General features: G+C 47.6%; 4 protein-coding genes and 1 pseudogene across 5 annotated transcripts in view; all 5 read left to right on the top strand.

Moving 5' to 3' along the window:
- The first annotated feature begins 40,081 nt into the window (after window positions 1-40,081).
- LOC141224341 (uncharacterized) lies at window positions 40,082-81,604 on the top strand. 2 transcript variants are annotated; one of them, XM_073666928.1, is made up of 6 exons: window positions 76,510-76,623; window positions 76,753-76,932; window positions 77,016-77,139; window positions 77,219-77,331; window positions 77,515-77,605; window positions 79,558-81,604. In XM_073666928.1, exons 1-6 carry the CDS (start codon window positions 76,552-76,554, stop codon window positions 81,099-81,101), a joined length of 2,124 nt encoding a protein of 707 aa, XP_073523029.1. In that variant the 5' UTR covers window positions 76,510-76,551; the 3' UTR covers window positions 81,102-81,604. The 2 variants fall into 2 exon arrangements, with proteins under 2 accessions (XP_073523030.1, XP_073523029.1); XM_073666929.1 differs by lacking the exons at window positions 76,510-76,623; window positions 76,753-76,932; window positions 77,016-77,139; window positions 77,219-77,331; window positions 77,515-77,605 and adding exons at window positions 40,082-40,136; window positions 40,331-40,422; window positions 42,825-43,562 and having other exon boundaries at window positions 79,768-81,604.
- Window positions 41,803-42,306, top strand: LOC141224345 (fucolectin-6-like; annotated as a pseudogene).
- LOC141224339 (fucolectin-like) lies at window positions 77,623-79,549 on the top strand. Its single transcript, XM_073666926.1, has one exon. The coding sequence runs from the start codon at window positions 78,488-78,490 to the stop codon at window positions 79,025-79,027; it is 540 nt and encodes a 179-aa protein (XP_073523027.1). The 5' UTR covers window positions 77,623-78,487; the 3' UTR covers window positions 79,028-79,549.
- A 7,604-nt stretch (window positions 81,605-89,208) lies between the features above and the next one.
- On the top strand, window positions 89,209-110,774 carry LOC141224334 (uncharacterized). The gene is made up of 6 exons (XM_073666917.1): window positions 89,209-89,408; window positions 89,538-89,717; window positions 89,801-89,924; window positions 90,008-90,105; window positions 90,307-90,397; window positions 107,654-110,774. The coding sequence occupies exons 1-6, from the start codon at window positions 89,325-89,327 to the stop codon at window positions 108,763-108,765; spliced, it is 1,689 nt and encodes a 562-aa protein (XP_073523018.1). The 5' UTR covers window positions 89,209-89,324; the 3' UTR covers window positions 108,766-110,774.
- Window positions 110,775-127,004: 16,230 nt separating this feature from the next.
- The window catches only part of LOC141224344 (uncharacterized), an 859,055-nt gene continuing 846,729 nt past the window's right edge, over window positions 127,005-139,330 (top strand). Inside the window, exon 1 of the mRNA XM_073666933.1 lies at window positions 127,005-127,093. The gene's annotated coding sequence lies outside the window, so the exon portion shown is untranslated. The remainder of the gene's footprint in view (window positions 127,094-139,330) is intronic.

Genomic DNA, 139,330 nt, shown 5'->3' with positions numbered 1-139,330 from the left:
ACGAGGTGTACGGAGCAGAGCCGCGTGTGTACGAGGTGTACGGAGCAGAGCCGCGTGTGTACGAGGTGTACGGAGCAGAGCCGCGTGTGTACGAGGTGTACGGAGCAGAGCCGCGTGTGTACGAGGTGTACGGAGCAGAGCCGCGTGTGTACGAGGTGTACGGAGCAGAGCCGCGTGTGTACGAGGTGTACGGAGCAGAGCCGCGTGTGTACGAGGTGTACGGAGCAGAGCCGCGTGTGTACGGAGCAGAGCCGCGTGTGTACGAGGTGTACGGAGCAGAGCCGCGTGTGTACGAGGTGTACGGAGCGGAGCCGCGTGTGTACGAGGTGTACGGAGCGGAGCCGCGTGTGTACGAGGTGTACGGAGCGGAGCCGCGTGTGTACGAGGTGTACGGAGCGGAGCCGCGTGTGTACGAGGTGTACGGAGCGGAGCCGCGCGTGTACGAGGTGTACGGAGCGGAGCCGCGCGTGTACGAGGTGTACGGAGCGGAGCCGCGCGTGTACGAGGTGTACGGAGCGGAGCCGCGCGTGTACGAGGTGTACGGAGCGGAGCCGCGCGTGTACGAGGTGTACGGAGCGGAGCCGCGCGTGTACGAGGTGTACGGAGCGGAGCCGCGCGTGTACGAGGTGTACGGAGCGTAGCCGCGTGTGTACGAGGTGTACGGAGCGGAGCCGCGTGTGTACGAGGTGTACGGAGCGGAGCCATGTGTGTACGAGGTGTACGGAGCGGAGCCGCGTGTGTACGAGGTGTACGGAGCCGTGTATGTACGAGGCGTACGGAGCGAAGCCGGGCGTGTACGAGGCGTGCGTTGCTGAGCCGGGCGTGTACGAGGCGTACGGAGCGGAGCCGGGCGTGTACGAGGTGTGCGGAGCGGAGCCGCGTGTGTACGAGGCGTACTGAGCGGAGCCGCGCGTGTACGAGGCGTGCGGAGCGGAGCCGTGTGTGTACGAGGCGTGCGGAGCCGGGCGTGTACGAGGCTTGCGGAGCGGAGCCGCGCGTGTACGAGGCTTGCTGAGCCGGGTGTGTATGAGGTGTGCGGAGCGGATGCTGCCCCTCTCCAGGAGCGATCACAGCAGCTCGGCCTGAGACATTCTTGTACTACACTGACTGTCCTGACAGAACACAGCTCGTCAGGACACAGCCCCGACCTCCAGCGACAGCCGGACAGTCCCATTGGATCGGGGACAGTTGGGGGGTTACTGTATATAAGTTGTGTGTGATAATTGTAGAATTATTAATGTCTCAGCATAAAAGGATGTGCCTGAGTGTTTGTGCCGGGGTCCACATGCATGGAGGGGGTTGAGGCGGTGCTGGCTGTATTATGCAGACGGCATCTGCCTGTAACAGTAGTAACCAGAAACTACTAGAAACTCTGCACCAAAATGAAGCAAATCCTTATTCTGGGACCTTCGCCTTGTACCTAACACCCCCGGATCCGGTACAAGCCGGGCAGATATTCTCATTCATGTCATTTTCTGCTTAAGGTTCTGCGGTTTTCTGGCCAACTATAAAAAAGAAAAAGCGTAAAACAATATTTGTTTCTGCTGCATTGACATAAGTGCAATCTTTCAGTATATATAAATCTATTACACGTCGGGTCAATGCTGTAAAGGACAGTAAAGTGCCAGAAACTTGTAACTACTGATCTCTCCACAAGAAAAAGCCGACAACTCCATCAATGGGATCATTTTATAAAATTAGGTCTTTGCAAGATGAAAATGGTCTCACAAACCACATTTTTTTTTAAATGTTCATAAAAAAACCCAAACAAACAAAAATAATAACCTTACTTTGATTTTTTCCCCATTTTTCAATACTTTATGTGGTAAATTGAATATTGTCATTCCAAAGAGCAACTAGTCCCACAAGCCCTCCGTCTATGTTAATGAAAAAACAAAGTTATATTTTTTGGGAAAAAGGGGAAGAAAAAAACAAAAAATTGGTCTTGTCAGAATAATGTAATTGCTATATATATACAGTACAGACCAAAAGTTTGGACACACCTTCTCATTTAAAGATTTTTCTGTATTTTCATGACTATGAAAATTGTACATTCACACTGAAGGCATCAAAACTATGAATTAACACGTGGAATTATATACTTAACAAAAAAGTGTGAAACAACTGAAAATATGTCTTATAATCTAGGTTCTTCAAAGTAGCCACCTTTTGCTTTGATGACTGCTTTGCACACTCTTGGCATTCTCTTGATGAGCTTCAAGAGGTAGTCACCGGAAATGGTTTTCACTTCACAGGTGTGCCCTGTCAGGTTTGATAAGTGGCATTTCTTGCTTTCTAAATGGGGTTGGGACCATCAGTTGTGTTGTGCAGAAGTCAGGTGGATACACAGCTGACAGTCCTACTGAATAGACTGTTAGAATTTGTATTATGGCAAGAAAAAAGCAGCTAAGTAACGAAAAACGAGTGGCCATCATTACTTTAAGAAATGAAGGTCAGTCAGTGTGAAAAATTGGGAAAACTTTGAAAGTGTCCCCAAGTGCAGATGCAAAAACCATCAAGCACTACAAAGAAACTGGCTCACATGAGGACCGCCCCAGGAAAGGAAGACCAAGAGTCACCTCTGCTTCCGAGGATAACTTTATCCGAGTCACCATCCTCAGAAATCGCAGGTTAACAGCAGCTCAGATTAGAGACCAGGTCAATGCCACACAGAGTTCTAGCAGCAGACACATTTCTTCAAGAGGAGACTTTGTGCAGCAGGCCTTCATGGTAAAATAGCTGCTAGGAAACCACTGCTAAGGACAGGCAACAAGCAGAAGAGACTTGTTTGGGCTAAAGAACACAAGTAATGGTCATTAGACCAGTGGAAATCTGTGCTTTGGTCTGTTGAGTCCATATTTGAGATCTTTGGTTCCAACCACCGTGTCTTTGTGCGACGCAGAAAAGGTGAATGGATGGACTCTACATGCCTACATGCCTGGTTCCCACCGTGAAGCATGGAGGAGGAGGTGTGATGGTGTGGGGGTGCTTTGCTGGTGACACTGTTGGGGATTTATTCAAAATTGAAGGCATACTGAACCAGCATGGCTACCACAGCATCTTGCAGCGGCATGCTATTCCATCCGGTTTGCGTTTAGTTGGACCATCATTTATTTTTCAACAGGATAATGACCCCAAACACACCTCCAGGCTGTGTAAGGGCTATTTGACCAAGAGGGAGAGTGATGGGGTGCTATGCAAGATGACCTGGCCTCCACAGTCACCAGACCTGAACCCAATCGAGATGGTTTGGGTGAGCTGGACCGCAGAGTGAAGGCAAAAGGGCCAACAAGTGCTAAGCATCTCTGGGAACTCCTTCAAGATTGTTGGAAGACCATTTCCGGTGACTACCTCTTGAAGCTCATCAAGAGAATGCAAGAGTGTGCAAAGCAGTCATCAAAGCAGAAGGTGGCTACTTTGAAGTACCTAGAATATAAGACATATTTTCAGTTGTTTCACACTTTTTTGTTAAGTATATAATTCCACATGTGTTAATTCATAGTTTTGATGCCTTCAGTGTGAATGTACAATTTTCAAAGTCATGAAAATACAGAAAAATCTTAAAATGAGAAGGTGTGTCCAAACTTTTGTGGCTGTACTGTATATAAATTTAAAATTGAATAATTTTACCCCAAAATTGTGATCTGTTATAATATTATCATTCTTCATGCAAGATTAATCATTAGTCTGTAGATAAATCCAAACATCTGGGAGATGTAGAACAATATATCTCTGATTCTCCTCTGCCAGGATAAGCGCGTCCTTTCTGTCCTTTCTGTGATGGAGAAAACGCTTGAAAGATTCAGAAAGTCCGATGAGTTTTTGGAGCTTATTGTAAAGGGCCTTAATGACGACCTGGGAAAGAAACCACCAGAAACAAAGGATCCAACCAGGTAAGTTCTAATTATCCCGTCTGATAAAATGATCAGCTTTATTTCCATGGGATTGTTCTGTAGAAGAGATGGGACCTGCAGCATTTTGATCCTGAACTTCACTATGTATAGATGTAGCAAAGCTTAATGTCACAATTCACACACCGCATTGATAAATTGTCTCAGAAGGTTAGCTCTCATAACAGAATTAAGATCACTTATTGTGGAACTAAACTTACAATTTGTTTTCAGAATTGTGAAAATTATGGCACTTTGCAAAGCACTTCATTAGTTTCTTTGGCGTCATATCCATAAAATGATGATATTAAAGTGGCCTCCAGACCCTGCTTTTCCCCAGTGCAGGAGCGTTGCTAGGGTCCTAAGAGATCAGGGACCCCAGCCCCAAAGTACATGTTTCCCCTATAACCTCCCTGCCACTTAAAAGAGGATTTATACATATATAATTACAGTATACCACTGTTACTAATCTAAAATACACTATACAAAGACCAATATTCCCAAAATTACTACTATACAAGGCCAAAATGATCCTGCTACACAATGTCCTCTACCATCACCACCACACAGTGAGTCCATATATGAGAGAAAACCCCGCAGGGTAAAAGACCATCAAAGGAGTCCAGGGAGTATAAAATCTATCATATTTATTCAGCAATAGAAAAATAGGATGATGGGGGAAGGGACACAACACATATGTGATTGTTAGACGTGTAAGCGAAAAAAAGCAAGGCACGCAAGGAAGGGGCCATTCCAGGTATAATGGCTGTCTATAGTATCATCATGGGTGTACTAAAATATCCCAAAATAGACACCGCATATATTCCACTGGGGGCAACAGTCATCATATGCAGGTGCATCTCACTAAATTAGAATATCATCAAAAAGTTAATTTATTTGAGTTCTTCAATACAAAAAGTGAAACTCCTATATTATATAGAGTCATTACAGACAGAGAGATCTATTTCAAGTGTTTATTTCTGTTAATGTTGATGATTATGGCTTACAGCCAATGAAAACACTAAAGTCATTATCTCAGTAAATTAGAATAATTAACAAAAAACTCCTGCAACGGCTTCTTAAGTGTTTAAAAATGTCCCATAGTCTGTTTCAGTAGGCTCCACAATCATGGGGAAGACTGCTGACTTGACAAATGCCAAGAAGGCAGTCACTGACACCATCCATTAGATCCCAGAGTTCCAATTTTCCTTTGGAAATCAAGGTCCCAGAGTCTGGAGGAAGAGTGAAGAGGTCACAATCCAAGCTGCTGGAGGTCTAGTGTGAAGTTTCCACAATCAGTGATGGTTTGGGGAGCCATGTCATCTGCTGGTGTAGGTCCACTGTGTTTTATCAAGAACAAAGTCAGCGCCGCCGTCTACGAGGAAATTTTACAGCACTTCATGCTTCCCTCTGCCGACAAGCTTTTTGGAGATGGAAATTTCATTCTCCAGCAGGACTTGGCACCTGTCCACACTGCCAAAAGTACCAATACCTGGTTTACACACAACAGTATCACTCTGCTTAATTGGTCAGCTAACTCACATGCCCTTAACCCCATAGAGAATCTATTATAGAGAAACTATGGGGTATTGTCAAGAGGAAGATGAGAGACACCAAACCCAACAATGCAGACGAGCTGAAGGCTGCTATCAAAGCAACCTGGGCTTCCATAACACCTCAGCAGGGCCACAGGCTGATCGCCTCCATGCCACGCCGCATTGATGCAGTAATTGATGCAAAAGGAGCCCTGACCAAGTATGAGGGCATTTACTGAACATACATTTCAGTAGACCAACATTTCGGATTTTAAAAACATTTTTCAAGCTGATGTTATAAAGTATTTTAATTTACTGAGATAATGACTTTTGTGATTTCATTGGCTGTAAGCTATAATCAGTGGCGTACCGCCAATGGTGGCAGGCCACACCACTGCTATGGGGCCCGTGAGCCTCGGGGGAGCGAGGAGGATAGGTGAGTATTGGGGGGGTAGGAGGTTGCGGCGGCGGAGGAGCGGGCACACGCAGTAGCGGCTGCTGTAGCTACCACGTGTGCCCGCTGCTAAAGGGACATGAATATTCCCTCTTCTCCACTTCCATGGGCGTGGAGAAGAGGGAATATTCATTCTCTTTAGTAGCGGGCACGGAGGAGCGCTGAGCCGTGGCTCCTGCTTACAGTGCCCGCTACTAAAGAGAATGCATATTCACTCTTGTCAACGCTCATAGTCCCAGCGTGGAGAGGAGTGAATATGCCGGCAGCAGCAGCTCACCTCGGCAACTAGGAGCACGCGCTGCTCAGATACCAACATGAGCTGCTGGCAGACAGAAGACAGCAGCTCTGGAGCAGAGGTGAGGAAGGAAGGTGAGTATAAGTGTTTATTTTTTGTGTGTGCAGTGATGGGGCCACACATACCAGGATTGGGGGGTGAGGAGGCTATACATACCAGGATTGCGGGATGAGGGGGCCATGCATACCAGGATTGGGGGATGAGGGGCCACACATACCAGGATTGTTGGATGAGAAGGCCACACATACCATTCCTGACCCCATTTCTGGCGATTGGATATTTCCCTGGATCTCATGTATCCTGCTGCATATTGCTGTATATAACATAGGCTTACGTCATGTGAACAATGGCCAAATAGCTGTTGGCTGAGAACTCGTCCTGTATGATAAAATCTGCGATGGAGGTTCCTAATACGGCTTCCAACGAAGATGTGAAATCATCCAAATGTGTATAAGAACTAGCAAGTGATAAAGGAGACAATGGCTGGTAGGTAATAAGTCATTACCTGTCTGCCAATATCTTCTTCTGGAAGACTTCAAGATATCATGTATTACATATTACATATTATTCTGAAAGAGCACCATGTAATACCACATGTGTCCTGGAGAGGCCACTACGTCCAGCAAAACACAGCTGATTGCTGAGGGTGTTCACTGCCAGACCCCTGACTATCAACTGATCGCCTGCAAGTCCTCATTTGGGGGCAGGAGTTGTTCACACTTGGCATATTTTGTGATTCATGAGGGGAGGACAGTAGCCGGATATAGACTTTTTCTATAAAGTCAGATTAAAGGGGTTTTCAGGAATGTTTTTATGTAATATATAGGAGGTTCCCAGTGGTAGAGAAAACACACAGAGCTTTACTTTCTCCTGCTGCTCCAGCTCTGGATCTTCAGCGCTTCCTGTGCTCTATTGTGACAGGCTGCAGGGGTGATGGCTCAACTTCAGCACACATCATTGCTGCAGCCAATCACTGAGCTTAGAAGCTCTGTCAGCGTGGCCACTGAGCCAAGTGATTGGCTGCAGAGCTGCAGTCATGATGTCACCCTTGAAGCCAGTGACTAAAGATCAGCGGCAGCGGTGAAGTGCTGGAACTGGAGCAGGAGGTAGTAAAGCTTCATCTGTTCTACTTAAGTGACGATTTATAGGATTTATATTTAAGTGATGAAAAATAATTCAGAAATTTGTAAAAAAAATAATAAAAATAATTTGCTTGTGTCGCCACTTTCCGAGATCCGAAAGCCGTGGCGTTTCCATGTTTCGGGAATGGGGCTGCGTGAGGGCTAGTTTTTTGCACCCCAAACTGATGGTTATATTGATATCATTTTGGGGTATATACAATGTTTTGATTGTCTGTTATGATATATTTTTTTCTTGTTGCAACGACTGAAAATCTGTAATTCTGGCATTTTATTTAATGTTCTAGTTACGCCGTATACTAAATGGATTAATTTATTTTATATTTTGATGGATCTGACTTTTACCAACGCAGCGATACCAAATATGTGTATTTTTTAAATGTTTTATATTTCTTAATTTTTAATGGGGGGAAAACTGGGATGATTTGAACTTTTATACTTTTTTCATTTTTTTTTACTTTTCACTGTATTTGTTAGTCTCTTTAGGGGGCTTGAACCTGCAATCATTTGATTGCTTGTGCTATATACAGCATTGCTATATATAGCAGAAATCACGATCTCCTATGAACACTAGCAACAGGCTGGCTGTCACAGGAATACAGTGATGACAGGCAGTGTGCAGTGATGGGGCCACACATACCAGGATTTTGGGTTGAGGGGGCCACACATACCAGGATTGGGGGATGAGAAGGCCACACATACCAGGATTGGGGGATGAAGAGGCCATACATATCAGGATTGAGGAATGAGGGGGCCACACATACCAGGATTGGGGGATGAGGGGGCCACGAATACCAGGATTGGGGGATGAGGGGGGGCACGCATACCAGGATTGGGGGATGATGGGTGCCATGCATACCAGGATTGAGGATGAGGGGGGCCCTATATACCAGGATTGGGGGATGAGGGGTGCCATACATACCAGGATTGGTGATGAGGGGTGCCATACATACCAGGATGGTGAAATTTTCCAGTAGCTGCTGCATTTCCCACCCTAGGCTTATACTCAACTCAATACGTTTTCCCAGTTTTTTTGTGGTAAAATTAGGGGCCTCGGCTTATACTCGGGTCGTCTTATTTAAAACATACGGTATTTTAAAATCAGTGAGTACGTGGTGCCCATAATACGGCAGGACTGTGTGGTGCATTATACTATATGGGGGCTGCATTTTTCCCTTTGGGGTGTGAAATATACTGTATGGAGGACTATGGGGAGTGCAATATATTCTATCGAGGACCATGGGAAGTTCATTATACTATATGGAGGATTATGGGGGGTGCATTATATTATATGGAGGATTTTGGAGGGTGTATTATACTATATGGAGGATTATGGGTGGCATATTATACTATATGGAAGTCTATGTGGGGCCATTATGATATTTTGGGGGCTATTTGGGGGGCTGTTATACTGTATGAAAGCAATTATACGGTGTGAAGGTTTGTATGGGGTCCATCATACTGTTTGGAGGGCTGTGTGGGGCCATTATACTGTTTGGAGGGCTGTGTGGGGCCATTATACTGTTTGGAGGGCTAGTGTGGGCCATTATACTGTATGTAGGCCCATTATACTGTATGGAGGGCTGTGTGGGGGTCACAGTTGGGTGAATCATACTGTGTTAGGGTCACCATACTTTGCCTTGGGAGTTGAAGTGGGGTACAATAAGGTCATTATACTGTTCATGTAGAGGCTAATGTGGAGGAATGCACCATGGGGGTATCATACTGTGTTTGGGGGGCACTTTTATTGGCATCATACTTCATGGGGGCAATGAAAGAGGGATCTAGGACTTCAGTAGGAGGAACATTAGAAAAACGAAGTAAAGGCTGGAAAGTTGTGAGATCGGCTCTTCTGTGACACAGACAAATATTTCTTTATTTTTTTGGTGGGGGGGTCCAATTAGAGCTTCTGCTATGGGGTCTCATGATTTCTATGTGCGCCCCTGGCCATAATCATCCACATTAACAGAAATAAACACTTGAAATAGATCACTTTGATTGTAATGACTTTATAGAATATATGAGTTTCATTTTCAGCATTGAAGAACTAAAATAAATAAACTTTTTGATGATATTCTAATTTAGTGAGATGCACCTGTATATATAAGGGGTGTGGGTGCCATCATACTATAAGGGGCTATAGGAGTCATCATGCTATATATGAGGGGCAGTGGGGCCATCATATTATATAAAATGGGGAGTGGGTGCCAGAATACAGTTTATAAGGGGCTGTGGGGCCATCATACAGTATAAAGGGAGCTGTAGGGGCCATAATATAATGTACAAGTGGGTGTGGGGGCCATCATACAGTATATATTGGGCAGTGGGGCCATCATACAGTACTGTATATATGGGGCTGTGAGGGCCATTATACAGGATATAGGGAGTTGTAGGGACCATCATGCCAGTTATAAGGAGTTGTAGAGACCATCATACAGTGCATAGAGAGCTGTGGGGACCATCAGACAATGCATAGGGAGCTGTGGAGACCATCATACAGTGCATAGGGAGATGTGGGGACCATTATGCAGTGCATAAGGAGCTGTGGGGACCATTTTGCAGTGCATAGCGAGCTGTAGGGACCATTATGCGGTGCATAGGGACATGTGGGGACCATCATACAGGGCATAGCGAGCTGTGGGGACCATTATGCAGGGCATAGGGAGTTGTGTGGACCATCATACAGAGCGTAGGGAGCTGTGGGGACTATCATACAGTATATAAGGAGTTGTGGGGACCATCATACAGTGTACAAGGAGCCGTGGGGACCATCATACAGTGTACAAGGAGCCGTGGGGACCATCATACAGTGCATAAGGAGCTGCAGTGACCATCATACAGTGCGTATACAGCTGTGGGGACCATCAGACAATGCATAGGGAGCTGTGGAGACCATTATACAGTGCCTAAGGAGCTGTGGGGACCATCATACAGTGCATAGGGAGATGTGGGGACCATCATACAGGGCATAGGGAGCTGTGGGGACCATTATGCAGTGCATAGGGAGCTGTGGGGACCATCATACCGAGCGTAGGGAGCTGCGGGGACCATCATACAGTACATAAGGAGCCGTGGGGACCATCATTCAGTGCATAAGGAGCTGCGGGGACCATCATACAGTGCGTAGAGAGCTATGAGGACCATCATACAATGCATAGGGAGCTGTGAAGACCATCATACAGTGCATAGGGCACTGTGAGGACCATCATGCAGAGCGTAGGGAGCTGTGGGGACCATCATACAGAGCATAGGGAGCTGTGGGGACCATCATACAGGGCATAGGGAGCTGTGGGGACCATCATACAGTGTCTAGGGAGCTGTGGGGACCCTCATACGGTATCTAAGGAGCTGTGGGGATCATCATACAGTGCGTAGGGAGCTGTTAGGACCATCATACAGTGTCTAGGGAGCTGTGGGGACCATCATGCAGTGTATAGGGATCTGTGGGGACCATCATACAGTGAATAGGGAGCTGTGGGGACCATCATACAGTGTGCAGTGAGCTGTGGGACTATCATACACTATACAGGGTGCTATGGGGGCACTCTGGACATTATTTCTTTTAAATGGGTGCATCATCAGAAATTTCTTCTTTCACCACCCCGAAATCATCGTCCATAGACTTGAAGAAGAACTTTGTAGTTGGGTGTAGTTTGATTGTGGCTTTAAGGGGGCATTATTACTTATAGGGGATACTCAACGGTATTTGTTGCTTGGAGGGAACACTTCAGATATTGAAACTTTCATAAGAGCATATCTGGCATTATTACTTGCTAGGTAGCACAGTGGGGTCTTTACTACTTTCTATGGGACGCTATTATTTTGATAGGTCCCCTCTATCTGGCACACAGTCTTTGTAGCATTAATTGGTGGAGGGTAATCATAGTAATGACATAATTTTGGAAGTATTGAGGTTCCTATTCCATGTCGGAGGAGCAGGCAGCATGGGGAGGTTGTGCAGGGTGGGAATAGATGGGGATGGTGCTGGAAATGTGAGAAGTCAGATGGTCTTTGTACAGTGTGTTTTTATGTAGAGGCAATGGTCATATCATAATACTATGTACTCACTGTGTAGTGTTGATGGTAGAGGGCATTGTGTAGCGGGATTATTATTGCCTTGTATAGAAGTAATTTTGGGAATATTGGTCTTTCAGTTGTGTATTTTAGGTTAGCAACAATGGTGTACTGTAATTATATATGTATAGGTCCTCTTTTAAGTGGCAGGGAGGTTGTATGGGGAAGCACCTACTTTGGGGCTTTAGCCCCTGATCTTTTAGGACCCTAGCAACGTCCCGGCATACAAGGGATATCGCGGGGCACAAAGTGTTCTGGAGGTTTCCTTTACAGTATGAAGCATTTTCCACACAGTATCCTTCCTGTGTATTATACTCCAGGACTGGTGAGGCGCACTGTCGCTCCCTATTTCGCCATAACTCGGCCTCAGCTCTGCAGTGCTGATCAGCAGGTCTGCTTACTTGTTCTTCGGTTTCGCGCACTATGTCTTCCACTACTGGCGCCCTTGAACCCTTGCACTCGTGACTCCCACTAGTACATCATATTCAGTGCTGCTTCGGGGTCCGTAACTCGGCGTCCAATCCAAGGACCCTTCTCTGTAAGGCCACTCTGTCTCATCTGTCCAATTAAGTCGGGTGCACTTCATGGCCGCCTCATATAGAATGAATGGAGCAGCATTTTAGCATGCGTACCACCGTTCCAATCTAAAGGGGATGAAGGTTCCTGTAGATTGGAGCTTGTTTTCATTGGACAACCCCTTTAATTTTTCACACACTGTTTCTGCATTTAAGTCTATTTTTTGGTAAATATTCGATGACCTGGTGTAATTTGTGATGTGTTGTTCTTCACCTGAGGTTGTATTGACCTCATTTTATAACTTCTAAGCATCAGACTTTTTTTTAATATATCCTGAACAGAACACAATAGAATTGTATGGAAAACATTATTGTGTTCTTCACAATTCAAGGCAACGTGTCCTTATGAGATCTTTTTCTTGAAGGTATATGGCCCTCAGGTTCTTTATCACCATGCAATCTGAAGAGCCAACTTAGACTAAGAGTGGCCACCACTGGGCATACACCATGGTGCAGCAAGGGCTAGCAATCTGTCCCTCCAATTGTGTGGGTACTTATTGCTTAGGGAATGTCAGTCCAATTCTTCTTTTTAAGAGGGTTCACTGTCTGTGCATCTCTGTGCCCGAAGAATATTAACCTGGTGTTACTGTATTACTGCTGTTCCAAGTGGCAAGCACATGGTTCTCTTAGAGACAGGACCCTTGTTTAAACCCAAGTAGACTTGAATTGGAAAGGCCACTGGTCTGGACCAGGACTCTGGTTGTGTCCGGTGATGGCGGCATGCACGGTTTCTATGTACGTGTCTGTGTGTAGTCAGAAAAGCATTTCAGTGGTAGCCTAATAACTGCAAGGACCGACGGAGGTGTTGGACAAAGGTAAACGAGTGACTGCAGAACGGTTGGTAAATGTGGCCACTTCATGGGAATATTGGCCACTGATGACTGAGGCCCCCCTCCTGGTTTGGTCCTGGAGCCCCCCGGCCACTTGTTGAATATCTTTCCTGTTTTTTACTGTTACACAAGACCCTATGTCTCCTGTATTCTGCGGCTGCGTCCCGTTCTTCAGTCTTCTTTCTGTAGCATGGTGTGTACGACGTCCTGGATACAATGTTACTGCTCCATCACAGACTGAACCCCAGAACAATTGTCATGGAATTTGGTACCAGAGTTCTCTCTGTGTATGGAGCCCCCATATTTTGTGATTACTCTTATCATTCTCACTGTGTAAGGTGAAATCCAGGAAAAAAAAACACACAAAACAATATATATATATAATTAATTTTTTTATTGAAATAGCAATAAGCAACATTGTAATGAAAATATTACTGGTCCTTTAAGAAATTAAACTATGGTCACAGTCACTCTCAGATTGGCCCCGGTGGAGACCACAAAACGAGCTGCGGTCATTGGGGACCACCTGAGAGTCATTGGGACCCAAAGATCCAGAAGAAGGCAAAGAAACCCCCCCAAAAGAATTCTGATTCAGGGGGGAAAAAAATTCCTTCCTGACCCCATTTCTGGCGATTGGATATTTCCCTGGATCTCGTGTATCCTGCTGCATATTGCTGTATATAACATAGGTTTACTTTATGTGAACAATGGCCAAATAGCTGTTGGCTGAGAACTCGTCCTGTATGATAAAATCTGCGATGGAGGTTCCTAATACGGCTTCCAACGAAGATGTGACATCATCCAAATGTGTATAAGAACTAGCGAGTGATAAAGGAGACAATGGCTGGTAGGTAATAAGTCATTACCTGTCTGCCAATATCTTCTTCTGGAAGACTTCAAGATATCATGTATTACATATTACATATTATTCTGAAAGAGCACCATGTAATACCACATGTGTCCTGGAGAGGCCACTACGTCCAGCAAAACACAGCTGATTGCTGAGGGTGTTCACTGCCAGACCCCCGACTATCAACTGATCGCCTGCAAGTCCTCATTTGGGGACAGGAGTTGTTCACACTTGGCATATTTTGTGATTCATGAGGGGAGGACAGTAGCCGGATAGAGACTTTTTCTATAAAGTCAGATTAAAGGGGTTTTCAGGAATGTTTTTATGTAATATATAGGAGGTTCCCAGTGGTAGAGAAAACACACAGAGATTTACCTCTGAAGCCCACAGGCTGCAAAAAGTGAACCCTGAAGCCGTAGGGCTGCAACAGAGTGAGGCCAGAAGCCGTACGGCTGCAACAGAGTGAGGCCAGAAGCCGTACGGCTGACAAAGTAAACCTCATTAATGGCCGCCATAAAAATCCACTTCTTCTTTTTCTTCCGGCATCATCCAGGATCAGATCCACAGATTACTGCTTTATACCGGAATCAGTAATTGTATTATTACATAGAATTATTGATGACGTTACATCTTCTCATCTTCTTCTCATTCAGGTCTCTACAATATCGGATCCTCTCAGTGAAGATCTTCTATAGAAGAGAATTTTCCTCGAAGGATAGGGAGCGAGACAAGATGGCGGAGAGGATATTCCACCTCACCCTAGAGATCCTCTTCCGGCTTACTGGAGAGGTGAGAGATTCTGATGACGTCACATTACATCATTCTTATCTATGGGAATAACAGATGGACAGAACTGGAGAGGTGAGGACTCTGGAAATGTCTGGAGGGAGATTTAATAATGTGTCTCTCCATAACCAGGATTACACAGTAGTGAAGAAGACCTCTAGTGAGTGCTGTCAGGACCCTGTGTCTGAGGGATGGAGAAGACCCCTGAGCCTAATCACAGGACCTCCACCACACCCCCTGATACATGAGGATATCAATGACCAGAAGATCCTAGAACTCACCTACAAGATGATTGAGCTGCTGACTGGAGAGGTGACACTGCTGGGAATGCTGGGACATTATACAGTAACGCTATGGAGGGATCGGGGGGATGACTGTATCATTGTATGTGTCAGGTTCCTATAAGATGTCAGGATGTCGCTGTCTATTTCTCCATGGAGGAGTGGGAGTATTTAGAAGGACACAAAGATCTGTACAAGGACATCATGATGGAGGTTCCCCAGCCCCTCACATCACCAGGTAATAGACAGGACTAAATACACACGGCCTATAATTATCTGTATGTAAAGAATGAATTCAGTCCCTGTATGTGTTTCCTCCAGATCTATCCAGTAAGAGGACAACACCAGAGAGATGTCCCCGTCCTCTTCTTCCACAGGACTGTAAACAAGAAGACCCCAATGTTCCTCAGGATCATCAGGTAGATGGAGAGAAGGTGTCATGAGATCTCCCCTATGATGTGTAGATGGCTGTGATGGTCTTGTGGTCAGTCTTGTTTTTCCCCTTCTCCCATGACAGCACCACCTGAGAGAGAGGGTATCCACTAATCAAGGACAGGAAACCTACTGAACAAAAGGGTGGTACCTCTCCTTTTCATCAATATGGTTTCCGGTCCTTGAAGGAACCTAGAGAGTAAAGTAACGGTACAATTGAACTTACCCAAGTCTGGTTGGTGTCTGCAAGGATCTGGGATGCTGACAGATCTGGAGACACGACCGCTGGCCAGGACGTTGGGGTGTGCAGTTGCATGACCACTTTGTTGAACGTGGTTGGCGTGCCCCGTGTTGAGTGCGCTGGAGTTATGTCAACCCAGATCTGCGCAAGCGCGAGGCGCACTAGTGGGATATCTAGCGCGCCCTGCTGAGGAAGTGTGCCAGAAAGCAATGCGGCAGTAAAATGCAGGGGCTGTTTATGCACAGGGCTCGCCGGTATGCTCCCTTCACACCGCTCGCTGGAAGGAAAAGTCTGACCCGGAAATAATGCGAGATTTCTGGGGGGAGGTCAGCAGCAGACGCTGGAGCTGTGGCGTCCCTCCGGTATATAGTGGACGGTTGACCACCAGATGGTGGAGGCCGGCAGCTTTCCTCTTGATGCCATGGATATGCTGGAGTTCTTTGCTAGGAGGGGACTAAGAAGTGTAGCGCCAAGCTAAAAGATAAAGACTGTGCGGCGATAACTTACCCAGCACATATATGAAGAGATTCTTCTATTCTGAAGACCACCTCTGAAGAAACCCCCAACTTTGCCATGGATTTTAAATCCATAATTAGGATAGAAGTTACAGACTCCATTAATTCACTGATTCAGCAGGAAAGTGGTAAAAGGGAGAAAAGACCCAAACAGCAGGCCGCTGATTCAGAAGAGTCTGTAATATCTGAGAATAGAGACGAATCGGACTCCTCTTCTTCCTCATCCTCTGATAGTGATACAGGGGGTAGGCAGTGTTTTCCTACGGAAGACACAGATATATTGGTAAAGAACTACTATGGGCATGTCAGATACTAAAACCCCAAGAACAGTCCAGGACATTATGTTTCGGGGGTTTGGAATAAAAGAAAAATTGCATATTTCCGGTTAGTGAGAGAATTTAAATATTCATTAATAGGGAATGAAGGAAGCCTGAGAAAAGGGATCCACTGCCCTCGTCATCCAAAAGCAGATGTCTGTTTGATGAGGAAGAAGCAGCCATGTGGGACAAAACCCCTAAAATAGACATGGCGGTGGCCAAGTCAACCAAAAGATCTACCCTGCCCTTTGAAGATCCTCTTGATAAAAAAGTGGATGTGTATCTGAAGCAGATATGGAAGTCTTCAGAAGGGGCAATAAAACCAGCAGTTTGGGCAAACTGCATGGCCAGATCCATGATGATTTGGTTACAGCAGTTAGAGGATAAGATTAAGAACAACGTCCCTAAGGATATAATTCAAGGTGCAGCTACTTTCCTCGCAGACACCTCGACAGACTCAGTGATGTTTGCAAACAGATCGGCAAACCTATAAAATGCTGCACTTAGAGAACTATGGCTCAAGAGCTGGCCGGGGGATGTTCAGTCCAAGGTCAAGCTATGCCCAATTCCATGCGAAGGAGAATTTCTCTTCGGACGGGCACTAGATGATATACTGGACTAGGCAGGAGATAAGAGAATTTCCCGGAGGTGCCAGTGCAGGAGCAGGGGAAGGGATTCTATTCCCCCTATTCCTAATAAAAAAAAACAGATGGCACCTTCAGGACCATAGTGAACCTGAAAGAAAGGGGTGAACAAATTTCTAGTCTACTGGCCCTTCAAAATGGAGACCATAAAATGCTATTTCCAGAGTGTTTTATATGAGATTGCTAGATGTGAAGGACGCCTATGAACACATCCCAATCTATATGGAAGATCAGACATTCTTGAGGGTGGCCTTGTATATAAACGAACAAGTCGGGCACTTCTAGTACAGAGCGCTAGCCTTTGGCCTATCTATGGCTCTGAGGGTATTTACAAAAATTATATAGAAGTTGCAGCGCATCTCCGGTAGCAGAATACCCTAATAATCCTCTACTTGGACGATATTCTAGTGGTAGGCAGGTCAATAGAGCACTGCAGTTGTCAACTGATAACAATCAGAACCATTCTGACCAGGCTGGGATGACTGCTAAACCTATAAAAATCAAAACTGGAACCACAGAGGGTTCAGTCATTCTTAGGACTTGAGCGCAAGAAAGCAGACTTGTCTACTGCCGGAAAAAAAGAAGGTCAAGGTCATGGTTAGTGTTGAGCGAATTTGTTCGGCATGTCAAATTCGGGTTCGTATTCGGGGTTCCGACTTGTTCGCGCCAAAAAACATCCCTGATTTTCCATGCTGTCACGCAGATGTTATCTCCGGTGGGGCGTGATCTCGGCCTCCCAGGTTTCCTTGGAGATGTCTAGGAGACCCCTTGGATGCCGGCCATATAGAAGCTCGAATGGAGAGAAGCCAGTGGAGGCTTGGGGAACTTCTCTGACGGAGAAAAGTAGAAACGGAAGCAAGTAGTCCCAGTCTCGACCATCCTTCTCAATGACCTTTTTGAGCATCGCTTTCAGGGTCTTATTGAAGCGCTCCACCAGGCCATCAGTTTGCGGATGGCAAACGCAGGTTCGCAGCTGAGTAATCTAAAGCACTTTGCACAGCTCCTTCATCACCTTGCTCATGAATGGGGTTCCTTGGTCCATCAGGATTTCCTTCAGCAGGCCGGTCCTGGCAAAGATGTTGACAAGTTCCCGAGCTAAGTTCCGTAAGGGTACCCCTTCGGGGTACCGGGTCGCATAGTCCATGACGACCAAGATGTATTGATGGCCCTGGGCCAATTTAATTAAGGGACCCACGAGGTACATGGCAATCTTCTCAAAGAGAACTTCTATCACAGGTAGTGGAACTAAGAGACTACGGACGTGCGAGGTGGGCTCGGTTATCTGGCAGGTGGGGCAGGACCTACAATAGTTTAAGATCTCCCGGTAGCATCCTGGCCAATAAAACCTCCTCACTATTCGCTCCTGAGTTTTTTTCAACCCCTAGGTGTCCCCCCCCAGAATATGTGAGTGGGCCATGTCTAATACCCTCCGACGGTATGGCCCAGGAACTAACAGCTGTTCCACTACCTATTCACCTTTCAGTTTGGTTACCTGGTACCCCCTGAATTGCAAAGTGTGGGTACCGCCCCCGACTCTTGGGCAACACCATTACAAACCGTAAGATTGTCCCACGCCCCTTTCAAGGTCAAGTCCCGAACTTGAGCTGCCCCAAAGTTCTCTCCGGGCACCTCTAACTCAGGGAGGTCGGCCTCCTCAGTCACAGTCTCGTCCTCCTCACCGACAAGGACACACAGTGGAAACCGATCCACTTCCAATGTCGACCGAGGTATTTCTAGGGTCCTGGCTTTTGTCTCCGTGATGGAGTCTGGATCCCTTCCCCCACAAATCCCAGAACAAGGGAAAATCACGCCCCAATATGATGGAATGTATCAGGTCCTTGACCAACCCGACCTCGTGGGATTGGGCGCCACAGTCTGTTTCGACTGTCACTCTGGCCACCGGGTAGTTCTTGGCATCCCCATGTATGGAGCGGATGCCCAAAGATCTGGCGGGGATCAGCTGGTGGGGAAGGGTGGCACTGATCGAGGTCACCAGAGTCCCGGAGTCCAATAGCCCCAGGTTCATCACTCCTTTAACGGACACGGCACACAGCTGCGGCCCCTCGCCGGGTTGACAGTCCACACTGCAGGCTGGGTAAGCATAGTATGAACATCGTCTGCCTAGACTGCAGTCCATTGGCTCAGCAGACGTATGACACTGGGTGGCTACGTGTCCCGGATTGCGACATCGCCAACAGGTCACATCCTTCACAACAGACCTTGCAGCCCCTTCAGTGGAAGTGGAATGCCCCCCAGTTGTGGCTCTTAACCCTTTCCGTGGTGAACCCACTCCCTTTTGGGCACTCCAGTAAGGGGAGCTGGCTATCTCGGGTATCCCCAGGGATTTTTCGACCACTTGGAATCTCTCTACCAGACCTATGAGGTCGTCTGCATTCCGAGGGTCGCCCTGGGCAACTCAGGTCTGCACCGGCCTGGGTAGGGAATGGATGAACCTGTCCATTACCACACGCTCAACCATCTGGGCAGGAGAGGAAGACTCTGGCTGCAGCCATTTCTGGACAAGATGTAACAAGTCAAACATTTGTGAGCGTGGAGGTCTGTCGCCAGCATACGCCCAGTGGTGGACCCTTTGTGCTCTGACAGACATAGTCACTCCTGAGCGTGCCAATATTTTGGTTTTTAATTTGGCATATTCCTTTGCGTCCTGTAATGTCAAATTGTAATAAGCCTTCTGCGGGTCCCCAGTCAAATATGGCGCCAGAACCTCCACTCACTGCTCCAGCGGCAATTTCTCCCGTTCCGCTACCCTCTCAAAAACAGTCAGGAACACCTCAATATCATGCCCCGGGGTCATCTTCTGTAACGCTTTCCTTACCGTCTTCCTGATGTATGCATCATCACTTGGACTTGACGGAAGCCGTCGCCTTGCCACGGATCACCTCTAAAAGTAACTCGATCTGCTGTTATTGGTGATGCTGATCCTGTTGCTGCTGTTTCTGGAGCTGAACTTGTTGTATCAGCAGCTTAGTGGTCTCTTGTTGCTGCTGTAGCTGCTCACGGTGCTGCTGTTGCATTTTCTGCTGCATGCTCTGCAAGTGCTGCTACTGCATGGTCTGCTGGCTCTGCACCAGGTGCTTAATTAGCTCTTCCATGGTGCCGGACGTCTCCTGCTGGCTGGCAGCCTTCACCCAAGACATCCACCGGTCTCTGTAGCAGGTACACGTGTTCCTGGAATCTTGCCCGCATTCTCCACCAGCTGTGGTAAGATAAGACGCCTCACTCGGTCGCTTCCGGAAGTAGACTCAGGAACCGTGTTTTCTCTGCAGGCTTTATTTAGTGGCATAAAGCTCCACAGCTCCAGCAAAACTAAACACAGCCTTACTGGCAAAACAACAAAACAAAAGATAAACGAAAGCACAGTCCATAGGAGTGTGGGATTAGCAACACAGGTTGTAGTCCCAGCATTCAGCTCCTCTCTGAGCTGTGGTCTTCCAGTCTGGAGTCTTTGCCACTACAAACTCACAACAGAGAAAAAAAACCAGGACTGAACATTTAAACATTGTTCAGCCACACCCTGAGGTGGAGGTATGGGGAATGAAATCCCTCCCATCTCTATTTCATTCCGATAAAACAACGCTTTTTAAGAGTTAACCCCCCAGCATATAAAATGCTGGCAGAAAGTTTATTGGTTCTAGTTCACATAGGCTAGCAACCAGTGTGACACATACCTCCCTTCATATACCATACCAGTGACTCTGGCACAACAATAGTTAGATCTTTGTCTCAACACTGCTCCAAGTCTCACGCTATGGGAGGAACTTGTCAATCACTGGGAAAGTCCTTGGCCAAATCTTCTTTTTTTTGGGGGGGGGGGAGTGTGAAGACACGAGGGTCTGTGGGTGGTCTCATTCACTGGCCCGGCTGTCTTTAGATAGACCGCATGGGCCAGGGCTCATCCCATTATCACAGTGAACTCCCACACTCCTTCCCCATGGGCATAATATTACTGAAACAGCATAGGGTAGGGTAAAACAGTGTGGCAATACTTTATTGAACCACCAAACAGACAATAATAAATAGGACAGTCCCAGCAAATACACAAGATGGTGCAAAAGACAGAGTCTCACCCTTCCGCTGGCTCGCCGGAATTAGAGCAGCTGTGACTTCAGGGCATCCAAGGCCTACTAACTAGAGATGAGCGTTGTTCTACTCGAACTGTTCGCCAATCTCAAATTCGAGCTGTTTTGGGCGGTGTTCGAGCCGTTCGGCGAACACGAACAATTTGAGAAAAATTCGGCTGTTCGAGGTTATGTTCGATAACTGTTCGTGCACCAAAATCATAACTGGATTTTTTCTCAGTAATGATGAAAATTAATGTTAATACGCAGTTTGAGTGTACAGCAGGGTGGGGGGAGGGGCAGGGGATGGATCTCTGCAGGAACAATGAAGATCTCCAATTTTTTCTCTTTCCCGCATTTACAGTGGGGAGGTGCAATCTGTCAGCCTATCAGCAGCGCACACACGGAGCGAAGTGCTTTTTTTCACACAAGCAAGGGCATGTGTCATTGGCAGTGTATGTCACATGTCCTTGCCCTATAAGACCAAGCCATTTTCCCCGTCGCCACCATTTTCTCACTGCTGCAGCTGCGTGTTAGACGGCACCGCTGTTGCTGTGTGCGCTATACCTTGTTAATTTCAAGCCAATTTTCGCACAAATCTACAGATAGCTTGGGAGTAGGGAATAGTTGTGATTGCAGTCCTTTTAAGGACTAGGTTACAGCATTTCCTACGACTTTTATCAGGCAGGTCTGTGCTCTTAAATAGATAGCTTGTGGGAGTAAAGACTAATTGTAATTGGAGTCCTTTTCAGGACTAGGTTACATCAGTTCCTATCAGTTTTTGCCAGGCAGGTCTGTGCCAGTGCTGTGCAAGTTTTTTTCACAGCATTTGGCTGAATCTAGCAAAGCTAATCCTTTTTGGCCTATTGCAGAGTGTGTTAGTCAGTGGAGTAGCCTATCTGTGTTGCAAGATATACCACCTGTGTATAGAATACCAATTTTTTTACTGCACCTAGTGAAGTAAAATCTTTTGGGCATAGCATCATTCTATTAGTCCATCTATACTGACCTCCATCAGGTTGCAAACTGAATATATTTTTTTCTGCATCTACCTCTGAAAAAATATTGGGCTTCTAGCAGTGTGTGGGACTTTCTCTATTAGTCCATCTATACTGACCTCCATCAGGTTGCAAATTAAAAATAATTTTTATCTGCATCTAGCTCTGAAAAAATATTTGGCCTTCTAGCAGTGTGTGGGACTTTCTCTATTAGTCCATCTATACTGACCTCCATCAGGTTGCAAATTAAAAATAATTTTTATCTGCATCTAGCTCTGAAAAAATATTTGGCCTTCTAGCAGTGTGTGGGACTTTCTCTATTAGTCCATCTATACTGACCTCCATCAGGTTGCAAATTAAAAATAATTTTTATCTGCATCTAGCTCTGAAAAAATATTTGGCCTTCTAGCAGTGTGTGGGACTTTCTCTATTAGTCCATCTATACTGACCTCCATCAGGTTGCAAATTAAAAATAATTTTTATCTGCATCTAGCTCTGAAAAAATATTTGGCCTTCTAGCAGTGTGTGGGACTTTTTCTATTAGTCCATCTATACTGACCTCCATCAGGTTGCAAATTGAATATAATTTTTTTCTGCATCTATCCCAGCCAATAGTTTTGGCCTAATACCACAGTTTGGCCACTCAGCTCTGCTCGGTTCCCATCCATTGTTTTTTTGTGCAAACAACTCCAGAGTTGTGAATTAGTTAACCACCAAAATGAGTGGAAAAAGGCCTGCTGCTGGTGGAAAGGGGAATAGGCGTGTTGGGAAGGGGAAAAAAGGTTGTGTCCGTGGGGTAGGTGTTAAAGCAACAGTAACATCTGCAGAAGAAAGACCATCTTCCAGCCAAACTAAAATGTCTACTTCTTTTAGCAGACAATGTGATAAGATCCCTTTCTTACGGCCACGCCAATCGCTACAAATTCCAGATGAGGCACAAAAACAGCAGGTGCTTCAACGGATATCAAGTGCTCCTTTAAGTAGGCTCTCCTCCACATCAACTTCAACATCACAAATACTCCAGTCCTCAAAGGTGTCACCCCAATCGCACTTGCTTCCTCACAGCTCCCAAATCTCCAGCTGCCCGTCTGAGTATGAGGTAGAACAGATGGTTGAGTCTGCAGAGCTGTTTACTCATACTATAGCCTGGGAATCAGAGGTCGACTCCAGCGCTTCTGTGAATCCAGACGAGGAAATGATCTGCACTGATGCCCAGAATCTTTATGAGTCGGATCCAGGACCAGACGCAGAAGGTTCTGACCATAATGTAGACCCTCATTCCCAAACTGTAACTCCTGTTGGTGGAAACAATGAGGAAGACGATGATAAGACTCAAATACCTGATTGGAGCGACAACTTTAGTTTTTTGTCAGGGCAGGAACAGGTTGGCTCTGAGGACGACGGGTTTGATAACGCACAGGGTGATGATGATGAGGTTGGAGATCCCACTTACTGTCAACCCACAGTCAGCCAAGAGATGAGGTCAGCAGAGGAGGTGGAGGAAGATGCTAGTGATGACGAGGTCAGGTTGCGCCTTCCTGGACAGAGACGTAGTACTGGAAGCACGTCAACAACTGCATCCTCAACCACAACTCTGCCTCTCACCACAAGTCGTGGTGGCTCTTCAGGTCGCATGGGTGCTAAGCCTTGCATAGCCTGGGCATTTTTTCAGATCGATAAAGATGACCCAACTCGTGTTATCTGTAACATTTGTCAGCAAAAGCTAAGTAGAGGCCAAAAAATACATAGTTTGAGTACTTCATGCATGAACCGGCACATGGACATGAAGCATAAGTTGCAGTGGGAAGCTCAGTGTGCTACAATGCGGCCTAGCCGGCCGGGCCAACCACCGTCTGCCATATCTTGTGCATCCGCGGCCTCTTCATCCTCTGTGACTGGGGGGACAGCAGTCACACCTGTTTTGGGGCGCAGACCTGCCACCTCTTTACCCGCAACAGCCAGCGTGATTGGCAGGTCATCATTTTCTTTGGAGGTGGTAACACCAGCTGGTGTTGAGCGCTGTCCGACATCGATAGCACCACCTTTGGATCAAGGCAACCTAACATGTCCGCCTGCATCTTCCTCACAGACCAGCAGTTTGCCGGGGACACCCTTATCAACCCCGTCTAAGCACAATAGCCAGCCCCCGGTCCCTCAGATGTGGACAAGTAAAAGACCATTTCCTCCTAGCCATGAGAAAGCTAAGAGGTTGAATTTCACCATCTGCAAGCTCTTGGCTACAGAAATGCTGCCTTTCCGCCTGGTGGACACAGAGGATTTTCGAGACCTTATGTCCGTCGCAGTGCCCCAGTACCAGATGCCCAGTCGGCACTACTTCTCAAAGAAAGGTGTGCCTGCGCTCCACCAGCATGTCGCACACAACATCACCTCTTCTTTGAGAAACTCTGTGTGTGACAGGGTGCATTTCACCACAGACACTTGGACGAGTAGGCATGGACAGGGGCGTTACATGTCGCTGACTGGGCACTGGGTAACTATGGTGACAGCAGGACAAGGGGCTGCTGTCCAAGTCTTGCCGTCCCCACGAGTTGTGCGTCAATCCTCTTTATGTCAAAGTTCCTCCACTGCTTCTGCCTCCTCAACCTCCTCTCGGTCTTCCACCTGCACCCAAAGCCTGTCTGGTCATGCCACAAGCTTTCTAACTGCGCAGAAGGGATCCTGCACACCTCCTTACTATGCTGGCAGTAGGGCTCAACGTCATCAGGCGGTTTTTACATTGAAATGTCTGGGAAATGTGAGTCACACAGCTGAGGAGTTGTGGTCAGCTCTGGAGAACCAATTTCATGAATGGTTGTCTCCACTGGACCTGAAACCAGGGAAGGCCGTGTGCGACAATGCTGCAAACCTGGGTGCGGCCCTTCGCCGGGGCAATGTCACACACGTGCCTTGTATGGCTCACGTGTTGAACCTGGTTGTCCAGCAATTTTTAGCCCACTATCCCAGACTAGATGGCCTTCTGCAGAGGGCACGGTCGCTGTGTGCTCACTTCCGCCGTTCGCATCCTGCAGCTCAGCGACTTACATCTCTACAGAAGTCGTTGGGCCTGCCACTTCACCGGCTAAAATGCGATGTGCCTACCCGGTGGAATTCAACTCTGCACATGTTGCAGCGACTGTGGCAGCACCGACAAGCCCTGGTGCAATACGTTCTGACGTATAGCCTGGGCCAACGAGATCCAGAGGTGGGGCAAATCACGCTGGAGGAGTGGTCTCAGATCAGGGACCTATGCACCCTTCTGCACAGTTTTGAAATGGCGACGAAGATGTTTAGTGCTGACGATGCCATTATCAGCATGACTATTCCGGTGATTTACATGCTGGAGCACATGTTAAACAGAATTCGGAGTCAGGTGGTGGCACAAGAGGAGGTGGAGGAAGTAGAGGAGGAGGAGTTGTATGCGGAAGGGCTAACATCTGCAAGGTCCAGACGGTCGGCAGCACCAAGGCGGCAGGCATGTGAGGGTGGGGGAGATGGTTTTACCAGGGCGCATGGTAGCAGCCAAACTAGTGAGGAAGGTGCAGGAGCCCAGGAAGAAGTGGAGGACGAACTGATGGAAGACTCATCAGATGAGGGAGACCTTGATCACATTTCTGTTGTGCGAGGTTGGGGGGAGAGGACAGAGGAAGGAAGCATGATTGTTACCTCGCCACCAACACAACAGGGACTTGGTGCTCCTGGATGCGCAACACACATGAGTGCCTTCTTGCTGCACTACCTGCAACATGACCCTCGAATTGTGAGAATTAGAAATAATCCTGACTACTGGGTTGCCACACTGTTAGATCCCCGGTACAAAAGTAAATTTGCAGAAATTATTCCTGCCATAGAAAGGGATGCACGCATGCAGGAGTATCAGCAGAGACTGCTGCAGAATCTTACATGTGCTTTTCCACAAAATACCAGTGGTGCACGTAGTGAATCTCACAGTTCCAACTTGCCAACCGTGGGACCGTCAAGTGTTCAGCACTCAAACCGTAACAGAACCACAGTATCTGCTGGTAACATCAATTTTGCGGAATCATTTCACCACTTTTTTAGCCCATCCTTTGCAAGGCCACAGGAGACAAGAAGTCTGACACATAGTCAACGCCTAGAGACGATGGTACAGGAGTATCTCCAAGTAAACATTGAAGCCATGACTGTCACTGGACCCTTGCTCTTTTTGGGCTTCCAATCTGGATAAATGGCCGGAGCTAGCCACTTACGCCTTGGAGATCTTGTCATGCTCTGCAGCCAGCGTTCTGTCTGAACGTGTGTTCAGCGCTGCTGGTGGTGTGCTGATAGATAAGCGCACGCGGCTCTCCACTGATAATGTAGACAGACTCACGTTCATAAAGATGAACAAATCATGGATCCGAAACGACTTTTCTACCCCTGTGTCATCCTGGGGAGAGTAAAAGCTTGATGATTGGTTAAAATCACCCTACCAACCGTTTTAAGCTTTCAAATTACTAATCATGTTTATCTGTATCTTGGCTGGAAAATAATTTGGGCTTTGTAGCAGTGTGCAGCACTGATTCTATTAGGCCATCTATAATAAGCTCCACCAGATTTAAAATTACTAATCATGTTTATCTGTATCTTGACTGGAAAATAATTTGGGCTTTGTAGCAGTGTGCAGCACTGATCCTATTAGGCCATCTATACTAAAGCTTCACCAGATTTAAAATTAATAATAATTTTTAGCTGCATCTAGCCCGGAAAATAATTTTGGGGCTCCGAGATGCGCAAGACACATAAGTGCCTTCTTGCTGCACTACCTGCAGCATGACCCTCATATTGTCAGAATTCGAAGTAATCATGACTACTGGGTTGCCACACTCTTAGATCCCCCAAACTTTTCGATCAACCTTTTCATTTTAATAAAGACCAAAAAAATGGTCATTTTTGAAATTATAAGCATTAGCAGGTTGTTAGAAGCTGAAATCAAACAGTTTTCAACTCAAAACTTTATTCTAGGTGATGTTACATTTTCACATAGGACCCCTTGTTCGAAAGGAGCTTCTGAACTCTCTCGTCCATTGAATTTGTCAGGTTTTGGATGGTTTCTGCTTCAATTGTTTTGCATGAGGACAGAATACCCTCCCAGAGCTGTTGCTTAGATGTGAACTGCCTCCCGCCATCATAGACACTCCTTTTAATGATGCTCCAAAGGTTCTGAATGGGGTAGAGGTCAGGGGAGCATGGGGGTCACACCATAAGTTTGTCCCCTTTTATGCCCATATCAGCCAGAGATGCAGATGTTTTATGTGCAGCATGAGATGGTGCATTATCATGCAAAAAAATGATCTTGCTGTGAAATACACGGTTCTTCTTCTTGAACCATGGCAGGAAGTGCTGTTTGAGAAAATCCACATACATTATGGAGTTCATCTTTAGCGCCTTCAGGGATCCTAAAGGGGCCGACAATCTCTCTCCCCATGATTCCAGCCCAAAACATTACTCCACCTCCTCCTTGTTGGCGCTGTAGCCGTGTTTGCGTGGGGTGTCCATCAACCAGCCATCCTCCACTCCATCCATCTGGACCATCGAGCGCTGCACGGCACTCATCCGTGAACAAAACAGTTTTGAAATCAGTCTTCATGTAATGTTTGGCCCACTGGAGCCGTTTCTGCTTGTGTGAAGTGGATAGAGAAGGTCGACAGGATGGCGTATGCACAGCTGCAAACCTCTGAAGGACCCTGCATCTTGTTGTTCGTGGGACGTTGGAGGCACCAGCAGCTTCAAAAACTTGTCTGCTGCTATGACAAGGCTTTTTTGCCGCTGCTCTTTCAACCTGACGTAATTGCCTGTAGGAAAGAGTCCTCAATTTGCCCTTATCAGCACGCACACGTGTGTACTGTGAATCAGCTACATACTTCTTGATTGCCAAGACACTTCATCCTGATCATCGCACAATGTTGATTGTAGTCATGCCTTGACCTAAACACTCCACAATTTGTTGCTTCTCAGCAGCCGACACATCCTTTTTCTTTCCCATTTTGGCAGAAAATGTAGGCTGCTTAATAATGTGAGACAGCCTTCTTAAGTAGTCTTGCCTTTCATTGGACACACCTGCCAAACTAATTAGCACAGGTGTCTGCAATTGCTTACAGTGATATAAAGAGCCCTGGCACACATCACCATCAATGAGTTTAACTGACAAACAAACAAATTCTTCCCTTATCACTCCTAAACACTTTTTGCATAATAATTTGGAACACAGTGTACATGTGCTTTTCCACAAAACACCAGTGGTTCACGTAGTGAATCTTACAGTTCTAACTTGCCAACCGTGGTCTGTATGGAGTTGTTCAATAAAGGGCCCAAAATTAAGATAACATAGATGGGAGAGGTCTCTATGAATAGGAATTCCTATGTATTTGATACCCTGTGAGGGCCAGGCAAAGGGAAAGTTGGACTGGATGGAATCCTATATGGATTTGGGGAGGGAGACATCGAGGGCCTCAGACTTCGCTGCATTGATTTTAAAATTTGACCATGTAACAAAGTGATCTATTTCAGCCATAACAGCATGGATGGATATATGTGATTGAGTGATATATACTAGGACATCATCAGCAAATAGAGAGCACTTGTACTCGGTGCCTCCCACCTCAATCCACCTAATATTGGGGTTATGGCGAATTGATGAGAGCAGGTGCTCCGTCACTAGGATGTATAAGAGAGGGGACAGAGAACATCCCTGCCTTGTCCCATTGGTGATTGTGAAAGGTGATGAAAATGTTCTGACGCGCCCCCTGGGCCTTGGGACACCCGGAGCCGGACCCTTTTTGGTGGATGCTGGTGGTTGTAGTCTCCGTGGCGGCGGCCCGGTTCCGTGGCTCAGGGCGGTCAAACCAGTGGCGGAACTATTTATGTGGTTTTGATGTTTAAATGTCCGACTACGCCACCCGTGGATTGCGGTCAGAATGAACCGCCGCTCCAGGGCAGACCGCTGAGGCTGGTGTTGTGGGTGCAGCAGAGCGTAGCATAACTCCCCACGGGAGGAGTATAGCCTCAGGGCAGTGTATGCGGAGGATGGGGGTGATGGTGCAGGGCAGCAGCAGTAACGACACGGAGTCAGTGATGCAGTCCAGGGCCTTTACTCACAGTTCTTATTATCCAGACCACGTCTGCAGGTAACGGCTGCCCACGTCGTACTGTGCTCACCAGGTGAGGGGCTCAGACAACTCCCAGATAACTTTGGAGCACTTCACAGGACCCCCTTTGTGTGTCCTTTGTCTGGCCTTTCTTACCAACCCTTCTGTCTGGCTGCCTCGGGCCTCCTCTTGGTAAACTTGGCGCCAGTTTCCCTGACCCTATGTGGTGCCTTCCTAGCGGGTGTAGCGAGGGGCTGCGCCACATAAAATGTCACAGCCTCCTGTTTCTAGCTGAGGGTCGTTTCCTGCCTCCACTAGTTTCGGGGACCGGTCTCCCCCTTTGGCCTGACCCCTCCACGCAGGTGGATTCGGGCGTGCGGTGGCGACTCGCCCGTCCGCACCCCTGGGATCCCTTCGTTCCTCGTTCCTGGAGCCTTCTCCGCTCCTCTTCCTTCCTTCTCCCTCTTCCAGGCCTGGGCCTCTGTTACTAGGCCCGCCTCCGGAGCAGAGCTCATGCAGAGCCCCTGCTCCCTGCCACTTCTGCTCAGACTTCTCTGCACTGAACTAAGATGGTGCCCACCTTTTATACTCCCTTCTCAATGCACCCAGGAACTGCTTCCTCCCTGCTCCTGCACTACAGGGTTCCCCTTCCTCAGTGTTCCCTCCCCCCACTCCAGCCAGGGACAGGGACTGTCGTGCCCATCTCAGGGGCATATTGGTCGCCCTGCCCCACGGCAATGTGGTGTAATGCATGCAGGTGTCGGGTCCTGATCCACACTACATCCTTACCTGAGAGTGAGATATCACACCTCTGGGTGAGGTGCAATACCTCTGTAGCAACCGAGCCCTCAGGGTGCTACAGTTCCATTTATCTTCAGCCTAGGTGACGTATTGTGATACAGGGCCGTGATTTTGGCTATAAAAGGGTCCCCTAGACCCCTACCCCAAGCTTTTTAAGAGAATCATATATGGCGTGCCAGGAGACTCTATGGAATGCTTTCTCAGCATCCAACGAGAGTATCTAATTACAAATTTTTAACTGCATCTAGCCCAGGAAATATTTTGTGCCTAGTAGCAGTGTCTGCTAGTCAGCGGATTATCCCGGCTGTTAAGCAAGCTACACCACCTGTAGTTTGGACACTTAATTTTTTCAAAGGAAATGCTTTGGGACCACGGGATACTCAGTGAAGAGCATCAGGAGGCACCCCAAGGCATAGGGGCTGGGACTGGCAGTAGGATGCCTTGCGGTGGACAGCCGAGCTCGATCCTTATAAAAGCTTTTTAACTGCAGCAGCTTTAGTGGACGCTACTGGAGCTGGAATTACGCGGCTGCTGGCATGAGACTTGCCCTCCAATAGATCCTTGTAAATGGATTTAAAGTGTATTCATTCAAATTAGAGAGACAATTTAAATTAAAAAGCTTAGAGCTGCCTCCACCACAGGGGGGCTCGCTCGACCCACCAGCGGACAGGCACCAGTATTGGGAGAGGGGGGCTGGCCGTCAGGGTTCACCGCGGCTCTGGCACAAACCCGGCGACGCGGAGGTGGCACGGGCAGGAGCGGACTGAACGTGTCGGCTTCTCACTTTTTGGATTTTAGAAGGGCATGACATGCCTATATCTGTGTCTCCCCCTCCTTTTACTCCTCCACCTCTTTTCTTTTCGCATGACTATATGTACTTGTCACTTTTCCATGTGTTAGTTGTGTCTTCTGAGCAGTTTGTCAGCTTTTGGACACCTTTGAAGGTGTTTTCTATGTATTTCTATGTGTTTTTGTTTGCCTGCCATTGGTTTTAACGGTGTTCGAAGGTGTTCGACGAACAGTTCGACGAACAGTTCGGCGAACACACGGGTGTTCGACGAACCGAACCGAACTCGAACACTACGGGGGTGGCTCAACACTACTACTAACCCAACCAGTAGCACCCAGCTTTTGCCGGGCACCCACAGAGAGGACGTAGCGGCAAGTTTAGGAAGCTAACCGAGTGCAGTGAGGTATGTGGCCAGGTGACCAGATTGTCAAAAAAAACATCACAGAAAAAGAAAAAAACAGCCTTACCAACACCAGGTCAGATCACCAAAGCACAAGCCGGTCGCGGCAGACTCCATGATAAAGTCGGGGGCCGCACAGGTGCAAAACAACGCCTCCATGAATTGTCAAATATGTGAGTGGCTGTGTAGCATCAACATTGCACACAAATGCAGCCTTTGGTGATCTGACCTGGTGTTGGTAAGGCTGTGACCTGATTGTCCCAACCTGGATTCTTCAAAACGTTTTTGAGGGTTAGGTGATGGTTAATTGAGCAGATCTGAATTCTTCCAGCTAGGGCTGTGGTCCCTTAAGCTGGCATCCTGTAGAGTCTCTGTCTGGGGAACAGAAGCAGTCCCCCCCCCCCTTCAATAGGTCACAACTATCCTTCAGGCCATCATCCACAGGTCCGGGGGAAGGTGAGATGTGGTCAACTCTCATTGTTTGAGTATTTAATCAATCTGCATAGTTTGTCCTTCCCTGCTTGCAAGTAAACAAGTTGCCTGGACTGATACAATGGTAGCAACATATTAGCAAAAATCAATTGTTCAATGACCTGCGTTCCTGTCATCCAAGGATAGCAAGACAATATGCTGAAACAAACGTCAACTCAAGAGTCAACGTTAAGGCTCATATAACAATGGCCTATGTTTCTTGACCCACTGAACAAACATGTCCGGCCTAATGAAGAACAAATGCTGTGTTGTCACATTGGGGAATATGAGAAAATCACTGATGTTTAAAAGTTGTACAAGAGCTCAGGAGCGAAAGTGCGATAGGGACTTATCCGGTATGAAATAAAATATTTTTAACAGGGTTATGCTAACCTGGTATGGCTGTATTCACAAAACAGTTATCAAGACGTGGGTAATCAGCTGCTGCAGATCCACAGGTTGTCAGACCAAACCAAAGTAGATGGAGGAAAAACATGGATGGTCCAAGCTGCTGGTAGATTGGTGAAAGGATCAGGATACACAGAACTGTATTAATTGCCGTTTTATTATCGACACCTTTCGAAGTTGACACTTCTTAAGGATATAACCACATGTAGACACATATAACAGTCAGACAGCTTTATAAGAGGGGCATTCAAATAATGGCGCCAAAGAGGCCCATGATGTGTCAAAGTTCACCTTTTACCGTTATGACAACTCTGAAAAACCAAAAGCTGATGAAAATCTGATCCAAAACACTGAGGAAAATAAGACTGGATTGTTAAGTATGAGAAAAATCACTGACGTCTGAATGAGGCCCTACACTGAAAAACCTGTGAGCTTTTACAAAGCCTACCTGAGATAAAATGGAGGATGCTCGGTTTTCATCGGGTACAATGGAAGATGTGCTCTATTTCAGTGTACCTCAGATAAAATGGAGGAGGCTCTCCCGGTGTACCTCAGGTAAAATGGAGGAGGCTCTCCCGATGTACCTCAGGTAAAATGGAGGAGGCTCTCCCGGTGTACCTCAGGTAAAATGGAGGAGGCTCTCCCGGTGTACCTCAGGTAAAATGGAGGAGGCCCTCCAGGTGTACCTCAGGTAAAATGGAGGAGGCTCTCCCGGTGTACCTCAGGTAAAATGGAGGAGGCTCTCCCGGTGTACCTCAAGTAAAATGGAGGAGGCTCTCCCGGTGTACCTCAAGTAAAATGGAGGAGGCTCTCCAGGTGTACCTCAGGTAAAATGGAGGAGGCTCTCCCGGTGTACCTCAGGTAAAATGGAGGAGACTCTCCCGATGTACCTCAGGTAAAATGGAGGAGGCTCTCCAGGCGTACCTCAGGTAAAATGGAGGAGGCTCTCCAGATGTACCTCAGGTAAAATGGAGGAGGCTCTCCCGGTGTACCTCAGATAAAATGGAGGAGGCTCTCCCGGTGTACCTCAGATAAAATGGAGGAGGCTCTCTTAGTGTACCTTAGATATAATGGAGGCTCTCTACTGATGTAAAACCAGCTCACCATAAAAGCCAGTAAAGTAAATAATATAATTAAGTGTAGGAGGCTCTCTTTCCTTCTTTGAGCACCTCAAATAAAATCTCTCTGTTTCCAATTGAAAGAAAGAAGGAGGCGACGTAACTTGGCTCTGCTCCGTACGCCTAGTACACGCGCGGCTCCGCTCCGTCCGCCTCGTACACGCGCGGCTCCGCTCCGTCCGCCTCGTACACGCGCGGCTCCGCTCCGTCCGCCTCGTACACGCGCGGCTCCGCTCCGTCCGCCTCGTACACGCGCGGCTCCGCTCCGTCCGCCTCGTACACACGCGGCTCCGCTCCGTATTCCTCGTAAACGCGCGACTCCGCACGCCTTATACACGCGCGGCTCCGCACACCTCGTACACGCGCGGCTCCGCACGCCTCGTACACGCGCGGCTCCGCACGCCTCGTACACACGCGGCTCTGCTCCGTACACCTCGTACACGCGCGGCTACACGTGCGGCTCGGCTCCGTACGCCTCATACACGCGCGGCTCGGCTCCGTACGCCTCGTACACGCGCGGCTCGGCTTCGTACGCCTCGTACACGCGCGGCTCGGCTCCGTACGCCTCGTACACGCGCTGCTCGGCTCCGTACGCCTCGTACACGCGCGGCTCGGCTCCGTACGCCTCGTACACGCGCGGCTCGGCTCCGTACGCCTCGTAAACGCTCGGCTCGGCTCCGTACACCTCATACACGCGCGGCTCCGCTCCGTACGCCTCGTACACGAGCGGCTCGGCTCCGTTCGCCTCGTACACGCGCGGCTCGGCTCCGTACGCCTCGTACATGCGCAGCTCGACTCTGTACGCCTCGTACACGCGCGGCTCGACTCCGTACGCCTCGTACACGCGCGGCTCCGCTCCGTACGCCTCGTACACGCGCGGCTCGGCTCCGTACACCTCGTACCCGCGCGGCTGCGCTCCGCACGCCTCGTACATGCGCGGCTGCGCTCCGTACGCCTCGTACACGCGCGGCTCTGCTCCGTACGCCTCGTACACACGCGGCTCTGCTACATCCACACTGTAAACCCCTCCTGACCCCACACATAAACTTTAGCTCATCCAGCACCATGACAACCAGCACAGCAGAGTCCTGCATCCACTGAGGCCCCAGATCATGTGACCCCTGACTCCTCCCCTCCTGTGACCTCATCACAGCTCCTATGCGCACAGAGCAGCTATATATGTGGTGGCGGCTCTGCAGTTGGAGGTATGTGGTGGCAGCTCTGCAGTCAGGGCTGCCACCAGGAATTTCGGAGCCCCATACTGTCAAAATTTTCAGGCCCCCTTGAGACTCTGCCCAGGCTCCACCTCCATCCCTCGAACCTTCTACAGTCCCACCGCCTACTCTTGGAAAAACTCCACTTCTGCACCCCGTCCTCAACAATCTCACAACAGTTCCCAGTGATCACCAGACCACATAACGTGGGGGAAAAAGTATTTAGTCAGCCACCAATTGTGCAAGTTCTCCCACTTACAAAGATGAGGTCGACCTGTAATTGACATCATAGGTCGACCTCGACTATGAGAGACAAAATGAGAAAACAAATCCTGAAAGTCACATTGTCTGATTTGTAAAGAAATTTTTTTGCAAATTTTGGTGGAAAATAAGTATTTGGTCAATTACAAAAGTTCATCTCAATACTTTGTTATTTATCCTTTGTTGGCAATGACAGAGGTGAAACGTTTTCTGTAAGTCTTGACAAGGTTGGCACACACTGTTGCTGGTATGTTGGGCCATTCCTCCATGCAGATCTCCTCTACAGCAGTGATATTTTGGGGTCTGTCGCTGGGCAACACGGACTCTCAACTCCCTCCAAAGGTTTTCTACAGGGTTTAGATCTGGAGACTGGCTAGGCCACTCCAGGACCTTGAAATTCTTCTTACGAAGCCACTCCTTTGTTGCCCTGGCGGTGGGATCATTGTCATGCTGAAAGACCCAGCCACGTTTCATCTTCATTGCCCTTGCTGATGGAAGGAGGTTTGCACTCAAAATCTCACGATACATGGCCCCATCCATTCTTTCATGTACACGGCTCAGTCGTCCTGGTCCCTTGGCAGAGAAACAGCCCCAAAGCATGATGTTGCTACCCCCATGCTTCACAGTAGGTATGGTGTTCTTTGGATGCAACTCAGCATTCTTTCTCCTCCAAGCACGACGAGTTGTGTTTCTAACCAAACAGTTCAACTTTGGTTTCATCTGACCATATAACATTCTCCCAATACTCTTCTGGATCATCCAAATGCTCTCTAGCAAACTTCAGACGGGCCAGAACATATAACGACTTAAGCAGGGGGAACCGTCTGGCACTGCAGGATCTGAGTTCCTGGCGGCGTAGTGTGTTACTGATGGTAGCCTGTGTAACGTTGGTCGTAGCTCTCTGCAGGTTATTCACTAGGCCTCCCCCTGTGTGGTTCTGGGATTTTTGCTCACCGTTCTTGAGATCATTTTGATCCCACGAGGTGAGATCTTGTGTGGAGCCCCAGATCGTGGGAGATTATCAGTGGTTCTTGTATGTCTTCCATTTTCTAATTATTGCTCCCACAGTTGATTTCTTTACACCAAGCTGCTTTGATCTTCACCATAGTGGAGTTTGGAGTGTGACTGTTTGAGGTTGCGGACTGGTGTCTTTTATACTGATAACAAGTTCAAACAGGTGCCAGTACTACAGGTAATGAGTGGAGGACAGAGGAGCCTCTTAAAGAAGAAGTTACAGGTCTGTGAGAGACAGAAATCTTGCTTGTTTGTAATTGACCGAATACTTATTTTCCACCAAAATTTGAAAAAAAAAATTCTTTCCAAATCAGAGAATGTGATTTTTAGGATTTGTTTTCTCAATTTGTCTCTCATAGTTGAGATCTAACTGTGATGTGAATTACAGGCCTCTCTCATATTTTTAAGTGGGAGAACTTGCACAATTGGTGGCTGACTAAATAGTCTTTTTTCCCCACTGTACATAGCCAGCAGCTTTTGTTTTGGCCAAAAATTTTTAAAACCACCACCACGATAAGGTAGACTCTTCTGGCCGGGCCCTACTCTATTCTAACCTATTATAATTTTCTTAAAGTACCCAATACTCTTTTTAGGTATATTTTTATTTATTTTTCTTTAAGGGAATGTGTCATACACATTTTTTAAAATGACCAATAATACCACATGCAAGGATCAAATACCACCACACCATGACCGGACCACATATTACCACCACATAGTGACCGAATAATACCACATACAAGGAATACCACTGCACCATGACCAGACCACATATTACCACCACATAGTGACCGAATAATACCACACAGAAGGGACAAAAAATGCCACACCATGACCAGACCACATATTACCACCACATTGTCACCGAATACTACAATACTGATCATTAATAAAAAAAACATAATACTAATATTACCATAAGTGCCATTATACACCGGAGCTCTGTACATGGTATACAGTGTATAATGTAAGTATACAGGTAATATAGTGATCATCAGTGACATTATACACTGGAGCTCTGTATATAGTGTCAGTGTACAGGTAATACAGTGATCACCAGTGACATTATACACAGGAGCTCTGTATATAGTGTCAGTTTACAGGTAATACAAGGATCACCAGTGACATTATACACAAGAGCCCTGTACATAGTATATAGTGTCATTGTACATGTAATACACTGACTCACCAGTGACGTCTCTAGTTGAAGTCCTTCATCTTCACTTTTCTCCTTCATCCAGCACAGATCACCATCACTTCTTCCAGCCAGGACTTGTCTTTGAATAAAATAACACAGTTATGTAGAGCATATTCCCCAACTTCTACATTGCACAGCTGAATACAGACGTGCACCCACCATTAATATATAATTAGTCATTATGCAACCCACCATTCCAAACATAATTGTAATCCATCCCTGCGCCCCAAATAACTGTAAATAGCCACTTTCCCCACCTAATAAATATGTCAATTAATTAGAGCCTGTACTCTTTCCCAGAATTTATTACCAGTCACACTCCTGCATCCGCAACGCCCCCCACTCTGTACCTCCTGCTCCCCAATTCATTATATTTACATGCACCCTCTGCCCCAATTCATTATTTCCTGCTCTCCCCACCCCCACCCTCTATTCATCATTTACTCTCCCTCATCCCCCATTCACCATTTGCTTTCCCCACCCCACTCCCAATTCATCATGTGCTTTCCCCACTCCCATTTTTCAATCCACCATTTGCTCTCCCCACCCCTAATTCACCGTTCGCTCTTCCCACCCACCACTCCCAATCCACCATGCGCTCATCCTCCCCCCACTCTCAATCCTCCATGTGCAGCTCACCCCTCCACTCCCAATTCCCCATGTGCAGCTCACCCCCCCCCCACTGCCAATTCCCCATGTGCAGTTCATTCTCCTCACCACTCCCAACATTCCCCCCACTTCCAACTCATCATTATGTGCAGCTCATCCACCCCCCACTGGCAATTCCCCATCACGTGCAGCTCATCCTCCCCTACTGCCAATTCCCCATCACGTGCAGCTCATCCTACCCACACTGCTAATTCCCCATGTGCAGCTCATCCTCCCCCACTGCCAATTCCCCATGTGCAGCTCATCCTCCCCCACTGATAATTCCCCATGTGCAGCTCATCCTCCCCCACTGCCAATTCCCCATGTGCAGCTCATCCTCCCCCACTGCTAATTCCCCATGTGCAGCTCATCCTCCCCCACTCCAAATTCCCCATCATGTGCAGCTCATCCTCTCCCCACTCCCAATTCCCCATCACGTGCAGCTCATCCTCCCCCACTGATAATTCCACATGTGCAGCTCATCCTTCCCCACTGCCAATTCCCCATGTGCAGCTCATCCTCCTCCCACTCCAAATTCCACATCATGTGCAGCTCATCCTCTCCCCCCTCCCAATTCCCCATCACGTGCAGCTCATCCTCCCCCCACTGCTAATTCCCCATGTGCAGCTCATCCTCCCCCACTGCCAATTCCCCATGTGCAGTTCATCCTCCTCCCACTCCAAATTCCCCATGATGTGCAGCTCATCCTCCCCCACTGCTAATTCCCCATGTGCAGCTCATCCTCCCCCACTGTCAATTCCCCATGTGCAGCTCATCCTCCTCCCACTCCAAATTCCCCACCATGTGCAGCTCATCCTCCCTCCACTCCCAATTCCCCATCATGTGCAGCTCATCCTCCCCCCACTCCATTTAATTTTTTTTTAAAAAATAAAATTGTCATACTTACCCCACATACGATCCCTGCAGCATCCTGGCGCTCCTGTTGCGACGAGGAGATGCACGCCGCCACCGGGTCCTCCTGACTCCTGAAGTATGAAGGAGCTGCTGCAGCGGCGCAGCTTCAGTAAGGAACTCGGTGCCAATATGTGCGCCGTCTAAGGCGGTGTGCGCCCCAGTGCTCGGCACTTTATTACAGCATGGAGTGCCGTGCATGGAGCGCCGTGAGCATACGCACAAGAGGGGGGCCCTGACTAGACCCGGCCCCTCTCTGTACTGCTGCTCACGGGGCCCCAAACAGCAGTAAGGGCAGTGATGCCCTGATGGCGGCCCTGTCTGCAGGTGGAGGTATGTGGAGATTCCCCATTATTGTCTCTCAGAATTTGCCATTATTCACACTATGCGTCTATTTTGTGTCTGTTTTTTTTGCATGGTGAAATAAATCATCCCTCTGATTGACCGCTGGCTGCTGGCAGGAAGGCAGCAGGGAGGCAGCTGACAATCAGTGTGATGTCGTCAGTCAAGTCCCATCAAGAAAGCAGAGCCAAAGAGAAGCCGCTGCTCCGTCTACGTGACTCATTAGAAGCCGCAGAGTCACTGGCAGGAGCAGTCCGTCACCGCTCTGTTCCCGCAGACATTGAGGAAGGGCAGGCAGGCAGTTAGGAACTATCTGCCTTTTACTTCTTCTGCCCATAGTTATAAAAATAATATAGTCCTGGATAAACTCTTTAACACACAGATATCATCCGTGGACAGGCTGTTCTTTTTCGTGGACCTATTCACTTGAATAAGCAAGTTTAGGGCAGGACAAGAAAATATCCCTAAATAATCTACTATGTCCGTGTTCACACCACGAGTGCAGCGTTCAGGCCAAACCTCCTCCGGTCCTCAAAGCGAAGCTCATTAATGGCCGCCATAAAAATCCACTTCTTCTTCCGGCATCATCCAGGATCAGATCCACAGATTACTGCTTTATACCGGAATCAGTGATTGTATTATTACATAGAATTATTGGTGACGTTACATCTTCTCATCTTCTTCTCATTCAGGTCTCTACAATATCGGATCCTCTCAGTGAAGATCTTCTATATAAGAGAAGTTTCCTGTCAAAGGTTGATAGGGAGCGAGACAAGATGGCGGAGAGGATATTCCACCTCACCCTAGAGATCCTCTTCCGGCTTACTGGAGAGGTGAGAGATTCTGATGACGTCACATTACATCATTCTTATCTATGGGAATAACAGATGGACAGAACTGGAGAGGTGAGGACTCTGGAAATGTCTGGAGGGAGATTTATTAATGTGTCTCTCCATAACCAGGATTACATAGTAGTGAAGAAGACCTCTAGTGAGCGCTGTCAGAACCCTGTGTCTGAGGGATGGGGAAGACCCCTGAGCCCAATCACAGGGCCTCCACCTCACCCCCTGATACATGAGGACATCAATGACCAAAAGATCCTAGAACTCGCCTACAAGATGATTGAGCTGCTGACTGGAGAGGTGACACTGCTGGGACATTATACAGTAATGCTATGAAGGGATCTGGGGGATGACGGTATCATTGTATGTGTCAGGTTCCTCTAAGGTGTCAGGATGTCGCTGTCTATTTCTCCATGGAGGAGTGGGAGTATTTAGAAGGACACAAAGATCTGTACAAGGACATCATGATGGAGGTTCCCCAGCCCCTCACATCACCAGGTAATAGACAGGACTGAATACACACGGCCTATAATTATCTGTATGTAAAGAATGAATTCAGTCCCTGTATGTGTTTCCTCCAGATATATCCAGTAAGAGGACAACACCAGAGAGATGTCCCCGTCCTCTTCTTCCACAGGACTGTAAACAAGAAGATCCCAATGTTCCTCAGGATCATCAGGTAGATGGAGAGAAGGTGTCATGAGATCTCCCCTATGATGTGTAGACGGCTGTGAAAGTCTTGTGTTCAGTCTTGTTTTATCCACCAGTATTATATGTTTTCTACTTGTGTAGAATGGTGGAGATGGCAGGATTAGAGCTGATCATAGATGGGACTTCTCCATCTGTCTGTGACTTTTACAATATTTGTTTCAGGGTGAAGATCTGACCCATATTAATACTACAGAGACATATGGGAAGGGGTGATGAGCGGTGTAAAGAGGAGACTCCTACATATGACCACCCAGGTGAGTAATGACCACTAAATACAGAGAAGTCACAGATCCTGTGGTCATTATATTATGAGTTTGATCGTACAAGTAATTGACGTGCATTTTACTTGCAGATAGATTTGATGCATAACAAAAAAAGCTTTTCTTTTTTACACCTTTTTTGATTAACGCGTTTTGGTAGCAAAGTTGCATTGGTTAAATGGGATTTTATTTGCTGCAGAAAGGCGCCATGTCTCCAATTGTAATGTAGTTGTGAGTTGCCAGATTACAGCTGAATGTCAAGAAGAGAGCCGGGTCACACACAGAAGTCAGGCAGGTGGACTCTAAGCTGGAGAAGCCAAGGTCAATATCTAGCAGCAGTACACGTCCCGGAAGGGCAGTCAAGTGAGAAGCCAAACCATTCTGCGGTCAACAAGAAGTATGTAGGCAGATCAGAAAAGGGTTTAGAAGTAGGGTCAGGTAATAATCTGGTCAAGGTCCAGTTTTGATTCTCCATTGAACATTTCACTAGAAAAGATCAGTGACAATACACACAAAGGAAATAAACGTGTCTATAACAAAACAGGTGTAATTGCAATAATGTTCTAGGAGAAATACTTCATTTTCTGGAACAATTTTAAGGGCGTCAACTATTTCAACCATGACTGTGTATAGAGAAATGTGAGACAATATAGAGATTAAAAATACAATTTATTAGATCGGAGTTGAAAACACATAAAAATACAAAAAGCCATTTAAGAGGGATAAATGTAATCACAAAAAACAATGGAATGAGGCATCTGAATGAGTCCTGGATAAGTCCTAAGCATACAGCCTTGAAGGGGTATTCCCATCTCCAAAATCCTATCCCAAAATATAGTAGGTGTGATAATAATAATAGAAAATACCTCCAATTAGAAATGTACTCCGAGTGTCCTGGGATCACCACGCTGACGTACCGACCCCCATCCCCTTACAGCAGAAGCACAAGGTGGCAGAGATAACATTCGTGACTGTTCCGCACACCGGATTGTTATTGTCGGGGAAGTTCCGAATTCGGACCTCGGCCCCCATCAGTCTCCAGGTTGGTGTGGGTGCACAAGTCACTATTGAAGTCGGTGTCTTTGTTCTCATCGATGGCATTCTTAGCCAATATGCTCCTGGTGGCATACGGATAGTCCGACACCTGGGAGGCCACTCTGGTCCTTGCTATGTTTGTGGCTGCAGGTGCAGGAGCAAATCCCAGAGCCAGAACCACAGATCCCAGTAGAATCAGAGAAGATACAAGATTCATCCAGATTGTGCAGGAGCAGCTCCTGTGAGTACAGACTGCAGGGAATAGTCACTGATTACCAGGGAACCAGCATTTATCAGATGTGGAGATTACACAGGACCTTCACTTACATCTCCTGCAGGATGAATCTTGTATCTTCTCTGATTCTACTGGGATCTGTGGTTCTGGCTCTGGGATGTGCTCCTGCACCTGGAGCCACAAATATAGCAAGGACCAGAGTGGCCTCCCAGGTGTCGGACTATCCGTATGCCACCAGGAGGATATTGGCTAATAATGCCATCGATGGGAACAAAGACACCGACTTCAATAGTGACTTCTGCACCCACACCAACCTGGAGAAGGATCCCTGGTGGAAGCTGGACCTGGGCCAGAGCTACAAGATATCCAGCGTCGCCATAACCAACAGGATTGACTGTGGTCTGGAGCGACTGATGGGGGCCGAGGTCCGAATCGGGAACTCCCCCGACAATAACATTCCAGTGTGCGGCACAGTCACGAATGTGGTCTCTGCCACCTTGTAGCGACCCTCCACCCCCTTACAGCAGAAGGACGTCAGCGTGGTGATCCCATGACACTCGGAGTACCTGTCGATGTATGAGGTCGAGGTTTATTCAGACTCCAATTAGAAATGTGGTATAGTTCTCCTGATTCTTTGTCACTTACCCCATGTGCAGAGCATTGCAGTAGCTTAGGTATCCATAGTTATGACCACTAGCAACTAACTTGCAATGCCCTGAACATGGGGTAAGCAACATAGCGAATCAGAAGAACTATACATTTCTAATTGGAGATATTTGCTAATCTTATTTTTATTACACCTACTACATATTGGGATAGTTTCTCGGAGATGGGAATACCCCATCTTACATGTTTTGGCGTGTATTTTTATCTGTAGATTGTAATGTAATAAACCTTATTTTTAATCCTCCCTTTATTGTCTCAAACGTTTCTGCCTGTATGTATTATGTTTGTCGATTGTATATTAGGGGTTGAGTACCATGGGATTTGTGAACAGGTGGCTCACCACTGTCATAGGTCATAGTTTCATTATACTTTGATTTGTAAAGAATTATGTATAGAGAAATGTTATAAAATATAAGGCATTGATATTAAAAAATAATAAAATCAGATTTATTCTTGGCAGATGACTGTGGTGTCAAACCAGATACCCATGAAAAGCGTGCCATTATTCCAGCTATACCTCCAGCCCTTCAGAGCAGAAATCAATCATCTGAGCCTTTTCAATCCGTCATCTACTTGGATTCATCACAGACTGTTAAGCAAAATGAAAGCCAGAGAAGGGATGTCGAACATCAAATAATTCCCACAGGGAAGAAACCATTTTCCTGTTCAGAATGTGAGAAATGTTTTAAAACTAAATATAAATTGCTTACACATCAGAGAAGTCACACAGGAGAAAAGCCGTTTTCATGTTCAGAATGTGGGAAATGTTTCAGCGATAAGTCATATTTGCTTAAACATTACAGAAGTCATACAGGAGAGAAGCCATATTCATGTTCAGAATGTGGGAAATGTTTTATCCAGAAACGAGATCTTCATAAACATCAACAATTTCACATAGGAGAGAAGCCATATTCATGTTCAGAATGTGGGAAATGTTTTATCCAGAAACCAGATCTTCATAAACATCAAAGAATTCACACTGGAGAAAAGCCATATTCATGTCAAGAATGTGGGAAATGTTTTGAAGATAAATCTAAATTGCTTATGCATCAAAAAAGTCACACAGGAGAAAAGCCATTTTCATGTTCAGAATGTGCGAAATGTTTCAGCAATAAGTCAGATTTGCTTAAACATTACAGAAGTCATACAGGAGAGAAGCCATATTCATGTTCAGAATGTGGGAAATGTTTCACCCAGGGTTCATGTTTAATACAGCATATACAGTTACACAAAATAAAAAGGGATTAATAGAAGGACTTACTAGACCGATCGCAGAGACGATTCAGTTTAGCTGGAGGGAAGCACTCAAACGAACCGTTATGGAACAGGACCCCCGCTTACACAAATATGTATAACCCAGCATGAGTATAGATCAATATTCGGCCTGATCTTTTATGCCGACGGGGGCGCTGCCCACACACTCCCCTGTGATGACCTCACGTGGGCTGGTCTCCACCCTTCTTGGTTTTATTCAATCTCTAATTTTCTGCGATAACTCCTCACTGGTTGATCGCAGAAGTTAGCAAGTGATGCCATCTTTTTTATTGCAAATTTACCTGTGATGGATCAACCCCGTACTCCAAGATTTTGCCACATGGGGGTTGTCGTAGCGCCTATGCAGCTAATGGGACATAATGTTACAAAGTGGGGCGAATATTGTGGATCACATATTGTTGGACATTTTGTGATGTGACCAAAGCACTCCTGGCCCCCACCTTCCTGTGCTCACTTAGCAGGGGCAAACAGACAATGTGCTGATTAATGGGTTGTTGCCTAACTGCTGTCTGGGAGCCTACTGTGGGTATTATCTGGTGAGAACAATGGGTGCTAAAAATAGCCTGTGTGATTCTCTATAAAACCTGCTTGTAAGAATAAAAGTTTTAGTCCATCTTGGAGACACACTGCGATAGTCATATTTTATATATCCCAGTGTAAGAAAAGCCTTTCCATGTCAGGGGCCGGCAGAAGAAGATTGGACATCTGCGGATGGGGTAACTAGCTCCCGTCACACTACCTTTACTTAGAGACCACACATTACATGACTGCTGTCTGTTATTTTCATTTTCAGAAAGGCTCTAACTTGCTTCTTTAAGAGTGGTCTTGGCCAGTTTTGGATTGCATCTACTTTACTGATCTGGGGTTTGATCTCGCCTCTACCTACTACATATCCTAGTTATTTGGCCTGTTTATTTCCCATGGCAAAATGTTTTCAGATTTATAGAAAACCCTGCCTTCCTGAGAGGATCAAACACCGACCGGACCTTTTGCAGGTGACATCTCCAATCTGGGCTGAAGATTACGATATATAAAGTATGATGCAGTGTAATTCTTACGGATTGCGAGGATCCAGCCCATGGCACTCTGGAAGGTGGCCAGGGCTCCCTGCAGACAAAACAGCATCCGGACATATTGGAAACATCCGTTGGGCATAGAGAAGGCAGTCTTCTCCTTGGCTTCTTATGACATAGGGATTTGCCAATATTTCTTAGTTAAATCCAAGGTGGTTATGTGGCGCCCCTGAGAGTTCAGTCGCCACAGAGGTACTGCACTTCATGGAACGAGGTGTGGTATCTCCTCTCCGAGGTAAGGATGGAGCACCACACAGGGCCCCACCACACATCCAACACTACACACTCCCATTCTGAAGGGGGTTTAGAGCACAATGTGGTACCCCAGTCCTGAATGGAGGAGTAAGGGCGGGACCAAAAGTAGGGGGAACCTTGTAGTGAGTAGGGTGGATGAAGCACTTTACGGTTATACTAATACATCCATATAAATATGGATGCCATCTTAAATACCGGGTCTTTTGTCGCAGTTCCGTGGAGGTGACAGTTAGTACAAGCTGCAGCTGCCTCAGGAGGCTGTGATTCCCGGTCTCAGGCCTTGAGATTGGGGGCTGGGGCAGAGTTGAGTTACAGCTGGCTGTGTCCTATGTCTTAGTCCACACCAGAAGGCCTAGGAGGGGAGCAGAGGAGAAGAGCTCCACAGGCGAAAGGATCTCAGGGGATGTGGACGGAGCAGAGTTGCCACCTGCTACCCTTATTCTGGCCCCGCCAGAGAGACTCCTGCCGCAAGAGGGGGTACCGGTCCCCGATTATCTGACTTTGTACTCCAAGTCTCTGTCAGAAAAGTCCGAAGGCTGAAGTGGATCCCAGGGGGAATATGGATGGAGCGGAGTCGCCACCTGTATCCCCTTAATCTGCGTCTATCCAGAGGGACCCCAGCCTTATGCCACGTTTACACCCCAGTCACCAATAAGGGACCTAGGCGGTCCGGGGGCTACAAGCCACCTTCAGCGGACATTGCGGTACCCGTACGGGACTTAGTAGGGGCACGAGGCGGTTCTAGTACAGCAAGTGAGAGGAACACACTGGTGGAGGGGTTTTGTCTGGTGCACCCGAGCTACCCGGAGTGAGCTGAACCCCATCCTGGTGGCCGCAGCGCGCCGTGAGGAACAAAGAGAAGCTTTGTGGCTGAAAACAAGTCTACCGTGAGTAAAACCTGGATGACTTCATACACCGCCTCTTCTCTCTCATTTCTGCGCGGCACCGCACCCACCATTCCTCTGCACTGCACTTCTTCTACTCTGCCCTGAGGCCTGGCTCCACCTGCGGGGAGCTATTCCATCCCAAGCTGCTAGAACACCGGCCTCAGAGGACTGGCGCAGCGCTGGTGGTCCTCAGCAGAAACCACAGGTGGCGTAGCCGACAAATAACCACTCATCCACTACCCCATATTTTTAATGTGTGCGCCCTGGCCACGGACTGAGCCAAGGCCACCACTGCATCCCCCTCTACCACCGGCCCGCAGTCCGAGTACACCTTTCCCAGGGAGGGCTAACGCTACCTGAGTAGTAGTGGGTCACAAAGTTATATACTTTGCCAGCCCACGTCTCGCGATCAGGTCATCGACACACGGCATCTGATATGCGTTGAACTTGGACTTCATTCAGCTTCCTATAATCGTTACAGAACCTCCATTCGCCATCAGGTTTTGGAACCAGGACAATAGGGCTACACCACCCTCTCTGATTCCTCAAATACTCAGAGATTCCTTGGAGAATAGCTCTCGCCAGGCCTCAGGAATTAGATAGGGCTTCAAGTTCACCCGCACATGGGATTAAATCAGAACCTCACGTTCTATGACCTTTGTACAAAATAGCAAATCTAAGAACAGGTCCCTGTTCTGCTGCAACAACTCCCACACTGCTATTTTTGAGCTTTCAACGGCATCTTTGCTATTATGACTCTTTCAACATCTGCTTCAGGCTTGTCCAGAAAACACGGAGCTTCAACTGGCTCCCTATCTTGCCACATATGTACACTTTGTACAGTTTTAGTCTTCTTGGTTATTATTATTAATTAATATAGCGCCATTAATTCCATGGCGCTTTACATGTGAAAAAGGGGTATACATAGCAGAAAACAAGCACAATAGTTTAAACAAAAACAAGTCACCGACTGGCACAGGAGGCGAGAGGACACTGCCAGTGAGGGCTCACAGTGTAGAAGGGGGGGTGAGGATACCGTAGGTGAGGGTACAGCTGGTCATGCAGTGATGGTTACTGCAGGTTGTAGGCTTGTCGGAAGAGGTCGGTCTTCAGGTTCCTTTTGAAGGTTTCCACGGTAGGCGCGAGTCTGTCGTGTTGGAGTAGAGAGTTCCAGAGTAGGGGGGATGCATGGGAGAAATCTTGTATGCAATTGTGGGAAGAGGAGAAAGGAGCAGAGTAGAGAAGGTGGTCCTGTGAGGATCGAAGGTTGCATGCAAGTAGGTACCGGGAGACTAGATCATAGATATATAGAGGAGACAGGCTATGGATGGTTTTGTATGCCAAGGTTAGGGTCTTGAACTTGAGTCTCTGGGCAATGGGGAGCCAGTGCAGGGATTGGCAGCGGGAAGAGACAGGAGAATAGCGGGGGGACAGGTGCATTAGTTGGGCAGCAGGGTTTAGGATAGATTGCAGGGGTGCGAGAGTGTTAGAAGAGAGACCACAGAGCAGGAGGTTGCAGTAGTCGAGGAGAGAGATGATGAGGGCACGCACTAGTGTTTTTGCAGATTCATGGTTGAGGAATGTGCGGATCCGGGAAATATTTTTGAATTGGAGTCGGCATGAAGTGGAAAGGCCTTGGATATGAGGTTTGAAGGAGAGATTAGAGTCAAGTGCTACCCAGAGGCAGCGAGACTGGGGAGAGTGGGGAGAGTGGGTGGCCATTGACTTTGATAGATAGGTCAGGAGGGGGGTTGAGTGAGATGGTGGAAATATGATGAATTTGGTTTTATCCATATTAAGTTTTAGGAATCTAGCAGAGAAGAAAGATGAAATAGCAGACAGACATTGTGGTATTCTGGTTAGTAAGGAGTTGATATTGAGTACAGAGAGGTAGATCTGTGATGGACTTTGTAGTTCCCTTCACCAAGCTTCTCTACCACCTCATAGGGGTCTTACCATTTGGCCAAAAACTCTCCACTGTGGGAATTAGTACAAGGACTCTGTCCCCGGGGCTGAACTGCCTCACCCTGGCTGACCAGTTGTAGACCCTAGATTGAGCCCCTTGTGCCTGGAGGAAATGTCCTTTTATGACGGGCATCACCTTCGCAATCAACTCCTACATTTTAGTGACATCCTCAATGATGCTCCGATTGGGGCGTAACCTCGGCTTCCCAGGAATCCTTCGCTATATCAAGGAGACCCATTGCATGTCGACCATATAGAAGTTCAAATGGAGAGAATTCGGTTGAGGCTTGTGGAACCTCCCGGATAGAAAACAACAGATACGGGAGGAGACAGTCCCAGTCTTGACCGTCCTTCTATATGACCTACTTAAGCATACTCTTCAATGTTTTATTTAACCTTTCCACAAGGCCATCCATCTGGGATGGTACATGGATGTCTTCAGTTGTGTAATTTGTAGGGCCTTACACAGTTCCCTCATCACCTTACTCATAAAGGCTTTTCCTTGGTCGGTAAGTATCTCCCCCGTTAATCCGGTCCAGGAAAAAATGTGTACCAACTCGTGTGCTTTACTTACCACAGAGGAGTTTCTCAGTGGAACTGCTTCAGGGCACCACGTAGCATAGTCAAGGATGAACAATATGTATTGATGCCCACAAGCAGATTTAACCAGGTGATGGACCCAGTCCATGGCAATTCGTTCAAACGGCACTTCTATGATGGGTAATGGTACGAGGGGACGTCGAAAGTGAGAGGAGGGGCGATTATCTGGCAGGTGGGACAGGACCTGCAATACTTTAAGATTTCCTGGTGATATCCAGGCCAATAGAACCTCCGCACAACCACTTATCCACTTTTATCCACATCCAAATGGTCAAGACATGTAAATGGACCATGTCCATCATCCTTCATCTACATGGTCAGGGTACCAACAATTGCTCCACTATTTCCTCTCTGACCTTAATAACGCTGTACAATAACTCCCCACTCAACATAAAATAGGGAAACCTGGTGTCAGCCCCTGGCTCTTGCGCTATACTGTTTAAGACAGTTACATTATGTAATGTCTCCTTTAGCATTAGCTCCCTATCACGGGCGGACCTAACATTTTCACCGGTCACCCCTACATCAGGTATGTTGGCCCCAAGGGACACTACCTTGTCATCCCCCACAAGGACACAGAAGGGAAACCCGTCAGACTCTGAGTGTGGTAACAGTTCTTTAGGGGTGACCCGTCTCTTAATCGAGCACTGTCGCCCTCCTCCAAAAGTCCCAAAACAAACAAAAGTCCTGGCCTATAATAATGGGGTGCAGTAAGTCCTAGACCACGCCAATCTCGTGGGACTCAGTACCTTGGCCCATTCCAATGTCCACTCTGGCCACTGGATAGCCTTTAGCATCCTCGTGAAAGCAATTGACGTCAACCTTCTTTCCAGGGATCAGCTGGAGAGGAAATGTGGCCCTCACTAGGGTCAACAAACTTTCTAAGACTAGCAGTCCAGTCACTTGCTGACCATTCCCCATTACGGGACAAGCTTGTGGCCCCTTATTGCATGGAAAGATCGCACTGCAAACTGGATACACATAGTATGAACAGTGGCAACCCAGGCTACAGTCCATCTGCTCGGAAGTCAGGGGACAATGCGGTGCTATATGGCCTGGGCCGTGATATTTCCAGCATATGTTGACAGCTGGAACCTTTGGTATAACCTCCCCTGAGCCTTTTGATCTTGGACGACCCACCCCTTTTTGGGTGTCCCCAAGGAACCATCGACCCCGTGATATCTTTCGAACAGTCTGACCAGGTCATCCGTATTCCGGGGATCCCCCTGGGCAACCCAAGTCTGTATTGGCCTCGGAAAGGAGTGCAGAAACCGGTACATTACCACTCGCTCTACCATCTGCACAGGGGTAGAGGTCTTTGCCTGCAACCATTTTTGAACGTGGTTCAGCAAATCAAACATTTGGTAGGGAGGGGGTTTGTCACAGTGATATGCCAAGCGGTGGACACGTTGTACCCTGACAGTCATTGTCACTCCTAAGCGCATCTTTTAAGGCTAAGTCAGAGAAGGCCTTCTGGAGCTCCCCCGTTAAGTATGGCATCAGCACATTGCCCTGGTGAGAGTTTCTCCCTCTCGTCGAATCTTTCAAAAATGGCCTCTGTGTCGTCACCCTTGGTCATTTTCTGCAGGGCTCTCCTTACTGCCTTCTGGATGGAGACATCATCAGCTGACCTTGGAGTCGAATCTACCGCCATGCCACGAACCTCTGTCGCATAAGCAGCTTATTTGGCTCCTGTTGCGCCAGCTGTTGTCGGTTCTGCTGCTACAGCTGGGCTTGTACCAGGTGTTTCACTAGGTTCTCCATGCTATCTGATGTTATTTGCTGGCTTATGGCTGCCTTCGTCCAGGGCATGCAGTACCTCTGCAGCAGTCACACGTGTTCCCTGGGAACTCTGCCCGTATTTCTAACACCCATTGTGGGAATGCTACTCACTTGGGTGCGTGGTGAGGTAACACGGGAACCGTTTCCATTTATATGTCCTTGCTGGGTTATTGGTTCTTCATAAACCGATGCGGCACATAGACCCCGTAATGATCGCGGCTCTCTCCAGCAGCCGCCGATATCAGCGCTGTATTGCAGTGTATTGCCATGCAGAGACCGTCTATCTGCACAGCAATATCAGTGCCAGCCACCGGCCTATCAGAGGCCAGCAGCTGACCTCTGCGTCCCAGCGCGGCGACGTGTGACGTCACTGCCATGTACAGATGTCAGCTGCTGGCCTCTGATAGGTCGGTGGCTGGCACTGGTATTGCTGTGCAGAGAGCCGGTCTCTGCGCGGCAATACACTGCACTACAGCGCTGATATTGGCGGCTGCTGGAGAAAGCCGCGATCGTTACGGGGTCTGTGCCTGCGGGCCACAGGTGCAGAAAGGACGCCGAGGGAACGGAGGACAGGTGAGAATATATATATATTTTTTTCTCTGTCATGTCAAATACAGCACAGGGGACCTGTGCTCAGTATAGGGAGGGGGGCACCGTGTGCAGTATGGGGGGACGGGGACCCTGAGCGCAGTATAGGGGGACGGGGACCATGAGCGCAGTATGGGGGGGGACCCTGAGTGCAGTATGGGGGGACGGGGACCATGAGCGCTGTATGGCGGGGGACGGGGACCCTGAGCGCAGTATGGGGGGGGACGAGGATCCTGAGCGCTGTATGGGGTGGGCTGGGACCCTGAGCGCTGTATGGGGGGGGGCGGGGACCCTGAGTGCAGTATGGGGGGATGGGGACCCTGAGTGCAATATGGGGGGACGGGGACCCTGTGCGCAGTATGGGGGGGGGCGGCCATGTGCGCAGTATGGGGGGGACACCTGGATGGGGGACATGTCTGCAACATGGGGACCTGGATGGGGGACATGTCTGCAACATAAGGACCAGGATGGGGGACCATGTCTGTAATATGGGGGACCATGTCTGCAATATGGGGGACCTGGATGGGGGACCATGTCTGCAATATGGGGGGACCTGGATGGGGGACCATGTCTGCAATATGAAGGCCATGTCTGCGATATGGGGGACCTGGATGGGGGACCATGTCTGCAATATGGGGACCATGTCTGCAATATGAAGGCCATGTCTGCAATATGGGGGACCTGGATGGGGGACCATGTCGGCAATATGGGGGACCATGTCTGCAATATGGAGGACCTGGATGGGAGACCATGTCTGCTGGATGGGGGACCTGGATGGGGGACCATGTCTGCAATATGAAGGCCACGTCTGCAATATGGGGGACCATGTCGGCAATATGGGGGACCATGTCGGCAATATGGAGGACCTGGATGGGAGACCATGTCTGCTGGATGGGGGACCTGGATGGGGGACCATGTCTGCAATATGGGGGACCTGGAGGGGAGACCATGTCTGCAATATGGCGGACCTGGAGGGGAGACCATGTCTGCAATATGGGGGACCTGGAGGGGAGACCATGTCTGCAAGATGAGGACCAGTTCAAAAGGTGTATAGAAAATAAAATGGTATCACTAAAAATGTCACTTTGTCATGCAAATAATGCGGCCCCCCAAATTAAATGTTTTTCCATGTGCGGCCCATATGCCCAGCTGAGTTTGAGACCCCTGGTCTAGGACAACCACCTCTGTGATATATACCTCCCATCAACTGTGTGTCCGAAAGCCACCTTACATCATCTTAGACCGAACAAGGAGTTAATGACTGAAATACATACAAACATGTATACAGCCATAGTGAAGTAAGTGAAGGTGCATAGAAACTGACAGCTTCCTTCATGCACATACACTCCCATCATCATTCATCTTAGTGACGCAGAACTCGCTCTATTCAGAGGGTGCAGATAGATAAATAGGGATACTCCTCTCCGTACACCTCGTACACACGTGGCCCCGCTCCGTACACCTCGTACACACGCGGCTCCGCTCCGTACACCTCGCACACACGCGGCTCCGCTCCGTACACCTCGTACACACGCGGCTCCGCTCCGAACATCTCGCACACACGCGGCTCCGCTTCGTACGCCTCGTACACACGCGGCTTTGCTCCGTACGCCTCGTACACACGCAGCTCTGCTCCGTACGCCTCGTACACACGTGGCCCCGCTGCGTACACCTCGTGCACACGCGGCTCCGCTCTGTACGCCTCGCACACACGCGGCTCCGCTCTGTACGCCTCGCACACACGCGGCTCCGCTCCGTACGCCTCGTACACACGCGGCTTTGCTCCGTACGCCTCGTACACACGTGGCCCCGCTGCGTACGCCTCGTACACGCGCGGCTCCGCTCCGTACGCCTCGCACACGCGCGGCTCCGTTCCGTACGGCTCGTACACGCGCGGCTCCGCTCCGTACGGCTCGTACACACGCGGCTCTGCTCCGTACACCTCGTACACACACTGCTCTGCTCCGTACACCTCGTACACGTGCGGTTCCGCTCCGTACACCTCATACACAAGCGGCTCCGCTCCGTACGCCTCGCACACACGCGGCTCCGCTCCGTACGCCTCGCACACATGCGGCTTTGCTCCGTACGCCTCGTACACGCGCGGCTCCGCTCCGTACACCTCGTACACAAGCGACTCCGCTCCGTACGCCTCGCACACACGCGGCTCCGCTCCGTACGCCTCGCACACATGCGGCTTTGCTCCGTACGCCTCGTACACGCGCGGCTCCGCTACGTACACCTCGTACACACGCGGCTCCGCTCCGTACACCTCGTACACACGCGGCTCAGCTCCGTACACCTCGTACACACACGGCTCTGCTCCGTACACCTCGTACACGTGCGGTTCCGCTCCGTACACCTCGTACACAAACGGCTCTGCTCCGTACACCTCGTACACACTCGGCTCCGCTCCGTACACCTCGTACACACACGGCTCTGCTCCCTACACCTCGTACACACGCGGCTCTGCTCCGTACACCTCGTACACACGCGGCTCTGCTCCGTACACCTCGTACACACTCGGCTCTGCTCCCTACACCTCGTACACACGCGGCTCTGCTCCGCACGCCTCGTACACACACGGCTCTGCTCCGTACACCTCGTACACGCGCGGCTCTGCTCCGTACACCTCGTACGCACGCGGCTCTGCTCCGTACACCTCGTACACACGCGGCTCTGCTCCGTACACCTCGTACACACTCGGCTCCGCTCCGTACACCTCGTACACACACGGCTCTGCTCCCTACACCTCGTACACACGCGGCTCTGCTCCCTACACCTCGTACACACGCGGCTCTGCTCCGCACGCCTCGTACACACACGGCTCTGCTCCGTACACCTCGTACACGCGCGGCTCTGCTCCGTACACCTCGTACGCACGCGGCTCTGCTACATCCACACTGTAAACCCCTCCTGACCCCACACATAAACTTCACCTCATCCAGCACCATGACAACCAGCACAGCAGAGTCCTGCATCCACTGAGGCCCCTGATCATGTGACCCCTGACTCCTCCCCTCCTGTGACCTCATCACAGCTCCTGTGCGCACAGAGCAGCCATCTTCCTTCCATTTAGGATCCTGTAGATTCAGTCGTTCTCATCATTATCTTCCATCTTCTAGAAAATTTACCTTACACCTTAGTGGATGGAGAAGGAGAAGAAGAAGATGGCGGAGAGGATATTCCACCTCACCCTAGAGATCCTCTTCCCGCTTACTGGAGAGGTGAGAGATTCTGATGACGTCACATTACATCATTCTTATTGTTAGGATCATTCAGCCATGGAGGGTCCTTGTTGGAGTCGGGGTATCCCCGTAACAAGAAATACACAGACACGTAGTGTATAATCAAGTACTGGGAAGCCCCTGAGCGCGTCTCCCTCTATGGGTGCTGTCCCTTTATTTATAATAATAATCATTTTTTTTTTTTTTTTTTTTGTCAGACATGCGCAGTAAAATGCCTTTGTTTCACAGGCAGCGAAATGATGATTCATAACAGTGGAATGTTGATAAGAAAGTTTCATAAACAAAAAGTGATAATTAGTAGAAGGTTGCTGAGACAGCTAAAACAAGTTACAATCTAGTTTCTGGGCGTCAGTCCAAATGTCCAGATAAGGGAAGAATAACTTCATCTGTGTCTTACATCGTAGTCTTGCGTGAAGTACAACTCCCATCATCCTCTCAGTCCCCCCTTTGATTCTTCCTTATGGACTTTTGGTAGAAAACCTGGTCCGGGAGTTCTTTTCTTTCATATTCTTGAGTCCGTGTTACAAAGCTTATTTATGCATATTAAAATAATTTTTAATCCTATTTTAAACACTACATATATGACTACTATAATTAGCACAATCTGTAATATACCTTGCAGAATTCCAGCCACCCAACCTCCAATACCCTTAAACCAGTTCTTTGGGTTGAGAAAGGAGAAGGTGTCTGACCACCAGCTATCTTTATTTTGGTCATTGTGTCTGTCATATTCATCCCGTAATCGTTGTATATCTGCCAGCTTGAACCTCATACTCATTGTACTGTTTGGATCTATGTAATGACAACAGGTTGGACCAATAATTTGACACATTCCTCCCTGGGCCGCAGTTAGGTAGTCTAACACTACAGTATGTTGATTAGTAACAATTATAAGTTGATTTTGTACAGCTATACTAGTATTAAGTATATCCATAATATCCCATATCTGATCATCTAGATAGTCGGTGGCCTGAACTAATTTATCCCACATCTGCATCAACATTGGATACACAAAGAAAGTGCTGAATATTTTATTAGGAATTCCCATTTGGACCACATGTGGCCTACCTGAAGGTCTAGGCGAGTTGTCGGCTGCTCTTTTGTATAGTGTGTGTTTAGGTACTGCTTGCATATCTACCTGCTGATTCTGAACTATAAATGTGGCCGGTGTTAAGCGTCCTAGAGTACATGTACCTTTTATTCCTACTGGGAGCCATTTATATGCTCCATTTCCACAAATCCAGAAGGTTCCTTCAGGCAGATCCCAAATTGCAGAGTGTTGGAGCACCAACCTATGTACCAAATCTAAAAATTTAGATACATTCTGAAGTATACACCAAGGGGGTTTTTGACCTAATGGACTACAGTATCCTGCATCTGGATTTTCACAAGTCGGTGTACCTGGGTCATATGCACTTGACTCATTACATAATATATTACCTGGTATCTTTGAACATGTATCATTGTTTCCATCGGGGAATAATTGTGAATATTTCCAACCATTATTGTGTATGTATTTTTCTACTATATCAGGTTTAAAAGGTTGAGAAGAAGATACTGTGCTACTAAAACTGAGTTGTATATTTTCTGTAGGAATTAACCCTAAGTCTGTTAGTCCCGTCTTATTTCTAGGAACCCATACACCTCCTTTAAACGCTAAATATTGTAAGTTGTTTATTTTTCCGGTCATATTACCTTGCCACCAGGGAAATCCCACCCACCCCACAACTGGGATGGCAACAGTGGTGTTCCATAATCTAGAATTAACGGTTTGGTTATTTGCTAATTTGTCTGAGCAATTAGTCCATGTAAACACTTCCTCAGGGGTCATGGGTACGGCCAGGAAGGGTATGCTCGTGGCTGATATTGGAGAATGCGTACAAATCCAACAGTCTGCTATTTTCTGTCCGCCATCGAGCAGCCCGTTTACCAATGTCTCATGATGTTTTATAAATTTATTATCTGTAGGTTTTGGGGAACTTAGTTTATCCCACAGGTCTCCCTGATCTATCGTTATAGCTAACACAAGTACAATCACCACTATTTCTTTTTGCAATGGCTTGCATGTACCCATGCTGATTTTCCTTCCAGTTTTACTGCAGTTGGAGTTGTCAATAACACCTGATATGGACCCTCAAATCTGGGTTCTAGCGTTCTTCTGTTATGTCTTTTTACGTAAACTTCGTCTCCTGGTTGCAGCTTGTGCGTTCCCTCTATGGAATCTGGATCTGGAATGGAAGAGAACACTAAAGAGTGTATTTTAGACACATGCTTACATAAATTTTGTACATAAGCAGTTAAGCTTTCAGTTTCTAACATTAAAGTCTGTGGGAAATACAATCCTGTATTGGCAACTCTACCAAACAATATACAATCCTGTATTGGCAACTCTACCAAACAATATTTCATGGGGGGTGAGTTTGCTCTTTCCCTGGGGGGTGTTTCTGACTGAATACAATGCTATTGGGAGACACTCAGTCCATGGTTTCTGTGTTTCTGCCATGGCTTTCTGTATTTTTAACTTAAGTGTTCCATTCATTCTCTCAACCTTACCAGAACTCTGTGGGTGGTAAGGGGTGTGTAGTTCACTTTTTATACACAACATTTTCATTACATTCTGAAAGATCTCTCCAGTAAAATGTGTACCTCTATCTGACTCGATCACTTCTGGGATACCATAACGGGGTACCAGTTCATGTGCTATTTTTACTGCAGTGACTTTAGCCGTGGCTGTATGAACTGGATAAGCCTCTGGCCACCCCGAAAACATGTCCACACATACCAGTACATACTCATAGTGTCCATGCTTAGGCATCTGGATGTAATCGATCTGAAGTCTCTGGAACGGATATAGTGGTCTTACATGGTGCTTCTGGGGGGTCTTAACAGTCTGTCCTGGATTGTGGGCTAAACAGATTTCACAAGAACCACATTTTGCTCGAGCTACCTGGCCGAACCCTGGGGCTAACCACTTCTGTCTGACCCTCTGTATCATACCGTTTGCAGACACATGTGTAGGTCCGTGGGCTTCACTGACCACAACAGGGTACCATGCTCGGGGGAGACAAAGCTCATCTCCTTTTCTCCATAGTCCTTCTTTTTCTTCTGCCCCCTGTTTCTGCCACTCTTCTTTTTCTTCTCTACTCACCTGCTGGTGGGCTTCTTTGAGCCGTGTAATTAAGTCAAATTCTGATACTGCACTAATAGTGTGGTCAGTTGTCAGAGGTTTTACTGCAGCTCGCTTAGCAGCCTTGTCGGCTCGGTCATTACCCCTAGCTATCTCGGTGTTGAGTCTTACATGTGCAGGTACTTTTATTACTGCTACTTGTTTGGTTGAGGCAGCTGATTCTAGGATTTGTCTAATCATTTGTCCATGTTTTACTGGTTGACCTGAAGCTGTCATGTAACCTCTAGCTCTCCATATACATCCAAAATCATGTACAATACCATATGCATATCTAGAATCGGTAAAAATATTAGCGGTTTTTTCTTTTGCTAACTGTAATGCTCGTATTAGAGCTAATAGTTCAGCTTCCTGGGCTGAACAGCTGGCCTGCATTGGCTCAGCTTCAATAACATCATGATCTGATACAATGGCATAACCTGTGTGAAAGTTACCAGTTTCATCTGCATACCTACTACCATCTATATACATATGTAGGTCTGGATTGTCAAGAGGGGTGTCCTGTACATTAGGTAGCCCTTGTGTTTCTTGTTCTATACACTGTAAGCAATCATGTATTATATTGTCTTGTTCGTGGTATTGTAAAAAATTTTCATCTTCGTCTTCCTGACCTCCTTCCACTCCCCCCTTTGTCTCTAGTGGTAACAGAGTGGCTAAATTTAGAGACAATATGCGGTGAAAAGTGAGGTTTGGTGGCATTAGTAAGGAGCATTGTAATCTAAGATGTCTAGCCATTGAAATGTGTTTTGGCAATACCTGATTCAGTATGCCATGTACATCATGTGTAGTTTGTACTATTAGGGCATGGTCTAGTACTATTTCTGAGGCTTTTTCTACCAAAAGAGAGACAGCTGCTACTACTCTGACACATGATGGTGCAGCTTTGGTAACATTATCTAATTGAGCAGAATAGTATGCGACAGGTCTTTGTTTATTTTCATGTTTCTGTGTTAGTACTCCTGTAGCATGATTAGACATTTCCGCAGCCATTAATTGGAATGGTTTGGCGTAGTCTGGGATTCCCAAGGCCGGGGCTGACATGAGACCTTTCTTGAGGTCTTGAAAGGCTATGAGCGCTGATTCAGTTAACTGAAAAGGCTCGATTTTTAAACAATCATATAGAGGTTGCATAAGCTGACTAGCATGTATAACCCATTGTGTGCAGTGTGATACTATTCCCAAAAATGCTCTTAATGTTTTGTAGTTCTTGGGAGGAACAAGATCTCTAATGATTTTTAGTCTGTCGGCGGTGAGGTGCCGAATACCTTGTGAAATGCAGTGTCCTAGAAATACTACCGTAGTCATACAAAGTTGTACTTTTTTCTTGTTAACTTTACAGCCCATGTCTGCTAGAAATATTAACAACCTTATTGTGTTGCTGTTTGCGGACTCTTGAGCAGGGGCACATAACAATAGGTCATCAACATATTGGAGAATTACAACCTCATCCGTAGGTTTGAAATTTTGAAGAACTGATCTCATAGCTTCTGAGTACAAGGTAGGTGAATGTATCATACCCTGTGGTAATCTTGTCCATGCTAATTGTCTATTCTTAAATGTAAATGCAAACAGTTTGTAACAGTCTGGGTGTAATGGTACTGAAAAAAATGCATTTGATAAGTCTATGACAGAAAATACTCGTGCTGTTGCTGGGATCTGTGATAGCAACGTGTGTGGATTTGGCACAACAGGAGTAATAGGTTCCAAAATTTTATTTATCTCTCTTAGATCATGTACCATCCGGTACCTAGCAGCTGACCCCTCAGTAGATTTCTTTTTTACGGGGTACAACGGTGTATTGGCTGGTGACTTTACTTCTATCAGTACTCCAGTTTTTAGATAATCTTTTATCTGTTCTCCTATGGCGTGTTCTTGTTGGGCACTAATAGGATACTGTCTCAATTGGGGTAGTGTCACACCTGGAACAGGAGTGACTTTTACAGGAGCTATTGGCATTAGTCCTACATCGGTGTCATGTTGTGCCCATAATTTTTCTGGTACCTCAGAAAGATCTAAAATAATTTGGGTAGGGGCAGGATCTTTCTCATCCTCTAAGGCTTGGACTTTTACAATGTTTTCTAGAGACTCTTGGTCATCAGGCACCAAAATTTGGACTCTACCATCCTTTGTCTCTTATCACTCCTGCTTTTCTAACCCGAATGTCCTCCCATAGTTTCCTGTTAAACCTGTCATGCCTTGCTACCTGAAAAGTTTTGCAAACTTTCCCTAAATTCTTAGTTGCTTCTACACCACACCTTTCTTTCACGATTGTATAGACATCTTGTTCATCATTTGTGGTCTTAGTCTGTTTGTTGCCCATTTTTCCTGACTATTCTTACCTTAGGAGGCTTTTTTGGGTTAGATAAAATATATTCTATATTCTACCTTTCCTCGTTACCTATTCTGTCCTAAGGAGCCATTGTTGCCCATTTTTCCTGACTATTCCTACCTTAGGAGGTTTTTTGGGTTAGATAAAATATATTCTATATTTTACCTTTCCTCGTTACCTATTCTGTCCTAAGGAGCCAGTATCTGAAACGGTTTCTCTGGACCGTTTTGTCTGAAGTGTAGAGTAATTCTAACACACATATATATGGCAACAAGGGCAAGACCAACAATACATAAAATGAACCATACAGTCTCCATTATATATCGTGTCCCTGGAGTATTATCATTACTTCCATGGGCTCATTCTGTCAATCTCTTATCCGTCAAAAAGGAGGACAAAGGTTCGGGAGTTAAGCGTGAGCGAAGGTTTCCCCGAAAGGACACAACCTTATGACTCAGTTAGGCAATCTCCGTAATACTTATGTCATCTACCTTAGTGCGGCTTATGAGGCTATTCCCGACATCCACATCTCTTTCATACCATCCGTTTCATAACCTTCTCTGACCTCTCCTTCGGCAGATCCTACAGTATATACATGAATGACCCGAGCTATAGGTATCCTTCTCTACTAGTTCCTCAATCCCAACACAAGATATGCATGAAATTTACGGACTATCGCAGAGCAGATGTAAGAGAACTAACAGTGTCTCTTACCTGGCCAGGTTTGTCATCTGCTGTTCCGATGTCCCAATCTCAGCGGTTACTCGTGCCGGTCGATGAACTTGAAGGAATACGCAGACCTCGGGTCCCTGTTTCGGGCGCCAGGAATTGTTAGGATCATTCAGCCATGGAGGGTCCTTGTTGGAGTCGGGGTATCCCCGTAACAAGAAATACACAGACACGTAGTGTATAATCAAGTACTGGGAAGCCCCTGAGCGTGTCTCCCTCTATGGGTGCTGTCCCTTTATTTATAATAATAATCTTTTTTTTTTTTTTTTTTTGTCAGACATGCGCAGTAAAATGCCTTTGTTTCACAGGCAGCGAAATGATGATTCATAACAGTGGAATGTTGATAAGAAAGTTTCATAAACAAAAAGTGATAATTAGTAGAAGGTTGCTGAGACAGCTAAAACAAGTTACAATCTAGTTTCTGGGCGTCAGTCCAAATGTCCAGATAAGGGAAGAATAACTTCATCTGTGTCTTACATCGTAGTCTTGCGTGAAGTACAACTCCCATCATCCTCTCATTATCTATGGGAATAACAGATGGATAGAACTGGAGAGGTGAGAACTCTGGAAATGTCTGTAGTGAGATTTATTAATGTGTCTCTCCATAACCAGGATTACACAGTAGTGAAGAAGACCTCTAGTGGGCGCTGTCAGGACCCTGTGTCTGAGGGATGGGGAAGACCCCTGAGCCCAATCACAGGACCTCCATCTCACCCCCTGATACATAAGGACATCAATGACCAGAAGATACTAGAACTCACCTACAAGATGATTGAGCTGCTGACTGGAGAGGTGACACTGCTGGGAATGCTGGGACATTATACAGTAACGCTATGGAGGGATCGGGGGGATGACGGTATCATTGTATGTGTCAGGTTCCTATAAGATGTCAGGATGTCGCTGTCTATTTCTCCATGGAGGAGTGGGAGTATTTAGAAGGACACAAAGATCTGTACAAGGACATCATGATGGAGGTTCCCCAGCCCCTCACATCACCAGGTAATAGACAGGGCTAAAACCACACGGCCTATAATTATCTGTATGTAAAGAATGAATTCAGTCCCTGTATGTGTTTCCTCCAGATCTATCCAGTAAGAGGACAACACCAGAGAGATGTCCCCGTCCTCTTCTTCCACAGGACTGTAAACAAGAAGACCCCAATGTTCCTCAGGATCATCAGGTAGATGGAGAGAAGGTGTCATGAGATCTCCCCTATGATGTGTAGACGGCTGTGATGGTCTTGTGGTCAGTCTTGTTTTTCCCCTTCTCCCATGACAGCACCACCTGAGAGAGAGGGTATCCACTAATCAAGGACAGGAAACCTACTGAACAAAAGGGTGGTACCTCTCCTTTTCATCAATATGGTTTCCGGTCCTTGAAGGAACCTAGAGAGTAAAGTAACGGTACAATTGAACTTACCCAAGTCTGGTTGGTGTCTGCAAGGATCTGGGATGCTGACAGATCTGGAGACACTACCGCTGGCCAGGACGTTGGGGTGTGCAGTTGCATGACCACTTTGTTGAACGTGGTTGGCGTACCCCGTGTTGAGTGCGCTGGAGTTATGGCAACCAAGATCTGCGCAAGCGCGAGGCGCACTAGTGGGATATCTAGCGCGCCCTGCTGAGGAAGTGTGCCAGAAAGCAATGCGGCAGTAAAATGCAGGGGCTGTTTATGAACAGGGCTCGCCGGTATGCTCCCTTCACACCGCTCGCTGGAAGGAAAAGTCTGACCCGGAAATAATGCGAGATTTCTGGGGGGAGGTCGGCAGCAGACGCTGGAGCTGTGGCGTCCCTCCGGTATATAGTGGACGGTTGACCACCAGATGGTGGAGGCCGGCAGCTTTCCTCTTGATAGCAGAAAACTTCGGCACTCCATACATGAATATATAAGAAATACAGTATCTAGACTAATGTCACTTTGAAAAATGAAGGTTCTTTGCGCATAATTTGGCCAATTTATGTGTGCCCATCAACCGTGACAAGGTCACCTTCGTATGATGGGTAACTATACTACGCTACCACTGGATATGCCACTCTTGGGCTGCAAGCCTGCATGGACAATATGTCTCTGCTGGGCTTTTAACCTACAATGTATGGGCTGGTAGAGCTAGTTAAAACCACCTGTGACTGAATGGGAGGGACACATGGTCAGAAAAAAGGCTATCAAACTTCTAATAGTGTGAACACGTACCTGCTGCAATGCTCCAGGAGCGGGATCCCAAAATTGATTAATAGAAAAGAAAGGGGTCGCTCACTGGTCTATTCGGGTGCTCTGAAGAAAAACATAATCTAAATAGCAGAAAACTTCGGCACTCCATACATGAATATATAAGAAATATAGTATCTAGACTAATGTCACTTTGAAAAATGAAGGTTCTTTGCGCATAATTTGGCCAATTTATGTGTGCCCATCAACCGCGACAAGGTCACCTTCATATGATGGGTAACTATACTACGCTAGATTTCCTCTTGATGCCATGGATATGCTGGAGGCGTAGCAGCAGCCACAGCCACCACGGCAGCTGCGTTATCGTCAGAGACGCAGCAGTGACAGCTGTACAAGTGACAGATTAACCAGAAGAACAAGGCAGTTTGTGAGTCGACCACGTCCAGGGGAGAACGGTCATGTGAACTGATCCAGCCTCCATCTCCGGTACCCTAGACTGAACGGCAGAGTGGTGAGTGATCTTCGTATATGTTCATCATGTTGAATAGGTCCTTTTCTCTCTGTGTTCTTTGCTAGGAGGGGCCTAAGAGGTGTAGCGCCAAGCTAAAAGATAAAGAATGTGCGGCGATAACTTACCCAGCACATATATGAAGAGATTCTTGTATTCTGAAGACCACCTCTGAAGAAACCCCCAACTTTGCCATGGATTTAAAATCCATAATTAGGATAGAAGTTACAGACTCCATTAATTCACTGATTCAGCAGGAAAGTGGTAAAAGGGAGAAAAGACCCAAACAGCAGGCCGCTGATTCAGAAGAGTCTGTAATATCTGAGGATAGAGACGAATCGGACTCCTCTTCTTCCTCATCCTCTGATAGTGATACAGGGGGGAGGCCGTGTTTTCCTACAGAAGACACAGATAAGTTGGTAAAGAACTACTATGGGCATGTCAGATACTAAAACCCCAAGAACAGTCCAGGACATTATGTTTCGGGGGTTTGGTATAAAAGAAAAATTGCATATTTCCGGTTAGTGAAAGAATTTAAATGCTCATTAATAGGGAATGAAGGAAGCCTGAGAAAAAGGATCCACTGCCGTCGTCATCCAAAAGGAGGTGTCTGTTTGATGAGGAAGAAGCAGCCATGTGGGACAAAACCCCTAAAATAGACATGGCGGTGGCCAAGTCAACCAAAAGATCTACCCTGCCCTTTGAAGATCCTCTTGATAAAAAAGTGGATGTGTATCTGAAGCAGATATGGAAGTCTTCAGAAGGGGCAATAAAACCAGCAGTTTGGGCAACCTGCATGGCCAGATCCATGATGATTTGGTTACAGCAGTTAGAGGATAAGATTAAGAACAACGTCCCTAAGGATATAATTCAAGGAGCAGCTACTTTCCTCGCAAACGCCTCGACAGACTCAGTGATGTTTGCAAACAGATCGGCAAACCTATAAAATGCTGCACTTAGAGCACTATGGCTCAAGAGCTGGCCGGGAGATGTTCAGTCCAAGGTCAAGCTATGCCCAATTCCATGCGAAGGAGAATTTCTCTTTGGACGGGTACTAGATGATATACTGGACTAGGCAGGAGATAAGAGAATTTCCCAGAGGTGCCAGTGCAGGAGCAGGGGAAGGGATTCTATTCCCCCTATTCCTAATAAAAAAAAAACAGATGGCACCTTCAGGACCATAGTGAACTTGAAAGAAAGGGGTGAACAAATTTCTAGTCTACTGGCCCTTCAAAATGGAGACCATAAAATGCTATTTCCAGAGTGTTTTATATGAGATTGCTAGATGTGAAGGATGCCTATGAACACATCCCAATCTATATGGAAGAACAGAAATTCTTGAGGGTGGCCTTGTATATAAACGAACAAGTCGGGCACTTCTAGTACAGAGCGCTACCCTTTGGCCTATCTATGGCTCTGAGGGTATTTACAAAAATTATATAGAAGTCGCAGTGCATCTCCGGTAGCAGAATACCCTAATAAATCCTCTACTTGGACGATATTCTAGTGGTAGGCAGGTCAATAGAGCACTGCAGTTGTCAACTGATAACAATCAGAACCATTCTGACCAGGCTGGGATGACTGCTAAACCTATAAAAATCAAAACTGGAACCACAGAGGGTTCAGTCATTCTTAGGACTTGAGCGCAAAAAAGCAGACTTGTCTACTGCAGGAAAAAAAGAAGGACAAGGTCATGGTTAGTCTTGAGCCAATTTGTTCGGCATGTGAAATTCGGGTTCGTATTCGGGGTTCCGACTTGTTCGCGCCAAAAAAATCGGCTCTGCCCACGAACATCCCTGATTTTCCATGCTGTCACGCAGATGTTATCTCCGGTGGGGCGTGATCTCGGCCTCCCAGGTTTCCTTGGAGATGTCTAGGAGACCCCTTGGATGCCGGCCATATAGAAGCTCGAATGGAGAGAAGCCAGTGAAGGCTTGGGGAACTTCTCTGACGGAGAAAAGTAGAAACGGAAGCAAGTAGTCCCAGTCTCAACCATCCTTCTCAATGACCTTTTTGAGCATCGCTTTCAGGGTCTTATTGAAGCGCTCCACCAGGCCATCAGTTTGCAGGTGGCAAACGCAGGTTCGCAGCTGAGTAATCTAAAGCACTTTGCACAGCTCCTTCATCACCTTGCTCATGAATGGGGTTCCTTGGTCCGTCAGGATTTCCTTCAGCAGGCCGGTCCTAGCAAAGATGTTGACAAGTTCCCGAGCTAAGTTCCTTAAGGGTACCCCTTCGGGGTACCGGGTCGCATAGTCCATGACGACCAAGATGTATTGATGGCCCTGGGCCGATTTAATTAAGGGACCCACGAGGTACATGGCAATCTTCTCAAAGAGAACTTCTATCACAGGTAGTGGAACTAAGGGACTACGGACTTGGGAGGTGGACTCGGTTATCTGGCAGGTGGGGCAGGACCTACAATAGTTTAAGATCTCCCGGTAGCATCCTGGCCAATAAAACCTCCTCACTATTCGCTCCTGAGTTTTTTCAACCCCTAGGTGTCCCCCCCCCCTAGAATATGTGAGTGGGCCATATCTAATACCCTCCGACGGTATGGCCCAGGAACTAACAGCTGTTCCACTACCTCTTCACCTTTGTTTGGTTACCTGGTACCCCCTGAATTGCAAAGTGTGGGTACCGCCCCCGACTCTTGAGCAACACCATTACAAACCGTAACATTGTCCCACGCCCCTTTCAAGGTCAAGTCCCGAACTTGAGCTGCCCCAAAGTTCTCTCCGGGCACCTCTAACTCAGGGAGGTCGGCCTCCTCAGTCACAGTCTCGTCCTCACCGACAAGGACACACAGTGGAAACCGATCCACTTCCAATGTCGACCGAGGTATTTCTAGGGTCCTGGCTTTTGTCTCCGTGATGGAGTCTGGATCCCTTCCCCCACAAATCCCAGAACAAGGGAAAATCGTGCCCCAATATGACGGAATGTATCAGGTCCTTGACCAACCCGACCTCGTGGGATTGGGCGCCACAGTCTGTTTCGACTGTCACTCTGGCCACCGGGTAGTTCTTGGCATCCCCATGTATGGAGCGGATGCCCAAAGATCTGGCGGGGATCAGCTGGTGGGGAAGGGTGGCACTGATCGAGGTCACTAGGTTCATCACTCCTTTAACGGACACGGCACACACCTGCGGCCCCTCGCCGGGTTGACAGTCCACACTGCAGGCTGGGTAAGCATAGTATGAACATCGTCTCCCTAGACTGCAGTCCATTGGCTCAGCAGACGTATGACACTGGGTGGCTACGTGTCCCGGATTGCGACATCGCCAACAGGTCACATCCTTCACAACAGACCTTGCAGCCCCTTCAGTGGAAGTGGAATGCCCCCAGTTGTGGCTCTTAACCCCTTCCGTGGTGAACCCACTCCCTTTTGGGCACTCCAGTAAGGGGAGCTGGCTATCTCGGGTATCCCCAGGGATTTTTCAACCACTTGGAATCTCTCTACCAGACCTATGAGGTCGTCTGCATTCCGACGGTCGCCCTGGGCAACCCAGGTCTGCACCGGCCTGGGTAGGGAATGGATGAACCTGTCCATTACCACACGCTCAACCATCTGGGCAGGAGAGGAAGACTCTGGCTGCAGCCATTTCTGGACAAGATGTAACAAGTCAAACATTTGTGAGCGTGGAGGTCTGTCGCCAGCATACGCCCAGTGGTGGACCCTTTGTGCTCTGACAGACATAGTCACTCCTGAGCGTGCCAATATTTTGGTTTTTAATTTGGCATATTCCTTTGCGTCCTGTAATGTCAAATTGTAATAAGCCTTCTGCGGGTCCCCAGTCAAATATGGAGCCAGAACCTCCACCCACTGCTCCAGCGGCAATTTCTCCCGTTCCGCTACCCTCTCAAAAACAGTCAGGAACATCTCAATATCATGCCCCGGGGTCATCTTCTGTAACACTTTCCTTACCGTCTTCCTGATGTATGCATCATCACTTGGACTTGACGGAAGCCGTCGCCTTGCCACGGATCGCCTCTAAAAGTAACTCGATCTGCTGTTATTGGTGATGCTGATCCTGTTGCTGCTGTTTCTGGAGCTGAACTTGTTGTATCAGCAGCTTAGTGATCTCTTGTTGCTGCTGTAGCTGCTCACGGTGCTGCTGTTGCATTCTCTGCTGCATGCTCTGCAACTGCTGCTACTGCATGGTCTGCTGGCTCTGCACCAGGTGCTTAATTAGCTCTTCCATGGTGCCGGACGTCTCCTGCTGGCTGGCAGCCTTCACCCAAGAAATCCACCGGTCTCTGTAGCAGGTACACGTGTTCCTGGAATCTTGCCCGCATTCTCCACCAGCTGTGGTAAGATAAGACGCCTCACTTGGTCGCTTCCGGAAGTAGACTCAGGAACCGTGTTTTCTCTGCAGCCTTTATTTAGTGCCATAAATCTCCGCAGCTCCAGCAAAACTAAACACAGCCTTACTGGCAAAACAACAAAACAAAAGATAAACGAAAGCACAGTCCATAGCAGTGTGGGATTAGCCACACAGGTTGTAGTCCCAGCATCCAGCTCCTCTCTGAGCTGTGGTCTTCCAGTCTGGAGTCTTTGCCACTCCAAACTCACAACAGAGGAAAAAAAACCAGGACTGAACATTTAAACATTGTTCAGCCACACCCTGAGGTGGAGGTATGGGGAATGACATCCCTCCCATCTCTGTCATTCCGATAAAACCACGCTTTTTAAGAGTTAACCCCCAGCATATAAAATGCTGGCAGAAAGTTTATTGGTTCTAGTTCACATAGGCTAGCAACCAGTGTGACACATACCTCCCTTCATATACCATACCAGTGACTCTGGCACAATAGTTAGATCTTTGTCTCAACACTGCTCCAAGTCTCACGCTATGGGAGGAACTTGTCAATCACTGGGAAAGTCCTGGGCCAAATCTTCTTTTTTTTGGGGGGGGGGGGGAGTGTGAAGACACGAGGGTCTGTGGGTGGTCTCGTTCACAGCCCCGCTGTCTTTAGATAGACCGCATCGGCCAGGACTCATCCCATTGAATTCCCACACTCCTTCCCCATGGGCATAATATTACTGAAACAGCATAGGGTGAGGGTAAAACAGTGTGGCAATACTTTATTGAACCACCAAACAGACAATAATAAATAGGACAGTCCCAGCAAATACACAAGATGGTGCAAAAGACAGAGTCTCACCCTTCCGCTGGCGCGCCGGAATTAGAGCAGCTGTGACTTCAGGGCATCCAATGCCTACTACCCCAACCAGTAGCACCCAGCTTTTGGCGGGCACCCACAGAGAGGAGGTAGTGGCAAGTTTAGGAAGCTAACCGAGTGCAGTGAGGTATGTGGCCAGGTGACCTGATTGTCAAAAAAAATCACAGAAAAAGAAAAAAACAGCCTTACCAACACCAGGTCAGATCACCAAAGCACAAGCCGGACGCGGCAGACCCCATGATAAAGGCGGGGGCCGCACAGGTGCAAAACACCGCCTCCATGAATTGTCAGATATGTGAGTGGCTGTGTAGCATCAACATTGCACACAAATGCTGCCTTTGGTGATCTGACCTGGTGTTGGTAAGGCTGTGACCTGATTGTCCCAACCTGGATTCTTCAAAACGTTTTTGAGGGTTAGGTGATGGTCAATTGAGCAGATCTGAATTCTTCCAGCTAGGACTGTGGTCCCTTAAGCTGGCGTCCTGTAGATTCTCTGTCTGGGGAACAGAGGCAGATTCCCCCCCCCCCCTTCAATAGGTCACAACTATTCTTCAGGCCATCATCCACAGGTCCGGGGGAAGGTGAGATGTGGTCAACTCTCATTGTTTGAGTATTTAATCAAACTGCATAGTTTGTCCTTCCCTGCTAGCAAGTAAACAAGTTGCCTGGACTGATACAATGGTAGCAACATATTAGCAAAAATCAATTGTTCAATGACCTGCGTTCCTGTCATCCACGGATAGCAAGACAATATGCTGAAACAAACGTCAACTCAAGAGTCAACGTTAAGGCTCATATAACAATGGCCTATGTTTCTTGACCCACCAAAGAAGCACGTCTGGCTTAATCAAGAACAAATGCTGTGTCGTCACATTGGGGAATATGAGAAAATCACTGATGTTTAAAAGTTGTACAAGAGCTCAGGAGCGAAAGTGCGATAGGGACTTATCCGGTATGAAATAAAATATTTTTAACAGGGTTCTGCTAACCTGGTATGGCTGTGTTCACAAAACAGTTATCAAGACGTAGGTAATCAGCTGCTGCAGATCCACAGGTTGTCGGACCAAACCAAAGTAGATGGAGGAAAAACATGGATGGTCCACGCTGCTGGTAGATTGATGAAAGGATCAGGATACACAGAACTGTATTAATTGTCGTTTTATTATCGACACCTTTCGAAGTTGACACTTCTTAAGGATATAACCACATGTAGACACATATAACAGTCAGACAGCTTTATAAGAGGGGCATTCAAATAATGGCGCCAAAGAGGCCCATGATGTGTCAAAGTTCACCTTTTACCGTTATGACAACTCTGAAAAACCAAACGCTGATGAAAATCTGATCCAAAACACTGAGGAAAATAAGACTGGATTGTTAAGTATGAGAAAAATCACTAACGTCTGAATGAGGCCCTACATTGAAAAACCTGTGAGCTTTTACAAAGCCTACCTGAGATAAAATGGAGGATGCTCGGTTTTCATCGGGTACAATGGAAGATGTGCTCTATTTCAGTGTACCTCAGGTAAAATGGAGGAGGCTCTCCAGGCGTACCTCAGGTAAAATGGAGGAGGCTCTCCCGGTGTACCTCAGGTAAAATGGAAGAGGCTCTCCCGGTGTACCTCAGGTAAAATAGAAGAGGCTCTCCCGGTGTACCTCAGGTAAAATGGAAGAGGCTCTCCCGGTGTACCTCAAGTAAAATGTTGGAGGCTCTCCAGGCGTACCTCAGGTAAAATGTCGGAGGCTCTCCAGGCGTACCTCAGGTAAAATGTCGGAGGCTCTCCAGGCGTACCTCAGGTAAAATGTCGGAGGCTCTCCAGGCGTACCTCAGGTAAAATGTCGGAGGCTCTCCAGGCGTACCTCAGGTAAAATGTCGGAGGCTCTCCAGGCGTACCTCAGGTAAAATGTCGGAGGCTCTCCAGGCGTACCTCAGGTAAAATGGAAGAGGCTCTCCCGGCGTACCTCAGGTAAAATGGAAGAGGCTCTCCCGGTGTACCTCAGGTAAAATGGAAGAGGCTCTCCCGGTGTACCTCAGGTAAAATGGAAGAGGCTCTCCCGGTGTACCTCAGGTAAAATGGAAGAGGCTCTCCCGGTGTACCTCAGGTAAAATGGAAGAGGCTCTCCCGGTGTACCTCAGGTAAAATGGAGGAGGCTCTCCAGGTGTACCTCAGGTAAAATGGAAGAGGCCCTCCCGGTGTACCTCAGGTAAAATGGAGGAGGCTCTCCAGGTGTACCTCAGATAAAATGGAGTAGGCGCTCCCTGTGTACCTCAGATAAAATGGAGGAGGCTCTCTTAGTGTACCTTAGATATAATGGAGGAGGCTCTCCTGGTGTAAAACCAGCTCACCATAAAAGCCAGTAAAGTAAATAATATAATTAAGTGGAGGAGGCTCTCTTTCTTTCTTTGAGCACCTCAAAGAAAATCTCTCTGTTTCCAATTGAAAGAAAGAAGGAGGCGACGTAACTTAGCTCCGCTCCGTCCGCCTCGTACACGCGCGACTCCGCTCCGTCCGCCTCGTACACGCGCGGCTCGGCTCCGTACGCCTCGTACACGCGCGGCTCGGCTCCGTACGCCTCGTACACGCGCGGCTCGGCTCCGTACGCCTCGTACACGCGCGGCTCGGCTCCGTACGCCTCGTACACGCGCGGCTCGGCTCCGTACGCCTCGTACAGGCACGGCTCGGCTCCGTACGCCTCGTACACGCGCGGCTCGGCTCTGTACGCCTCATACACGCGCGGCTGCGCTCCGTACGCCTCGTACACGCGCAGCTCCGCTCCGTACGCCTCGTACACGTGCGGCTCCGCTCCGTACGCCTCTTACACACAGGGCTCCGCTCCGTACACCTCGTACACGCGGCTCTGCTACATCCACACTGTAAACCCCTCCTGACCCCACACATAAACTTCAGCTCATCCAGCACCATGACAACCAGCACAGCAGAGTCCTGCATCCACTGAGGCCCCTGATCATGTGACCCCTGACTCCTCCCCTCCTGTGACCTCATCACAGCTCCTGTGCGCACAGAACAGCCATATATGTGGTGGCGGCTCTGCAGGTGAAGGTATGTGGAGGCGGCTCTGCAGGTGGAGGTATGTGGAGGCGGCTCTGCAGGTGGAGGTATGTGGTGGCGGCTCTGCAGGTGGAGGTATGTGGTGGCGGCTCTGCAGTCAGGGCTGCCACCAGGAATTTCGGGGCCCCATACTGTCAAAATTTTCAGGCTCCCTTGAGACTCTGCCCAGGCTCCACCTCCATCCCTCGAACCTTCTACAGTCCCACCGCCTACTCTTGGAAAAACTCCACTTCTGCACCCCGTCCTCAACAGTCACACATTAACAGTTCCCAGTGATCACCAGATCACATAACGTGGGGGAAATAGTATTTAGTCAGCCACCAATTGTGCAAGTTCTCCCACTTACAAAGATGAGGTCGACCTGTAATTGACATCATAGGTCGACCTCGACTATGAGAGACAAAATGAGAAAACAAATCCTGAAAATCACATTGTCTGATTTGTAAAGAAATTTTTTTGCAAATTTTGGTGGAAAATAAGTATTTGGTCAATTACAAAAGTTCATCTCAATACTTTATTTATCCTTTGTTGGCAATGACAGAGGTGAAACGTTTTCTGTAAGTCTTGACAAGGTTGGCACACACTGTTGCTGGTATGTTGGGCCATTCCTCCATGCAGATCTCCTCTAGAGCAATGATGTTTTGGGGTCTGTCGCTGGGCAACACGGACTGTCAACTCCCTCCAAAGGTTTTCTACAGGGTTTAGATCTGGAGGCTGGCTAGGCCACTCCAGGACCTTGAAATTCTTCTTACGAAGCCACTCCTTTGTTGCCCTGGCGGTGAGATCATTGTCATGCTGAAAGACCCAGCCACGTTTCATCTTCATTGCCCTTGCTGATGGAAGGAGGTTTGCACTCAAAATCTCACGATACATGGCCCCATCCATTCTTTCATGTACACGGCTCAGTGGTCCTGGTCCCTTGGCAGAGAAACAGCCCCAAAGCATGATGTTGCCACCCCCATGCTTCACAGTAGGTATGGTGTTCTTTGGATGCAACTCAGCATTCTTTCTCCTCCAAGCACGACGAGTTGTGTTTCTAACCAATCAGTTCAACTTTGGTTTCATCTGACCATATGACATTCTCCCAATACTCTTCTGGATCATCCAAATGCTCTCTAGCAAACTTCAGACGGGCCAGAACATGTAACGACTTAAGCAGGGGGAACCGTCTGACACTGCAGGATCTGAGTTCCTGGCGGCGTAGTGTGTTACTGATGGCAGCCTGTGTAACGTTGGTCGTAGCTCTCTGCAGGTTATTCACTAGGCCTCCCCCTGTGTGGTTCTGGGATTTTTGCTCACCGTTCTTGAGATCATTTTGATCCCACGAGGTGAGATCTTGTGTGGAGCCCCAGATCGTGGGAGATTATCAGTGGTTCTTGTATGTCTTCCATTTTCTAATTATTGCTCCCACAGTTGATTTCTTTACACCAAGCTGCTTTGATCTTCACCATAGTGGAGTTTGGAGTGTGACTGTTTGAGGTTGCGGACTGGTGTCTTTTATACTGATAACAAGTTCAAACAGGTGCCAGTACTACAGGTAATGAGTGGAGGACAGAGGAGCCTCTTAAAGAAGAAGTTGCAGGTCTGTGAGAGACAGAAATCTTGCTTGTTTGTAATTGACCGAATACTTATTTTCCACCAAAATTTGAAAAAAAAAAATCTTTCCAAATCAGAGAATGTGATTTTTAGGATTTGTTTTCTCAATTTGTCTCTCATAGTTGAGATCTAACTGTGATGTGAATTACAGGCCTCTCTCATATTTTTAAGTGGGAGAACTTGTACAATTGGTGGCTGACTAAATAGTCTTTTTTCCCCACTGTACATAGCCAGCAGCTTTTGTTTTGGCCAAAAGATTTTTAAAACCACCACCACGATAAGTTAGACTCTTCTGGCCGGGCCCTACTCTATTCTAACCTATTAAAATTTTCTTAAAGTACCCAATACTCTTTTTAGGTATATTTTTATTTATTTTTCTTTAAGGGAATGTGTCATACACATTTTTTAAAATGACCAATAATACCACATACAAGGATCAAATACCACCACACCATGACCGGACCACATATTACCACCACATAGTGACCGAATAATACCACATACAAGGAATACCGCTGCACCATGACCAGACCACATATTACCACCACATAGTGACCGAATAATACCACACAGAAGGGACAAAAAATGCCACACCATGACCAGACCACATGTTACCACCACATTGTCACCTTATTACAATACTGATCATTAATAAAAAACCATAATACTAATATTACCATAAGTGCCATTATACACCGGAGCTCTGTACATGGTATACAGTGTATAATGTAAGTGTACAGGTAATATAGTGATCATCAGTGACATTATACACTGGAGCTCTGTATATAGTGTCAGTGTACAGGTAATACAGTGATCACCAGTGACATTATACACAGGAGCCCTGTACATAGTATATAGTGTCATTGTACATGTAATACACTGACTCACCAGTGACGTCTCTAGTTGAAGTCCTTCATCTTCACTTTTCTCCTTCATCCAGCACAGACCACCATCACTTCTTCCAGCCAGGACTTGTCTTTGAATAAAATAACACAGTTATGTAGAGCATATTCCCCAACTTCTACATTACACAGCTGAATACAGATGTGCACCCACCATTAATATATAATTAGTCATTATGCAACCCACCATTCCAAATATAATTGTAATCCATCCCTGTGCCCCAAATAACTGTAAATAGCCACTTTCCCCACCTAATAAATATGTAAATTAATTAGAGCCTGTACTCTTTCCCAGAATTTATTACCAGTCACACTCCTGCATCCGCAATGTCCCCCACTCTGTACCTCCTGCTCCCCCGATTCATTATATTTACATGACCCTCTGCCCCAATTCATTATTTCCTGCTCTCCCCACCCCCACCCTCTATTCATCATTTACTCTCCCTCATCCCCCATTCACCATTTGCTTTCCCCACCCCACTCCCAATTCATCATGTGCTTTCCCCACTCCCACTTTTCAATCCACCATTTGCTCTCCCCACCCCTAATTCACCGTTCGCTCTTCCCACCCACCACTCCCAATCCACCATGCGCTCATCCTCCCCCCACTCTCAATCCTCCATGTGCAGCTCACCCCTCCACTCCCAATTCCCCATGTGCAGCTCACACCCCCCACTGCCAATTCCCCATGTGCAGTTCATTCTCCTCACCACTCCCAACATTCCCCCCACTTCCAACTCATCATTATGTGCAGCTCATCCACCCCCCACTGGCAATTCCCCGTCACGTGCAGCTCATCCTCCCCCACTGCCAATTCCCCATCACGTGCAGCTCATCCTCCCCCCACTGCCAATTCCCCATGTGCAGTTCATCCTCCTCACCACACCCAACATTCCCCCCACTCCCAACTCATCATTATGTGCAGCTCATCCACCCCCCACTGGCAATTCCCCATCACGTGCAGCTCATCCTCCCCCACTGCCAATTCCCCATCACGTGCAGCTCATCCTCCCCCCACTGCTAATTCCCCATGTGCAGCTAATCCTCCCCCACTGCCAACTCCCCATGTGCAGCTCATCCTCCCCCACTGATAATTCCCCATGTGCAGCTCATCCTCCCCCACTGCCAATTTTCCATGTGCAGCTAATTCCCCATGTGCAGCTCATCCTCCCCCACTGCCAATTCCCCATATGCAGCTCATCCTCCTCCCACTCCAAATTCCCCATCATGTGCAGCTCATCCTCTCCCCACTCCCAATTCCCCATCACGTGCAGCTCATCCTCTCCCCACTGATAATTCCCCATGTGCAGCTCATCCTCCCCCACTGCCAATTCCCCATGTGCAGCTCATCCTCCTCCCACTCCAAATTCCACATCATGTGCAGCTCATCCTCTCCCCCCTCCCAATTTCCCATCACGTGCAGCTCATCCTCCCCCACTGCTAATTCCCCATGTGCAGCTCATCCTTCCCCACTGCCAATTCCCCATGTGCAGTTCATCCTCCTCCCACTCCAAATTCCCCATGATGTGCAGCTCATCCTCCCCCAACTGCTAATTCCCATGTGCAGCTCATCCTCCCCCACTGTCAATTCCCCATGTGCAGCTCATCCTCCTCCCACTCCAAATTCCCCACCATGTGCAGCTCATCCTCCCTCCACTCCCAATTCCCCATCATGTGCAGCTCATCCTCCCCCCACTCCATTTAATTTTTTTAAAAAAAATTAAATTGTCATACTTACCCCACATACGATCCCTGCAGCATCCTGGCGCTCCTGTTGCGATGAGGAGGTGCACGCCGCCACCGGGTGCTCCTGACTCCTGAAGTATGAAGGAGCTGCTGCAGCGGCGCAGCTTCAGTAAGGAACTCGGTGCCAATATGTGCGCCATCTAAGGCGGTGTGCGCCCCAGTGCTCGGCACTTTATTGCAGCATGGAGTGCCGTGCATGGAGCGCCGTGAGCAGACGCACAAGAGGGGTCCCTGACTAGACCCGGCCCCTCTCTGTACTGCTGCTCACGGGGCCCCAAACAGCAGTAAGGGCAGTGATGCCCTGATGGCGGCCCTGTCTGCAGGTGGAGGTATGTGGAGATTCCCCATTATTGTCTCTCAGAATTTGCCGTTATTCACACTATGCGTCTATTTTGTGTCTGTTTTTTTTGCATGGTGAAATAAATCATCCCTCTGATTGACCGCTGGCTGCTCGCAGGGAGGCAGCAGGGAGGCAGCTGACAATCAGTGTGATGTCGTCAGTCACGTCCCATCAAGAAAGCAGAGCCAAAGAGAAGCCGCTGCTCCGTCTACGTGACTCATTAGAAGCCGCAGAGTCACTGGCAGGAGCAGTCCGTGACCGCTCTGTTCCCGCAGACATTGAGGCAGGGCAGGCAGGCAGTTAGGAACTATCTGCCTTTTACTTCTTCTGCCCATAGTTATAAAAATAATATAGTCCTGGATAAACTCTTTAACACACAGCTATCATCCGTGGACAGGCTGTTCTTTTTCGTGGACCTATTCACTTGAATAAGCAAGTTTAGGGCAGGACAAGAAAATATCCCTAAATAATCTACTATGTCCGTGTTCACACCACGAGTGCAGCGTTCAGGCCAAACCTCCTCCGGTCCTCAAAGCGAAGCTCATTAACGGCCGCCATAAAAATCCACTTCTTCTTCCGGCATCATCCAGGATCAGATCCACAGATTACTGCTTTATACCGGAATCAGTGATTGTATTATTACATAGAATTATTGATGACGTTACATCTTCTCATCTTCTTCTCATTCAGGTCTCTACAATATCGGATCCTCTCAGTGAAGATCTTCTATATAAGAGAAGTTTCCTGTCAAAGGTTGATATGGACAGAGACAAGATGGCGGAGAGGATATACCACCTCACCCTAGAGATCCTGTTCCGGCTTACTGGAGAGGTGAGAGATTCTGATGACGTCACATTACATCATTCTTATCTATGGGAATAACAGATGGACAGAACTGGAGAGGTGAGGACTCTGGAAATGTCTGGAGGGAGATTTATTAATGTGTCTCTCCATAACCAGGATTACATAGTAGTGAAGAAGACCTCTAGTGAGCGGTGTCAGAACCCTGTGTCTGAGGGATGGGGAAGACCCCTGAGCCCAATCACGGGGCCTCCACCTCACCCCCTGATACATGAGGACATCAAAGACCAGAAGATCCTAGAACTCACCTACAAGATGATTGAGCTGCTGACTGGAGAGGTGAAGCTGCTGGGAATGCTGGGACATTATACAGTAACGCTATGGAGGGATCGGGGGGATGACGGTATCATTGTATGTGTCAGGTTCCTATAAGATGTCAGGATGTCGCTGTCTATTTCTCCATGGAGGAGTGGGAATATTTAGAAGAACACAAAGATCTGTACAAGGACTTCATGATGGAGGTTCCCCAGTCCCTCACATCACCAGGTAATAGGACTAATTACACACGGCCTATAATTATCTGTATGTAAAGAATGAATTCAGTCCCTGTATGTGTTTCCTCCAGATCTATCCAGTAAGAGGACAACACCAGAGAGATGTCCCCGTCCTCTTCTTCCACAGGACTGTAAACAAGAAGACCCCAATGTTCCTCAGGATCATCAGATAGATGGAGAGAAGGTGTCATGAGATCTCCCCTATGATGTGTAGACGGCTGTGAGGGTCTTGTGCTCAGTCTTGTTTTATCCACCAGTATTATATGTTTTATACTTGTGTAATGAGAGCGGTGGAGATGGCAGGATTAGAGCTGATCATAGATGGGACTTCTCCATCTGTCTGTGACTTTTACAATATTTGTTTCAGGGTGAAGATCTGACCCATATTAATACTACAGAGACATATGTGAGGGGTGATGAGCGGTGTAAAGAGGAGATTCCTACATATGACCACCCAGGTGAGTAGTGACCACTAGATACAGAGACGTCACAGATCCTGTGGTCATTATATTATGAGTTTGATCACACAAGTAATTGACGTGCATTTTACTTGCAGATAGATTTGATGCATAACAAAAAAAGCTTTTTTTTGCACCTTTTTTGATTAACGCATTTTGGCAGCAAAGTTTCATTGGTTAAATGGAATTTTATTTGCTGCAGAGAGCCGCCATGTCTCCAATTGTAATGTAGTTGTGAGTTGCCAGATTACAGCTGAATGTCAAGAAGAGAGCCGGGCCACACACAGAAGTCAGGCAGGTGAACATCTAAGCTGGAGAAGCCAAGGTCAATATCTAGCAGCAGTACACGTCCCGGAAGGACAGTCAAGTGAGAAGCCAAACCATTCTGCGGTCAACAAGAAGTATGTAGGCAGATCAGAAAAGGGTTTAGAAGTAGGGTCAGGTAATAATCTGGTCAAGGTCCAGTTTTGATTCTCCATTGAACATTTCTGTAGAAAAGATCAGTGACAATACACACAAAGGAAATAAACGTGTCTATAACAAAACAGGTGTAATTGCAATAATGTTCTAGGAGAAATACTTCATTTTCTGGAACAATTTTAAGGGCGTCAACTATTTCAACCATGACTGTGTACAGAGAAATGTGAGACAATATAGAGATTAAAAATACAATTTATTAGATCGCAGTTGAAAACACATAAAAATACAAAAAGCCATTTAAGAGGGATAAACGTAATCACAAAAAACAATGGAATGAGGCATCTGGATGAGTCCTGGATAAGTCCTAAGCATACAGCCTTGAAGGGGTATTCTCACCTCCAAAATCCTATCCCAAAATATAGTAGGTAGGATAATAATAATAGAAAATGCCTCCAATTAGAAATGTACTCCGAGTGTCCTGGGATCACCACGCTGACGTACCGACCCCCATCTTCTCTGATTCTACTGGGATCTGTGGTTCTGGCTCTGGGATGCGCTCCGGCACCTGTAGCCACAAACATAGCAAGGACCAGAGTGGCCTCCCAGGTGTCGGACTATCCGTATGCCACCAGGAGCATATTGGCTAAGAACGCCATCGATGGGAACAAAGACACCGACTTCAGTAGTGGCTTCTGCACCCACACCAACCTGGAGAAGGATCCCTGGTGGAAGCTGGACCTGGGCCAGAGCTACAAGATATCCAGCATCGCCATAACTAACAGGATGGACTGTGGTCTGGAGCGACTGATGGGGGCCGAGGTCCGAATCGGGAACTCCCCTGACAATAACATTCCAGTGTGCGGCACAGTCACAAATGTGGTCTCTGCCACCATGTCCTTCTGCTGTAAGGGGATGGAGGGTCGCTACGTCAGCGTGGTGATCCCAGGACACTCGGAGTACCTGTCGATGTGTGAGGTCGAGGTTTATTCAGACTCCAATTAGAAATGTGGTATAGTTCTCCTGATTCTTTGTCACTTATCCCATGTGCAGAGCATTGCAGTAGCTTAGGTATCCATAGTTATGACCACTAGCAACTAACTTGCAATGCCCTGAACATGGGGTAAGCGACATAGCGAATCAAAAGAACTATACTACATTTCTAATTGGAGATATTTGCTAATCTTATTTTTATTATACCTACTACATATTGGTATAGTTTCTCAGAGATGGGAATACCCCATCTTCATTGTTTTTATGGCGTGTATTTTTCTCTGTTGCTTTAGATTGTAATGTAATAAAGCTTATTTTTAATCCTCCCTTTATTGCCTCAAAAGTTTCTGCGTATATGTATTATGTTCGTCGATGGTACGTTAGGGGTTCAGTACCATGGGATTTGTGCACAGGTGGCTCACCACTGTCTTAGGTCATAGTTTCATTATACTTTGATTTGTATAGAATTATGTATAGAGAAATGTTATAAAATATAAGGCATTGATATTAAAAAATAATAAAATCAGATTTATTCTTGGCAGATGACTGTGGTGTCAAACCAGATACCTATGAAAAGCGTGCCATTATTCCAGCTATACCTCCAGCCCTTCAGAGCAGAAATCAATCATCTGAGCCTTTTCAATCCGTCATCTACTTGGATTCATCACAGACTGTTAAGCAAAATGAAAGCCAGAGAAGGGATGTCGAACATCAAATAATTCCCACAGGGAAGAAACCATTTTCCTGTTCAGAATGTGGGAAATGTTTTAAAACTAAATATAAATTGCTTTCACATCAGAGAAGTCACACAGGAGAAAAGCCGTTTTCATGTTCAGAATGTGGGAAATGTTTCAGCGATAAGTCATATTTGCTTAAACATTACAGAAGTCATACAGGAGAGAAGCCATATTCATGTTCAGAATGTGGGAAATGTTTTATCCAGAAACGAGATCTTCATAAACATCAAACATTTCACACAGGAGAGAAGCCATATTCATGTTCAGAATGTGGGAAATGTTTTATCCAGAAACCAGATCTTCATAAACATCAAAGAATTCACACTGGAGAAAAGCCATATTTATGTCAAGAATGTGGGGAATGTTTTGAACATAAATCTAAATTGCTTATGCATCAAAGAAGTCACACAGGAGAAAAGCCATTTTCATGTTCAGAATGTGCGAAATGTTTCAGCAATAAGTCAGATTTGCTTAAACATTACAGAAGTCATACAGGAGAGAAGCCATATTCATGTTCAGAATGTGGGAAATGTTTTCTCCAGAAATCAGATCTTCATAAACATCAAAGAATTCACACAGGAGAGAAGCCATATTCATGTTCAGAATGTGGGAAATGTTTTATCCGGAAACCAGATCTTCAAAGACATCAAAGAATTCACACTGGAGAAAAGCCATATTTATGTCCAGAATGTGGTAAATGTTTTATCCAGAAACCAGATCTTCAAAAACATCAAAGAATTCACACTGGAGAAAAGCCATATTCATGTCAAGAATGTGGGGAATGTTTTGAACATAAATCTAAATTGCTTATGCATCAAAGAAGTCACACAGGAGAAAAGCCATTTTCATGTTCAGAATGTGCGAAATATTTCAGCAAGAAGTCAGATTTGCTTAAACATTACAGAAGTCATACAGGAGAGAAGCCATATTCATGTTCAGAATGTGGGAAATGTTTTATCCAGAAATCAGATCTTCATAAACATCAAAGAATTCACACAGGAGAGAAGCCATATTCATGTTCAGAATGTGGGAAATGTTTTATCCGGAAACCAGATCTTCAAAGACATCAAAGAATTCACACTGGAGAAAAGCCATATTTATGTCCAGAATGTGGGAAATGTTTTACCCAGAAACCAGATCTTCATAAACATTACAGAAGTCATACAGGAGAGAAGCCATATTCATGTTCAGAATGTGGGAAATGTTTTATCCAGAAACCAGATCTTCAAAAACATCAAAGAATTAACACTGGAGAAAAGTCATATTCATGTCCAGAATGTGGGAAATGTTTCACCCAGGGTTCATGTTTAATACAGCATATACAGTTACACAAAATAAAAAGTGATTAATAGAAGGACTTACTAGGCCGATCGCAGAGACCATTCAGTTTAGCTGGAGGGAAGCACTCAAACGAACCGTTATGGAAAAGGACCCCCGCTTACACAAATATGTATAACCCGGCATGAGTATAGATCAATATTCGGCCTGATCTTTTATGCCGACGGGGGCGCTGCCCACACACTCCCCTGTGATGACCTCACGTGGGCTGGTCTCCGCCCTTCTTGGTTTTATTCAATCTCTAATTTTCTGCGATAACTCCTCACTGGTTGATCGCAGAAGTTAGCAAGTGATGCCATCTTTTTTATTGCAAATTTACCTGTGATGGATCAACCCCGTACTCCAAGATTTTTCCACATGGGGGTTGTCGTAGCACCTATGCAGCTAATGGGACATAATGTTACAAAGTGGGGTGAATATTGTGGATCACATATTGTTGGACATTTTGTGATGTGACCAAAGCACTCCTGGCCCCCACCTTCCTGTGCTCACTTAGCAGGGGCAAACAGACAATGTGCTGATTAATGGGTTGTTGCCTAACTGCTGTCTGGGAGCCTATTGTGGGTATTATCTGGTGAGAACAATGGGTGCTAAAAATAGCCTGTGTGATTCTCTATAAAACCTGCTTGTAAGAATAAAAGTTTTAGTCCATCTTGGAGACACAGTGCGATAGTCATATTTTATATATCCCAGTGTAAGAAAAGCTTTTCCATGTCAGGGGCAGGCAGAAGAAGATTGGACATCTGCGGATGGGGTAACTAGCTCCCGTCACACTACCTTTACTTAGAGACCACACATTACATGACTGCTGTCCGTTATTTTCATTTTCAGAAAGGCTCTAACTTGCTTCTTTAAGAGTGGTCTTGGCCAGTTTTGGATTGCATCTACTTTACTGATCTGGGGTTTGATCTCGCCTCTACCTACTACATATCCTAGTTATTCGGCCTCTTTATTTCCCATGGCAAAATGTTTTCAGATTTATAGAAAACCCTGCCTTCCTGAGAGGATCAAACACCGACTGGACCTTTTGCAGGTGACATCTCCAATCTGGGCTGAAGATTACAATATATAAAGTATGATGCAGTGTAATTCTTATGGATTGCGAGGATCCAGTCCATGGCACTCTGGAAGGTGGCCAGGGCTCCCTTTTGACAAAACAGCATCCGGACATATTGGAAACATCCGTTGGGCATAGAGAAGGCAGTCTTCTCCTTGGCTTCTTGTGACATGGGGATTTGCCAATATTTCTTAGTTAAATCCAAGGTGGTTATGTGGCGCCCCTGAGAGTTCAGTCGCGACAGGGGTACTGCACTTCATGGAATGAGGTGTGGTATCTCCTCTCCGAGGTAAGGATGGAGCACCACACAGGGCCCCACCACACATCCAACACTACACACTCCCATTCTGAAGGGGGTTTAGAGCACAATGTGCTACCCCAGTCCTGAATGGAGGAGTAAGGGGGGGACCAAAAGTAGGGGGAACCTTGTAGTGAGTAGGGTGGAGGAAGCACTTTACGGTTACACTAATACATCCATATAAATATGGATGCCATCTTTAATACCGGGTTTTTTGTCGCAGTTCCCTGGAGGTGACAGTTAGTACAAGCTGCATCTGCCTCAGGAGGCTGTGATTCCCGGTCTCAGGCCTTGAGATTGGGGGCTGGGGCAGAGTTAAGTTACAGCTGGCTGTGTCCTATGTCTTAGTCCACACCAGAAGGCCTAGGAGGGGAGCAGAGGAGAAGAGCTCCACAGGCGAAAGGATCTCAGGGGATGTGGACGGAGCAGAGTCGCCACCTGCTACCCTTATTCTGGCCCCGCCAGAGAGACTCCTGCCGCAAGAGGGGGTACCGGTCCCCGATTATCTGACTTTGTACTCCAGGTCTCTGTCAGAAAAGTCCGGAGGCTGAAGTGGATCCCAGGGGGAATATGGATGGAGCGGAGTCGCCACCTGTATCCCCTTAATCTGCGTCTATCCAGAGGGACCCCAGCCTTACGCCACGTTTACACACCAGTCACCAATAAGGGACCTAGGCGGTCCGGGGGCTACAAGCCACCTTCAGCGGACATTGCGGTACCCGTACGGGACTTAGTAGGGGCACGAGGCGGTTCTAGTACAGCAAGTGAGAGGAACACACTGGTGGAGGGGTTTTGTCTGGTGCATCCGAGCTACCCGGAGTGAGCTGAACCCCATCCTGGTGGCCGCAGCGCGCCGTGAGGAACAAAGAGAAGCTTTGTGGCTGAAAACAAGTCTACCGTGAGTAAAACCTGGATGACTTCATACACCGCCTCTTCTCTCTCATTTCTGCGCGGCACCGCACCCACCATTCCTCTGCACTGCACTTCTTCTACTCTGCCCTGAGGCCTGGCTCCACCTGCAGGGAGCTATTCCATCCCAAGCTGCTAGAACACCGGCCTCAGAGGACTGGCGCAGCGCTGGTGGTCCTCAGCAGAAACCACAGGTGGCGTAGCCGACAAATAACCACTCATCCACTACCCCATATTTTTAATGTGTGCGCCCTGGCCACGGACTGGGCCAAGGCCACCACTGCATCCCCCTCTACCACCGGCCCGCAGTCCGAGTACACCTTTCCCACGGAGGGCTAACGCTACCTGAGTAGTAGTGGGTCACAAAGTTATATACTTTGCCAGCCCACGTCTCGCGATCAGGTCATCTACACACGGCATCTGATATGCGTTGAACTTGGACTTCATTCAGCTTCCTATAATCATTACAGAACCTCCATTCGCCATCAGGTTTTGGAACCAGGACAATAGGGCTACACCACCCTCTCTGATTCCTCAAATACTCAGAGATTCCTTGGAGAATAGCTCTCGCCAGGCCTCAGGAATTAGATAGGGCTTCAAGTTCACCCGCACATGGGATTCCATCAGAACCTCATGTTCTATGACCTTTGTACAAAATAGCAAATCTAAGAACAGGTCCCTGTTCTGCTGCAACAACTCCCGCACTGCTATTTTTGAGCCTTCAACGGCATCTTTGCTATTATGACTCTTTCAACATCTGCTTCTGGCTTGTCCAGAAAACACGGAGTTTCAACTGGCTCCCTATCTTGCCACATATGTACACTTGGTACAGTTTTAGTCTTCTAGGTTATTATTATTAATTAATATAGCGCCATTAATTCCATGGCGCTTTACATGTGAAAAAGGGGTATACATAGCAGACAAGAAGTACAATAGTTTAAACAAAAACAAGTCACCGACTGGCACAGGAGGCGAGAGGACCCTGCCCGTGAGGGCTCACAGTGTAGAAGGGGGGTGAGGATACCGTAGGTGAGGGTACAGCTGGTCATGCAGTGAGGGTTACTGCAGTTTGTAGGCTTATCGGAAGAGGTCGGTCTTCAGGTTCCTTTTGAAGGTTTCCACAGTAGGCGAGAGTCTGACGTGTTGGAGTAGAGAGTTCCAGAGTAGGGGGGATGCATGGGAGAAATCTTGTATGCAATTGTGGGAAGAGGAGAAAGGAGCAGAGTAGAGAAGGTGGTCCTGTGAGGATCGGAGGTTGCATGCAAGTAGGTACCGGGAGACTAGGTCATAGATATATGGAGGAGACAGGCTATGGATGGTTTTGTATGCCAAGGTTAGGGTCTTGAACTTTAGTCTCTGGGCAATGGGGAGCCAGTGCAGGGATTGGCAGCGGGAAGAGACAGGAGAATATCGTGGGGACAGGTGCATTAGTTGGGCAGCAGAGTTTAGGATAGATTGCAGGGGTGCGAGAGTGTTAGAAGAGAGACCACAGAGCAGGAGGTTGCAGTAGTCGAGGAGAGAGATGATGAGGGCACGCACTAGTGTTTTTGCAGATTCATGGTTGAGGAATGTGCGGATCCGGGAAATATTTTTGAATTGGAGTCGGCATGAAGTGGAAAGGCCTTGGATATGAGGTGACATCCAGGCCACTAGAACTTCCGCACAACCACTTATCCACTTTTATCCACATCCAAATGGTCAAGACATGTAAATGGAGCATGTCCATCATCCTTCGTCTACATGGTCAGGGTACCAACAATCGCTCCACTATTTCCTCTCTGACCTTAATAACGCTGTACAATAACTCCCCACTCAACATAAAATAGGGAAACCTGGTGTCAGCCCGTGGCTCTTGCGCTATACTGTTTAGGACAGCATCCTCGTGAAAGCAATTGACGTCAACTTTCTTTCCAGGGATCAGCTGGAGAGGAAATGTGTACCTCACTAGGGTCAACAAACTTTCTAAGACTAGCAGTCCAGTCACTTGCCGACAATTCCCCATTACAGGACAAGCTTGTGGCCCCTTATTGCGTGGAAAGATCGCACTGCAAACTGGATACACATAGTATGAACAGTGGCAACCCAGGCTACAGTCCATCTGCTTGGAAGTCAGGGGACAATGGGGTGCTATATGGCCTGAGCCGTGATATTTCCAGCATATATTGCCAGCTGGAACCTTTGGTATAACCTCCCCTGAGCCTTTTGATCTTGGACGACCCACCCCTTTTTGGGGGTCCCCAAGGAACCATCGACCCCGTGATATCTTTCGAACAGTCTGACCAGGTCATCTGTATTCCGGGGATCCCCCTGGGCAACCCAAGTCTGTATTGGCCTCGGAAAGGAGTGCACAAACCGGTACATTACCACTTGCTCTACCATCTGCACAGGGGTAGAGGTCTCTGCCTGCAACCATTTTTGAATGTGGTTCAGCAAATCAAACATTTGGTAGGGAGGGGGTTTGTCACAGTGATATGCCAAGCGGTGGACACGTTGTACCCTGACAGTCATTGTCACTCCTAAGCGCATCTTTTAAGGCTAAGTCAGAGTAGGCCTTCTGGAGCTCCCCCGTTAAGTATGGCATCAGCACATTGCCCTGGTGAGAGTTTCTCCCTCTCGTCGAATCTTTCAAAAATGGCCTCTGTGTCGTCACCCTTGGTCATTTTTTGCAGGGCTCTCCTTACTGCCTTCTGGATGGAGACATCATCAGCTGACCTTGGAGTCGAATCTACCACCATGCCACGAACCTCTGTTGCATAAGCAGCTTATTTGTCTTCTGTTGCGCCAGCTGTTGTCGGTACTGCTGCTACAGCTGGGCTTGTACCAGGTGTTTCACTAGGTTCTCCATGCTATCTGATGTTATTTGCTGGCTTATGGCCGCCTTCGTCCAGGGCATGCAGTACCTCTGTAGCAGTCACACGTGTTCCCTGGGAACTCTGCCCGTATTTCTAACACCCATTGTGGGAATGCTACTCACTTGGGTGCGTGGTGAGGTAACACGGGAACTGTTTCCATTTATATGTCCTTGCTGGGTTATTGGTTCTTCATAAACCACATCACAAGCAAAGGAAAATAAACGGCATTCAATGGAGGCAAAACAAAGTAAACAGTTCCAACAAGGGCACTTTAGAGACAGTCTAGGGGTCTCAAACACGCGGCCCGATGCGGCCCCTCCGGCTGCTTCTTGCGGCCCGCAGGCACATAGACCCCATAATGATCGCGGCTCTCTCCAGCAGCCGCCGATATCAGTGCTGTAGTACAGTGTATTGCGGCGCAGAGACCGTCTCTCTGCACAGCAATATCAGTGCCAGCCACCGGCCTATCAGAGGCCAGCAGCTGACCTCTGCGTCCCAACGCGGCGGCGTATGACATCACTGCCATGTACAGATGTCAGCTGCTGGCCTCTGATAGGTTGGCGGCTGGCACTGGTATTGCTGTGCAGAGAGCCGGTCTCTGCGCGGCAATACACTGCAATACAGCGCTGATATCGGCGGCTGCTGGAGAAAGCCGCGATCGTTACGGGGTCTGTGCCTGCGGGCCACAGGTGCAGAAAGGACGCCGAGGGAACGGAGGACAGGTGAGAATATATATATATTTTTTTCTCTGTCATGTGAAATACAGCACAGGGGACCTGTGCTCAGTATATGGAGGGGGGCACCGTGTGCAGTATGGGGGGACGGGGACCCTGAGCGCAGTATGGGGGGACGGGGACCCTGAGCGCAGTATGGGGGGACGGGGACCATGAGCGCAGTATGTGGGGGGAACCTGAGTGCAGTATGGGGGGACGGGGACCATGAGCGCTCTATGGCGGGGGACGGGGACCCTGAGCGCAGTATGGGGGGGACTGGGATCCTGAGCGCTGTATGGGGTGGGCTGGGACCCTGAGCGCTGTATGGGGGGAGGGGGACCCTGAGTGCAATATGGGGGGACGGGGACCCTGTGCGCAGTATGGGGGGGGGCGGCCCTGTGCGCAGTATGGGGGGGACACCTGGATGGGGGACATGTCTGCAACATGGGGACCTGTATGGGGGACATGTCTGCAACATAAGGACCAGGATGGGGGACCATGTCTGTAATATGGGGGACCATGTCTGCAATATGGGGTACCTGGATGGGGGATCATGTCTGCAATATGGGGGGACCTGGATGGGGGACCATGTCTGCAATATGAAGGCCATGTCTGCGATATGGGGGACCTGGATGGGAGACCATGTCTGCAATATGGGGACCATGTCTGCAATATGAAGGCCATGTCTGCAATAAGGGGGACCTGGATGGGGGACCATGTCTGCAATATGGGGGACCATGTCGGCAATATGGGGGACCATGTCTGCAATATGGAGGACCTGGATGGAAGACCATGTCTGTTGGATGGGGGACCTGGATGGGGGACCATGTCTGCAATATGAAGGCCACGTCTGCAATATGGGGGACCTGGATGGGGGACCATGTCTGCAATATGGGGGACCATGTCGGCAATATGGAGGACCTGGATGGGAGACCATGTCTGCTGGATGGGGACCTGGATGGGGGACCATGTCTGCAATATGGGGGACCTGGAGGGGAGACCATGTCTGCAATATGGCGGACCTGGAGGGGAGACCATGTCTGCAATATGGGGGACCTGGAGGGGAGACCATGTCTGCAAGATGAGGACCAGTTCAAAAGGTGTATAGAAAATAAAATGGTATCACTAAAAATGTCACTTTGTCATGCAAATAATGCGGCCCCCCAAATTAAATGTTTTTCCATGTGCGGCCCATATGCCCAGCTGAGTTTGAGACCCCTGGTCTAGGACAACCACCTCTGTGATATATACCTCCCATCAACTGTGTGTCCGAAAGCCACCTTACATCATCTTAGACCGAACAAGGAGTTAATGGCTGAAATACATACACACATGTATACAGCCATAGTGAGGTAAGTGAAGGTGCATAGAAACTGACAGCTTCCTTCATGCACATACACTCCCATCATCATTCATCTTAGTGACACAGAACTCGCTCTATTCAGATGGTGCAGATAGATAACTCGGGATACTCCTCTCCGTACACCTCGTACACACGCGGCTCCGCTCCGTACACCTCGTACACACACGGCTCTGCTCCGTACACCTCGTACACACACGGCTCTGCTCCGTACACCTCGTACACACACGGCTCCGCTCCGCACACCTCGTACACACACGGCTCTGCTCCGTACACCTCGTACACACACGGCTCTGCTCCGTACACCTCGTACACACACGGCTCCGCTCCGCACACCTCGTACACACACGGCTCTGCTCCGTACACCTCGTACACACACGGCTCCACTCCGCACACCTCGTACACACACGGCTCTGCTCCGTACACCTCGTACACACACGGCTCTGCTCCGTACACCTCGTACACGCGCGGCTCCGCTCCGTACACCTCGTACACACACGGCTCTGCTCCGTACACCTCGTACACACGCGGCTCTGCTCCGTACACACACGGCTCTGCTCCGTACACCTCGTACACACACGGCTCTGCTCCGTACACCTCGTACACACGCGGCTCCGCTCCGTACACCTCGTACACACACGGCTCTGCTCCGTACACCTCGTACACACGCGGCTCTGCTCCGTACACACACGGCTCTGCTCCGTACACCTCGTACACACACGGCTCTGCTCCGTACACCTTGTACACGCGCGGCTCTGCTCCGTACACCTCGTACACACGCGGCTCTGCTACATCCACACTGTAAACCCCTCCTGACCCCACACATAAACTTCAGCTCATCCAGCACCATGACAACCAGCACAGCAGAGTCCTGCATCCACTGAGGCCCCTGATCATGTGACCCCTGACTCCTCCCCTCCTGTGACCTCATCACAGCTCCTGTGCGCACCGAGCAGCCATCTTCCTTCCATTTAGGATCCTGTAGATTCAGTCGTTCTCATCATTATCTTCCATCTTCTAGAAAATTTACCTTAAACCTTAGTGGATGGAGAAGGAGAAGGAGAAGAAGAAGATGGCCGAGAGGATATTCCACCTCACCCTAGAGATCCTCTTCTGGCTTACTGGAGAGGTGAGAGATTCTGATGACGTCACATTACATCATTCTTATCTATGGGAATAACAGATGGACAGAACTGGAGAGGTGAGGACTCTGGAAATGTCTGTAGTGAGATTTATTAATGTGTCTCTCCATAACCAGGATTACACAGTAGTGAAGAAGACCTCTAGTGAGCGCTGTCAGGACCCTGTGTCTGAGGGATGGGGAAGACCCCTGAGCCCAATCACGGGGCCTCCACCCCTTCCCCTGATACATGAGGACATCAATGAGCAGAAGATCCTAGAACTCACCTACAAGATGATTGAGCTGCTGACTGGAGAGGTGACACTGCTGGGAATGCTGTGACTTTGTACAGTAACGCTATGAAGGGATCGGGGGGATGACGGTATCATTGTATGTGTCAGGTTCCTATAAGATGTCAGGATGTCGCTGTCTATTTCTCCATGGAGGAGTGGGAGTATTTAGAAGGACACAAAGATCTGTACAAGGACATCATGATGGAGGTTCCCCAGCCCCTCACATCACCAGGTAATAGACAGGACTAAATACACACGGCCTATAATTATCTGTATGTAAAGAATGAATTCAGTCCTTGTATGTGTTTCCTCCAGATCTATCCAGTAAGAGGACAACACCAGAGAGATGTCCCCGTCCTCTTCTTCCACAGGACTGTAAACAAGAAGACCCCAATGTTCCTCAGGATCATCAGGTAGATGGAGAGAAGGTGTCATGAGATCTCCCCTATGATGTGTAGACGGCTGTGAAGGTCTTGTGTTCAGTCTTGTTTTATCCACCAGTATTATATGTTTTATACTTGTGTAATGAGAACGGTGGAGATGGCAGGATTAGAGCTGATCATAGATGGGACTTCTCCATCATCTGTCTGTGACTTTTACAATATTTGTTTCAGGGTGAAGATCTGACCCATATTAATACTACAGAGACATATGTGAGGGGTGATGAGTGGTGTAAAGAGGAGATTCCTACATATGACTGCCCAGGTGAGTAGTAACCACGAAATGCAGAGATGTCTCAGATTAAAAAAAAATGTATTACATGTAATAATCTGTGTCCTGTCCGGATTTGTAATCTCTCTATTAATTGTTTATTAACCCCTTACTGACAATGTCAGTAATAGTACGTCCCTGTGCCCTGGGCCTTTTGGCTAACACCCGGTAATATGTGCCAGGAGCGATCCCACAGTGGCACATTAATCCCCAAAATGCTGCGATCGAAGTCGATTGCAGCATTCCGGGAGCAAGGGGACGTAACCCCTCTTACCTTGTATCCGGGATCCCGCGCTGTGTCTGCTGGGTCTGGTAGTTGCCATGATGACCTGATGTCGTCATGACGACATCCGGGTCACCAGGCATCAGCAAGTTAGTTAGATCGTTCTCAGTGCACGTTCTAACTAACTTGTGCCAGTGCAGGACTGACAGCCTGCATAGCACAGAGATGCTCCTGCATCTCTATGCTATGCAAGTGATCAGGCTGCAAAAAGTGAAAGTCCCATAGTGGGACAAAGGGTAAAAGTAATTAAAAAAGTGCCAGAAAGTGGGGAAAAATAAAATTAAAAATTGTAAAAATATATAAAAAAAAAATAAAAATAATGAAAAAATAAAAATATACTGCACTCATAAATAAATATTATTATAAAAAAACCACCACATTAAAAGTACACACATTTGGTATCGCCACATCCGGAACGACCTGACCTATAAAACGGTCCCACTAGTTAACCCTTATAGTGAACACGGTAAAAAAATAAAAAACGAAGAAAAAAATGATGCTTCATCATCATACCGCCAAACAAAAAATGAAATAAAACGCGATAAAAAAGACGAATGTTATTAAAAATAGTACCGCTGAAAACGTCATCTTGTCCTGCAAAAAACAAGCCGCCATACAGCTCCATCAGCCGAAAAATAAAAGTTATAGCCCTCAGAATAAAGCGATACAAAAAATATTTTTTTCTATAAAATAGTTTTTATTGTATAAAAGCCCCAAACCATAAAAAACAATATAAATGTGGTACCGCTGTAAACGTACTAACCCGAAGAATAAATTTTACCACACGCGGAATGGCATAAAAAAAACAAAAAAACAAAAAGCAATTCCTGAATTGTTGGTTTTTGTTTATTCTGCCTCCCAAAAATCAGAATAGAAAGTGATCAGAAAATGTCATGTGCCCGAAAACGGAACCAAGAAAAGCGTCAACTTGTGCCGCAAAAAAACAAGCCCTTACATGACTCTTCAGCCGAAATATGGAAAAAATATTTTTCTGCCCTTTAGGGTGTGACAGCTGCCAAATATAGAAACTCGATATGAATCTGGTATCGCTGTAATCACACCGACCTGAAGAATAAAGTTGTCTAATCACTTATACCGCACGAGGAACGGTGAAAAAAATAAACTCTAGAGTTAGGGTTGTGCTAGGGTTAAGGTTGTGCTAGGTTTAGGGTTGTGCTAGGGTTAGGGTTGTGCTAGGGTTAGGGTTGTGCTAGGGTTAGGGTTGTGCTAGGGTTAGGGTTGTGCTAGGGTTAGGGTTGTGCTAGGGTTAGGGTTGGGTTAGGGTTGTGCTAGGGTTAGGTTTGTGTTATGGTTAGGGTTGTGCTTGGACTGTGCTAGGCTTAGGGTTAGGGTTGTGTTAGGGTTGGGTAGGGTTGTGTTGGGGTTATGATTTTTTTAAAAATAAAGAAAAAAATGATGACTAGTGTTGAGCACAAGTGCTCGCTACTTGAGTTTTCATCGGGTGCTCGAGTATACACCGAGTAAAGCGGGTGCTCTGGTGACATGCTCGAGTTTCTGCCCCATATGCTTCGCGGCCAAAAAAAACTTGCGGGGATTGCCTGCCATGCACGAGCGATCCCCACATGTTTTTTTGGGTGTCTTAACAACAACCGTGAAACATGCGGGGCCTTGCACATGTTACTCGAGCACCCGCGATACATGGTGCATACCCGAGTACCCGATGCAAACTCAAGTAGCGAGCACTTGCACTCAAGACTAATGACAACTTATTCAATATGATGACCTAATGTTATCAAATTCTGTGTCGTACCTCTGGGCTCAAAATGTTCACCATACCCCTTGATAAAATCCTTAAGAGGTCTAGTTTTCAAATTGGGGTCACTTGGGGGGTTTCCACTATATAGGCGCATCAGGGGTTCCCCAAACACTACATGGCGTCCCCTCTTGATTCTAGCCAACTTCCAATGTCCAGGAAGGATGGGAAATTTTTAAAAATGAGATTCTCAAAGCACAATCGTTAACAATCCCGAAAAGTAGGAAGAATGGTAAGCATTTAAGGAAACCAGGATGGATGAACACAGAACTTAAACACATGCTACAAAGAAAGAAAGAAATGTTTATTAAATGGAAAGAGGGAGGCATATCTAAAGAAGATTATAATGCAGTCTGCAGATCCTGCAGGGCACGTATCAGGTTAGCTAAAGCTGACAATGAATTAAGGCTTGCAAGAGATGTCAAAAGCAATAAAAAAGGATTTTGGGGGTATGTCAAAAGTAAAAGAAAAGTCAAAGATGCTATAGGATTTTTACAGGATGAAAATGGAGAAATGGTAAGAGAGGATGTTGAGAAGGCCAAACTTTTTAATTCGTATTTTGCATCTGTTTTCTCTCAGAAAGAAAATGTAACATCAACTGATCTTCACTGTCCTTTTAAAGGAATAGAGGAATCCAAGTTATCTGTAAACAGAAAGATTGTGAGGGAATATTTAGCTAACATAAATGAGTTCAAGTCTCCAGGTCCAGATGAATTACACCCCAGAGTACTGAAGGAGATCGTAGAAGAAATTTTAGAACCACTCTCCATAATCTTTGAAAATTCTTGGAGAACAGGAGAAGTCCCAGAAGACTGGAGAAGAGCAAATGTTGTTCCTATCTTCAAAAAGGGGAAGAAGGTGGACCCAGGGAACTATAGGCCGGTGAGTCTGACTTCTATACCAGGAAAGATCTTTGAACAAATTATTAAACAACATGTATGTAAGTACATGGATAAGAATGAAGTGATTAACCAGAGTCAGCATGGGTTTGTAACTAACAAGTCATGTCAGACTAACTTAATTTCCTTCTATGACAGAATCACTGACTGGGTGGATCAGGGAAATGCTGTAGATATAGTATATCTTGACTTCAGCAAAGCATTTGACAAAGTATCTCACACCATCCTTATTGAAAAAATGACCAAGTATGCAATGGACCAGGCAACTGTTAGGTGGATTCATAACTGGCTTAGTGATCGGACTCAAAGGGTGGTTGTAAATGGCTTCACATCCAGCTGGATGAATGTCTCAAGTGGGGTACCACAGGGCTCCGTCCTGGGACCTGTATTGTTCAACATCTTTATCAATGATTTAGATGAAGGAATTGAGGGTAAGCTGATTAAATTTGCTGATGACACAAAGCTAGGAGGGATAGCTAATACTAGAGAAGAGAGAGAGAGGATTCAAAAAGACCTAAACAAACTGGAGCAGTGGGCAGCAACCAACAGAATGGTTTTTAACAGGGAAAAATGCAAAGTACTACATCTGGGCAATAAAAATGAAAAAAGCATATACAGAATGGGAGGAATAGAGCTAAGCAACAGTACATGTGAAAAAGACTTAGGTATACTAATAGATCATAGACTGAACATGAGTCAACAGTGTGATGCAGCAGCAAAAAAGGCAAATACAATTCTGGGATGTATTAACAGAAGCATACAGTCTAGATCACGTGAAGTCATTATCGGTCTTTACTCCTCTTTGGTCAGACCTCATCTGGAATACTGTGTACAGTTTTGGGCACCACATTTTAAAAAAGACATAGACAAACTGGAGCAAGTTCAGAGAAGAGCGACCAGAATGGTGACTGGTCTGCAAACCATGTCCTATGAGGAACGGTTGCAGGATTTGGGAATGTTTAGCTTGCAAAAAAGAAGACTGAGAGGAGACTTAATAGCTGTATACAAATATGTCAAGGGCTGTCACATTGTAGAAGGATCATCTTTATTCTCATTTGCACAAGGAAAGACTAGAAGCAATGGGATGAAATTAAATGGGAGGAGACACAGATTAGATATTAGAAAAAACTTTTTGACAGTTAGGGTGATTAATGAGTGGAACAGGCTGCCACGAGAGGTGGTGAGTTCCCCTTCAATGGACGTCTTCAAACAGAGGCTGGACAGACATCTGTCTGAGATGATCTAGTGAATCCTGCTTTGAGCAGGGGGTTGGACCAGATGACCCAGGAGGTCCCTTCCAACTCTACCATTCTATGATTCTATGATTCTAATTTTGAGTTCAAAAAGTCACACAGTGCTCCTCTCCTTCTGAACCATGCCGTGCGCCCAGTGTACTTTCCCCATATATGTGGTATCTGCGTACTCAGAAGAAATTGCATAACAGTTTTGGGGGTCAATTTTCTCCTCTTACCCCTGTGAAAATAAAAAAATTGGGGCTAAAAGATAATTTTTGCGGAAAAAGTTATTTTTTTTTTATTTTCATGGCTCTACGTTATAAACTTCTGTGAAGCACCTGGGGGTTCAGAGTGCTCAGCACACATCTAGAGAGGTTCCTTGAGGGGTCTAGTTTTGAAAATAGGGTCCGTTGTGGGCAGTTTCCACTGTTTCGGCACTTCAGGGACTCTCCAAACGCGACATGGCATCTGATAATTATTTAAGCAAATTTTACATTCAAGAAGTCAAATGGCGCATCTTCCCTTCTTAAAACTGCAGTGCGCCCAAACAGTGGATTTCCCCCACATATGTGGTATCGGCGTGCTCAGGAAAAATTGCACAACAAATTTTGCGGTCAATTTTTTCCAGTCAACCCTTGCGAAAATAAATAAATTTGGGTCTAAATTAACATTTTTGTGTAAAAAAAGTTAAATGTTCATTGTTTTCTTCCACATTCCAAAAATTCCTGTGAAGCACCTGAAGGGTTAATAAACTTTTTGAATGTGGTTTTGAGCACCTTGAGGGGAACAGTTTTTAGAATGGTGTCACTTTTAGGTATTTTCTGTCATAAAGGCCCCTCAAAATCACTTCAAATGTGATGTGGTCCCTAAAAAAAAAATGGTTTTGTAAATTTTGTTGGAAAAATGAGAAATCGCTGGTCAACTATTAACCCTTATAACTTCCTAACAAAAAAAAAAATTTGGTTCCAAAATTGTGCTGATGTAAAGTAGACATGTGGTAAATATTATTTATTAACTATTTTGTGTAAAATATTTCTCTGATTTAAGGGCATGAAAATTCAAATTTAGAAAATTGCGAAATTTTCAAAATTTTCTGACAAATTTTCAGATTTTTTTTTCACAAATAAACGCAAGTGATATCGAATAAATGTTGCCATTATCATGAAGTACAATATGTCATGAAAAAACAGTCTTGGTATCAGTGGGATTCGCTGAAGAGTCCCAGAGTTATTACCTCATAAAGTGACACTGGGTCAGAACTGTAAAAATTTGCCTGTCATTAACGTGCAAACAGCCTTCGGGGGTAAAGGGGTTAAAGAATACTGCCACTTAAATGACTTTTATGTTACACCGACATGGATACTGTTCTTGTGGCAAGTGCTGCAGGTCAAAAATATCTGGAATGAGTTGGTCAACTTAAAGCGCACCTGTCAGCAGGATTGTGCTCAGTAAAATACATACACTGTCTGGTGGGTGACATTACACTGGTTAATACGATACCTTGGTTGATGAAATCTTGTGGTTCTTGTGTAATCTTTACTTTCAGTTTGGAGATAATGATATGCTTCGGGGCGGCCTGTAAGAGGCGCTCTATCTGGTGCGCTGCTTACATATTCATCTGTATGCTCTTATGGCAGCTCACTGTGCCTTCACTGACCTGCCTCCTATTTTACCTAGGCCCGCACTACTAGATGTGACGTGCCCCCTGGGCCGTGGGGTACACGGTGCCGGGCCGGTCGTTGCTAGGGGAGATGTCACAGTGGCGGTGACCCGGTCCGTGACCCAGGGCGGTTAATCAAAAGGGGAATATTTACAGGGAATATTTACAGGGGATTTATAGTTCTTAGATACAGTTTGTGACGCCACCTGTGGTATGCGGCTAAAGGGAGCTGCCGCTGCGGAGCAGGTCCTCTGGAGGTGTTGGTAATGCAGCAGAGTTGGTTCAGCTCTCCACAGGTAGAGCTTAGCTCCAGGGCAGTGTAGATGTTGCTGTTATGGTGTAGTGCAGAGGATGGCGCAGATAATGATCACAGAGACAGTAAGGTGCAGTCCTCAGGGTTTACTCACGGTTTCTTAGACTTCCAGTTACCAGTACTAAAGTAACTTCCCACGGCGTTCTGTGCTTACTCAGGGAGGGGTTCAGCAAGCTCCCAGGTCTCTCCGGAGTACGTAACGGGACCCCCTTCTGTGTGTTCCCTCTGGCCGTCTCCCTGCACCTCACACCCAGTGTCTCAGGCCAGTGGCCGTGGACCTTGCCGGGCGATGTCTTCTCTGTCCCCTGGGTCCTCTATGGCCACCTTTCTGGTGATTAGATGTGGCTTGTGGCTACAGTACCTGAAATACTGCAGCCTCCGGTTTCCTAGTTGAGGCTTAAAGAACTCTGCTAGTTTAGGGACCGGTCCTCTCTGTGCGACCTGACCCCTCCACCTCCTGGCAGATTCGGGCGTACGGGTGGCCTCCAGCACTACCCGTACCCCTGGGGTCCATTCCACATTCCTTTCCTGCTCCTCTCTCTCTCTCTCCAGCCTTGTGCTTCTCTGGCTAGGCCCTCCTCCAGAGCAGAGCTTCTACAGAGCTCCTGCTCCTCTCACTGTCCTCCTCTGACTGACCTGATCTCTTCAAGATGGTTTCTCTCTATATACTATCCCTAACAAGTGCTCCCCTGAACTTCTTCCTCCACCTACACCCACTACATGGTTCCCCCTCACTTTGGTTCCCCCCACTCCAGCCACGGACAGGGCTCAGCAGGAAGCGACGCATCATGCACCTCCTGCCGGTCTGGAGTAGTGTAGTGTTGGATGGAGGTGTTAGGGTCCTGGGCAGTACTCCTTCCTTACCTGAGCGTGAGATACCACACCTCTGGGTGAGATGCAGTACCCCTGTGGCGACTGAACCCGCAGGGGCGCCACAGATGCATTATGTAAAATAAAATATAATTGATGAATTATATAAAATGAATTTTATCGATCACCCATGACAGCACCACAAGAGGGGATTCGTCCTTCAAGGACAGGATACCCACAGGCTTAAAAGGGCAGCACCTCTCCCACAGATCAGTTGTTTTCCTGTCCTTGAGGAGTGAACCTTTGTACCGGAAGATCATTTCCCAGGCCCAGACGGACGGTTCAGGCAGCGGTATTTTCCCTGCCTTGGCCAGTCCAGGGTCCCTAGAAGCACCACAGTGGGTCCAGGAGGACTTTCACGGTTGTGTGCGGGCGCAGGTGAGCAGCATCCTGGGCGAGGATAGCGTGGCTCATCGGGTGTTGGCACGTGCCTGGAAGCGAGATACAGGGCAGCTGCATGTGCATTGCTTCCTTGGAATTCACGCCAGCTGGCGTTTTCCGGTCTGAAGGCGCGCCTCTCTGATGCGAAGAAGGCATGTTCGATGCCAGGATGCGCCTGAACAGCATTTTAGCAGCGGCCAGGGCATGACCAGATTGCACAACTGGGGCATGCCTGGATGAAGCGTGAGCCGCTTGACCGGAAGTGTGTGGGAACCGGGGGTTCCGGAAGGGTCTGGAGAGGTGGGGAATAGCGTTTCTCCGGCATCTAAATGACGGCAGGAGCATGGATCGGTGCTTCCTTGCTCATTGTTCCCTCCAGAATAACGGATATCACTGAGCAGCAGCAGCCTGATAAGAAGCAGCGTCGACCCCGTAGCAGTAGTTTTGGTGGCAGTGTCTGTGAGAGACAGAGGTCTGCAGGCAGTGGCGAATCCAGACAGAGGAGCTCCAGGAAAGTAGACGCGTGTTCGGCCTCTAAAGATGGTCTTTTGGCTGAGGTGGGTTCCCCTCTAAATCTCGTACTATATGATTGCCTCACACTGGTAAGTGATCTTTGTGAAAGCTCACTCAGTGATGTAGCCTTTCCCTTTTTTGTCAGTTATTGCCAGGGAAAGAAGTGTACAGCAAAGTCTAAGCACAAGGAGTGTGCACTTTGCAGAAATCTATTGCCTGACTCCAACCAAAAAAAAACTTTGCCAGTATTGTATAGAGCAGACAGTAGCGGAGGAGACCACTAACTCTGCCACCGATTTAAGATCAATTATCATGGCGGAAGTCCCTTAAATCCCTTTCCCAGGAAGAGGTTCATAGAGGTAAGAAGAGTAAAAGGGCTAGCCAGTGGTCCCGGGGTTGCATGTGTCTAGCTTTTCAAATAATGATGACGAATCCTCCTCAGACGGTAATGCTGGCCGTCTTTGTTTTCCTATAGATGAGATGGACAAACTCGTAAAGGCAGTTTGGACCACAATGGGGATAGTCGAGTCCAAACTCGAGAAATCAGTTCAGGACATTATATTTGGAGGCTTGGAACAAAAAAAGCATAGGTCATTTCCTATGAATTAAAAAATAATTTAGAGGGAATGGAAAAGAGAGGCTCCCTTTCCCCATCAATTAAGAGGAGATATCTGTCACGCTGTCTCTGCGTACAGGAGGTCTGGGGCCTAAACTGACCCTAAGCTGGGGCCCTGACTAATCCCTCTACCTGGAGGTACTGTTAAAGGTACAGAGGTCCAGGCCGCCAGCGTAACCCCTACCTCCTGAGGATCCCTGCACCTCAGTAATCTAGTCCTGAGAAGGACCCCGATCACAACAATAGGGAACAGGAAATAATATGCCAACACTCAGTACTTAGACGAACGAGACAGTACAAGGGTTAAAACAAAAACCACCTTGCATACAAAAACTACACCACAACAACAGAGGGAACACCAACGGGAAAGGAGATAAATGATAAAGCGAGGAAGGGAAAAACCACACCAAATACACTTTGCTCAGAACTCCAAAATACCACGATCCGCTCTGTTTGTCTGTATGAAATGCTTTCACCGACACTTCCCTAACAGACCGGCAGGCATTTGAAGGAGTCCCACTACTGCAGCATTGATTGCAGCTGGGCAAGGCTGGACCTCGTCTAGCACAGAGAGAGAGAGTTAACTCCCTCACTGCCGAAAAACACAAAACACCAAAAACTCAGCTGCGAGAAGTCAGGCTGTGTAATCGTGATGATCTTCGTGGCGACACACCCGTGACAGTACCCCCCCTTCTACGAGGGGCCTCCGGACCCTCAGGGCCAGGTTTATCCGGGTGAGTCGTGTGGAAGGCCCGAACTAATCGGTCTGCGTTAATATCCGACGCAGGAACCCACATCCTCTCCTCAGGACCATACCCCTTCCAATGAACCAGGTACTGAAGGGACCGGCGATTAAAGCGTGAATCGATGACCTTTGATACCTGGAACTCCAAGTTACCATTGACCACCACTGGAGGGGGAGGTAAAGGTGACGGTATCACCGGCGCCACATACCTCTTAAGCAACGATCTGTGGAACACATTGTGAATTTTAAACGTAGGGGGGAGGTCAAGATGGAATGCCACTGGATTAATTATAGAACTGATCCTGTATGGCCCGATGAACCTGGGACCCAGTTTCCAGGAGGAAACCTTAAGTTTTATATACCTGGTAGACAACCATACCCGATCGTTCACACTTAGGTCCGGACCAGACACTCTCCTCCTATCAGCCATACGTTTGTATCGGTTCCCCATAGTATTCAGATTCTTCAGCACCCCTCTCCATACTGAAGTGAGTGATGAGGAAAATCGTTCCTCCTCAGGAACCCCCGAAGAGCCCCCCTACTGAAAGTACAAAACTGGGGGTGAAAACCATATGCCCCAAAAAACGGGGACTTACCAGTGGACTCGCTCCGCCTATTATTAAGAGCAAACTCTGCCAGAGGTAAGAAAGAAGCCCAGTCCTCCTGGTTCTCTGACACAAAACACTGGAGATATGTCTCCAAACTCTGGTTCAGACGTTCCGTCTACCATTGGTCTGAGGATGAAAAGCCGATGAGAACGATAAATGCATCCCCCGCCGAGTACAAAATGCCTTCCAGAACTTGGACACAAACTGAGACCCCCGATCCGACACCACATCGGAGGGTACCCCGTGAAGCCTCACAATCTCCCCAATGAACACCTGCGCAAGAGTTTTAGCATTTGGAAGAGCAGGAAGAGCGATAAAATGTGCCATCTTGCTGAACCTGTCTACTACAACGAGAATGACCGTTTTACCCGAAGACGGCAGGAGGTCCGTAATAAAGTCCATAGACAGATGAGTCCAAGGACGCTCCGGGATCTTCAAAGGTAAGATGGCCCCAGACGGACGGGTATGTGGGGTCTTAGAGCGCGCACAAACCCCACAGGACGCAACAAAATTTACCACCTCTATATGTAAGTTAGACCACCAAAACCGACGCGAGAGTAGATCCACAGTTGCTTTACTCCCTGGGTGTCCTGCCAAAGCTGAGTTATGGTGTGCCTCGATCACCTTTTGTCGTAACTGATCTGGAACAAACAGTCTCCCTGGAGGTCCAACAGGGGCGTCCCCCTGAGCCTCCAATACCTCCTCCTCAAGCTCAGAGCATACTACCGACACCACCACCCCCTCTTGAAGGATAGGAACCGGGTCATCCGTATTCCCGGCCCCAGGGAAACTACGAGATAAGGCATCCGCCTTCACATTTTTTGACCCAGGACGATATGTAACGACAAAATTAAACCTGGTAAAAAACAACGACCACCTGGCTTGTCTGGGATTCAGACGTTTTGCGGACTCCAGATATAGCAGGTTCTTGTGATCGGTGATGACGGTGACCGGATGGACTGCCCCCTCCAAAAAATGGCACCACTCCTCAAAAGCTAGCTTAATGGCCAAGAGTTCCCTATTGCCGACATCGTAATTCCTCTCAGCGGACGACAATTTTTTAGAGAAAAAGGCGCACGGATGCCACTTACCAGGGGACGAACCTTGTGACAATACTGCTCCCACCCCTACCTCGGAAGTGTCTACCTCTACAATGAATGGCTGTGACGCATCAGGTTGAATGATTATGGGTGCCGAGGCAAAACTTTTTTCAAGGAGGAGAAAGCTTGACAAGCCTTGTCAGACCACCTAGAAAAATCCGTCCCCTTTTTTGTCATGTCTATGAGAGGTTTAACCATGGACGAGAAATTACGAATGAACTTCCGGTAATAATTAGCAAACCCCAGGAAACGTTGTAGTGCCTTAAGATTCTATGGCAGATCCCACTCAAGAACTGCCCGCACTTTCCCAGGGTCCATACGAAAACCGGACGCTGAAACCAGGAAGCCTGGAGTTCCTGTACGGCGAACACACACTTTTCCCATTTGGCATACAGTTTATTATCCCGCAAGATCTGTAACACCTGCCTAACGTGCTCCTGATGAGACACCAGATCCGGCGAGTAAATTAAGATATCATCCAGATATATGACAACAAACTGTCCCACCAGGCGGCGAAAAATGTCATTAACAAAGTGTTGGAACACCGCCGGGGCATTAGTCAGACCGAATGGCATGACAAGGTTCTCATAATGCCCCTCCGGAGTGTTAAACGCCGTCTTCCACTCATCCCCCTCCTTCATCCTAATCAGATTGTACGCCCCCCGAGATCCAACTTAGAGAACCATTTGGCGCCCACGATCTGATTAAAGAGATCGGGAATAAGTGGGAGCGAATACGGATCTCGGACCGTAATCCGATTAAGTTCACCGAAATCCAGGCAAGGGCGTAGGCCTCCATCTTTCTTCTTCACAAAGAAGAACCCCGCGGCCACCGGGGAAGATGAAGGTCTAATATGCCCCTTAGCCAGACTTTCAGAAATATAATCCTTCATGGCCTGCCTCTCAGGACCAGAAAGGTTATACAACCTAGCTTTAGGTAACTTGGCCTCAGGGAGCAGTTTTACAGAACAGTCATACTCGCGATGAGGAGGTAGTTCCTGACACCCTTTCTCCGAGAGTACATCCTCAAAGTCCGCCAGAAATGGAGGTAAGACCCTAGGAGTAACCGCACCGATGACCGTATTCATGCAGTTTTTATTACAGAATTTACTCCATTGGCTTATCTCTCTGGATTGCCAATTAATAACCGGGTTATGCATAATTAACCAAGGAAGGCCCAACACTATAGGAGTGGAAAGACCCTCCAATACGTAGCAAGACAACAGTTCTTTATGTATAGCCCCCACTTGAAGTTTTACGTTATGCACAGATTGCAAAAAACTTCCCTGACCGAGGGGCCTGGCATCAATCGAGAATATGGGGATGGGTTTAGCCAATTCACTCAATCGCATACCTTGAACCCGGGCAAACCGAGCGTCCACCAGATTAGCCCCGGCACCACTATCCAGAAGAACAGATATCCTCTCAGTTCTCGTACCCACCACCACCTCCGCCGGTACGAGAAACTGAGATGAACCTAGGGACGAAATACCTACTCCCAGATTGCCGTCCACCACACAACCTGGGATCAACAGTTTTCCGACGACTCTTCACTCTGCAAGGGATGGGATGGACACTCCCCAATAAAATGTCCCTTTCTCCCGCAGAAGAAACACCTTCCTGTCTTATGGCGCACCACCGGTCCCCTCCCCCGAAATGATGTCCCTCCTAATTGCATAGGCTCCTCTGGACTGACCAGGGAACCCTCCATATAAGGAACACCTGTAGAAGGTGGAGTCATCACAGAGGGTGGAGTTACCCCGCACCTCTCCCGAAGCCGTCTGTCAATGCGAATAGCAAGGGCCATAACGGCTTCCAGTGACGCGGGAGGGTCATACTGTGCCAAAACATCCTTTAATTTGTCGGATAAACCTTGACAAAACTGGCTCCTAAGAGCCGGGTCATTCCACTGGGTGTCCGTGGCCCACCTACGGAACTCCGAACAGAATTCCTCCGTCGGACGATCTCCCTGCTGGATCCTACGTAACTTAGATTCAGCAAGGGAGATCCGATCCGGGTCATCATATACGAGACCCAGAGCTGCAAAAAACCTATCCACTGACTGGAGAGCCGGGGAGCCCGGGGGAAGAGAGAATGCCCAAGATTGTGGGTCCCTTGTAGGAGCGAGATGACAATTCCCACCGTTTGTTCTTCACTCCCCGATGACCGAGGCCGCAGCCGAAAGTACAACTTGCATGCCTCCCGGAAAACAAAAAACTTGTCCCGCCCCCCAGTGAACCTGTCAGGGAGAGCTACTTTAGGTTCTGGTCCTGCTTGCTCCTGGGGATACAAAACCTTGGACCTAACGTCCGCTAGCTCCATGGACAAACTCTGCAACTGCCGAGCTAGACCGGCTACTGGATCCATGGTAGCTGGAGAGCATCTTAGTGGGTCGGTGAAAATGTCACGCTGTCTCTGCGTACAGGAGGTCCTGAGAAGGACCCCGATCACAACAATAGGGAACAGGAAATAATATGCCAACACTCAGTACTTAGATGAACGAGACAGTACAAGGGTTAAACCAAAAACCACCTTGTATACAAAAACTACACCACAACAACAGAGGGAACACCAACGGGAAAGGAGATAAATGATAAAGCGAGGAAGGGAAAAACCACACCAAATACACTTAGCTCAGAACTCCAAAATACCACGATCCGCTCTGTTTGTCTGTATGAAATGCTTTCACCGACACTACCCTAACAGACCGGCAGGCATTTGAAGGAGTCCCACTACTGCAGCATTGATTGCAGCTGGGCGAGGCTGGACCTCGTCTAGCACAGAGAGAGAGAGTTAACTCTCTCACTGCCGAAAAACACAAAACACCAAAAACTCAGCTGCGAGAAGTCAGGCTGTGTAATCGTGACGATCTTCGTGGCGACACACCCGTGACAATATCCCTTGGATGAGCCTTCCTTGTCAAACAGGGACAAAGCCCCAAAACTGGATGCGGCCATAGTAAAGGCGGCTTAGATGTACATTGGAGATGTTGACTGGTGCTCTAGAGCCAACAATGGCTGTTACATGTACAGCCAGATCCTTAATCATCTGGTTGGATCATCTGGAAACCCAGTTAAAAGACACAATGTCAAGACTATGTCAAGACACAATATCTTGGCCACTGTCCCACTTATGCGAGGGGCTGCAGCTTTTCTATCTTCGCTTCGGCTGATTCAAGTTTGTTTAGCGGCAAGGTCAGCAGACATTTCAAACACTTATGGTTAAAATGTTGGCCAGGGAAACTCCAGGCTAGAATGAGACTGTGTGCCATTCCGTGTGAGGGGGAACACCTGTTTGGCCCAGCTTTGGAAAAGGCTTGCAATGCTAAAAAGGGATATCCTAACTTGTCCATCCCAGCCTGCAAGCGATCCTTCCGGAAAAGAAGGTTGAATTGAAGGAAGACCTCCACAGATCAAGACAAATGGAAAGATCAAAGAAGAAAAGGTAGCAGCTTCATGTTCGGAACCTCTTCCCAGGATTCCAAAAAAGTCAGTGATTTCCAGCCCAGGTGGGGGGAGACTTTCGTCCTTCTTCCCGGCCTGGGAAAAAATATCGGGAAACAGTTGGATTCTCGGCCTGATAAAATCCGGTCTAGAAATGGAGTTCCGCTCAATCCCGCATGGAAGATTCGTGGTAATTCCCTCTAGGTCTTTGTCAGCAGGGCAACGGGCCCAGAGGCCAAAGTCTCAGCTGGTGCAGAAGGCTGTCCTATTAGAAGTTTCAGTGTCAGAAAGAGGGAAGGGATTTTAATCCCCTCTCTTTCTAATCAAGAAACCAAACTGCTCTTTCAGGATGATAATACATTTGAAGGGCTTTATTAAATTCCTGAGAATCCTTTCATTCAAAATGGAATATGTAAAATCTGCAATAAAGTTACTCTTCCCAGAAGAGGTGATGGCCCGTCTCCGGGAGAAGAATGTATTGATTATCCTGTATTTGTATAATTTTCTGGTTGTAGGCAATTCGACCTGGCATTGCACTAGTCAGTTACAGGAAGTGATATCCACCTAAGAATGTTTAGGTTGGCTATTGAACCTTAAAAAGTCAAAGATAGAGCCCCTAAAAATACAGTAATATTTGGGGCTACTGCTGGACTCAGAGGTGCAGAAGTATCATTTCCCAGGCGATAAAAAAGAAAAGATCCGAGGCCAGATGTTAAGGGCCCTGAAATTCCCCATCCTGTCCCTTAGAAGCGCTATGTCCCTTCTAGGTTTCTAACTTTGTGCCTTCCGGCAGTCTTGTGAGCCCAGTTCCATACTAGAGCCTTGCAGTAGGATGTGTTAAGAAATTACATTTCCTTTAGAGGACACCTGGAAGGAAGGTTGATGCTATCCCCAATGTCAATGCAGTCCCTTCTTTGGTGGCTGAGTGTCACTAATCTGTCCAGGTGGGCTCCGTAGTAGACGTAGTAAACCAGGGCTTTTGGACGGGGACAAGAGAGTTTTTTGTTCCTCAAACTTGAAGGAATTACTTGCAGTTGAGTTGGCAGTAAGAAGACTCCTATGAAGACTACCATCATGTCAGGGGCTTTTCATGGTTGAGGACAATGTCTGTCACTGACTCGTGGGTCCTCCCGCAGATTCCAAATCTCCTCTCTGGGGCTAATTCACCATCCACAAGTAGCCAATCTTCATTTGATGGCATGGCCTCACCTTTGAAAGAAGGGTGCTCCAGGCTGTGGTCCCTCCCTAAATTCTTAATTTTCTCTATAATTCTGTCATGGTGCCGTCATGGGTGAGTCTTATGATTTTTTTCGGAACCCATGACAGCACCCTTATAATCCCTCCTGTCACGTGTGTGTGAGCACTTCTTTCACTAGTGTTATAAGTTCACCGTTTTAGTTGTGATTTGTGGTGCGGGTAAGATTTGTGTTTTGGCAACAACCAATGGAGGTCCTATCACGCGCTGTAATCCAACTGATGCGGAGGAGAGGTGCCAACCTTTTAAGCCTGTAGGTTTCCTGTCCTTGAAGGGCGGATCCCCTCTCTCAGGGTGCGGTCATAATCCTGTTATCAGTAAGACTTTATAATGAAAAATCTGAGAACAAAAATTGAAATGCTGGGTGAAATTTTGTGGTTCCGCACTGTATTATCTCAATAATTAATTATATTATTCTGTAAATAAAGTCTAAAAAAAGTGTTAAACAATGCAAGAAAAAAATCCCCAAATGGCCAATGCTGCCAATAAAAAAATAGCTTAATTTGAAAGAAGAAAAACAAACCTGGCATATTTGGTATCACCATTTTCATAACAAGTTGTATGTATAAAACTATTTCAATATTTATGTAGCACGATGAACAGAATTAAAAAAAAAAAGAGAAACTGTCTGAATTGCAGCTTTTACTTATTCTGCATAATAAAAAAAAAAATCAAAAAGTGACCAAAACACAAAAAAAAACACCATTAAAAACCACAGCTCGTTATGCAAAAATAATTCCCCATATACAAGTAATAGATCACGTAGGCAGAGGCCTGTCAATCTAAGACAGCGGGCAGAGAGAAGCCGCCGGGAACCCGCCTGTCCGACTAGTCTATTAAAGTATGAATTTCTCTAAAACGCCGCAGAATTTCAGAATGAAACGCACCTGGCTGACATCATACAGTCATACAGTCAGTGTCTTCTGTACACAGTCCGCGCATTGGGAGCCACTGGGGACCAACATGGCAGCCACGGGGGACTTTACCAGACCCACAGCTGCAATAATAACTCATGGGGGGAAGCAATGTGTACCTAACTATTTAAATGCCACTCAGCCACTACTGCTAAAGGCAGATGGTGGCTGTGTAACAAAATTCCTACTCCGCCTCGACTGAATGACATAATTTTAGATTGTCATTGCACATAAATTAATAAATTCAGGCTTGCATCTGGTTTAATGTCAGGGCTTTACTGTTCATTACCATACTGCTCCACCGCGCTGCCCTGCTCCACCGCGCTGCCCTGCCCCACCGTGCTGCCCTGCTCCATCGCGCTGCCCTGCTCCACCGCGCTGCCCTGCTCCACCACGCTGCCCTGCTCTGCTAAAGTGCATTTAAGGATCAACACTGAAATCAGAAAACTGCTGAAAAACTGTGTAGTGTCTTAATATCAGTATCTTGCTCTATCGATAGATTGAGATCTATTTTGGCATCACACTTTTAGTTGGTTAATAACTGAATTTTGCTATTTCATATAGAAATCCTAATAAATATAACATTAACAATATAAATATACAGTTACATTATTACAAATATGTTTGTTTTATTCTTGGCAGATGCCTTTACCATGAACTCAGAAAGACATATGATATCCTCAGATTTGAAAGCAGATGATCATGGTATCACACCAGATACATATGAAGAGCATGCCATTGCTTCAGATATAACATCAGCCCTTCACAGAAAAGATCTATTTTATGGTCAAGTGGTCCTATCTTCTGATTCATTACAGAATGTTGAGCACAGAAAGGGAGCTAAGGAGCGGAGAGCTCACTCAGGGGTGAAGCCATTATCATGTTCAGAATGTTGTAAACATTTTAATCGTAAATCAGATCTTGTTATACATCAGAGAATTCACACAGGGGAGAAGCCATATTCATGTTCAGAATGTGGGAAATGTTTTACAGACAAATCAAATCTTCTCAAACATCAGAGAACCCACACCAGGGAGAAGCCTTTTTCATGTTCAGAATGTGGGAAATGTTTTACAGACAAATCAAATCTTCTCAAACATCAGAGAACCCACACCAGGGAGAAGCCTTTTTCATGTTCAGAATGTGGGAAATGTTTTATTCGGAAAGAGTATCTTGATAACCACCAGAAAACCCACACAGGGAAGGAGCCTTTTTCATGTTCAGAATGTGGGAAATGTTTTATTCGGAAAGAGCACCTTGATAACCACCAGAAAACCCACACAGGGGAGAAGCCTTTTTTATGTTCAGAATGTGGGAAATGTTTTATTCGGAAAGCGGATCTTGATCGACACCAGAGAACCCACACAGAGGAGAAGCCTTTTTCATGTTCAGAATGTGGGAAATGTTTTTATCAGAGATCAAATCTTATTGAGCATGTGAAAACTCACACAGGGGAGAAGCCATATTCATGTTCAGAATGTGGGAAATGTTTTATGCGGAAAGCGCATCTTAATAACCACCAGAAAACCCACACAGGGGAGAAGCCTTTTTCATGTTCAGAATGTGGGAAATGTTTTACAGACAAATCAAATCTTCTCAAACATCAGAGAACCCACACCGGGGAGAAGCCTTTTTCATGTTCAGAATGTGGGAAATGTTTTATTCGGAAAGAGTATCTTGATAGCCACCAGAAAGCCCACACAGGGAAGAAGCCTTTTTCATGTTCAGAATGTGGGAAATGTAGGTGTAATTAATACAGGTTATGAATGCAGTGTAGGAGGGCTTCTTAAAGAAAAAACAGCAGAATTCTTTCTAGTTGGTGGGTGATCAAATACTTATATCATGCAATAAAATGCAAATTAATTATGCAAAAATCATACAATGGGATTTTCTGTTTTTTATTTTTAGATTCTGTCTCTACCATTTTATGAGCTGCCTTGAATAATAACCAAGCTTATTCTATGGAAAAGTCTTATTTGTACAAGTACCCTGTGCATTGTAAAGTGCTGCCAAATATAAAAGTAATTATTATACATATAGTTGCAATAAAAATTATTCAACTTCCTTTCCAAATTCCTTTTATTTCCAAACCCGTTTTGCTGTTTGCAATAAACTAATGAAACAAGAACAATATAAAAAGCTCAACACAACTAATATAACATGTGGTTTCTCTAAATTCACCACAAAATTGCACATTTAATGACTCCTGCCATCCAAGAATGATTCCATCCCTTCATGAGCTGCATCTTGAGTACTTAGTAGAACCCTTTCCCTGCTACATTCAGAAACCCTGCTAACCTCATTAATATTCCTTGCATGCCTTCTGTCTCTTTCAATTGTGCCCTTTGAAATGTGCAGTCAGCATGTAATAAACTCTCCTACATCCATGACTTTTTCCTCTCAATTCCCTTAACCTTCTTGTTCTCACTGAAACATGGATCCAGTAGTCGGATACCACCGCCGCTGCTGCTCTCTCTCATATGGTGGCCTACACTTCTCTCATACCCCGAGAACTAACAACAGATCAGGCGGAGGTGTTGGTCTGCTCCTTTCAACAAAATGCACTTTTTCCCCCCAGTACCCCTCCCTTATCTTCCCTTCTTTTTGAGGTCCAGACTGTCAGACTCTACCGGCCTTTCTCCCTGTGACTGGCATGTATGTATCACCCTCCGGGCACCTCCCATCAGTTTCTGGATCACTTTTCCACTTGGCTTCCAAATTTTCTATCTTGTGACATCCCCACTCTCATCGTGGGGGACTTTAACATCCCAATTGGCGATCCCCTTTCCCCATCTTTCGCTCATCTTTTATCGCTAACCTTTTACTTCGGCCTTTCACAACTTACTAATTCTCCTACACATGAAGACGGGAACACACTGGACCTGATCTTCTCCCGGCTATGCTCAGTACATGACTTTATTAACTCTCCTCTTCCGCTCTCTAACCACAACCTTCTTTCATTATCTGTCAAGAACTGTAACCCCACTCATGACACCCCCACTTTCCACACTTATAGAAATATATGCGCCATTAACACCCAGAGATTTATGAAAACGTTGCAATCATCATTGGCCCCAATCTCCTCCCTCTCATGTCCTGACCCTGCACTGAAGCACTATAACGAAATATTGTAATGCGCCCTGGATGAAGCCGCACCTCCTACACTTAGAACAACTCGGCATAGATGGCAACAACCCTGGCACACGCCGCAAACACGTTTTCTCTAGCGGTGCTCCAGGTGCGCTGAACGGCTGTGTTGAAAATCTAACCTGGCCGAAGATTTCATCCATTATGAATTTATGCTTAAAACATATAACTCCGCCCTTCACCTCTCCAAACAAACCAACTTTAACAACTTCATCATCTTATTGTCCAATAATCCTGAACACCTCTATGACACTTTTCATTCTCTCCTTAATCAAACAGCACAGGCCTCGACCACCGACCTCAGCGCTGAAAATCTGGCCAATTATTTCAAAGAAAAATTTGACCATATCCGATAGGAAATTTTCTCCCAATCCCCAAATGTTATGCATGCTCCTCCCTCCAACATTGGTTCAAAGTCAGAAAATGAGCAAGATGCAGTCACGGAAGAAGTGACCAGGCTCCTTGTATCTTCTGGCCCTACCACCTGCACCAGTGACCCTATTCCCTCACATCTTCTTCAGTCCCTTTCTCCAGCTGTCACCACTCACCTACCTAAAATATTCAACCTCTCCCTCTCATCTGGTATTTTTCCCCTCCTCTTTTAAACACGCCAGCATACAGTACAGACCAAAAGTTTGGACACACCATCTCATTTAAAGATTTTTCTGTATTTTCATGACCATGAAAAATGTACATTCACACTGAAGGCATCAAAACTATGAATTAACACATGTGGAATTATATACTTAACAAAAAAGTGTGAAACAACTGAAAATATGTCTTATATCCTAGGTTCTTCAAAGTAGCCACATATTGCTTTGATTACTGCTTTGCACACTCTTGGCATTCTCTTGATGAGCTTCAAGAGGTAGTCACCGGAAATGGTCTTCCAACAATCTTGAAGAAGTTCCCAGAGATGCTTAGCACTTGTTGGCCCTTTTGCCTTCACTCTGCGGTCCAGCTCACCCCAAACCATCTCGATTGGGTTCAGGTCTGGTGACTGTGGAGGCCAGGTCATCTGGCGTAGCACCCCATCACTCTCCTTCTTGGTCAGATAGCCCTTACACAGCTTGGAGGTGTGTTTGGGGTCATTGTCCTGTTGAAAAATAAATGATGGTCCAACTAAACGCAAACCAGATAGAATAGCATGCCGCTGCAAGATGCTGTGGTAGCCATGCTGGTTCAGTATGCCTTCAATTTTGAATAAATCCCCAACAGTGTCACCAGCAAAGCACCCCCACACCATCACACCTCCTCCTCCATGCTTCACGGTGGGAACCAAGCATGTAGAGTCCATCCGTTCACCTTTTCTGCGTCGCACAAAGACACGGTGGTTGGAACCAAAGATCTCAAATTTGGACTCATCAGACCAAAGCACAGATTTCCACTGGTCTAATGTCCATTTCTTGTGTTCTTTAGCCCAAACAAGTCTCTTCTGCTTGTTGCCTGTCCTTAGCAGTGGTTTCCTAGCAGCTATTTTACCATGAAGGCCGGCTGCACAAAGTCTCCTCCTTAACAGTTGTTGTAGAGATGTGTCTGCTGCTAGAACTCTGTGTGGCATTGATCTGGTTTCTAATCTGAGCTGCTGTTAACCTGTGATTTCTGAGGCTGGTGACTCGGATAAACTTATCCTCAGAAGCAGAGGTGACTCTTGGTCTTCCTTTCCTGGGGTGGTCCTCATGTGAGCAAGTTTCTTTGTAGCGCTTGATGGTTTTTGCAACTGCACTTGGGGACACTTTCATAGTTTGCCTAGTTTTTGGGACTGACTGACCTTCATTTCTCAAAGTAATGATGGCCACGCGTTTTTCTTTACTTAGCTGCTTTTTTCTTGCCATAATACAAATTCTAACAGTCTATTCAGTAGGACTATCAGCTGTGTATCCACCTGACTTCTGCACAACACAACTGATGGTCCCAACCCCATTTATAAGGCAAGAAATCCCACTTATTAAACCTGACAGGGCACGCCTGTGAAGTGAAAACCATTTCCGGTGACTACCTCTAGAAGCTCATCAAGAGAATGCCAAGAGTGTGCAATGCAGTCATCAAAGCAAAAGGTGGCTACTTTGAAGAACCTAGAATATAAGACATATTTTCAGTTGTTTCACACTTTTTTGTTAAGTATATAATTCCACATGTGTTAATTCATAGTTTTGATGCCTTCAGTGTGAATGTACAATTTTCAAAGTCATGAAAATACAGAAAAATCTTTAAATGAGAAGGTGTGTCCAAACTTTTGGTCTGTACTGTACATCTATTACTTAAAAAACTATCCCTTGACCAGAACTGCGCTGCTAACTACAGACCTGTTTCCAATCTTCCCTTTATCTCTAAACTCCTGGAATGCCTGGTCCACTCCCGTCTAATCCGCTATCTCTCAGATAACTCTCTTCTTGACCCTTACCAATCTGGTTTCCGCTCTTTAGACTCTACTGAAACTGCACTCCCTAAAGTCTCTAATGATCTACTAACAGCTAAATCTAATGGCCACTACTCCCTGCTGATTCTCCTGGATCTCTTTGCAGCATTCAACACTGTGGATCGCCAGCTCCTGCTCACTATGCTCCTCACTATTGGCCTCAACGACACTGTTCTCTCCTGGTTCTCCTACCTCTCTGACCGCTCCTTCACTGTATCTTTTGCCGGCTCCTCCTCCTCTCTCCTTCCCCTTACTGTCGGTGTTCCTCAAGGATCAGTCCTAGGCCCCCTTCTTTTCTCCTTATACACTGCTCCTATTGGACAAATAATCAGCAGATTTGATTTTCAGTACCATCTCTATGCTGATGACACCCAATTATAAACCTCTGCTCCAGATATCACCCCTGCATTATTACAAAAGACCAGTGATTGTCTTTCCGCTGTCTCTAACAGTATGTCCTCCCTCTATCTAAAACTGAATCTGCCAAAAACTGAACTACTTGTATTTCCTCCCTCCACTAACCTACCTGTGCCCTTTATTGCTATTTCCGTTTGTGGCTCTACCTTTACTCCCAGCAACATGCCCGCTGTCTTGGGGTCATGTTTGATTCAGATTTTTCCTTCGTTCCTCACATCAAATCACTCGTTCGTTCATGTCATCTACACCTCAAAAACATCTCTAGACTCATAACTTTTCTTACCTTTGACTCGGCAAAAACTCTTACTGTAGCTCTTATTCATTCTCGCCTGGACTACTGCAACTTTTTTACTAATCGGTCTCCCTCTTTCTAAACTTTCCCATCTCCAATCCGTCCTTAATGCAACAGCCAGGATCATATTCCTCTCCAACCGCTACACCGATGCCTGTTCCCTATGCCCATCCAATACAGAGTTCAATATAAACTTATCACGCTTACTCACAAAGCGCTCCATGCTTCAGCACCGCCCTACATCTCCTCCCTCATCGCAGTCACCACCCTACCCATGCCCTCTGTTCTGCCAATGACTTTAAACTAAAATCCTCCGAACTTCCCACTCTCGTCTCCAAGATTTCTCATGTGTTGCGCCAATTCTTTGGAATGCACTACTCAGGACAATTCGATTAATTCCCAATACCCACAGTTTTAAGTGTGCCCTAAAAACCCATTTCTTTAGACTGGCCTATCGCCTTAACATACTTATCTAACTGTCCTAGTTTAGCCCATATTAAAATTTTCTTCAAATTCATACCATTCATGCACATAATAGTCTGTAATGTACACGTACTGACTGGCGAACAGTTCATGTAGTGTTATGTACATACCCTATTTAGTATATTATGGCTATATTATATAACATATGTACATGATACCTTTTGTGCCCCCCCTATGTCCTCATAGACTGTAAGCTTGCGAGCAGGGCCCTCACTCCTTTTGATATGAGTTATGCTTATTTTGTAACGTCTGTATTGTCTGTATAAGTCCCCCTAAAATTGTAAAGTGCTGCAGAATATGTTGGCGCTATAAAAATAAAAATTATTATCATTATGGCAGTTATCACCAGCTGTAAACATTGCTACATACCCACATACCCAGACATCGGTTTTGCCTCATTCCTGAGGAATCTTAGCCCAGTCTTTATGGTTAACTCCCTTTGGTTCATTAATATTCTTGTGTTCTCGAGAGTGGTTGAAAAAGTTGTGAAGAGACCATTGCTTAGTGGAAACAAGGAAAAGAATACAAAAGAATTGCAAAGATATTGAACTTGTAAAGACTGCTTCCAGCTGTAACTCTAAAAACATTCAAAGTCCCAGGAACACTGACTACATTACCTGGACTTGAAGGAAACATGACCCATCTCCAAGAAGTACACCTTCACTGACCAGAGTTGTCAGCTCTAATAGTGTCAAAATCATGTCAATAAGTCACAGGAATTTTGGGATTCTGTCCTGTCGAGCGATGAAACAAAACAACATTTTCAGGCCTATGGATAAAAGTATTATTGAAAGAGGATGAATGAAGCAAATGCTAAAAAGAACACCCTGCCTACGGTGAAGCATGGTGGTGGCTGGGGTGCACTTCCAAAGATTTTACAGTACCAACCTTCAAAAATGATGGACACCTAGTAAATGTTTTGGAGTCATTCCCATTAAACCATCAGGAACTGTATGTGGAATGACTCTTTTGGTTGCACTTCATAAATAGCTGTCTTTATGTGGAAGTCAAAGCAGAATTTTGCCAACTTCCTTCTCAGATTCACAGATTTTCCATTCCAAATTAATTTGATTCAGGTTTCCTCCCCAAGTCTCTCATCCAATGGTACTAGATTTCACCTCTGCAAAGCATCAGTAATGAAAGTTACAATCTTAGCTATGACTACTTTCTGCTCTCTTGTATATGTTCTTGCCTCCTCTTGACGTACCATCCTACTCAACTGAATGAGATAACCATTACTATGAGAGAGAGTTCCACTGAGCAGCTGATTCACTTAACCATAATCAACATCTTCAATGGATATCGCGCTTTTCGCAAGGATTTTGTGAAGGAACAGATTCTTATATTAATTGTGTGATGTGTTTGAATTATATAAGACTTTGTGCTAAGAAGAATTTCTGCTGCGACATACAGATATCCAAGATGGCGGTTGAGAGCTTCATATAACTTTAAGAACAAGAATGACTTTGCTTAAAGTGAACTTGAGATGATGATGGCCACCTGCCAAGAGTATTATGTTAAAGTAGATAAGTAATAGATGTAATGTTGCATAACTGGGTGTAACCAATTAAGTAAGACTACTGGATTAATTAGACAATTGAGTGTCTTTGTAGAGGGGCCCCAGTTCTGGAAACCCCCTTGGAAAACCTATAAAAATATACTCTTGACCCTCCCAGAGTGAGGGACTCTTGCTGAGCATCACGAGGTTGTGGTCTCCTTTATTCCCTCCCATCACAACGCCTGGGCGCAATGGCACCCCCTGCTGTTGGCAGATTGCCATAACAGATTTTATGAACAAGTTTATTCGACCTGTACAGGCATTCGCACAATTTCTCCCTCTACATTTCCGCCCTCTGTCAGTCACTGCAATGGAGCTGAGCTGCAGTGGCCGCAAAGAATAGTAGCCGAGCTTAAGTAGCTGGTGTTATATAGATTGTTAGAATAAAGACTCCGGTCCATCAAGGTCAACCTTCCTCCACCAGTTATACGTTCTCTATCGCTAGTTTATTTAAAACCCACAATGCCATTTGTTGTGATAAAAACATCCAGCCATTTTTTAAAAACTGTTCTAGTGTCTGCCATTACTACCTCTTGTGGTCGGCATTCCACAGTCTGACTGCTCTAACTGTAAAGAACCCTTTCCTATTTAGCTGCCGGAATCTCCTCTCCTCCAAACGTAATGAGTGCCCCTGGTTCTTGGAAGGAATAAGTCATGTGCAAGTTGTAGCGCCTGCGTCTCTGCCTCCTGCCCCTCTTCTGTGGCAGAGACGCCGACCCCCTTACTGCCACAGCCCCCGCTAAGAGTGTTCCACTCCTCCGTCCTCCTTACACACTGACACTGCCCGGGGTACACGCACAACTAACAGATCCCCGAGTACTGTGCTTGGGGGGGCACGCGCACTTCCTGCCTCTTAAGGGGCCGCACGCCATACTGAATGTCCCTGGCCAATGGTTGGATTACACTAAAAAGACAACATCTGCAAGGAGTTTGTGTGGGTTTCCTCCTGGTTCTCCGGTTTCCTCACATACTCCAAAAGACATAATCATAGGGAATGTAGATTGTGAGCCCCAATGGGGACAGTGCCCATAATGTCTGTAAAACGCTGTGGAATTAATGGCGCTATGTAAGTGAGTAAAATAAATAAAATAAACTACTTAAGGCACCTCCTCCAACATGGAGGTGCCTGTGCAACGTTGTAAATTTGTTTGCTAAACACTCTTGTTAGTTCTCAGGTCCCAGTGCATGTATCTCCATTTACCTGCCTGTCCGTCAGCCTGTCTACCAACCGTGCCCGCCTGCCAGTCTACCAGCCGTGCCCGCCTGTTCCTGCCTCCTGTCCCTTGGGGGTCAGTTGCTATCTTCCCGAGGTCAGACCCGGATTAGCACCTGGTCCACCTTCCTCGCCCCTCCTTGGGTCATGGAGTAGTCAAGCCGCTGTACATCCGAAGTTGAATTTCGTGAGGTCCCTAGTTATTTTCCCGAGTCTCTCCTTGCACCACGGCACAGTGGCTCCACCACCCATCCCATTACACAAGTCCTTTGTATTGATCTCACATGTATTTATACATATAAGTGAGATCTCCTCTGAGGCTTCGTTTTTCTAAGCTAAAAAAGCCCAACTTTTCCAACCTCTCAACATATGAGAAGTCTCCGTCCCTTGTAATAATCTAGCTGCTGCCTCTGAACTGACTCTAACTTCCGAATAACTGTTTTAAAATGTGAAGCCCAAAACTGGATCCCACATTCTAGATGTGGCCTCACAAGTAATTTGTAGTGACTACTACAGATTAAATGCAGCTATACTGGACACAACTCTCCATATTGACCCCAGTTCTTTTGACACAGAGGTAACTTGAACATTCTTCAGTCTTGTAGACCTAGTGCAGGTTTGAGTCCTCTATCACAGAGGTCCCCAACCGCCGGTCCGCGGACCAGGACCGGGCCGTTGGGGTTTTTCAGCCGGTCCGCGGGGAGAGGGGGCCCCTCCAGCCTCCAGCAGGGCCGCCATCAGGGCATGACTGCCCTGACTCCAGTATGGGGCCCGGCCGGTAGGAGCCCCCTCGGAGCCCCCCTCTTGTGCGTCTCTCTCCTCATGGGGCCCCCGGCCGCATGCTAAGCGCCGGGTCCGGGACATCTAAGCGCTGCTGCGGCAGCACCTTCATGATTCCCCTGACTTCCGGTCATGTGACGGCGCCGTCACATGGCCGGAAGTCAGGAGAACCTGGTGTCAGCGATTTGGACGAGCGCCAGGATTCTGCAGGGATCGCATGGGGGTAAGTATAACAAGTTTTATTTTTTTTTAAATACAATTAACTAGGAATGGGAGATGCACATGGGGGGAGGGGAGAGATGAGAGATGCACATGGGGGAGGGGAGAGATGAGAGATCCACATGGGGGGGAGGGGAGAGATGAGAGATGCACATGGGGAGGGGAGAGATGAGAGATGCACATGGGGGGAGGGGAGAGATGAGAGATGCACATGGGGGAGGGGAGAGATGAGAGATGCACATGGGAGGGAGGGGAGAGATGAGAGATGCACGGGGGGGTGAGAGATGCACGGGGGGTGAGAGATGCACGGGGGGGTGAGAGATGCACGGGGGGGATGAGAGATGCACGGGGGGTGGATGAGAGATGCACGGGGGGGTGAGAGATGCACGGGGGGGATGAGAGATGCACGGGGGGTGGATGAGAGATGCACGGGGGGGTGAGAGATGCACGGAGGGGATGAGAGATGCACGGGGGGTGGATGAGAGATGCACGGGGGGTGGATGAGAGATGCACGGAGGGGGATGAGAGATGCACGGAGGGGGATGAGAGATGCACGGGGGGGATGAGAGATGCACGGGGGTGAGCTGCACATGGGGGGGTGAGAGATGCACATGGGGGGGTTATGTTTACATAACTTTGTTGCCTTATGAAGGGCGGGGGGGGCCCCCAAAAATTTCTTGCACAGGGGCCCACTACAGTCTGTGTCCGCCCCTGGGATGAAGTAAATGCAGCTGAACAGCAGCTGTCAGGACAGCTGCCCTGTCCTGCTGCAGGGCGTGATGGGGCCTCAGTGATGCGGCTCCTGGCACAGCACATTATGTGGGGCTCCTGGCATAGCTCCTGGCGGGGACCTGGTCTACACTATATGATAAGTATGCACTAAACTCCAAATCCCTCCATTACCCCGCCCCCATATGACCAAAGCCCCGCCCACCCCACCCCCTCCTTGCTGGGCCATGGAAAAATGATCTTGCTTCAAGCCGGTCCCTGGTGCAAAAAAGGTTGGGGACCACTGCTCTATCAGAGTCATTTCAGGAGATCCACTAAAGCTTATCTGAAGGTTTTATTATGGAAGGTATATGGTTCAAGAAAACAAACTGGGGCTCTTATTGTTTTAACCCCTTCTTGTGATGTGTATTACCAGATAAAGACAGTTTGGCAAAGTACACTGCTCAAAAAAAATAAAGGGAACACTTAAACAACACAATGTAACTCCCAAGTTAATCACACTTCTGTGAAATCTACCTGTCCAGTTATGAAGCAACACTGATTGTGAATCAATTTCTCCTGCTGTTGTGCAAATGTAACAGACAACTGGTAGAAATGATCGGCAATTAGCAAGATACCCCTATAAAGGAGTGGTTCAGCAAGTGGTGACCACAGACTATTTCTCTGTTCTCAGCCTTTTGGGCTGTTGTTTTGGTCACTTTTTCATTTTGCCGTTGCTCTCACCCCTAGAGGTACAGTAGCATGAGGCGGTGTCTACAGTACAACCCACAGAAGTTGCTCAGGTAGTGCAGTTCATCCAGGATGGCACATCAGTGCGAGCTGTGGCATGTGTCTGCACAAACGGTTAGAAACCGACTCCATGAGAGTGGTATGAGGGCCCGAAGTCCACAGATGGGGGTGGTGCTCACAGCCCAACACCGTGCATGACGCTTGACATTTGCCACAGAACACCAGGATTGGCAAAGTCGCCACTGGCGCCCTGTGCTCTTCACAGATGAAAGCAGGTCCACACTGAGCACATGTGACAGACGTGACAGAGTCTGGAGACGCCGTGGAGAGCGATCTGCTGCCTGCAACATCAGCATGACCGGTTTGTCAGTGGGTCAGTAATGGTGTGGGGTGGCATTTCTTTGGAGGGCCGCACAGCCCTCTATGTGCTCGCCAGACTGCGATTAGGTACCGAGATGAGATCCTCAGACCCCTTGTGAGACCATATGCTGGTGCGGTTGGCCCTGGGTTCCTCCTAATGCAGGACAATGCCAGACCTCATATGGCTGGAGTGTGTCAGCAGTTCCTGCAAGATAAAGGCATTGAAGCTATGGACTGGTCCGCCCGTTCCCCAGACCTGAATCCGATTGTGCACATCTGGGACATCATGTCTCGCTCCATCCACCAATGTCACCTTGCACCACAGACTGTCCAGGAGTTGGCGGATGCTTTAGTCCAGGTCTGGGAGGAGATCCCACAGGAGACCATCCGCAACCTCATCAGGAGCATGCCCAGGCGTTGTAGGGAGGTCATACAGGCACGTGAAGTCCACACACAATACTGAGCCTCATTTTGACTTGTTTTAAGGACATTACATCAAAGTTGGATCAGCCTGTAGTGTGTTTTTCCACTTTAATTTTGGGGGTGACTCAAAATCCGGGCCTCCATTGGTTAATAAATTTGATTTCCATTGATGATTTTTGTGTGATTTTGTTGTCATAACATTCAACTTTGTACAGAACAAAGTATTCAATGAGAATATTTCATTCATTCATATCTAGGATGAGATGTTTGAGTGTTCCCTTTATTTTTTTGAGCAGTGTATATAATCCTGAGAACATTGCTGTAAGGCAGGGATATCAAGCTCCAACACACAGAGGGTCAAAATGAAAAACTTGGACTAAGTCACGGGTTAACCAGTATACAGTATGATGGGCCCCACCTAGTTCTCCATACAAATAATAGCCCCACATGGGGGTGGCGGTTCTGGTATTGCGGGCCAAATATAACAACCCTGCGGGCCAGATTTGGCCCACAAGCCAGAGTTAGACATGTATTCTGTAAGGCATATAATATTCACGGAGTATGGACGGTACGATACAAGCTCATACAACAATGGCAGATGTGGTTGGGCTTTTCAGCTTTACAAATCATGTCTACGGGATAACATTTCTGCTTGTGGAGAGTGACAAGCCAAGCCTGGCATGTCAGAGTGAGGAGACTTATAAGCCATGCATGCTCTTCTGGGAAATTGTGGAGCTAGAGCTCTAGTCCTCTTCCTCTCTGAAGAGGCGGCTTTACAAAAGTAATTGATAAGTAACATCAGAACTTTCCTGGCACAGTCAAAAGTGTTTAATCCACGAAAATGTGTAAAATGACCAGACCGTGCTCCTAAAGTTAACTTACACCCAGCTCACTTCAAGAGGTTGCACTAAATTGCGAAGGAGCCATCATCAAAATGATTGGGGCGACTATAGACTACCGTGTGTTGTGCATCATTTTATGATACAGGGGCAAGTAAACAGAAGAGCCGACCAGAAGCGCACTAATGCTTAAGAAACAAGCATTCCTTACATTTATTAAAGCTGTCAAACAGTCGCAAATCATGCACACGGGAGTGATTCAAACATATCACCGAGTACGCTGAAAATACTCGGTTATTCGCCCGAGCATACTCGCCGAAAGGGTTAACCGAACATACTCGCTCATCACTAGTCAGCACACTATGGCCCCCTCCAGGGCTCAACACCCTTATCCACCTATCTTTCCAACACAAGGTTTGGCACATAGAGAGGTAGGACATATAGTTGTTAGGGACCATTCATATTAAAAGGTCACCTTGACGTGGTTGGAGGCTTTGTGCTTGTTGATCAAAAAACGCTAACGAAGCACCTAATGTTTACAGCAATATTGGAGTTCATGTAATCAGTAGTCGCAGTGCGCTGACACATCGAGTATTAGTATGTTAGTATATTGGCCACATAGAGGATTAATTAAATACTAAAGGTGTGCGAGTCCTATTTTTTTTGTATTATCCATTGTACAATATTCCACAGCTACGACTCTCTCATTTTATTCAACAGAAGCCGCCAATGTGATCAACTTGTTTCATCATTTATACCTTATTCAGGACATTCTGCAACAACTGGGCGTCGCCTTACTGGAAAGGGGCGTGGTCTAGAGCGAGGCACCGCGCATTGAAAAATGCTGCAAAACGGAAGCACACATTCCTGGCACAGAGGAAGCGCCACCTAGTGGTTTGTGTAAACTTAGTCTAAACACGTGCACATAGATCAAACAGCATGAACCTGCGATAAATCTGCCCCATCGTCTCCACAGCCTCAATGAAGAGCTCAGCATGGATGAAATAAAGGAGGCGCAGTGTCAGTCCTAGGCCTCGTTCACACCTCTGCTTTTCACGTTCATGTTCTATCCATGTTTTTGACAGACAGAATATAAACACACGCGGCTCCGCTCCGTACGCCTCGTACACACTCAGCTCCGCACGCCTCGTACACGCCCGGCTCCGCTCCGTACGCCTCGTACACGCCCGGCTCCGCTCCGTACGCCTCGTACACGCCCGGCTCCGCTCCGTACGCCTCGTACACGCGCGGCTCCGCTCCGTACGCCTCGTACACGCGCGGCTCCGCCTCGTACACGCGCGGCTCCGCTCCGTACGCCTCGTACACGCGCGGCTCCGCTCCGTACGCCTCGTACACGCGCGGCTCCGCTCCGTACGCCTCGTACACGCGCGGCTCCGCTCCGTACGCCTCGTACACGCGCGGCTCCGCTCCGTACGCCTCGTACACGCGCGGCTCCGCTCCGTACGCCTCGTACACGCGCGGCTCCGCTCCGTACGCCTCGTACACATGCGGCTCCGCTCCGTACACCTCGTATACACAAGGCTCCGCTCCGTAGATCTCGTATACACAAGGCTCCGCTCCGTAGACCTTGTATACACAAGGCTCCGCTCCGTACACCTCGTACACACAAGGCACCGCTCCGTACACCTTGTACACACAAGGCTCCGCTCCGTACACCTCGTACACATGCGGCTCCGCTCCGTACACCTCGTATACACAAGGCTCCGCTCTGTACACCTCGTACACACAAGGCTCTGCTCCGTACACCTCGTACACACAAGGCTCTGCTCCGTACACCTCGTACACATGCGGCTCCGCTCCGTACACCTCGTATACACAAGGCTCCGCTCCGTACACCTCGTACACGCGCGGCTCCACTCCGTACACCTCGTACACGCGCGGCTCCGCTCCGCACGCCTCGTACACGCGCGGCTCCGCTCCGCACGCCTCGTACACGCGCGGCTCCGCTCCATACACCTCGTACACATGCGGCTCCGCTCCATACACCTCGTACACATGCGGCTCCGCTCCATACACCTCGTATACACAAGGCTCCGCTCCGTACACCTCGTACACATGCGGCTCCGCTCCGTACACCTCGTATACACAAGGCTCCGCTCCGTAGACCTCGTATACACAAGGCTCCGCTCCGTACACCTCGTACACACAAGGCTCCGCTCCGTACACCTCGTACACACAAGGCTCCGCTCCGTACACCTTGTACACATGCGGCTCCGCTCTGTACACCTCGTACACACGCGGCTCCGCTCTGTACACCTCGTACACACGTGGCTCTGCTCCGTACACCTCGTACACACGGCTCCGCTCCGTACACCTCGTACACGCGCGGCTCTGCTCCGTACACGCGCGGCTCTGCTCCGTACACCTCGTACACGCGCGGCTCTGCTCCGTACACCTCGTACACGCGCGGCTCTGCTCCGTACACCTCGTACACGCGCGGATCCGCTCCGTACACCTCGTACACATGCGGCTCCGCTCCGTACACCTCGTATACACAAGGCTCCGCTCCGTACACCTCGTACACACAAGGCTCCGCTCCGTACACCTCGTACACACAAGGCTCCGCTCCGTACACCTCGTACACACGCGGCTCCGCTCTGTACACCTCGTACACACGCGGCTCCGCTCTGTACACCTCGTACACACGCGGCTCCGCTCTGTACACCTCGTACACACGCGGCTCCGCTCTGTACACCTCGTACACACGCGGCTCCGCTCCGTACACCTCGTACACACAAGGCTCCGCTCCGTACACCTCGTACACGCGCGGCTCCGCTCCGTACACCTCGTACACGCGCGGCTCCGCTCCGCACGCCTCGTACACGCGCGGCTCCGCTCTGTACACCTCGTACACATGCGGCTCCGCTCCGTACACCTCGTACACATGCGGCTCCGCTCCATACACCTCGTATACACAAGGCTCCGCTCCGTACACCTCGTACACATGCGGCTCCGCTCCGTACACCTCGTATACACAAGGCTCCGCTCCGTAGACCTCGTATACACAAGGCTCCGCTCCGTACACCTCGTACACACAAGGCTCCGCTCCGTACACCTTGTACACACAAGGCTCCGCTCCGTACACCTTGTACACATGCGGCTCCGCGCCGTACACCTCGTATACATGAGGCTCCGCTCCGTACACCTCGTACACACACGGCTCTGTTCTGTACACCTCGTACACACGCGGCTCCGCTCTGTACACCTCGTACACACGCGGCTCCGCTCTGTACACCTCGTACACACGCGGCTCCGCTCTGTACACCTCGTACACACGCGGCTCCGCTCTGTACACCTCGTACACACAAGGCTCCGCTCTGTACACCTCGTACACACAAGGCTCCGCTCCGTACACCTCGTACACACGTGGCTCTGCTCTGTACACCTCGTACACACGGCTCCGCTCCGTACACCTCGTACACGCGCGGCTCTGCTCCGTACACGCGCGGCTCTGCTCCGTACACGCGCGGCTCTGCTCCGTACACCTCGTACACGCGCGGCTCTGCTCCGTACACCTCGTACACGCGCGGCTCTGCTCCGTACACCTCGTACACGCGCGGCTCTGCTCCGTACACCTCGTACACACACGGCTCTGCTCTGTACACCTCGTACACACACGGCTCCGCTCTGTACACCTCGTACACATGCGGCTCCGCTCCATACACCTCGTACACATGCGGCTCCGCTCCATACACCTCGTATACACAAGGCTCCGCTCCGTACACCTCGTACACATGCGGCTCCGCTCCGTACACCTCGTATACACAAGGCTCCGCTCCGTAGACCTCGTATACACAAGGCTCCGCTCCGTACACCTCGTACACACAAGGCTCCGCTCCGTACACCTCGTACACACAAGGCTCCGCTCCGTACACCTTGTACACATGCGGCTCCGCTCTGTACACCTCGTACACACGCGGCTCCGCTCTGTACACCTCGTACACACGTGGCTCTGCTCCGTACACCTCGTACACACGGCTCCGCTCCGTACACCTCGTACACGCGCGGCTCTGCTCCGTACACGCGCGGCTCTGCTCCGTACACCTCGTACACGCGCGGCTCTGCTCCGTACACCTCGTACACGCGCGGCTCTGCTCCGTACACCTCGTACACGCGCGGATCCGCTCCGTACACCTCGTACACGCGCGGATCCGCTCCGTACACCTCGTATACACAAGGCTCCGCTCCGTACACCTCGTACACACAAGGCTCCGCTCCGTACACCTCGTACACACAAGGCTCCGCTCCGTACACCTCGTACACACAAGGCTCCGCTCTGTACACCTCGTACACACGCGGCTCCGCTCTGTACACCTCGTACACACGCGGCTCCGCTCTGTACACCTCGTACACACGCGGCTCCGCTCTGTACACCTCGTACACACGCGGCTCCGCTCCGTACACCTCGTACACACAAGGCTCCGCTCCGTACACCTCGTACACGCGCGGCTCCGCTCCGTACACCTCGTACACGCGCGGCTCCGCTCCGCACGCCTCGTACACGCGCGGCTCCGCTCTGTACACCTCGTACACATGCGGCTCCGCTCCATACACCTCGTACACATGCGGCTCCGCTCCATACACCTCGTATACACAAGGCTCCGCTCCGTACACCTCGTACACATGCGGCTCCGCTCCGTACACCTCGTATACACAAGGCTCCGCTCCGTAGACCTCGTATACACAAGGCTCCGCTCCGTACACCTCGTACACACAAGGCTCCGCTCCGTACACCTTGTACACACAAGGCTCCGCTCCGTACACCTTGTACACATGCGGCTCCGCGCCGTACACCTCGTATACATGAGGCTCCGCTCCGTACACCTCGTACACACGCGGCTCTGCTCTGTACACCTCGTACACACGCGGCTCCGCTCTGTACACCTCGTACACACGCGGCTCCGCTCTGTACACCTCGTACACACGCGGCTCCGCTCTGTACACCTCGTACACACGCGGCTCCGCTCTGTACACCTCGTACACACAAGGCTCCGCTCTGTACACCTCGTACACACAAGGCTCCGCTCCGTACACCTCGTACACACGTGGCTCTGCTCTGTACACCTCGTACACACGGCTCCGCTCCGTACACCTCGTACACGCGCGGCTCTGCTCCGTACACGCGCGGCTCTGCTCCGTACACGCGCGGCTCTGCTCCGTACACCTCGTACACGCGCGGCTCTGCTCCGTACACCTCGTACACGCGCGGCTCTGCTCCGTACACCTCGTACACACACGGCTCTGCTCTGTACACCTCGTACACACACGGCTCCGCTCTGTACACCTCGTACACATGCGGCTCCGCTCCATACACCTCGTACACATGCGGCTCCGCTCCATACACCTCGTATACACAAGGCTCCGCTCCGTACACCTCGTACACATGCGGCTCCGCTCCGTACACCTCGTATACACAAGGCTCCGCTCCGTAGACCTCGTATACACAAGGCTCCGCTCCGTACACCTCGTACACACAAGGCTCCGCTCCGTACACCTTGTACACACAAGGCTCCGCTCCGTACACCTTGTACACACAAGGCTCCGCTCCGTACACCTTGTACACATGCGGCTCCGCGCCGTACACCTCGTATACATGAGGCTCCGCTCCGTACACCTCGTACACACACGGCTCTGCTCCGTACACATCGTACACACGCGGCTCCGCTCCGTACACCTCGTACACACGCGGCTCCGCTCTGTACACCTCGTACACACGCGGCTCCGCTCTGTACACCTCGTACACACGCGGCTCCGCTCTGTACACCTCGTACACACAAGGCTCCGCTCTGTACACCTCGTACACACAAGGCTCCGCTCTGTACACCTCGTACACACAAGGCTCCGCTCCGTACACCTCGTACACACAAGGCTCCGCTCCGTACACCTCGTACACACGTGGCTCTGCTCCGTACACCTCGTACACACGGCTCCGCTCCGTACACCTCGTACACGCGCGGCTCTGCTCCGTACACGCGCGGCTCTGCTCCGTACACCTCGTACACACGCGGATCCGCTCCGTACACCTCGTACACGCGCGGCTCTGCTCCGTACACCTCGTACACACACGGCTCTGCTCTGTACACCTCGTACACACGCGGCTCTGCTCCGTACGCCTCGTACACACGCGGCTCTGATCCGTACACCTCGTACACACACGGCTCTGCTCCGTACACCTCGTACACACACGGCTCCGCTCCGTACACCTCGTACACACGCGGCTCCGCTCCGTACACCTCGTACACACGCGGCTCTGCTACATCCACACTGTAAACCCCTCCTGACCCCACACATAAACTTCAGCTCATCCAGCACCATGACAACCAGCACAGCAGAGTCCTGCATCCACTGAGGCCCCTGATCATGTGACCCCTGACTCCTCCCCTCCTGTGACCTCATCACAGCTCCTGTGCGCACAGAGCAGCCATATATGTGGTGGCGGCTCTGCAGGTGGAGGTCGGTGCTGTCTCCATTAAATCTTTCTATCTGTATCTTCTGTTGGTCCGAGAACAAGCCGACATCTCCTCTCAACGGCCCGAGAGCTGGAAGCTCCAACCTCCATAGGTTCCGCCTCAGGTAAGCGGATGGACTCTGGAGGAATGACCGAAACCCTCTGTTGCTCACGACATCTTTCCCGAATTATTGGATGCATACGAATGGCCTGGGTCATGGCCTCCCCCAAGGAGCAAGGTGGAGTATGCAGAGCCAGAGCGTCCTTAAGTGTATCAGAAAGACCTCTGTAGAACTGGCACCTGAGAGCAGCATCATTACACAGAGGACCATTGCCAGAACTTGAAATTATAGTACTCAGCAGTGCAGCCCCCATGTGTCAGGTTCATGATCTCTGCCTCTCCGACCTGGACCCTACCAGGGTCATCATAATTATCCTTAAGGTGTCAACAAAACATTGTTCTGTTGCTTGTGAGGACAAGGAAATGCCCAAATCTGGGCCCCCCACAGCAGGGACATAATTATTTCTACCCGCTGACTCATTCCCTGAAGACTGGGGTCGTAACTTAATAAACAATCTGCAGCTCTGCCTGAAGACCCTAAACTGCTTTCTCCCCCGAAAATGTATCCAGAACTGCCACCATTGGTTCGGGAGAGATCAAGTGCACATCAGAGGGTACAGAAGTCATAACTACAAGGTTACGGGTCCGGGTGGTGGAACCTCTGTGCTGCGGGAGGGACCAGAGGGGCGTAACTAAGTGCCTACTCGGACCGACCCAGGTCACACGGCGGCTCAGTCGAGTCCGTGACCCTGGGAGGAACCGGGCAGGTGGACCAGGTGCCACTCTGGGACTGACCTTGTGTGAGAGCAGGTGACTCCCACGGGTCAGATGACAGGAGCTGACCAGTACAGCGGATGAGCACGGCAGGAAGGCTGACGGGTGGTCCGGGTGGATAAGCAGGCTGGTACGGCAGATAGCCAGGCAGGTGCTCCAGGTAGGCAAGCAGGCGGGCACGTCAGATAATAGGCAGGTGCTCCGGGAAGACAGACTGGCGGGCACGGCAGGTTACAGGCAGGTGCTCCAGGTAGGGTGGCTAGCGGGCACAGCAGGTTACAGGCAGGTGCTCCAGGTAAGCAGGCTGGCGGACACAACAGGTAACAGACAGGAACTCCAGGTAAGCAGGCTGGCGGGTATGACTGTAGACAGACAGGAGGACAGAACTGTTAGACAGGCTGGCGGGCTGGAGTGATAGACAGACTGGCAGGCAGGACAGAAAAGCAGCGGGACCTGAGGGCTACAGCAAGTGTTAGCACACGGAACAACAACCTTGCACAGGCACCTCCATTTTGGAGTAGATGCCTTATATAGGAGAAGTCCTCCGGCCATTGGCCGGGGACTCTATGACTGCGCGCGTGGCCCCTTTAAGAGGGAGGGAGCGCGCGCAGGCCCTAAGCACAGTGCCCGGGGAGCTGCGCGCGGTGCGCACCACAGCAGCAAGGGAGCAGAAAGATGCCGGACCTGAACCGCGGCGGTGAGGGGAACGGCGTCTCTGCCCGGCAGAGACGCCGATGCTACATACAGTCACTAGCGAAGAGCTTTGAGAAGCACCCATTGTACTAGTAAACTGACCTTGTAGTTGGGACTGTAAAGATTCTAGCTTCTGGTCCACCCTGGCCAGATCCTGGACCATCTGGTTCTGATTCTCCACTTCATCAGAAAGTACAAGCTGGATCCATTGGTGGCAAGGAAAAAAAAAAGAAACTGAAATCGTACTATAACAGACAATCCATGAGGCAGGATAGTCAAACATTTCGGGGTCAGATGACAAGTGAGCATGTAATAAGAATGAGGGAAAAGATAAAAGCAAAGTCGGGTAAGGGTCCGAAGTCAAAATACCAGGAGAATAGTGGATCAGAGCAAAGGGGTTGAGCAAACAGATGGTCAGAACTAGGTCCAAATTTAGGCAGCAATAGATCAATGAACAGCGCACAGAAATTCAGGCAAAAAGCACCACTGAGCGAGTGCTACGATTGGCAGAGTTCTGAGCTGGGCTAAGTAGCAAGGAATTAATTAGCCACATGGAACACCTGCAAAAAGCCCAGCACCTCCTAGTCTCCTGATTGGATGACTGAGCTGTCAAAGTACCGACAGCTCAGGACACCCCTGCACCCGATTGAATGACTGAGCTGTCTATCAACAAACTGACATCTCAGCATGCCCATGCCCTTGACCTTCTGAAGGGAGGAATCATGACACCTAACATTTAATTTTCCATGATGGTAAGGCTATGTGCCCACGTTGCGGAAATGAAGCATATTTTTTACGCTTCTCCCTGGCGGGAAAATCGCATGCGGATATTACATGCGGTTTTCCCGCCAGGTAGAATCGTTTGTCAAGCGTTTGTGAGGCGTCTTTGCATGCATTTCCGCATGCGGGTTATCAAGCACTTCTCCAAGTGATTCAAGCATCACTTGGAAGGTGCTTGACAACTTGTTCACACTATATAAATCCATGCAACCGGCATGGATTTATATAGTGTGATCAGTAATAGTTAAAAAAAGAATCAGAATGGTAAAAAATAAAAAAATAAAGTTTATACTCACCTACCGATGCATTCTCTGCCCCGTCCGGAGTCTTGAGCGGCTCTCGCTGTTGTGTGCAGGACCTTCGGTGACGTCATTGAGTCATGTGATGTGTCACATGACTCAATGACGTGGCAGGTCCTTCACACACCTCGCGACGGCGGGAAAACACCGGGAAGACATCAGAAGATAAGTATAAACTTTATTTTATTCTTTTTTTTACAGGTACAATGGTACCCAGGTCTGAATGAGAGTCTCCTCTCCTCCAGACTTGGGTACCATCCGCATGCGGAAACGCAAAATTAATGAACATGCTGCGGATTTTTGACCGCAGCATATACGCTGCGGAAAAATCCGCAGCATGGGCATTGACATTGCGGAATGCCATTGGGGACCATGGGGTGCGGATATACATGTGTTTTACATGCGTTTACTCTGCGGAAATTCAGCAGCATATACGCTTGTAATACGCAACGTGGGCACGCAGCCTTAAGAAGTGAACTTTTTTGAAGCTCGGCTTATAGGTGAACCCTCAACAGGTGGGACTATATCTTTTGACATTCCAACGTAAATATTACTAGCTCTGCAGTGGAGTAATTATGATGAATTGTATCTGATCACTCCTCCTAGGGCCAGGACTGAAATCCTCTAGTCTATTAGTCTCGGGAAATGGAGAGTTTATTCCTCCTGGTCATCCGTGTTTTAGTAAGCGAGATCATATTCCAATTACAAATATTCCTAGTCACTCTAAGCTGGTATTTTTCAAAAACACTCAAATCATTAAAAGACGTTTGTCTAAAATTGTCTAATAATCTTTTAATAAAAAATTAAGACTGTGTTCACGTTGAGATTTTTGGAAAAAAAAACATTTTCCTGAAACATTTTTCTCAGACCTTTTTATTTGACAATGTCTAGTTTGGAGCCAATCCTGATTTCTAGCCAATTTGCATGGACATCTGAATGAGCCCTCATGTAAATAATTGGTGCTATGAATGGGCCTTGAGTATGAGAGGTGCACCCCAAGATTCAGTGATGGGTCCACTATTAAACTTACTTATTAATTATATTAAAACAGTAAAACTACTGAGTCCCGTGTTAGAAAATCACTTGTAGATGAGGATCTGTTTGTAATAACGTGCAGTCATCGTATATTTAGGGTAATTAAACTTGGAGAGTCACTGGTAGAGAAGGATTGATTGTAATAATGTGCAGTCATCGTATGTTTAGGATAATTAAATTAAGAGAGATACTTGTAGAGAAGGATCTGGGTATAATAATCGGCCGTCATTGTATGCTCAGGGGAGTTAAACTAGGAGAGTCACTGGTAGAGAAGGATCTGGGCATAATAATCTGCCGTCATCTTATGCTCAGGGGAGTTAAACTAGGAGAGTCACTGGTAGAGAAGGATTGATTGTAATAATGTGCAGTCATCGTATGTTTAGGATAATTAAATTAAGAGAGATACTTGTAGAGAAGGATCTGGGTATAATAATCGGCCGTCATTGTATGCTCAGGGGAGTTAAACTAGGAGAGTCACTGGTAGAGAAGGATCTGGATTGTACTTGCAAAACACATATGAAATCACCTAATTTAATATTAATCCGTGTCTTCTAAAGCCAACAAGATATTCTCATGTATTAAAAGAGGCATGAACTCGCGGGAGCGTAACACTACTACATTACAAAGTGTTAGTGTAGCCTTATCTCGGATATGCAGTTCAGTTCTGGGTATCAGTTTATAATAAGGTGTCACTTTAAACACCAGAGACAGTCCCAGTAATATTATTAGTAAAGGATGGGGTAATATAGAGGTAAGACGCGCCATGTCATCTGCCAGTGACAATTATAGGCTGTAACGCAAAAAGCATCATTTTGACATTACTAAGGCTAGCTTTGCTTTAAAGGGTTTGGATATAGTCCTGGGAAACCTTAGAGTGTCATACACGTCTTTTACAGGGAAATGGAGAGTTTGAAGTATTTTCAATTTTTAACTGATCAATTGGGTAGAAAACATTTTTTTTGGCTGATTTGGACTGTCATATATGGAGTTATGCAGATCAAAGGCTGGGGGCATCTGATCACTGCCTGCACCACCCGCTGTGAACAGTTAATTGAAGCAGGTTATCTGATGGAGAGCAGACATGGAGTCTTTATACAGAGTAATGAACAGGTAGCTGTCACTGTTGGATAACTATTTGGACCATCAGATGTGTCCCTGTATGGCTCCACTGGCACATGAGTATTAAATGCAGAGGCTGGGGCTTTCATCTTGTGCAGTCACTCTGTCTGTACTGCCCAGCTGGGAGAATGTAGAACAATATTTTAAAGTTTTTTATATTATAATTCTAGTTTTACAGAATCCATGGATATATCCATGATCGGGGAGCAGATTCGCACCTTTGCGTAAAATTGGAAAAGTTTTGGTAACTGGCAATCCACATGAGCGCAATATCTCCCGAATTATGATAGATAATTTTCATGTGTGGTATGTATAGATGACAGCCATATTGTTTCTATGGAATGTTCCTTGGAAAAAATATGACCCACATCAGAAATGAGGGCTAAAACTGGATTAGAATCAAATATTATAAGCCGTCTCCTTCTTCCCTCAGCAGAAGGGGGAGTGAAGGGTCTGATGAGACCTATTATAATATCTCTTCTACCGTATATCGAGGTCAGATCCCGAAGAACCACATGCGTATGGCCGTTCAGTACCACAACCTTTTCGGTGGCATCTTCCCCGCAAAGAAACCTCATGGTCCAGTCATGTAAGGTTTATTCATTCTTTTTATTAGACTGTTTGTTTTATGTATGACTTTTTGTTTTTGCTCGATTTGTAACTTTTTTAAGCACTGTAATACTTTTGGCTATTAAATCTAACATTTAATATATTTGTTTTTCGTTGCTTTAACGTACCCACAATCTCGAGAGAGAAATTAGCTTGGTTGTGTTACCAGGTAGCCAGAGTGAAAGTAGTGAACTGCTCAGGAGCTTGGGAAAGCTGGATGTGCATATGTCCCAGTGTGTTGCCAAGTAAAGGCGACTTGCTGGCGTTGTAAAACCGTGACTGGTGACAGTGTATGGTGCCTAAGGCAGTAGCCGTGGGTAAGCTGCTGCTTCTCCACACCCTGGCACCTCACAAATAAGCAGTGTCCCAGTCCATATGTAGTGTGCTGTGAAGTTTGCTTTGCAATCACTTGTAGGCCAGAGGCTTCCGCTGTACCCACGTCCTTAGGTCCAGGATTGGTGGCACCGTTAGTGGTTTTCATGACACGGACTAATGGAAAATTCGCTCATCTCTATTTCCTAATCATCCTTTAGTGCTAAAAATTGTTTCTCTTTCTCTTCCAAAATTTGACTGTAACTGTTGGATTTTTTTTCTTGTAAAATTTGTCAAAATTATTTTAATAACAAGGAAATGACTATATTGCTACATGAGTTTTTAGATAATGAAGAAGATATGATTCCCGGGAATAACATTTCCCACATTCTGGACATGAATATGGCTTCTCTCCTGTGTGAATTCGTTGATGCATAAGGAAATGTGATTTCTGGTTGAAACATTTCCCACATTCTGAACATGAATATGGCCTCTCCCCTGTGTGACTTCTGTAATGTGTATGTAAATTTGACTTACGGTTAAAACATTTCCCACATTCTGGACATGAATATGGCTTCTCTCCTGTGTGAATTCTTTGATGTTTATGAAGATCTGGTTTCTGCCTGTCAGGAATATTATAAAATATAAATGTCAGGAAAATGTTCTTCCATATCTGCCTGACGTAAATGTTCACCCCCCCTCCCTTATTCCCCTTCTGCTCAGCACAAAGCCCCAAATAACGCACGCCTGTTAAATACTTTATGCAAACACGGCCAGCCAAGGAGTGTTATAACTTCCTTAGGAAGCAAGCATCTTGTCCCTGAGAGACACAGGAGGTAATTAAAACGCAGGCTTGCACTAATTTGTGTGTAACTGTTGAAGGGTCTTCCCGAGCCTCAAAGGGAAATTTCTAGACGCACTGGCTCCGATATTAGATATGAAATATTATGAGTTCCATATGTCCGGCAATAACGAGACCCAAATGGGTAGTGACCAAATCAGCCCAGGAATGTGTAGGTATTTTTCCAGGGCTGTAACCAAAATCAGGAAGCTGAAGCGCAAAAACACCAGAATGGCAGACGGCAGCTATGCGAAGTGTGATATCAAAATAAAGATAAAATCATAAGGGAAAAAATGGCGTAGTCTGCAAGCTCCTGCGATCAATGGGTGATGAGTTATCGCAGAAGTTAGCGTTTCTAATAAAAATGTACAGGCTGGAGACCGGCCCACATGATGTCACCACAAGGGGCGTGTGGCCCGATCTCCTTTAGGTATAAAAGAGTCTATGGAGAAGACAGGAGGACTCATTGCCAGGGGGGATATGAATTATAAGCAACGGGTCCTGTTCAATAACAGCATATTCCAACCGGGGAGCCCCCCTCCTCCACCTATATTGAATTGTCTCCACGATCGTATAGAGTAAGTTGTCTTCTTTTTACCCTGTTTATTTTATGCAACTGCCTATGTATTTTAATGTCCCCTTTGTTACATCCTTGTGTATATATTTTTCTTAAACACTGCCTCCCTTTTGGATTAAATATAAAATTGAATAGTTCTGTTTCTTTTGTTCTGTAATCGTTCCCTTCCCCGAAGCCATATACGCTACCAAAACGCAGGAGTCCGGCCAGACCGGTATTATATTTCAAACTCGGCTGGTGGTGGCAGAGAATATTAATAATTGGGCTATCGTGAAGCTGACAGTGACCGTACGGAGGGCGTTAAACACGGTTTCCAGTCTGTGTAACCCAGGGTGTTGTGCCATATGTTCACTTGTCGCTTACCGATACCTACGTAGAGAGTAGTCTGGATCGCGTGCTCGCGACTCCAGACGAAATACGGACAGCGTGACGGCACGGTGAGATATTGTGTGATTCCCCCGGTGTCGTCCTGACCGTGTGTGTTGGGGATTCCCTGACAAATTGGTGGCAAGCGGTGGAATATTACAGAACATCAGTGCCTGGATTGAGCAATCATTCCTGTCACTGAAAACTTGCACGGTTCTTGCGAGAATTCTGTGCAGAGTTTTAAGAAATCAGACTCAGTGTATTAATTTTTTTTACCTGGGACATTACTATACGTGTAGCAGTTGCATCCCCTCCCTTCTCTTGTTTTTCTATCCTATCTTTTTTTTGGCAATAATGGCTACACGTGGAGAGCCCTGGTATCACCAGCAGACGAAGACCACTATCACTGCCCTCTGTGAGCTGAGGCAGATAGACCCCACGGGCAAAACCGAGGTCCAAATGATTGCTGAACTGTTGCACGGTGATGCAGAGCCCTGATGATGGGGCGGCCAGCCAAGGCCCGGATGGCGCTGCTGCAGGGGTCCCACCTTTGATTGCCAGCCATACCCGCAACCAGGGTAGTGTGGACCCCCACCTGCAGATGGCCTTGGAGCAGCTCACCGCAGATGATTGTGATGGACGACTGCAACTGATCCTGAAATTCCAGGAGCGAGCAGAGCAACGGGCCCAAGCCGACCGAGAGACTGCGGAGCGCCAGGCCCAAGCTGACCGACAACACCAGCTGGAGCTAGCCCGGATTCAGAAGGAGTCACCCTCTACGCAGACCCGTGAGTCCAACAGTGCCAGCTGCTTTAAACCCCGTCCTGAGCACTTCCCTGTGATGGAAAAGGATGGGGACTTGGACACATTTCTGCGAGGCTTTGAAAAGGCCTCCAGACAGTATCAGCTGCCCACCGACCAGTGGGCAAGATATTTAACTCCAGGGCTCCGAGGAAAAGCCTTGGAGGTGTTTGCTTCCCTCCCTCGAGAATAAGATGGAGACTATGAGGCCGTCAAGCAGGTCCTGATAAAAAAGTACCAGCTGACTCCGGAGGTTTACCGGAAAAAGTTCAGAGCCCTCCAACGAGGACCACATGACGCCTACAGCGATGTGGTAGACGGGCTCAGAACCAACTTTGAGCAGTGGATCCGAGGACTGTCAGTCACCACCTTCAAGGACCTGAAGGATCTGATGGTGAAGGACCAGTTTCTTCATCTTTGCCCAGTGGAAGTGAAACAGTTTGTGCTTGACCGCGAGCCGAGGGAAGCCTCCAAAGCAGCCCAGATCGTGGATACCTATGAGGCCAACCGGACACCAGAGGTGCGGAAGTCAGCCACCGCCAGCTGGAAAGGGGGTAAGCCGACAACCACCCCCAGTGTTCCGGCCAGCCGGCCCTCAGCGGGTCCTGCCCCATCTTTTATCACCCGGCCCGCATCTGACTCCCGTAAGTGCTATACCTGTGACAAGACTGGTCACATCAGCCTTGTCTGCCCAGAGAGGCAGAAGATGAACTCCACACCTGAGGCCCCAGGACCTACTGCAGCCATTCTTTTTGTGGGTGGGGCGGTTGGCCGGGCCCGGGAGAACTTACAACCTGTTACCGTGGGAAACACAGTCACTGTCGGCCTTAAGGACACTGGCGCAGAACGCACCCTGATCCGCCCAGAGTTTGTGTTACCAGAGGAACTCATTCCTGGGAAGACCCTGACTGTCACCGGGTTTGGGGGTGTTTGCCGTCCCATGCCGATGGCCTGAGTTGTCCTGGACTGGGGTGCGGGGGGGTTAAGGGAAGTGGGGGTGTCGGAGAATCTCCCCACTAATGTGCTATTGGGAACTGATCTGGGACGGTTGGTTGCCCGATACATTCCTGACAACCCTCCCAGATCTGATATGTCATGTAATGCAACTGTCAGTAATGTGAATGTGATCTCTAATAAAAGTGTGTGTTGTGATAAAGGGGAACTCAGCCACCTCACCCCGCGGGGTGATGCTGCTGAGGATCCCCTAAAGCGAGCCAGTATAAGTGCTAGGGGCAAAGGGAGCAGGCACGGACACCAGGAAGCAGGTCGTCCCGTGCAGGTAACCAGTGTCACGCCAGATGGTAACATGGTCAGTGGTAGCTGCCCCATGACTAGCACGGCTCCAGAGGTGATGTGGAAGGATGGGGAGAAACACGGGGATCATAGGGAAAGTGGTCCCATGTCGACGACCAGTGTCACGACGGACTGTGACATGGCCAGTCATAGCTCCCCCCTAGAGAGCACAGCTCTCAAGGTAAAGATGATAACAGGTAAAAAGGTAGGCCGCATAACCAGGCGAGGTAACAGGAAAGTGTGTCCCCCTGTCTGTCAAGAGTATGGGAGGAAGGTACCCATAGCCTGTCAGAGGTGTGGGGAAAATGTATCCCAAGCCGGTTAGGGTGATCGGAAAGCTGGACCCTCAGGTTGGTGGGCCAGTGGATCTGCTGCTTGTCGGATCAGCAGGAAGGGTGGGCCAGGAGGTGGGCTCAAGCGGTGATCTGTAAATCACCCCTTATGCCACCTCAAAGAGGGGAAGAGGTCAGGAATATTATAAAATATAAATGTCAGGAAAATGTTCTTCCATATCTGCCTGATGTAAATGTTCACCCCCCTCCCTTATTCCCCTTCTGCTCAGCACAAAAGCCCCAATTAACGCACGCCTGTTAAATACTTTATGCAAACATGGCCAGCCAAGGAGTGTTATAACTTCCTTAGGAAGCAAGCATCTTGTCTCTGAGAGACGCAGGAGGTAATTAAAACGCAGGCTTGCACTAATTTGTGTGTAACTGTTGAAGGGTCTTCCCGAGCCTCAAAGGGAAATTTCTAGACGCACTGGCTCCGATATTAGATATGAAATATTATGAGTTCCATATGTCCGGCAATAACGAGACCCAAATGGGTAGTGACCAAATCAGCCCAGGAATGTGTAGGTATTTTTCCAGGGCTGTAACCAAAATCAGGAAGCTGCAGCGCAAAAACACCAGAATGGCAGACGGCAGCTATGCAAAGTGTGATATCAAAATAAAGATAAAATCATAAGGGAAAAAATGGCGTAGTCTGCAAGCTTCTGCGATCAACGGGCGATAAGTTATCGCAGAAGTTAGCGTTTCTAATAAAAATGTACAGGCTGGAGACCGGCCCACATGATGTCACCACAAGGGGCGTGTGGCCAGATCTCCCTTAGGTATAAAAGAGTCTATGGAGAAGACAGGAGGACTCATTGCCAGGGGGGGATAAGAATTATATGCAACGGGTCCTGTTCAATAACAGCATATTCCAACCGGGGAGCCCCCCTCATCCACCTATATTGAATCGTCTCCACGATCGTATAGAGTAAGTTGTCTTCTTTTTACCCTGTTTATTTTATGTAACTGCCTATGTATTTTAATGTCCCCTTTGTTACATCCTTGTGTATATATTTTTCTTAAACACTGCCTCCCTTTTGGATTAAATATAAAATTTAATAGTTCTGTTTCTTTTGTTCTGTAATCGTTCCCTTCCCCGAAGCCATATACGCTACCAAAACGCAGGCGTCCGGCCAGGCCTGTATTATATTTCAAACTCGGCCGGTGGTGGCAGAGAATATTAATAATTGGGCTATCGTGAAGCTGACAGTGACCGTATGGAGGGCTTTAAACACAGTTTCCAGTCTGTGGAACCCAGGGTGTTGTGCCATATGCTCACTGGTCGCTTACCGATACCTACGTAGAGAGTAGTCTGGATCGCGTGCTCGCGACTCCAGACGAAATACGGACAGCGTGACGGCACGGTGAGATATTGTGTGATCTCCTGGTGCCATTCCTGACAAATTGGTGGCAGCGGTGGGATATTGTGTGATCCTGCCTGTGCGTTCCCTGACACTGCCTAAAACATTTCCCACATTCTGAACATGAATATGGCTTCTCTCCTGTGTGAATTCGTTGATGCATAAGGAAATGTGATTTCTGGTTGAAACATTTCCCACATTCTGGACATGAATATGGCGTCTCCCCTGTGTGAATTCGTTGATGTTTAAGAAGGTCTTGTCTCCGGATAAAACATTTCCCACATTCTGAACATGAAAACGGCTTTTCTCTTGTGTGAATTCTCTGATGTGTAAGCAATTTAGATTTATGTTCAAAACATTTCCCACATTCTGAACATGAATATGGCTTCTCCCCTGTGTGACTTCTGTAATGTGTATGTAAATTTGACTTACGGTTAAAACATTTCCCACATTCTGAACATGAAAACGGCTTTTCTCCTGTGTGAATTCTCTGATGTGTAAGCAATGTAGATTTATGTTCAAAACATTTCTCACATTCTGAACAGGAAAATGGTTTCTTCCCTGTGGGAATTATTTTATGTTCGACATCCCCTCTCTGGCTTTCATTTTGCTTAACAGTCTGGGATGAATCCAAGTAGATGATGGATTGAAAAGGCTCAGATGACTGATTTCTGCTCTGAAGGGCTGGAGGTATAGCTGGAATAATGGCACGCTTTTCATGGGTATCTGGTTTGACACCACAGTCATCTGCCAAGAATAAATCTGATTTTAATATTTTTCAATATCAATGCCTTATATTTTATAACATTTCTCTATACATAATTCCATACAAATCAAAGTATAATGAAACTATGACCTAAGCCAATCTTGAGCCATCTGTTCACAAATCCCATGGTACTGAACCCCTAACATCCAAGCGACAAACATAATACATACAGGCAGAAACGTTTGAGGTGATAAAGGGAGGATTAAAAATAAGCTTTATTACA

Source organism: Phyllobates terribilis, unplaced genomic scaffold (genome assembly GCF_046119375.1).
Source record: "Phyllobates terribilis strain yellow unplaced genomic scaffold, ASM4611937v1 Scaffold_391__1_contigs__length_1789467, whole genome shotgun sequence".
In the NCBI taxonomy this organism is placed as follows: Eukaryota; Metazoa; Chordata; class Amphibia; order Anura; family Dendrobatidae; genus Phyllobates; species Phyllobates terribilis.
Note: the sequence above shows the minus strand (reverse complement) of the source record. Positions and strands in the feature narration are given on the sequence as shown.

Excerpts from the sequence above, each read along its gene's own strand:
- LOC141224341 (XM_073666929.1), top strand. The coding sequence starts at position 40,368 with ATGGGAAGGGGTGATGAGCGGTGTAAAGAGGAGACTCCTACATATGAC. Across the intron at positions 40,423-42,824 it reads TCCTACATATGACCACCCAG|ATGACTGTGGTGTCAAACCA; the intron begins GTGAGTAATGAC and ends TATTCTTGGCAG. Across the intron at positions 43,563-79,767 it reads TGGGAAATGTTTCACCCAGG|AATGTGGGAAATGTTTTAAA; the intron begins GTTCATGTTTAA and ends TTTCCTGTTCAG.
- LOC141224334 (XM_073666917.1), top strand. The coding sequence starts at position 89,325 with ATGGAGAAGGAGAAGGAGAAGAAGAAGATGGCCGAGAGGATATTCCAC. Across the intron at positions 90,106-90,306 it reads ATGTTCCTCAGGATCATCAG|GGTGAAGATCTGACCCATAT; the intron begins GTAGATGGAGAG and ends TATTTGTTTCAG. Across the intron at positions 90,398-107,653 it reads TCCTACATATGACTGCCCAG|ATGCCTTTACCATGAACTCA; the intron begins GTGAGTAGTAAC and ends TATTCTTGGCAG.
- LOC141224339 (XM_073666926.1), top strand. The coding sequence starts at position 78,488 with ATGTACTCCGAGTGTCCTGGGATCACCACGCTGACGTACCGACCCCCA.